The 116,623-nt window shown below is 42.9% G+C and overlaps 2 protein-coding genes and 1 pseudogene across 2 annotated transcripts; all 3 read left to right on the plus strand.

Moving 5' to 3' along the window:
* The first annotated feature begins 14,023 nt into the window (after positions 1-14,023).
* Positions 14,024-54,965, plus strand: Tbx20 (T-box transcription factor 20). Its single transcript, XM_048337793.1, has 8 exons — positions 14,024-14,165; positions 17,486-17,723; positions 18,444-18,608; positions 22,642-22,750; positions 24,399-24,557; positions 29,990-30,066; positions 52,967-53,079; positions 54,625-54,965. The coding sequence occupies exons 1-8, from the start codon at positions 14,039-14,041 to the stop codon at positions 54,963-54,965; spliced, it is 1,329 nt and encodes a 442-aa protein (XP_048193750.1). The 5' UTR covers positions 14,024-14,038.
* Positions 54,966-63,497: 8,532 nt separating this feature from the next.
* LOC125344770 lies at positions 63,498-64,132 on the plus strand (annotated as a pseudogene).
* A 3,813-nt stretch (positions 64,133-67,945) lies between these two features.
* Positions 67,946-106,370, plus strand: Dpy19l2 (dpy-19 like 2). Its single transcript, XM_048337125.1, has 23 exons — positions 67,946-68,022; positions 68,850-69,415; positions 72,999-73,023; positions 74,315-74,402; positions 75,273-75,410; positions 78,686-78,806; positions 80,869-80,962; positions 81,772-81,829; positions 82,733-82,824; positions 84,659-84,758; positions 87,338-87,415; positions 88,296-88,382; positions 89,765-89,824; positions 90,201-90,281; positions 92,508-92,609; positions 93,897-93,968; positions 94,829-94,875; positions 96,598-96,622; positions 98,679-98,798; positions 99,920-100,094; positions 100,977-101,076; positions 103,162-103,287; positions 106,220-106,370. The coding sequence occupies exons 1-23, from the start codon at positions 67,946-67,948 to the stop codon at positions 106,368-106,370; spliced, it is 2,583 nt and encodes an 860-aa protein (XP_048193082.1).
* The last annotated feature ends 10,253 nt before the right edge of the window (positions 106,371-116,623 follow it).

Consider the following 116,623-nt stretch of genomic DNA (forward strand, 5'->3'; position numbering starts at 1 on the left):
GGAGGAGGAGGTTGAGCTTCCTAGAACAACCTGAGAGTGTATCACCTGGTGATGCTCCACTCCACTTTGACATGATAGATGGAACTTAGTGCTTCTTCTTGGTGGAAATATGAGTCTTCACTTACATAAATGATAGAAACATAAAGTTAGTATTTGGGAGGAGATAAACATGGGCAAGAATGTGAGAACAGATGCTAAGTTGGTTGCAAAAGAGAAACTGGACTGGTGGTTTGCTATGCTACTCTCTATTCCTCTACTCTGTTTCACTAGGGAGCAACACTTGCAGTTTGCCTTTCCAAGGTTCTCTGCATAAATGGATTCTGGTTGTCTAGTCAATGGCAAGCTGGTAGAAGGTTAAGGGACACACACACACACACACACACACACACACACACACACACACACACACACACAGCATTTGTCCCTGTCTATCTGTACCCAGGGCAGCATCTCTGGCAGTTCTGCCTCCCTGTGCTCATCTCCAGTCTCATAACTTTCACTGTCATTCCAGTCCCTGCCACATGGCCCAGTTCCTGGTTTTTCCAATCATGGGAGTAATAGCTTCTTTTATTATTACTTTGGATTGCCTGCCATTCCATCTTTGGTATTTGGGATACTTTCATCTCTGAGGCTGGATCCTTCTATTAAATTTCTCCTGTCGAGCTATCTGTTTTTCTGATTAGATGCCAGACTAATTCATGTTGCTCCTGAGAGAACCTCAACTGTGTGCTACAGTTCATCAAGGTCAATGGCAATGTCACAGCACACATTTGGATTAAATGACTCCACCGTACTTTTGTTGTTGTTGTTATTGTTTGCCTCTCATCAGAGCTAAACTGATGAGTAAGGAAATTTTCCAACATGGCTTCTTGATCAAGTTCTTCCTAGTTAAAAGAATTCATTAGCTGGGCAGTAATGGCTCATGCCTGTAATCCAGCTACTCAGGAGACTGAGATCTGAGGACCACAGTTTGAAGTCAGCCTGGACAGAAGAGTCCCTGTAAGGCTCTTACTTCCAATTTACCACTCAAAAAGTGGCACTATGGGGCTGGGGATATGGCCTAGTGGCAAGAGTGTTTGCCTCGTATACATGAGGCCCTGGGTTCAATTCCCCAGCACCACATATACAGAAAATGGCCAGAAGTGGCGCTGTGGTTCAAGTGGCAAAGTGCTATCCTTGAGCAAAAAGAAGCCAGGGACAGTGCTCAGGCCCTGAGTCCAAGCCCCAGGACTGCCCCCCCCCAAAAAAAAGTGGCACTGTGGTTCAAAGTGGTAGAGTGCTAGTTGTGAGCAAAAGAGCTCAGGGACAGTGCCTTGGCCCTAAGTTCAAGCCCTACAACCGACCAAACAAAAATTCATCATATATCTGTCATTTTCTGAGAAAAACTATTAGAAAGCCTATTAAAGTAATTGATTGGTAAATAACAGACCATTCTAAACTCAGCAACTTGATATAATAAACATTTACAATACTGTGATCAAGTGTCAGGATTATAATTTCAAGAGCAGTTTGCTTGGATGGGAACAGCTTGGAATTGCTTGTAAAGTTGCCATTGAACTGACTGAAAAGATTGACATCATCTCAAAGCTTGACTTGTGCTGGAAGTTGAGCTTGTCAGCTCGGCCTTTGGAAGGGGACAACAGTGTCTAGATCCCTGAACTTCTACTTCTACACAGAAGTGTAGAACAAGGGGAGGGGGGTGTGCATGCATGCGCACGCACACACACATCTGAGAAAGACAGAGGGCCAGAGAGAGAGAGAGACAGAGACAGAGACAGAGACAAAGAGTCAGAGAGACAGAAAAAGATATAGAGACACAGAGAAAGAGGCAGTAAGATAGACAGAAAGAAAGAAAGGGAGAAGGCGAAAGTTACAGAGAGAAACAGACAAAGAGGCAGAAGGGGAGAGAAGGTAGCATTTTATGATCTAATCTTATAAAGGTTATATCATCTCTATATGTCCACTTGGTCAATCATACTAAAGCTGTTCAGCAGAGGAAGGCGAGAGTTATGGGAGGGTGTCATACCAGGAACTGGGTTTATTGAGACTCTCTTGGAGTCTGGTCACCCCAGAATTTATGTTCAACTGAGAAAGATCAGTCTCCTTCTTACATGATATATAACTTTTTTCTCCCAAGAAAATCTAAATGAGGCACTCATGATTTCACGTTAAAATACTCATATATCTGTGTTGTTAAAGTCTCTATCTGCCTACTTCAATCTTCCAAAATACCTTTTGTTAAATTTTATTATTTTTGAAAGGGGAATTTTATATCAATTATTTTATTTGTACCTTTCAAAAGTGTTGTGAACATATATATATGTGTGTGTGTATGTATGTATATGTATGAATGCACATATATGTATGTATATATGTGAATGTATGTATATGTATGAATGTATATATGTATGTGTGTATACACACACACACACACACACACACACACACACACACACACAGGCCTGGAAGACAGGCCAAAGGAGCAATCTGGGTTTCTGTCTCGAGCCTGACACTCTTTACTACAGTTTGCTACTTATCTTTGAAATGTAAACAGATTCCAAATTCATTTGGTTTTTGTTTTCAAACAACACCCCCTTGAAGGGTCTGAGGTGGTTATTTTTACTGGTGTAAAATCACTAATGTTCAATGAGACTTGTAATTGGCCTCAGGAATCCTCTTTCCAAAGCAGTAGTTAATGTGGTTATCTCCCTTTTAAGAGAGCCAGGCTCTGTACTTAACAGATCCACATAACTTATTCTAAGAGGTCTAAGGGGCTTGCATTTTCAGTTCTCTTTTATTCTTGGCCTTTTAAGCTGTAAGGAGGTCAATCATTCTGCATTATGGTGAGCCTGGAGTCAAGAATGGAAGGTTTTCTTTCAAACTGTCTTATGACCCCATAGGAAAATCAACCTAAAAGTAGCACCAATACCCAGGAAAGCATGGGGTGGTTTTCTTTAGGGCATTGGTCCCTAAACTATCTAAGGGGAATGAGCCAAAAATCTCCCCTTATTTGAAATAGATTGGCAGGAATTTCACATGCTTCCAAATAGAGAGTCCTAACTGATTAATGGATTATCTCAACTTACTCTCCTTCCTTGAAATTTCTATTTCAAAGATGGTACTTGGCATTTAGCTGATCACTTGGAATGTTGCCCATCCTCCTCCCCTACTTGTCAACCTCATAAACTCAAAGATCACTACTCTGTAACCCAGACACAGTGAGGCACAGTTAGGCAGCCAAAAGTAGATACAAAGGGGCTTCCTACGGAAGGGGTCAAGCATTAATTCCAAGTCAGGGTTCAAAACTAGATCTACAGTATGAATTTCGACATGTCACTTCCTGGCCCAACATTAAATTCTGTCCCCCACAAGGTGGGAGGGAGATATAAAGACCCTGTTGTTTAATGCATTTAATGGAGTTTAATGACCCTATTGGCCTTTTTTTTTTTTTTTTTGGTTGGTTGGTTGGGGGGGGGGGGCACCCTGGCATACTGTGATATCTCTGCTCTGGACTCCTCTTGGGTCAATAAATCTACACGAAGGCTTGTCCTCTCTATCAGTTCTGGGGGGAGGGGGGTCTTTTCTCCAGTCACATGGAGCCAGTCTCTTCCAGTATCCCCCTTGAAACATAACAGATACATCAGATCCAGAAGTCTCCCTTTGGGGCAAAGGCTGTGGTGGGAAGCTCAAGTGGGACTTTGTAACTCATCAACAGAGGAGATGGTGGGAAGTTCTCCTTTCTCTCTCTTTTTTTTCCAGTTTCTTTTCTTCTTCTCTCTTTTTTTTCAAATACAAAGTTAAGCTGGAAGACTAAAGCCCAGGAGTTAGCAGCCTCCAGAGGTGTTCCCCTCAAATGCTCATTTGCTCCTACTCCCTCCCCTTCCCCCCACTCTAACCCAAGAGCTCACAATCCAGTGGCTCTACAGCCAATAAATAGACAAATATCTTAGGGGCTTCAGATTCAAGAAGGTCTTGAGCCACTTTTGAAAATCTACTGTCTGAGCTATGGTGGCATGCACTGCACGTTGTGATCCCCATTACCTGGGAGGTGGCTCTGGGGCCAGCCAGGTGAAATCAAAAGACCCTGCTTAGAAAAAGAAATGAATGGGGAAGGGGTTCATCCCCGACTGAAGAAATGGGTATTGTTTTAGCAGGATGTTTAAAAGAAATAATAATCATTTCTAATAAACTTTTAATGTGATTCAATTGGCAGAGTATTATCATGTAAAACTTATAAAATTTATCTTAAAAAATTTAGTTTGAGATGCCTCCATGGACTTTCACATACATTAAGTCCCACCAAATGAGAGTTCCACTAGCACATAAGTGATATGGGAAGGACAGGATCATTTTACAGATGGGGTTCAAAGACTAGGGGCTGCTAGGAAGTGGAGCTGGTCAGTCAAGGCCTTAGATCCTGCTGTTCCTGTCACCTCTGCCCCTTTGGTGTCTTCTAGAATCAGAGAAGTCCTGAGTTGGTTGATGGCTTTCCTTCTGACTCTGTGGGTTACAATCGTTTCTTTTTTTAAAAAAATTAAATTTTATTGGCAAGGTGTTGCGCAAAGTGGGTACAGTTACATAATAAGCCAATGAATACATTCATTGTGATAGCTTACACCCTCCCCTTTCTTTCCCTTCCTACAATCATTTCTAATAATACAGGGGTGCAGGTGAGGTGTGGCAGAGGGCACTGTGGGCTGAGGATACCATGGAGGAAGGAGATTTGGGCAAGCCTTAAGAACGTTGAGAAAAAGACCAATCAGCACACAGCACAAGCCAATATCTTATCCCCTATTAGCTGTGTGATTATAGCAAATTTCACAACCTCTCTGAGCCTTTGTTTCCTCATCTGTAAAATGGGAAAAATCAAATCAGATAGTACAGGTAAGGGCTGCATGTGGTTCACGGGTACATTTGAGAACTTGAAGCACATTTGTGTGTGTGTGAGAGAGAGCAAGAGAGCGAGAGAGCGGGAGAGCGAGAAAGAGAGAGAGAGAGAGAAAGAGAGAGAGAGAGAGAAAGAAAGAAAGAAAGAGCATGCTAGGGCTTGAACTCTGAGCCTGGGCATTATTCCTTAGCTGTGTCACTCTGTCACTTGAGCCACAGCTCCACTTCCAGCTTTTTGGTGGAGAGAAGATTCTCAAGGACTTTCTTGCCCAGGCTGGCAAGGAACCTCTGGCTTTCCTATCCTCTTTTCCTCTGGATCTCCTGGCAGGCTGTGGGTTGGGCTATGTGCCCATCAGCCCCATCCACCATAAAGATCTTTCACAAACATTCCCCACTTAGAATGTCACTTTAGTAACTAGCTCTGCATTGCTAATTACCCTTTGCTGATTAGAAACTGTGCTGACAGTCTGTGTCTGCTTGAGCTCAAAAGAGTAGTTGCCTTTTTTTTTTTTTTTTGCCACCATGTGATAATAACGGTGTCTGATTTTAATGCTGGTCTATTATCTTCAAATGGGCAGACAACAAGGCATTGAAGAATGGGGCAGCCCCAGCCTGAGCCTGAGCCTGGGAACCCCCCTTGTAGCAACTCCCTCCCTTTAGGATCGAGAGACAGCAGCCTGCTTGTGGCGAGATGTGGTTCTTCTTTTTGTCTTTTTCGTTTAGTGTAAAGTTTGGGGTTTGTAAGATCATTTTGCTAGTAACCGTCAGTTAAACAGCTTCTGCCTGCCCAGCTTTCCACACGCAGGCTGCCATTTCCTGCACACAGGGTCGGTCAGTGGTGTGAATGCTGGTGCCCTTCCTCTCCACAGCAAACGGGGCACAGAGACAGCTAGTGACTCGCCCGGAGGCACACAGGACCTGGCACCAGAAGTAAAACGCGTCCCCAGCCAGCTCTGGTGAAATCAATAATACAGCAGGGCCCAACCACCGAATTTCTTCGAAGCACTTAAACCCGTGTCCCCCTTTAAGTTAAAAGAAAACTAAACGGGGAGGGGGACCCTGGAAAGGCCGAATTCTAGTGCGAACGTAGTCGCAACCCCGTGTCAGCGCGCGGGTTGTTCTCCGTGCAAGATTTCAGATCCTCGTCTCCCATCGTCCCGGCCACCCTGACCCATTTCTTCAGGAGAGAAAACTGAGGTTCAGAAAAGCCGGGGGTCTGCACCCGCCGCTCCGAGCCAGGAAACCTCAGATGGAGAACAGAGGGATAAAGCAAAGATCGAACAAAAACGTCAGCCCGGAGCGAGCCGGGTGATTCGACCCTCGCGGCCACCAGACCCCGCGCTCCAGCCTCACTCCTCACTACCCGCGGCGCGCGCGGCCACCGCGACGGGGACCCAGCCCCCACTCTGCCCCGTCTTAATGGGGGCAAAGCTCGGCCGGCGCCATCCGGCAAGCCGAGTCTGATAATAGCCCTGATTAACCGGCGGGGCAGCCAGAGGCTGGCCCCCGCCGCCGCCAGGGCCACCGCCGCGCCGGCCAGAGGGACCCGCCGAACCCCGGGCATCGCGGGTCTCGGGGCGGGGCGCAGCGGGGCGCGGCACGGAGGGGAACGGGTTGGGTCTCCCCCACGCGGTGGAAGCAACGTCGGCCTGCGGGAGGTCTTTCGAAGACAGAGATCCCCTCCCACCCCGCCTCTGCACCCCACCGAGATGGGGGCGGGGTGGGGAGGGGAGCCCCAGATGAGAGTGGAGTGGGATAAGGGAGGGGTCGGCGGCTCCCAGACCCACGTCTTGCCCGAGGCCGGCTCCGGTGCCCGGGCCCTGGAAAGCTGGCGACGGCCGTCTGCCTGCCCGCCCAGCACAGCGCCAAACCGGAGCTCGGACCGCACCCAGCTTGCAGGAATCAAATCACACAACAGACACAGCCTCGGCCTGATTTCAGGCTGGGGGCACCTCCCCTCCCTCCCTCTTAGACAAACTGACTCAGAGCAGAACCCACGGCCCAGGGTAAAGCCCATTCCAGCTCTGGAAAACCCGGTTCCAAACACGGGAGCAGCGCGAAGCACTGCTCTAAGCAGGCTGCGGGAACTGAGAGCCCCTAGCCCTTGGTAGCAGGCAGGGAGGGACCAGGAAACAATCCAGTGAGCACAAACGCTGCTCGCCTGGCCCTGAAGACCTTATAGTCTGGCTTTCTGCTCTGGCGGCTGAGCACGCTGGACACAGTCACTGATGCCCACTCGGCCACAGCCCCTGTGGTCAAACAACGGACACATACGCACACATACACACACACGTTTGTAAACTACACACGGATCGTTTGTAAACTACACATGGATCCAGAAAATACAGCTGGGCCCCACTGACTTATGCATATAATCCTAGCTACTCAGGAGGCTGAGATCTGAGGATTGTGGTTCCAAGGCAGCCTGGACAGGAAAGTCCGTGAGAATCTTATCTCCAATTAACCAGAAAAAAAAAAAAAACCAGAAGTGGAGCTGTGGCTCAAGTGGTAAAATGCTAGCCTGGAGGTGGCGTGGGGGGGGGGGGGAATGTGTAGGGCCAGAAAGCTCAGGGAGAATGTCTAGGCCCTGAGTTCAAGGAAGGAAGGGAAGGAGGGAGGGAGGAAGGAAGGAAGGATGGATGGATGCAAGAGGGACTTTCTGGAATGCATAAAAACCCTGGCACCCAGAACTTGAAATGTACACAAACCCCTTCAAAGTGTGAGTGGACAGACCAAGTCCAGGGCACAGGGAGAGAGTGGTCTGCAGACATCCTAGAGAATTCATTTAAAGCACAACAGCAGTGAACCTCAGAGAGCTTCGGTTCTGTTCTGCACGGTGGAGATTTCCCCAGTCCCAGAGCTCTGAGCCCAACCCATTTGACCGTCCTAGTGAAGGCTGGTTCTCAGGTCCTAAGTGCAAGAAATGTAAATGAAATGTAAAATGCAAAGGTGACACAGCCTGGTGCCAGTCCTAAGCATTCCCCTGCAAAGGCTAAAGACTATAGTACAGGTGGCCCGGGTGTTTCTTTTTCTGAAGTATATTCATCATCAAACTCTTATGGCCAGCCCAAGGGCCTTTCTAACGATATATTTTCTGTATGAAATTTAAAAATAATTTTATTTTATTATCTTTAAGCAGTTGTAGAGGGGTTTTAATTCAACATATCAATTTATAAGTACCATGAATTTTGATCAGTGTCACTTATGGTGTCAACATCACATCCTATCCATGTTTTTTTTTAAGGTATGTCTAAACTAAGTTTTTAGTCCTGGATGCACAGGGGCCATATGAGAAAATGGCCACACTCTACCCTTCTCTACAAGCCACTGCCTGATCTGAAATGAATAATTGCCCTTGCTCAAGCTTGGTACAGTACAGAGCCCAGAATAAGTCATGTTCCTGTAGGAACAAATACTCTGCATTCATTTTTTGGTTTTTGTTTTCATTAGATGCATAAGACTTTTCTTCCCCTGGGGAATCCAGCACTTCACATTGTCTGAAGCCTGCTGATCTCTGGGAATTGCCATCCAGGTCCTTCCCAGGTGAATTTCACCCATTGCTGGGACCAAAAGGAGCCCCATGTGTCTGGAGTGATTCATTCAATGTGGGATTTTAGTTAGTAGCAATGTTCTTAGAGGATTGCTTCTTGCCAGGTTTTCCCCACCTTGCTTTGTTATACTTCCCACTAAAGGTGTGGCTATGGGTAGCTGGTTCTGGCTCCTGAAAGGGAAGCTAGGACCTGACTGGAAAGGGTCATCCACTGAAATTTACAACTGCTGGAAGTTCAAATGGTTGACATCCTTAAACCAGCTCTACGTTACTAGGCAATGGGAAGGCACAGCCAGACAGCCCCGGTGGTCCTCTACAGAGGCATCTTCTTTAGGGTTTTTTGAGCTGCGAACACCTAAGAAACCACCCTCAGAGTCGTTCAGGTAGGCCTGGCTCTTCACCCTCCTGGCCTCACCCAGACTTCAACCAAAGCACCTACCTGGGCAGGTCATCTGCCCGTCTCCTCCCTCCGTGTGGCTTCCAGCACAAGTGGCAATACAAGGAGCAAAAGCCACAGTTGTTTATTGTCACCAAAGCCTTAACCTTCCTGAAAGACCCAGAAGGAGAGACCAACTCAAAATTCAGATAATCAAAACCCCCAATAACCAAAACAAAATAAGCAAACATTGTAATCCCTTTAAGGTCAAAATGTATTCTTAGAATTGTGATGTATAAAAATATCTAAAATTTAGATACTCAGGAGTGGAAGGCGAGGAGGAGAGGTTGGATGAACCGCGAAGGGACTTGCCATGGCCACTGCCCCACAAATGATGGAGAAGAGAGCAGTAGTGGCAGAGTCCGTGTGGAAGCCCCCAGGCGGCACCAAGGACTGGTATTTCACCTCCTGAGGACATGGGCCCTAGAGATGGATGACGGGCCTTCAGCCTCCAGAGTATCCCTGCCCTCGGTGGCACCGCGAGATGCAGTTAAGATGGGGGGGTGGGGGCGGTGCTGTGGGTGCCAAACTCCTGCGGCGCTGGCTCTTGGCTTTGGCCTTAGAAAAGGCGAGGCCACCTGGGAGTTTCAGGTCATTTCTGGCTTCCGGGCTTCTCCGGATTCTCCGGGAGCCACAGTGTGCGTGGGAACCAGGAAAAGCTCCAAGCCACCCCTCGCGGTAGCTGTGATCCCGCAGGGCCCCTGCGTGCCCGGCCTTGCCTAGCCCCTGCTGTGGTCCTGGGCGCCCTGGGGACGCGCCCAGCCGCCGCCGGACGGCCCCGCGGCTCTTCGCACAATTTCCTCTGCTCTTCTGGAGACAGAATTTATGATTCAAACGCACAGATGCCCTTTAATGTAGCTTTTTAAGGCGTCATCAGAATAATACGGGAGTCGGGTGGAGACGGGGATCTTGGCCATCTTCGGGTACGGCTCCTAGCGTGCTGAGAAGAGGGGCTCCCTCTGCGCGCACCTCTAGCCCCCGTGGCGGGGCGGCGGTTACTGCTCGAAGGCCGTCACCAGGGTGCCTGCCCGCGCTCGGCGAAACCTGCCCCGCACCGGCCCTGCTTCCCGCAGAGAAGTGGTATTTGGTCGCTCAGCGTATTTGGTTCGTTCAGTGGTATTTAGTTCGCTCAGAGGTATTTGGTTCGTTCAGTGGTATTTGGTTCGTTTAGCGAGGGCTATCATTGACCCAAAGAGGGGAACTGATTCCATCCTGTGTTAGCGATGGGAGTTGACTGAACTTCTGATTTCAGGAAACCACAACTGAGAACTGGGGAGTGCCACTGCGCTCTCCACGTAACCGTGGTCAAAACAATCTTACATTCTTGGGCTCCAAAGTTAAAAGGTGCAACACCATCTCGTGGCTTCTGTTCCCAGCGTACATTCAAAAACAATCGCAGCCCCAAGCCTGCTTGCAAGCCCTATGTCTCAGCCATGGAGAGTTTGCAAGAGTTCAAACCGTTATGTTTTATTTAGGGGAGGGATTAACTGTTGGTGTTTTACTCACTAGGTACCTTATGCTCCCTGCGCTTTTTGTCCTTGCTTTGTTTTTAATTCGTTAGTTTGTTGGTACTGGCGCTTGAACTCAGACTCTGGTCACTATCCCTTAAACATTTCCTGCTCAAGGCTGGTACTCTACCACAGGGGCCACGCCTCCACTAGTTTTTTTTTCATGGTTAATTGGAGATAACAGTCCAGTTTCTCAAACTTTCCTGCCTGGGCTGACTTCAAATTGTGATCTCAGCCTCCTAAGTAGCCAGGATTACAGGCATGAGCCACCAGCCCCTAACTGCATGTTTTATTTTTAATCTACTGGTAGGAATGAATTATTGGCCCTCTTAATATAGATGAGAAAATTAAAGCTTTGGAAGGTTTAGGAAGGCTTCACAATCTGGAGACTATGTTCTGGTGTTAGGATTCAAAGCCTTCTTTCAGTGCAAGGTTATTTCTAGGAGGGGCTCTCTAGTTCTCTGTGCAGGCTGCTCAGCAGGGCAGAGGAAATTTGTTAGTGTGATAACTCAGTTCCACTCCCTGTATGGTATCACCTGTTAATCCCACGGGTGTTTTGATGGGACCTTGGAACTGGACACTGTGAGCTTGGAGGAAAGCTTTGAATCCCCCTTGGAGAGCACCTCTCTGCCAAGTGCACTGATTCCCAGTGTTTTATAGCATCACATTGATTTGCAATGGCAATAAATCTGAGAGGAGGGACAGTGTGGCCCGGATAATTAGCTTGTAGCACATGTTTTATTGCCAGGGTTTCAACACCAGCAAGACACATAGCCCAGGGCCACCCGAAGGGCTCGGCCTCAGGCTCTGAGAATTGTTTTAAGGCCCTCTCCATTGCTCTGGTTTGCCACTGGCCTCTTTGCTGGCATCTGTTCCTTTGATAGGGCGCATGAGTATTTCTTGACCACGGAAGCCCAGGAGCAGGGCCAAGGCTGTGGTGTGGACATTTGTGGAGGAAGAGGAACTTGACTTGTGACAGTCTAGTTTTCTCCTTACTCCTCTATTTTTTTTCTGAAGATTTCCCCTCATTCCAGTCTGAACCATTAAGCTAATTAAGAAATGACATGTTGTTCCCTCTCCCATGTAAAACAGCTTTAAAAAAATTGAAGTCTAATTCCACCACTAGTTTGTGAACATTAAAACAAGTGAACCAAGTCTATGACATTCTATTGAAAGTTTTACCTCCCTTCCACTGAGACTTACCCACTTCTTCAAGGAAAATATTTCTTGACAAAGTTTAAGCATCTGAGGTTGGAGAAACAGTGTGTGGCCCATATTTGCAGGAAACAAAATGTCATCCTGAGACAATGTATGTGGAAGGTGGAGAGGATCATGGAGTAGGGGGTGGGGATATTAACTAAAGGGATGAGATTGGGTCTGGCTTGTCCAAAACCAGCAAAAGATTCATGACTAGGATCTTTAGATGTGCCCAGGTTAAGCTTCTATTTTTTTTTTGTAATTTAATTTTATTGTCAAGGTGATGTAGAGAGGGGTTACAGTTGCATATGTAAGGTAATGAGTACACTTTGTGTTAACGTTCTATTCTTAACCACAGGTGAGTATGAAGGTCAGAAAGAGACTCTCAGCTCAAGTTAGCTCTGCTGTGGACTTCCAGTGGTCAGCCGACCACAGCTGCAGGGCCAGGGTACCATCAGGACAGAGCCTGGGGTAGGAATGGATCTGAAATGGAGCATGGAATGGAGAGGAGAGAGCCACTCCAAATCTGGTCCTGGCTTTTCTCTCTTAAAAGCAAATGGACTGAAGTTGTTAAAAGAAAACCCATTATTTCATACAATAAAACTTATTTTTAAATAGCAAGTGGAGATGAGCTTAACCACTGTGTATAGACGCTTCCAGCAACGCCTCTATACTTCTATAAAGAGGAATCTCCCCAAACATTGACACATCAGTACTTAGCACTTGGGTAGCCATGTTAGAATACCCTGATGTGTTTGAATTGCATTCATGCAAGACCTTGTTGGAAAGTCTTGATACAAGATGCTTAAGGTAGGCTTCAATCAGAACTCACACAAAGCCTCATTTTGCTTACATTAATATCCTCAACAGCTATTTTGGCTCTCAGTCACTTTGTCGCTTCCCTCACCCCTAACTTGATTTCAGAGGCCTTCCTTCCTTCCTTCCTTCTTTCCTTCCTTCCTTCCTCCTTCCCTTCCCTTTTTTTTTTCCTTCTTCCTTTCATTTTTCTTCTTCTTTTTTTTTTTTTTTTAGACCTACCAAGAGGCTCCTAATCGCCAGACCTACTGGCTTGGTTTGGAGAACAAATATTTACATGTGTGGCTTGAGTGTGTGTGTCAGCCTGAGTTTACACGGCTCCCAGTGAAGCGGATTACCCTGCGAATTCGGAGAATTCGAGTTATTCGGACCGAGCAAGGCCAACAGGACCTCCGCCACCCACCCTCCACCCCCCGACCGTGGGAAGTCCTGGTTGCTGCCCAGTTTGCAAAGGCTGAAGGTCCGGGATCCGCTAAGTCCGGGACCCGTAGCTCCCGCAGGCCCACTGCACGTTGCGTGGTCCCCGCGGGGCTGTCCGCCCTGGCCCGGGCCTTTCTGGGGACGCCTTCCCCCCCCCCCCCCACTTCCCAGTGACCCTCTGGGAACAGGAACTGCAGTCTGCAAGCACACCCCATACACGCAGCGCCCCTATGCAAGTCTGTGTCTCCCCAGGCTCTGCCTGGGAGACAGAATAAGGGACCATCGGATGGGGCCTCTTGTGGAACTAGCTCCGCGGGCAGCCTTGCGCCCGGTGGTCGCTCCCTAACTTTTGGAAATTGGTGATGGGAAGAATAAAAGAAGTGAGAGGGACGGGGCGCTTCTTCCCGAGCCGCGCCTGGCCCGAATTCCAAGACCAGCGACTCCAGAGCCCTGCAGACTGCGCGGGCCCGGGACGGCGGGGCCGGGGCAGCGGGGTCCGGGCGGCGGGGTCGGGCGGGTGTCAGCAGCGGTTCCCGCGCCCCGAGGTGGCGGCCCCGACTGAGATCCGCGACCCGCTCTCAGCCACGCGGGCGCCGCCGCGCCCCAGCCCCCCCGCAGCCCCGCCCCGGTCCCCAGCCCGGTCCCCAGTCCCGCCCCTGTCCCGCCCCTAGCCCGGTCCCCGCCTCAGTCCGGGCGGCAGCCCGGAAGCGGTGACGTGGGACGCCGCTGAGTGGCTGCGCGCCGCCGGCGCCGGCGAATTAAGACGAGGGCTGTGAGGCGCCCGTCGCAGTGGCCGTCGCGCTTCGACCTCTGCGCACGCCGAGATCGGGCCTTGGTGCCCTCTCCCTGGCAGCGCCACTAGGCTGGTCGCCACCCGGGGCAGTCCGGTCAGCTGGTGCCAGCAAGAGGAGGAGTAAGAACCCGGGGTGCGGCGAGCCCTGGCGGGGCGCAGCTGGTGCCCGCCCCCGCTGCGGGCAGCCACGGGCCCCGTGGCGCACCCGGTGCCCACGTACCTTCCGCAGCCCTCTCCTGCTGCGCCCAGTTAATTCCTCTTGGGTGCGAAGTGAGGCCGGGGAGTGGAGGCTCGCACGGAGCTCGGGCCGTCGGAGCTGCAGTGCCTGCGCCCGAGCTCTCTGCGTCGCGTCGCGTGCTTGGGTCTCCCGTGGGGAGGGCGGACGCGGCCCGGCAGGCTCCGTGTCCGACCAGCACCGCGCGCTCAGTGCCATGGAGCTCACGGCGTCGCCCAAGCCCCAGCTCTCCTCCAGGGCCAACGCGTTCTCCATCGCCGCGCTCATGTCCAGCGGCGGCTCTAAGGAGAAGGAGGCGGCGGAGAACACCATCAAACCACTGGGTAAGTCCTGCTCCCGACCGCCTCCGCAGTGCCGGCGTCGGTCCTCCGGATGGGGCCGGGGCTGACCTCTGGGCCGCGGAGGGCGGCGGTCCTGACCCCCGGGCCGCTTCCGAGCCCGGGGACGCGCGTTTCAGTCTCCGCTGGGTTTCGTCGTCCGCGGCCGCGCCGGGCTCAGCGCTCCCCTTCCTGTCTAGAATTCCGTTATCCGTGGGCACGTGTGTACGAACATTTGCTGGCATTTTAAGAAATCAAGAGTAAATAGTAAAGCAAGATTTTCGGTCCATGTAGTAGTTTCGTGCTCATTTGGAATAAAAAATGATAATCGAGTGCACACATTTTTTTAAAACACAGTTTAATTTTGTTTCTCCGTTGTCTTGAATAGACTCTATCTATGGTCAGCTCCTTAGCGCGGTCACAAAACCAGCTTCTCCGCTCCGAATCAGAATCATGTTCTTTAAGAAGGGCCGGAATCAGCCCTTACATTTATTTCATAATTGATGTCATCTTCTGTTGCGCTTGGCAGAAATATTGACTAGTAACTGTTTCCTAAGGTCCTCCACTTCTAAAACTGTTTAACAACCTTTGCTCTGTATAGGTGCAGAGGAAAGGGAAGGAAAGTGCTGGTGTGTGTGTGTGTGTGTGTGTGTGTGTGTGTGTGTGTGTGTGTGTGTGTGAAATCCCTTTTCGAGGGAAGGGGAAGGAATTGTTCTCACTACCTACCTATTTTGGGCTAAAGAAAAATAATATTACACTACCCAACCATCTGTCCTGACCCCCTCAAAGCATACAATAAATAGCAAACTTACGGGGATTTTTTTCTTTGAAACCTTCCCAAATTTTCTCTCCTTTCCAACTCTTTAATCTGTTAAATCCAAATAATAGTAAGAGGAAAGAGGACATATAATGAAAAAATAAGGAATATGGGCAGAGATAAATGACAACTAAAATCTGGAAGCCACATTAACCAAGGAAATGGAATCCTGACCATCTATAGAAAATGGGACCTCAGGAAGTCTTTTCTCCAAGGCTTCCTAATTTTTCATTCTTCCCACCTTCCTTCCATCTAAATAAAAACCCGCCAACAGAAGGAGAGCAAGTCTTCAAACTGCAATGGTCTGGGAAAAAACAAACAAACACAGAATCAAATACTCATTTCAAAGTTACATTTCTGTGATTTCCCAACATAGTTTGTTTCTGTTTAGTGGCTTTGAATTCCTTATAAACACCCATCTCATTTTGGGACTGAGTAGGAAAAAAGGATTTTAGGTTAAAATTCCCAACAAATGCATGGCAGGGGCTTGGGAAGTCTGCCAGCTGCAGCTGTGGGCATCTCTATAGTTCTTTCTGATTTTCCTGAGGAAATGAACCTTCCATGTAAATTTCTAAACTTGTAACTGTAAAGCCACTCCCAGCTCTCAACAGCTCCTCCAGCCTCCCCTTCCCCACCCTCACCTCCCACTCCACAATAGGAAAAAGAAGCATCCATCCCCCGGGGTTGACTATTTATTTGTGCCAATTCCAGGGCTTGGACTCAGGCCCTGGGTGCTGTCCCTGAGCTTTTTTTGCTCAAGGCTAGCACTCTACCACCTAAGCTACAGCTGCATTTCTAGCTTTTTTTTTTTTTTTTTTTTTTTTGGTGGTGGGGTGCTTAATTGGAGATAAGAGTCTCTTGGCCTTTCCTGCCCAGGCAGGCTTTGAACTGTGATCCTGAGATATCAGCCTTCTAAGTAGCTCGGATTACAGATGTGAGCCAAATTGTCTTGTCCATTGACTGACTGGCCAGCTTTTCAGAGGGTCCCAGCAGGAGGAACACCTCAACTTCCTGGTACCTTTATGAACTAACTAAAGGTGGGCAGGTCAATGCTCACCCGCTTCTATATGTTAATGTAAGGTTCTGGGAAAGGAGACCTAACAGTTAAGTCTTTTAAAAAGAATCATTATACCATTTCTATTTTATTTTCACTTCAGCACCCATGCTCTGATTACTCTGGGACCTTGTGAACTTGTAAGTTGTAGGAAAAGAAGAAAAATGTTACAGTTTCTTTATAAATTCTTAGAAAGACACCATGTGTATGTGTCTCCAGAATTATTACCTGAAAATAAGATTTTACTGCTATGATTGGTCTGGTCCCTTTTCTTTGATTTTGAAGCAATTGACATGATAATAGATTTGATAATTTTTAACTTAACATGTTTCCGTTGGTGAGATTGTCGTTGTCCCAGAAGAAAAGGTAAAACTTCACTATTTCTGATATGTTTGCCCCACAACAGGAAAAAGGTGAGAAGTAAGAAAACATGTGAAATGCAAACGGGTCCCAGATGCCTGCATACATCCACACCCTATTGTTAACTTTCTCTCTCACTTTTCTTCTGGACATTTAGAAACAAAGTTGCTTTGGAAATCAGCTTATAGTGCAGATTCCAGCAGTTTCTTTTGACAGGGACAGCTTACAAAAGTTCCCCTGGCTGGTGGAGGGCAGGAGGCACCCTGGTTCTCAGGCAGTGAGCGCTATTCCAACTACTGTTGGGTGGTAAAATATCCTTCCCCCCTCACTTCCCTTCTCAATTGGGACCAGACCTGCTCTCCTCACAACCAGTACCTTTCTGGGTGGAATTCAAACAACAAACAAACAAAAAAACCCTGCATACTTTGCCTATTCCAAAGAAAAAAAAAATGACTAAAAGCTGGGTCCCTGTGAATTAGCAAACTGTAGGCTGAGAGAGTATGGGATTATTCACATCCAACTTTTCCATCTGAAAGCCCAGCAAATGGAGAGCCAGACACTCGAGTGAGCCAGGGATGAGACTGGTTGAATGACTGATGATGATGACCATATCTCCACTCTCCCACCATCCTCCTTTCTTTTTCACTTATGGAGGGGTTGCTTTTGAAAGTGAGGAAAGTATTGACTGAGCTTGTGGCCAGGGTCTCAGGCTCCTGGTGTCAGAGTCAGCAGAGTATTCATTTTGAAATTAAATGAAAAGAAAAGAAAAACTCAGATGAAGATTTGCCTTTACTCTTTCTGCCACCTTTCCCTTTCGTTTCTCGCGGTATTTCTCCTCCACAAGTGGGTTTCAGTGATGCTGGGAACAGGAGCCATAGTTTCTTGAACTTGCTCATTTGACTTAGCAAGCAAACTCCTAGCCCGACCTGGGGAAAGCCAGGTTCCCGTGCGGTGGCCCACGGCTCCAGCCTCCCGTGCTGGCTTTTCAGGGCACTGTCCTCCAAACCCAGGCTCCCACACCCAAGGGCCGTTTTCTTTCCCCCGGGGTCGTCTTGGTTAGATGGTGACGGGCCCTTCTCCGTTCCCTACCTGCAGAGCAATTCGTGGAGAAGTCGCCCTGCGCCCAGCCGCTGGGAGAGCTCCCGAGCCTGGAGGCGGAGTTCGGGGGCACCGGCGCCCCATCGTCGTCGCCCTGCACGGAGCCCTTGATCCCCACCACGCCCGTCATCCCCAGCGAGGAAATGGCCAAGATAGCCTGCAGCCTGGAGACCAAGGAGCTGTGGGACAAGTTCCACGATCTGGGCACGGAGATGATCATCACCAAGTCCGGCAGGTAGCTGGGCCCGGGCGGGGAGAGCGGGCGGAGGCCGCAGTGCGCTGCCTCCTGGTCTGGGGCCCGGGCACAGCGTCTTTAGCCCGGGATGCGCCTTCTGAATGGGCTGCAGAGCTAGTCGCCTGCGCTCCAGGGTCCGGCCCCAGCCCACTCTGCTGGCGGGCACGGGGGTTGTTGACTGAGGTGCCCTAATGGCGGGGACTTGGCCAAGCACTCTACAGTCCCGGGGTGCTGGGCCAGGGCGTTGAGTGGGCGGCAGGCGTTAGATAGCTTTTTATCACTAAAATGCAATCCTGGGCCACGGGATGAAACCGGAAAGAAAGATCAGACTCTGGGGAGAAAGAGGCTGGGCGGTGGTCACCTCGGCGCCGAAGCAGGAAACTGGGTAGGCGAGAAGCCGCTGGGGTGCACATCACCCATCACGGCACCGACTGATGGACAGACAGACGGACAGACCAGGCAGGGAAACACGGTCTCCGAAACCCTAGGCGCGGGAGGAATCCCGGCTCCCCTCGGCACCACGCTGGGCCACCCGGGGTGACTCTGGGCCCCCCAAAGACCGAGTGCTTGATAAGGATTCCGCCCTAATCACGGACTTTCCTACGTGGGGCAGAATGTTCGAAGTCGAGAGCCTTCCTTCTAGGTGTGGGTGCACGGGGGGGGGGGGTCCGGTGGGGGCTCGCGGGGAGGGGTCCTCACGAGTCTTCGCCTCTGCGACAGGAGGATGTTCCCCACGATCCGGGTGTCCTTCGCGGGAGTGGACGCCGAGGCCAAGTATATCGTTCTGATGGACGTGGTTCCAGTGGACAACAAACGGTACCGCTACGCCTACCACCGGTCCTCCTGGCTGGTGGCCGGCAAGGCCGACCCGCCGCTGCCGGCCAGGTTGGTGTCTCTGGAGTTCTGCGGAGCAAAATTTACCTCCTAGCAGAAAGTCTCTGGCAATGAAAATATCCCCCAGGTCCGGTGTTCCTTGTTTTGCTTGCTTTTAGCAGCAGGCTCTGGTGTGATTTTCAAGCCTGGAGCTTTCAGGATCGCATGACAAAATTCTATGGTTGAGTCGCCAAGAAAGGAGATTGATGAACGGAGAAAACATTTGCCATTAGTTCTGTCTTGCGTTGCGTTAGAATTCGTTGCACAAGTGTTAAATTTTAATTTTAAGATTTATTACAAAGGTAACTCACTTGATATCCCTATACAATTTCCGACAGCCTACTTAAATATAATAAATAAACCTGCAGATGAAATGGTCGATGTAGAAATCCTTTTGTTTTTAGAAGAGTTTGTTTCAAGGGAGGGTTCGCTTATAGTAAATACTTGTTAACAGCACTGTGGTTGTATCTGGGCACAAAAAAACATTTGGATAAATTTTGGTTGTTTAGATCACTGAAGGACTCAGAGAATTTTATTAAGAAAAGCTGGCTCTTTTATTTTCTTCCACACTTTCAATGGATGAAGGTGATTCAGAAAGCTAGTATGTTTTTACATGAATCATAATCAGTATATTAGAGATTACACATTTATTTTCTAGGCACTGATAATAATATTTTTCTAGGTGTACCTGGTGTTTTTTTTTTTTAAAAATTAAGTTTAATATAAACCATTATTGGTGCTGTTTTGCCTCCAGAGGCCAAGCATTTGTGAATAGTTGTAGGTTAGGTTATAGAACTCAAGCTATATACTTAAATACAAAACAAAGAATATTAGCTGGCACAGTTTAGCACCAAATAGATGCCACAAATTTTAAATAGTTTAATAGCTAATATTTTGTGCTTGGTAGGCTTTAAAAAAAATCAGAGCTAAGAATTGGTTTGAATGTTCCACTTCAATATTTTTTCCATGTGAGAGAGGGGGGTCATGGAGAGAAAGAGAGGAGAGAAGGAAAGAGAAGGGAAGAGAAAAGTAGAGGGATTTAGCAAATTCCTAATTCTTTTGATTAGAAAACACTTTTTTGTTTTTCCATTTCATTTTCCCAGTCCCATCTTTCCTCTAAGAAGTTAATTGCTCTTACTTAGCATACATTTTTCTTCCTATCTGAAGGTATGGGGAAATAGTGCAGGCCAGCAGGACTTTGGAAATATGACATGTCTTGTTTATGTTACTAATCTGTTTTGGTTAGAGAAAGAAAGCTTGTACCAATACACTATCTTAACTGAAGCATGTTTAAGCTATTGCTGGAATTTTAAGTTGGTTGGGGGAAGGCCTTATGAGAGAAGGGGCTCATTTCCTGTAATTTTTTCTTTTATCCTAGTTCAGCTTACATTAGAATTGCATAAAAACGTGCTGTGCATTATGGAATAGAAGTATTCCAGATAATTCAAGAAACTTTTTTATTATGGTTACTTTTGTCATACTGAGGATTGAACTCAAGGCCCCATGCTTACTAGGGACTATATTATTAGTCAAAATCTGGTTTGCTAGTTTCTACCTCCCTAAAGGAAGAGTTCAGGAAGTGGGAATTTGTGCATTGGTGACCTGACTTTGAAGCACTTCAGATTGAAGTTCATTAGTCAGCCATTTCTAATCAGAAGAAGTAAAACTTGACACTATTATTTGAGAATCAAAACAGAGAAGGCTTTATTCATGACTCAAAATGTTGTATTTTCATGTAAGATACTTCCTTTCAAGCAATTTATGTTTTAAAAGTTTGTATTAATGTGATTATATGTAGTGAATGTGATTACTAAAAAGGGAGAAGACACATTTGTTTTGTTTCATAAATACATGTGGACTTTCAATAATTTGGAACTTTTAAAGGAGAGGTGGAATGTGATCAATAACATATTCTGATCAATAAAATAATTACACTTACAAAATTAGAGCTTTGCAGAATTAAAATGGAAATGCTATCATACGTGGGATATCAAAGAACACTCTCAAGTAAAAAGCATTTTTGGTCAGGACTGGTGGTTCATCCCTGTAATCTCAGCTGGGGATTGGGAGTATGCCCTTTGAGGCCAGCTTGGGCAGAAAGTTTGAGAAACCCCAGCTCAATGAGTCAGCAGGGTGCGATAACATACACCCATTGCTCTAGCTGCTTGGGGACACCACAAATGGGTGGGTGGATTGTTCTCTGAGGCCAGCTCCAGGCAAAAAACAAGACCCTCTCTGACAAAAAGTTAAATTAAAAAGAGCTGGATGTGGCTCAAAGTCTTGAGTTCAAACTCCAGCACCTCCAGAAACAGAAAGGAGTAATTATGAGTACTTTTGCTAAGAACCATGAAACTTACAAGAAGTCCTGGGGCCCTGAAAGTTCCTTGGGGACTGGGAAGAACTGTGGTGCTGGCAGCCCCACTGTGTATCCCAGGCGGGCCTGGGAGCTCAGTGTGGATGCTAGATTCTGTGCTTTTTAGTCTCCTAGGTGACAGACTGTCACACATGTCTGGTTCTTTATATGAACTTGTAAGGAAAGGTTCTTGGAACATTTTTATTCTTACTTTGTTCAACTGAGTTGTGGAATTTATAAGGGCCCTATATAAAATGTACATCAAAACTGTTATTTAGATAAAGAAATTTGTCAGGATGAGGGGTGCAGCAAGTGCTTAGTAGGTACTGGGTTTTGAGTTCAATCTTAGGGTCAAAAACGTAAAATAAAAAGAAAAGGAAGGAAGAGAGAAAGAGAAAAGAGAGGCAAAGGGGAATTCATTTTATAAAAGTAATGATTTTAGATGCACCCATGTCTCATGCCTGAAATCCATCTGTGCAGGAGGCAGAGATGGGAAGGATCATGGTTTGAAGGCCAGTCCAGGCAAAAGCTTTAACCAATCACTGAATGTGGTTCATACCAGTTATCCCATGGGAAGTGTGAATAGGAGGAACAGGTTCCAGGCTGGTCCAGGTATAAAGGTGACACCCTCTTTGAGAAATAACAAAAGGATAAAGTGCTGAGGACATATCTAGTGAATTCAAGGCCTTGTGTTCAAACCTTTGTACTGCAAACAACAGAACCCAAGGGTTTCATCTTCTTTCTCTGGTTTTGGGGAGAGTCTTATTGAGAGGACACCAGGATTGGGATTTAAGGAAGTTGATTTGGGCAGGTCTAATGGATGGCCTATATTTTACTTGAAGTAGGATGGTAGACATAGCAATTGCTCAATAAATGATAGATTTTTTCCCCCTCAGCATTCTTTTTAAATGCTTAAGCTATTTACAAGTAGATTAACTGTATAAGTCAAAGCTCCACAGCTTGTTTAAACTTTTTAGAAAATACTTATAACAGTAAGATTTTGCATTTCATAGTACAGATCTATAGCTGACTAGCTAAAAACAACCCATCTTAAAAAATGGCTTGCTCAGCAGATAATAGAAGATATATTAAGAATTACCTTTTTCTAGATTATAGGTACATGAAAAATTCATGAAATGTTTGGGAGTTATGTTGGCAGTGCTATATTAGTAAAGTTGAGATACATGGAATAAATAAAATTTGGCAATTATATAAAGTTGTGTGTTCCTCAGAATCAGAACATTTTTAAACCCAAAGAGATATATTTATTTATTTAGATAGAGTCTGGCTATGTAGCTCAGGTTGGCTTCAGACTCTTGACGCTCCCGCTTCAGCCTCCTGAGTGCTGTGATTATAGGTATGCACCACAACATAGGACTCAAGCTAAATTTTCAAAAAGTTTCTCTAGTTGAATGTTAGTGGCTCACGTCTGTCATCCTAGCTACTCAGGAGGCTGAGATCTGAGCCAGCCTAGGCAGAAAAGTCTGTACTATTCTAATCTCTAATTAACCAGCAAAGAACAAGAAGTGGAGATGTGGCTCAAGTGGCAGAGCTCCAGCCTTGAGTGAAAAAGGCAAGTGAAATTTCAAGGCCCTGAGTTCAAGCCCCAGTACCAACACACACACGCGCACACACACACACACACACACACACGAAAGGTATCTCAATAAAGTTCTCTCCCCTTTTCTCTAGGCTCTATGTGCACCCAGACTCTCCCTTCACTGGAGAGCAGCTACTTAAACAGATGGTGTCTTTTGAAAAGGTGAAACTCACCAACAATGAGCTGGACCAGCATGGCCACGTGAGTACAGTGCCAGGACTGTGCCTGTCCACTGGTTGACTGGGCACAGAACATCAGCGTTTCTCCTTCCATCTACCTGAGGTTTCACTTTCTCCTGTGTCATTGACTTCCTGAGAAGGCACTGAGGTTGGGTTCTTCAGTGGACCCTGACTGCCACCACCAGCAGGGCCTTGGCAGGGTGCCAGGTGCCTCAGTGGGTGAGGGTCAAGGACTTCCCAACACTTCTGCACCTGCATTGTCACCTTTGCTAAGTCAACCAAGGGGCTGAGGCTTTTTTTTTTTTTTTTTTTTTTTTTTTGCCATTCCTGTGGCTTGAACTGTGGTGGGCCTAGGTGCCATCCCTTAGCTTCTTTTTGCTTTTTTTTTTTTTTTTTTTTTTACTTTATCACTTGATCCACAGTGCCACTTCCAGCTTTTTGTGAGTAGTTTAATAAACTATTCATAAGACAAGAGTCTCACGGGCTTTCTTGCCGGGACTCACTTTGACCCACTATCCTCAGATCTCAGCCTCCTGAGTAGCTAGGATTACAGGGGTGAGCCACAGACACCTGGTGAAGATCTCTGGGAGCCTACTGAGCCTGCTGGTGCTACCGTCTTATTTCTGCTGTTGGCATTTGGGAGCAGGACTTCCTGTAGGGTTTCCTTAATCATACAGAACATGGTCACAGTCACGAAAGATGCAGCAGGCCAGTGCATGAGTTGATCCAAACACCTTTGCGGAAAGCACCCTTCACTCTTTAGGGATACATCCCCTTTCTGGAGAGCTTTATAAATGTCAGAACGTAGAAAATCTCTTGCAAGTAAAAACAAAGTGAATTTTATTTTGTGTCATTCAAGTGTTTATTAAAATGTGAGAAAAAGAGGGGCTGGGAATATGGCCTAGTGGCAAGAGTGCTTGCCTCATATACATGAAGCCCTAGGTTCGATTCCTCAGCACCACATGAAGCCCTAGGTTCGATTCCTCAGCACCACATATATAGAAAAGGCCAGAAGTGGCACTGTGGCTCAAGTGGCAGAGTGCTATCCTTGGGCAAAAAGAAGCCAGGGACAGTGCTCAGGCCCTGAGTTCAAGCCCCAGGACTGGCCAAAAAATAAAATAAATAAAAAAGTGAGAAAAAGAGTAATGAGGGAACTCTGAGCATTTACCAATAGTTAAAGGCAATCAGCAGGAACCGCCACCACACACCTTGCTAGCCAAGAATGCAAGAGGTCCTCGTCACAGCCTTAGCAGATGCAGCCTGCCTCAAGTGCCTAGAGCAGCCATATCATTAAGGCAATGATTCCCCAGAGCCATGGACTCTAGCACTTTCTTAGAGGTTTGTTTATTTGTTTTGTACTAGTCCAGGGGTGTGAACTCAGGGTCTGGGCACTGTCCCTGTGCTGTTTTGCTCAAGGCTAACACTCTACCACTTGAGCTACAAACTTCACTTCCAGCTTTTGGGTGTAACTTGGAAATAAGAGTCTCACAGACCTTTTCGCCCAGGCTGATTTTGAATTGCAATCCTTAGATCTCAGCCTCTTGAATAACTAGTATTACAGACAGGAGCCACTTGCGCCAGCTTAAAAATGAGTTTCGATGCTCAGATTTGGCCCGACAGCAATATGAGTGAGTAGAATGCAGGACTTATGTTCCATCTCTCCTCTGTAGATAATTTTGAACTCGATGCATAAGTATCAGCCACGGGTGCACATCATAAAGAAGAAAGACCACACGGCGTCCCTGCTCAACCTGAAGTCTGAGGAGTTCAGGACGTTCATCTTTCCGGAGACGGTGTTCACCGCTGTCACGGCCTACCAGAACCAGCTGGTGAGTGCCATCCACAGGGAGCTCCAGTGGAGGTGTTGGGAGGCTCCCACATTTCCTAGAAGAGGAGTATATTCCAGAGCTCCAAATGGATGCCCACCTAGAAAGAGTTACCGAGTGCCACCCCAGGGCCTCAAACCTGCCCTACTCTGCTGCCTCCAACTTTCTCTTCCAGAAAATTCCCTGCTGCCCCTTTCTTCTCCTGGGAACATGCAGAACCGTGGTCTTACTGTTTCACAGAACTTAAAATTTTCTTTAAAAAAATATTTTGTGCCAATACTGGGGTTTGAACTCAGGTCTGAAGCTCTCACTTAGCATTATTGCTCAAGGCTGGTTGGTGTTGTACCACTGGAGCCACACCTCTACTTCTGGCTTTTTGCTTGTTGATTGGAGATGAGAGTTTTATAGAGTTTTATGCCCAGCTTGGATGTGAGTCTTAATCCTCAGATCTCAGCCTCCTGAGTAGCTAGAGTGACAGGTGTGAGCCACTAGTTTCTGGCAAAAATCCAAGTTTTCTGGTAAATTAAGCACATAAGCCAACCACCCAGACTACTGATACTTTCATTATTTTGTGAGGTTCATTCTCCTGTAATTTAGGATAATTCTAGTTCACTGGTTGTACACCTCTGTGTAGGTAATAAACAGCAGTTGTGTGTTTAATTCACATTAAGATATCCAATTTATAATATCTGATTATATATTTTCTACTCTATGCTGCACATTCCATTTATAATTTGTACATTGTAGTCATCCATAAGATTTAATATAATTTAGTATTTTCTTTTACTCTTTTTTATTAACATACATTAATACTACAGAGTTTCATTGTGATAATTCCACAGACATGTACAGTGTACTTTGAACAGTTTCATACTCCTAGTATATTCCCTTAACCCCTCTCTCTTCTCACTAAATGAGTTTCATTATTCTGTCTTCATACATGCATACATATATATATAATATACTCTGTATACATATGTAGTATATATACTGTATATACACACATATATACTCTATATACTCTATGAACTATACACACATATATACAGACTATATATACTCCATATAGTGTGTGTATATATGCATATACATATGTATTCTACACACATGTGCATATATATATATTAGCTATACTCTATACATATATACTTCGACTCTCTTCATCTCCCAGTACTCTTCTTTCTCTCTTCTCCCTCCATTGAGCTCCTGCCCTCAGATAGTCCCCTTTTAGACTATGTTCCATTATAATGATGATGATGATGATGATTAGCAGCAATATTTTAGGTAGGCTCCACATATATGTGAAATCCTGTGCTGTCTGTCCTGCAGCAATATTTTAGGTATAGAGTCTGTATGTAAGCGAGATCATGTAATATCTTGAATCATGTGATATCTGGCCTGCTCATCTAGGCTCATCTCCCTCAACATCACTTCTACCTCTGTCTGTTTTCGAGTCCCCATTAAGGGCCAAGCACGATCAGACACTTGCTGATTCATTTACTGCTTTCATGACAACTGAAGTTCGAAGGGTTGGTTGTAATAGTGACTCTATTGGCCCAGGCCAGGAGGGGCTCAGTAAGTTTTTGCAGTCAGGAAAGAGCAGAAGTAGATTTCCTCTAGGTCTATTTCAGTAGAATAAACTCACACCCTCCATTTATGTGACAAAGTTAGGCATTCATAGCATCTTTAGGACTTTGCATCTTCCTGTGATCAGTGCACACAGAGTATAGCACCTTTGACATGATGTGTGCTGGGTTCTGAGTGACACATCTTCCTGTCATGTGATCAGTGGGTGGAGCCAGGATGGTGGTGCTCCATGAGATGATGTTATGTGCTAGTTCTGAGTGAGCCAGTCAGATACTGGCTGGTAGTGGCTCTGAGTACATCATGGTCTGGCCAACCATCTGTTGCAAGCAGACAAAGGTGCAAATGCAGATGTAGGTAGGTGTAGGTGAAGGAGGAGATAGAAGTCCTAAGAAGGAAGGGGGTGGTGGTGTGAGGCCCAAGGGCCTGTCCATACAACTGTGAAAGCATTTCATCCCACTCAGTTGCCCTGGACTTTCTGATAAGAATTGACCAGGGTATCTCAGGAGTCTGTGGGGACTCTACACGGACTGTCTGAGGAACTCAGGAGAGAATTAGTCACATTTGATTTTAAAAGTTTCAGATATTTTAAAAACAAGTTAATGATTTTATTTGTAGCTCTTCAGCTGTCTGCAAAGTGATAGCACGAGTGCGGTGGCCCTCAGAGCGCAGCCACGCTCATTTTGCTCACTCACTGGCTGGCTGGCAGCTCACTGTTGAGGTCCACAGGGGCCTCCAGCCCAAGCACCACTGCCCAGAAGTCAGGAAGAGTGAAGCTGACCACTCCACGTTTATCTTAAGGATCAAGGAATGGAGGTGTCAGATTTTCCCAAAAGAGTTCTGAAATATTCATTTTACTTTATGCTTCCTGACATTACGAGTTTGAAACTGCCTATATTATCTTTATAAAAATGTAAGAAAGTGGCCTGGAGGCATAGCTCAGATGGTAGAACCTCTTTTCTAGCGTGCTCTGCCAGCCTTTAATGTCTATTAACACTCAAAATTTCCAATAGAATTGTGAGGACAACCTACTTATTACTTGCATTAATAAGTTTTGTTAATTGAAGTTAGTAGGTTTAAAAATATTTTTATTAGTTTTAAGTAGTTTTATTGGTAGTTTTCTTTATAAACAATGGAAGTAGAATCTCCCCCCACCCCCCGCCCCCGTCCCTGTTTCTCTGCTTTTTGCAGGGGATGATTGCATTTCTTTACATTATTAGATAAAAGCTAAATCCATTACACTTTCAACAGACTATTCCACAATTTAAGACTTAAAGGTCACGCATTGTTTTTGAGCAGGCAGAAGATTGCTGGAGAGTTGAAGCGCAGGTCAGGTTTCATTTTTAAATGCCTTCAGACACATCTTTTCCTGATAATTGGAGAAATGGTCTCTGAGGGCCAATATCACTTTGTGGCTGGAATTCCCAGCTGGATTCAGAGGCCAGGCACATCATGGGGTACCAGCCACTGCAGATGCCCCCTTCCTGGTGACACAGATGTGGTCAAATCTGCCCTCTATTAGGCACACATTTGCTTGCAGATACTAGAGACATTTCAGGGTTAGGAAACACACTCTTTTCTGCCATTGCAATTGTATTTTGGCCTGAATGAATAATTTGGACATACATTGGCACACACTCATTGAAGGCTTTCTAAAGCACACTCTGTCCTTACTTGCTAATACTTCCTCTTCACTGAGGGAGAAATATTTCTGCTTCTGGTTTCCAAATAGGGCCTCACATTTATTCCTGTGCTAGCCTGGATGGTATCCCTCCTATTTGTGCTTCACTCGTACTAGGATGACAAGAGCCTCCTATGGTACTCTGCTTTTAATTGGTTGAGATAGGTCTTGTGAACGCTTTGCTGGGCTGGCCTAGCACTCTAATCCTCTCAATCTCATCCATCACACCTAGATTGAGTCACTAGGGATTTGCAGTAACTCCAAATTCACCTCGTTCTGAGGCAGCCATCTTTACCTTTTGGAAATACAAAGAACCAAGAGGATTTTCAAGATCCCTTTTAGGAACAAAGTATATAACTATTATAACAGGTAGATACTTCTCTGTCTTTTTATTTAGTGTAGAGCATAATAAAGCTTGATGTCCTTCACATTTAAGAGGAATGGCTACAAAAGAACCTGTGTTAATAGTAGTTTTCCTATCAGATATGATACCTGCTGTTATTTTCAGAAAAATTTTAACTAGCAGCAAATCCATTCCCTGACAGTTTTATAAATGGCTTTCAATTTTATAAATGTGATACTTTTTTTGCAGAGTAAATATTGGGGTTTGAACTCAGGACTTCAGACTTGCTACCTGGTACTCTACTGCCTGAGCCATGGCTCCATCCCTGCTTTTTTGCTGGTTATTTTGGAGATGATGTCTAGCAAAGTTTTCTGCTCCGGGTTGGCCTCCAACCATGATCTGTCAGATCTCAACCTCCTGAGTTGCTAGAATTTCAGGCATGAACCCCTATACCTATGGGATCTTAGGCTGACTTAGCACATAAAACACTGTGCTCTTTTCCCACCCACATCTTCTGACATCTAGCACAGTGCATAGAGCAGATAGTCAAATCCTCATTAAAGCTGTGGAAGAATTATTGTGAAAGTGATTTCATAGATTCTAAAGTGCTTTACAAATATGAAACAGTTGGGCTGGGAATATGGCTTAGTGGCAAGAGTGCTTGCCTCGCAAATATGGAATAGTTTAAATTGTAAATGTTCAGTATAAAGAGGCAAGTCTCTTGTCTTTGAGCATCTAAATATCTGTTAGTACTTACAACCTTGGAATATACCAATTGTTTGCACTTCGGAAGATATTTACAGTTTATTTCAAATAAAATGTTCTTTCTTGAAAAGAGGCACGATACATATGGTTTAATGCACCATGGTGCAACAATGTTAATACTAGAAGAATTATATGTCTGGTGCTGGTGGCTCATACCTGTAATCCCAGCTACTCAATAGGCTGAGATCTGAGGAGGATTTGAAGACAGCCTGGACAGAAAAACACAAGAGCCTTTTTGTCTCCAGTTAACTAGCAAAAAGGCAGAAGTGGAGGTGTGAGAGCATGAGGCCCTGAGTTCATCCCCCAGCACCATGCATGCGTGCGCACACACACACACACACACACACACACACACACACACACACAAATACTCTGGTAAAGACAATACTTGAGGCTGATTCTTATTAGAAACGATTAGTTTCCATAGACATGTAGAGTTCTGTAAATACCATTACATGGAGAGGTAACAACACTAATTCAGTTGCATGGAAAGGAGAATGAAGGTAAATTTAAATTTATCTTCTGCAGGCCTTAGATCCTCCATTTATGTCACACTTATCAGTATCAATATAAAATGGGACAAGAGGTTCTCATGGGCCATCTAACCTTTTTCTTTACTTTGGTCTGAGGTCCATGCTCATAGTAACTAACCAGGAGACACATCTCCTTTTCAGTCTCCATTTCTCACCAGCGGCTGGGGCTCTGCACAGCTTTTCCCATTAGGTAGCTCCACCTTTCCATTTGGGCCTCTCACTATCACTATGGCCCTTAAATACCCAACAGACCACTTCATGTCTCCCCTTACTGGCAGGTCCCCCAATCCAATTGTGTCTTCACAAACTCTCTTTTAAAAAAAATATTGTTATAAAGGTGATTTACAGATGGGTAAAGAGTACATTTCCTTTTAGACAATGTCACCCCTTCCCTTGCTCTCCCAAATTTTCCCTCTAGTGAGTTCCACTGCTGTATTTGTCCACCCTCTGTCCCTCCATTTCCGAGGCTATTTCTGATGTTGTTTTGTGGACCTCAGAAACGAGATGGTTTTGTGCCCATTCTTTCTAGATAACCAAGCTGAAAATAGACAGCAATCCTTTTGCCAAAGGATTTCGGGACTCCTCCCGGCTCACGGACATCGAGAGGTAAGGCCCGCTTTCTGTTTACTCTTTGGTCTAGATAAGATAAAGAGAAGAGTGAGTTTGTAAGAACACAGGCCTCTACCCAGCAGAAACCCGAACCGTGCTGGGTCTAGCGTGCACTTTCCTGCGTTCTTTCCTTCTAGCTATAAACCCTGGAGATAAGCAGCCAAATTCCTGCAGCCAGATCTCTCCTGGCCCTTCTTTAAGTGAGGGGACAGACATGGATGTGTTGCTCAGGACCCACTCTGTAGTGAAAGCAAAGCCAGGGCTTTGATCCCATCTAAGACTTTGTCCTTCAATGCTGTTATGTGATTTGTGAGGGGCAATCTGCGGAGAAGTGGAACTTGATAGATTTGGTCTTCTGATGTGAATATATTGGCTAGTGCCAGGAGCAGGATTGGGAAGGATTTAAGTGAAGATCATATAATTTTGCCTGGTGAGTAGACAGCATGAAAAGGAGGAACATCAGGTCTCAGGTCCTGTCAGAGGATGAGTGAACATCTCTTCCTGTGCCTGTAACTTTCTCCACCTCTCTGTTGTTGAAATGGTTAGTGCAGTTTGGTGCCATCGAGGGGATGGACAATGAATACTGTTTGGAGGTCCTGTGTGTACAAATATGAATGATAAATATATGTTTCTCAAAGAGACACTCAACTTGATTAATTATTTCTAGTTCTTAACCAAACTGACTTTCTATACTTAATCCTTTTTATAGTTCTGGGTGTGAACTCAAAGCTGTATGCTTGATCCAGCCTTATTTTTGCTGCCTGTTTTTAAGATGGGGTCTTGCTTCCTGCCTGCCTGACAACTGAACGCCAGTCTGCTTTTATTAAGTTTTCCCTTGTTGCTAGGATAGCAGGTGTATGTCACCACTTCTGGCTTCTTTCTGTTGAGATGGAGTCTCTAGGATTTTTCTGTGTGGCCTTGCTTGCAAGTGTGATGCTCCTACTCCTAGCCTCCTGCCTGGCTTAGGATGACAGATTAGGATGACCAATGTGCCCAATAATGGGTTGAGAAGGTTTTGTAAACTTTTCTACCTATATTGACCTTGACCTATTTTCCTTTTCAGCCTCCCAACTAGGATGTGTGAGCTATCAGTGCCTTACTCTATCTTTTTATGAGCTCTAATGTCTTTACTGACAGGTGCAGTATCTATTAGCCCTCTGGCATATCACGTACCCACATTTTTGTGTGACTTGCCTGCCAGCTGCTATACATTTTGTTTGCAATCATTGCTGCCTGTAGGATCACATCTGATCTCAGCACTTCTGTCCAATCTCTCGTGGCAATGCAAGTTGAGGGATAGTTGCTTGTTGTAGCAACCTCTGTCTTATTCTTCCTAAGCCTTTCTAAGTGGCAGAGTGTTGAGAGATTGTCCCATGGTAGGGAAAGACTGGGTGGGAGGCAGAGAAGCCAATAGTATTGGCTGAATATTGGACAGTAACTGTGGGATTTGGGTCACAGAGATTAATTCATTAGAGAGCTCTAGAAATGACTGGACAGGAAACCCAGGTTTGGGGCTGATAGTCTATTGTGAAGTGTCGAGAGCAGGCAGTGGGTGAGCCCCATTGGAAGGGCCATCAGTCTATGAGGATATGGTATACCAGTTGTCTAGATGACAAAGGCCACTTACTTTAGGTGATGAAGTGATTTTTTTTTGTGAAACGATTCCTTCTTTGTGTGAAGGAAATGAATGCAGATGAGTTTGTGCAGCTGAGATGATTTTAAATGACTTTCTTTTGGTTTTATTTTGGACTGAGGAAATAGTATGTTTCCCACATGTGTGTCCATGTGCTGTCTGGTCAGGAGTAAGCATGATCTATTAAGAGTGAAAGTCGTGGGTGGAAATTCATCTCAGCCTTTTCCTGGGTAGATGATCTTTTGGTGAAGTCACTGAGCCTGGGGATCTGTTTCCATCTAGAAAATGACAAGGGTAACTGCTTATTCCTTCAGAGGTGTGTTGGAGAATTGAACAAGACAAACATTAGGAAAGCACTTTATGTATCTGAAAATTCAAAACCCTTCCTAGACAAGCATTGCATCTAAGCAGTGTGCCCTGTCTAAGTTGCTCTTCACCATCCTAATGAACTATTTCCTAGGCACAAATAGCCTTGCAGTCACTCGTGCACACCAGAGGTAGGAAAATGCAGTCTGACTGAAGGGCAGGTTGTGTAATGCATGTTGACGATGCGTCCTAATGGGGTGATGCTCACGCAGACCTGAAGCTAAGTAGCTTTCCATGGTTGGAGAGCTGAGAGAACACACATGACTAGCTCAACATCTTCAAGATGATGCAGTGATGATGATCACTTTGAAAATCAGCTTTGTTGACCTAAGTAGTGTGAAATTAGCCAAGGGTTTGGATTTCATTTCCAGATATTTAAGTCTGAATTTTTCCTAAACAGCCTTTGGGGATGAGACAAATCAGATCAATTGATCTTTAGAGACCTAAAGAAATTAAATTAGTCTGGAGTCAGTTACTGCACTAAACCATCCAGTAATTGAATTGCTCCTTGTAACTGATTGAAAACGGCCCTATCTATAACAATATTGGGAGCTTTTCTTTATAAGAGATCTGAGAGAAAAACACATCTTTTTATGACATGATGACAGATATTGCACTTCTCTAACCTAATTGAATAGGATGTCATAAATATGTGACCTTAATGATTTCAAGGTTCCTGTTCAAGATTTACAGCTTCCCAGGTGGGGCAGCCAAACAGAAGTGCTTTTGGGGTTAGCCCTGTGTGCTCAGATCTGGACATTCACCGGACATTCACTGGACATTCATTCTATAACTGTGGAGGCTTCCAGGAACTCGGAATGGCTATAGGCTTCTTGCTCTTCTTCCACTAAGGTTCTGTTCAGAGTTAAGTATCAGTCTTATTCTAGAGAAACACACCTTCCTCAGTTACAAGAGAAAGTTCATCTCTCATTATTATTATTTTTTTGCCAGTCCTGGGCCTTGGACTCAGGGCCTGAGCACTGTCCCTGGCTTCTCTTTGCTCAAGGCTAGCACTCTGCCACTTGAGCCACAGCGCCACTTCTGGCCATTTTCTATATATGTGGTGCTGGGGAATCAAACCCAGGGCTTCATGTATATGAGGCAAGCACTCTTGCCACTAGGCCATGTTCCCAGCCCCACTCTTTTTTTTTTTTTTTTTTTTTTTTTGCCAGTCCTGGGCCTTGGACTCAGGGCCTTAGCACTGTCCCTGGCTTCTTTTGCTCAAGACTAGCACTCTGTCACTTGAGCCACAGCGCCACTTCTGGCCATTTTCTATATATGTGGTGCTGGGGAATCGAACCCAGGGCTTCATGTATATGAGCCAAGCACTCTTGCCAGTAGGCCATATCCCCAGCCCTCATCTCTCATTATTGGACTGATTGATCACTCTGAAATCAGCTTTGTATGACTGATAAATGGAAGAATTTTCTCACAGAGTCTGTTGTTTTCTCTCCCTATGATTTCTATTCTGCACTGTCCTCACTCCAAAATTATGTATAAATATTAAACTATACACTTCCTATCACTTTTTTTTGCCTCCTACGTGCTTTCTCTTATGTATGTAGTATTTGTTTTGGTAGAAGGAATCAAATAGAAACATCACTATATTTTACTAGTAGCTTCAATATCATATAATTATCAACATATTGATCTCTCCTTATTTATAATTATCTCTTTATCATGTGCCAAATTCTTATCTATACTAAATTGACAACATAGGGAAATACTGGCTGACACTTCAATATCTGAGATGGTAAGCCTCTGACCTTTTTGTTTTATTTTTTGCTGGTCCTGGGGCTTGAACTCTGGACCTGGGTACTACCCCTGGGCTCCTTTTGCTCAAGGCTAGTGCTCTACCATTTTGAGCCACAGCACCACTTCTGGTTTTCTGGTGATTAATTGGAGATAAGAGTTTCACAGACTTTCCTGCTTGGACTGGCTTTGAACCATGACCCTCAGATCTCAGCATTCTGAGTAGCTACAATTATAGGCATGAGCCACCAGCGCCTAGCTCTCTGCCCTTCCTTACTTGTTATTTTCAAATCTTGTTGTTCATTGATCTTTATGCTTCCAGCCTTTGGAATCATTTTGCCAAGTCTTCAGAAACCATCTCATGGAATGTTGATTGAACCTAGATTGAGTGTATATAATATTTGAGGGATAAAAACCTCAAACCTTCATAATTCTGAGGCTTCCCAAGGAATCTGTCACTGGTTTGTCCTTGCATCAAATGTTCACTTATATTTGAAAACATCTTGGTACTTTAAGTTCGTTAGTCCCACATGCATTTTCTTATGCAAGTGTGTAGTTGTCTGACACCTCTCCTGCTGATACGCCAGGCACTGACCACAGGTGATGGTGAAGGCTGGCATCCGAGGCTCTCTTAAGGGAGAGGGAGGAGAGAGTGAAAGCAGTAACCTATGATATTTGAATCTGGAGGGGAGGAAACAAGACATGTAAAACTGACATTTCATATTGAGGTGTGTTGATTGGGAGTGGGGGGAGTTCAGGGGGAGTCAGTCCTATGGCTTGAACTCTGGGCCTGGGAGCTGCCTGAGAGGTTTGCCACTCAAGGCTAGTGCTCTACTGCTTGAGCCACAGCTTCATTTCAGGATTTTGGTGATTAATTGAAGATAAGGGTCTCAAAGACTTCCCTGCCTGGGCTGGCTTTGAACTTTGATCCTCAGATCTCAGCCTCCAGAGTAGCTAGGATTACAGACATGAGCCATCAGCACCCAGCATACTGAGATGTGAGTTAGGTATAAAACAGAAACTCAAGGGTCTCTGTCCTCCCATCTCAAAAAAAAAAAAAAAAAAAAGAGAAACAATCCCATCTGGACTACGTTGTGAAGACTAGATATTAAAAGAAAACTGAATATAACTAGATATTATTATCAGTTGACAACTATTTTTAGATAATGAAGAATGTCTTAGCTGGATGCCAGTAGCTCCCTCCTGTTGCCTTGGCTTCTCAGGAGGTAGTTACCTGGAGGAGCTTGGTGTGAGGCCTTCCTCTTGTCTCTTAAGACCTCCAGGGCTTCCCCCCCCCCCCCCCGCCCCCGTGCAAGTCCTTTAGCTGTTCTTTCCTGTTCTCCCTTGGTTTCTCCTCACTGCATCCTACTATGATGCCAATGTCTTCTGAGCCTTTGTCTTCTCAGTCTTCATCTATGCTGGGTCATCTGACTCCCTTTTATACCCTTGCATGCCGACAGTTTCCAACTTGACGTGCCTTGTTCTGTCTGATTCAGAGTCAGGCTTTTGCTTTTACATTTTTCTTCCTTCCCTTTAAGAGAATCTCAGATTTTGCACATCTGAAACTGAATGCCTAATTGTTCTCCCCTGCCCTGCTTGCCCCTGCCCAATCCCATCCTTTCCCAAGGGACCACCCTTGACTTCTGTTTTCCCCTCCATAGCCAACGCATTGATCAGTCTTGACAACTAAATGTGGAGAAGAGGCTCACTTTCCATGTTACCACCCTGTCTGAACATTGCTGTCTCTTTCCTAGATTACACAATTTTCGAATTGATCTTTCTTCCTCCATGCTTACAGTTCTCCTGTCGATTCTCAGTGAAGCAATGGGAGTGATCTTGCCAAAAAGAGGGAGCTGGATTAACTTCCACACTCAGAGCTCTCCATTTATCACCTACTCCTTTGGAGAAAACTCCAAAGATGGTCCAGAATTTACCCACACCTCTCAGCCCACTTGCCCTCTCTCTTGCTCACATGCTCCGCTCAAGCTCCACTTATCTCCTCATCCTCCCTGGAACAAGCCCAGGACTGTCCCACCTTCAGGGTCCTTGCCCTCACCATTCTGTCTTGACATTTGAGTGGTCCAGACATTGGCAGTTTGTTTCTTACTGTGTCTTCAGGCTTTAGAACACACTTGGTATGTCTAAACACTCCAGTACCTGTTGAGTGAATGAATGTCATGCAAAGTACTGCTATTTGAAACAATCTTATTTGAAGGTCTTCATTTTTCTTTAATTTAAAATTGGACTTGTTATGAAGTCTTCTGATAACTGACGTGTTTGGTGTTTCTTTGAACCATGTCTGTCTTCTCTTTAGGTTTTTTTTGCCAGTCCTGGGCCTTAGACTCAGGACCTGAGCACTCTCCCTGGCTTCTTTTTGCTCAAGGCTAGCACTCTGCCACTTGAGCCACAGCACCACTTCTGACCGTTTTCTTTTTCTTTTTTCTTTTTTTTTTGCAAAAGCAAAAGGAGTCTTTATTGCAAGCTCGAGCTTGGTCCTCCGCGCACTCGGCAACCGGTGACGCTAAGAGGACCTGAGCCTAGGGCTTCCACTGTTTTATACATTCTTTGGGGAAGGCAGGGACTTAGCATACATCACAGCATCTTTTACAAATCAACACAGGCGGCGGGAAAATTATAAAATAATTCTAAAGCATGTTTGGCGCATTTGGTGGCGGGAAGGAATCTGGAAAGGGTCATTGGTCAGATCAAGGGATCGATGCTGGCCATTTTCTATATATGTGGTGCTTGGGAATCGAACCCAGGGCTTCATGTATACGAGGCAAGCACTCTTGCCATTAGGCCGTATTCCCAGCCCTTCTTTTCAGTTTGTTTTGCCTTTTAATTCCTCTTCTAGTTTTGGTTGTGTTCATCAAATTCTTTTCCCTTTTATAATGTGTAATGACAATGAATACTTCAAATTTGCCGTGTGTCAGGACAGGAGCTGTAGACCTGACACATTTTATTTAGCTATGCTTCAGAGCAATCACATAAGAAGAAACTGTGATCACCTCTATTTCATAGACCAAATAACTAAGCTTTAGAAAGACAAATGCATATGGTTTATTTTTTAGCTGAGCCTCAAACTGAGCCAAGTCAGTTTGTCAGGAAACAAAGTTGCCATAAGCAAGTTATTCTATCACTATAGAAAGATCTGTTTGTCTTTCCATATCAGGATCTACTAGCAACAAATCCACAAGCCACAACAGACTATAGCCCCATCTTCTTCATGTATGGGATACTTTTGAGCTCACTTGGTGGCCATGACCACGGCAATCACAAGTTCCCCATCCCGGTCCTCATTGCCAACATTAATAGCATTCAGATTATATCACATTTCAGACAAGGAGACATTGATTAAGATTTCTCATCGGTTGTAATAACAGAGAACAGCTAATAAAGGGCCAAATCCATCACAGAAGGTCTTAGAAGGACCAGGTTGAAGGCCAAGGCAGGGAGCTGATTGAGTTGCAGAAGAGGGTGGTCAGAACCCACAAACCTGCACTGCTGTCACTGCTGGGCTCAGAGCATTTTGAGTGGGCAGCGTTAAGCCGGGAGATTGCACTAAGCTACGGCCTGGGGACAGGGTGGGAGCTCTTTGCCTGGCGGGCCATGATGCACATGCAGGTCCTCTCATGACAGGTCATTATTTATATGTTCCAGATGCGAGGGTTGCACCATTTGTTGGTCTGCTGGGCTCATGGTTCTGGTTTCCTTGATATGGTTTTGGTACAGCCGTGTGCCTCCGATATAATTTGATAAGTTTGGGATTTGCAGAAGTAAATGTGGCTCATGGCTGGGCTGGACAGATGGTGGCTGTTGACTTGCGCAAACAGGATACAGAGCCGTCTGCCTCAGCATTTGCCCTCAGCGTGGAGGACAGTATTGTTTTTATAAAATTAAGTCACTCCAGGCAAGGCACGGCCTGAGAGCCGCTGCTTGTCACCAGAGCTGGTTCAACCCGACCTTCAGAAGGATGCTTTCTCTAATGCTCAGTATGTTGCTTCAATTATTGCCTATAATTTTTAAAAGAAAATAATTGTAATATTCATGTCTGTTTTTTCAAGAATGAAACTATACTCTTCTTTTTTTCAATTGAGATTAAGTAGCCACATATATTTCACAGTACACATTTTTTTTTTTTTGGCCAGTCCTGGGCCTTGGACTCAGGGCCTGAGCACTGTCCCTGGCTTCCTTTTGCTCAAGGCTAGCACTCTGCCACTTGAGCCACAGCGCCACTTCTGGCCGTTTTCTGTATATGTGGTGCTGGGGAATCGAACCCAGGGCCTCATGTATACGAGGCAGGCTCTCTTGCCACTAGGCCATATCCCCAGCCCCTCACAGTACACATTTTAACCTTCACATTGATGCAAATCATCATTCTGCTCTAGAAAGCTTATGAGCTCTATAAACTTTAACGATAAAACCATTTCTTCCAGTTTGGATGATATGTACATTTCTTTCCTTTTGTTTAGTATCAGCTGTTCTCTCATTCTCTCTCATTCCCTCCCTCCCATCACCACCCTTGAGTGGCCTAGTTCATTTTCATTAATGTCCAGTGCAGCTGATGAGCCCCTCTGCTCTATTTTTTTCCACTCTCTTTCCACTCATTCTGTACCACCCTCCCAGCATCCCTCAGATGTGCACATGTGTATACCATGTATGAGGTAAAGAATAGAGAGTCATCTAAAAATAATAAAACAATTCCAGAAGAGGTTTTGTTTCCTTATCTTTGGGCTTCTTTTCAGTCTGTAAATTATGTTATGTACATGTGAAGAGGTTATTGGGTCTTACTATTTGGTGCTTTTCTCCTTACACTGTCCTATTTTGGCCTCACTGTATATTGATATCTTGAGTCCTGTTTACTTTGTTATATCTTGTTGCATTTTAAATCTAACACCTGTGTATCAGGGAGACCATGTGCCACTTGTCTCTGTTCTTGGCTTATATCACTCAACATGATTTTCTCTAGTTCCATCCATTTCCCTGCTAATGTCATTATTTTATCATTTCTAATGGCTGTGTAGTATTCCATTGTATATAGGTACCACATTTTTTGGATCCATTCATCTGTATTGGGGCATCTGGGTTGTTTATATATCTTGGCTATTGTGAACAGCACAGCAATGAACATGGAAGTGCAGGTGTCCTTGTCATATCCTGATTCCTGTTGCCAAGGAGTGGTATGGCTGGGCCATTGGGTATATCTATGCTTAGTTTTTTGAGGAACCTCCAAACTGCTTTCCAAAGTGGTCGTACTAGTTTACATTCCCACCAGCAGTGCAGTAAGGTTCCTCTTTCTCCAAATCCTTGCCAGCATTTGTTGCTGTCTGAATCAGAATATAGGCCATTCTAACTGGGGTAAGGTGGTATCTCAGGGTTGTTTGCATTTCCTTTACGGTCAGGGATGGTGAGCATTTCCTCATGTGTTTCTTTGCTATTTTCACTTCTTCTAAAAAGTCTTACTTTAGTTCCCTTGTCCATTTAGTGATTGGTTCATTAGATTTGGGAGGGATTAGTTTCTTGAGCTCTCTGTATATGATGGATATTAGACCTTTGTCTGTTGCATTGCTGGTGAAGGTCTTTTCCCAGTTGGTTGGCTGTCATTCTAGTTTAGTAGCTATGTCTTTAGCTGTGCAGAAACTTTTTATTTTAATGTAGTTCCATTTGTTGAGTCTCTCTCCAATTGCATTCTTCTTATAAAACAGGTAAAAAAGATTGTATTAGTCCCCCATGGGCCAATAATTTTTGCTTAAATAGTCCAGGAGGTAAATTTTTACCTTTATTGACTTTATCAAACCTTTTCCTGAGTGTTAACATAAGGGTTGCAATGTATTAACAATCACCATCAACTTAGATCTAACTCTGGTCTTACCCATTCCCTGTGTACTGTTCATGTCTTCTGCACTGTCTCCAGTAATTGGACTTGAACTCAACTTTTTCTCAGTTGTTGGTGAATATTGAATAACTGCTTGAGCATGGTAGTGTGGATGTCTTCTTTATAAGGGGTGTAAGTGACAAAGGTTTCAGTAGATGGCTCCATTGAAGTAAGTGGTGGGAATGGGTGAAGGGAGGGACTGTTCACCTCATGGTAGCCAGTGACCTCCTTCCCGCAACGAGACCAAATATCCATCCTTCCTTCCTTCCTTCCTTCCTTCCTTCCTTCCTTCCTTCCTTCCTTCCTTCCTTCCTCTTCTTCCTCTTCTTCCTCTTTTTTTTTTTTTTTTTGGCCATTCCTGGGGCTTGAACTCAAGGCCTGAGCACTGTCCCTGGCTTATTTGTGCTTAAGGCTGGCACTTGACCACTTGAGCCACAGCACCACTTCTGTATTTTTCTGTTTATGTGGTGCTGAAGAATGGAACTCAGGGCTTCATGCATGTTAGGCAACCATTCTACCACTATATCACATTCTTAGCCCCCCAGATATTCTTCTTAATGGTGCATTCAGCTCTGGATTCTGCAAGGGTTGATCCACTGATAAAGTCAACACCCTCGTGAGCTAATCACTGCTCAGTAGCACCACCTGTTGGGGGCCAAGCCTTCAACACATAAGTCTCTGCACATTTTATACCATAACCAGTTCTTGCCATTACTAGGGGGCAGTGTTTTTTCCTCCGAACTCTCTACTCTTCCTTTTAAGTAAGTCATTTGTCTTTTATTGATCATAGAATAAAAACAAAAGCTCATGATTTCTTCTCTGTAAGAAACTCGCCTGCTTTCTCTCTCTCTGTTGAAAATATTTTCAGAATGTTTTGCATAAAATTCAGAAATTCTGCCAGTATCTGTCAAGTTGTTGATTTTTCAAGAGGCTTTGGATAAGACTGGAGCTTTCACATTGACAAAACAAGTCTTAGTTGAGCCCAGAAAAATCTTCTGGGCTTATTTTTCTCCTTCCTCTTCCAAAAGGTTTCTGTGTTCATTCTCTAAACTTCAACTTGGCCAGCAACCCTCAGTCTCTTAAGCTTCTATTGCATGAATGCTTTCTGCCTCTTAAATCTTATCTCTTTCCTTTTTTACTCTGAATTTTTGGAGAATTTCTTTCGGTTTTCTGATTTTTGGATTCTGTGTCCTTTGGCATCCAATATTCTTTTTTACAGTCTTACCGAGTTCCACATTTTACAAATGTGATGATTGTTATTTTGTCATTTGCAATGATGAGCTCAGAATGCTTCAGTATCATGCCTCTTACTCCCTGTGTTGACTAATATTGTCTTCTTCAATGCTGCTAAAAATTGGAAAACGTGGTAGGGATTTTAAATGATATATTTCTGTTTCTTGCAAAAGATTTGTTGCAAAGGAAATTATTAGTTATGCTTCATTAAATGACTTTCCTTGTTTCAAACTAGTGTTTCATAAGGTCCTGTTGATTTTCTTCAACTTTTTTGTGTGATGGAATATCTGTTGGTTGAATATTAGAAACTAAGATTAATTCTAAATAAAAGTGCTTTGCCAGCTCCTCAAATGTAGATTGAAGAAGGGATCAAACTTTGATTATTAATTTGTCAGTATGGAAAGAAGAATATTTCTGTGTGAGTTAGAGAGTGGTGGCCAGCAGAGGGAGGCAGCCTCTGAAGAGAGACTTTTCAATGGTGTGTGTGTGTGTGTGTGTGTGTGTGTGTGTGTGACCTCTGCCTGGCCTGGCAGTGGGGAGCCAGCTGGGCCATGCTGTCTCTACCCCAGCACCACAACCTCGTGTCCAGAGCTGTCATCAGCCATAGGCCATACAGCCTTCAGTATACCAAATCCACTAAGCACTAAGAGTGCTCTGGTGGGATTTCTTCCTTCTAAACTCCAGCATGGTGAGAATCTACCTCCATCAACTAATCCAAGGTCTGTGTTCATGTTTAACCTTTGTTTCTCCAAGTTCAAGGTTGGGTGAAAGTCAGCTAGAAGATGTTCTCTGTTGCCAGCCACCAAGCTTTCCTCCTTGCTCACTGATGAATGGCAGACTACTAAATGGACCCCCTCTTCCTTCTTTCTTTGTGGCTGACATAGCTAAGTATGAAGTTGGCACTCTCCCTCATATTCTGGGTTTCAAGTGTATTTCAAGTGTGACAGGAAATTAAATACATAAGCTTGCATCACTCTGTGAGGTTGGAATTCACTCTGAGAGTTCCTGTGCGAAGTGATTTGAAAACAGCTTACATTGACTAAAACTTTCAGACTGATGAAGTTTGGACACAAGCCCAGTGGGATGCAGACCTCTCTGTTCAGAACTCAGCTACTCTATTAGTTTGAATGAGGAAGGGGATGTTCAGAAACCAAGCTGCAAATCTAATACTTTGGGAATTTATAGAAGTTTTATCTGCCTCAGGCAATAAAGCAGTATGTCTTGTAGCAGATTTAATAAAGATGCTCACAGCTGTCAGATAACTTATAGGTCTTTCAGAATGACTTACAGAGATAGAAAGTAAGTAGCATTCATTCTGAAGATCTAGGCTGGTTTGCCACTTTGAATCAGGTAGATAACCTTGATCAGGTTTTGGCAAACCTGCTCCTCAGAGCCCTCAAGCTAAGAATGCTTTTTTTCATTTTTAAAATGGTTGAACAAATTTATAAAAGTACATTTTATCATCTATTAATAAAGTTTTATTAGCATACAGTCTTGTGTTTTAGTTTACATGGCGATTGGGGCTTCTTTCTTGTTCTAATGAGAGCTGAGTATGTGCAGACCTTCAGGTAGTCACTATGTGGCCCTTATTAACAACATTTTCTGGATCTCTGGCTGAGAGCTTTAAGGGTCTGGGAAATTAAGACATCAAGGAAATCTTCTACCTAGAAAATTTGCCTGCTTAGGGTGTTTCTCTTTCTGGATCCAAATGAAGGAAATCACAGCTTCATTAGGAGGCCCATGCGGTGTGCTCATTGGAAAGCTGGACCTGTCTGCTCTCTGCCAGCATGAATTCTCCTTGCCTTCCCAGTTATGGGCCAGATGGGCTATGAGGGCTGTACTGTAGCCACATCTGTGAGATGTCATGGTGAAGTCTCTTTTGAACAATTCTCATACACTTTCACAAAAATGAGTATTAGGAGGGTGAAATGTCCTGTCTGGGGTGTGGGTACTAGTGTGTGTGTGTGTGTGTGTGTGTGTGTGTGTGTGTGAAAGTCGAGGGGGGAAGGGAAGGTGAATATGTTCAAAAGATACTCATGGGAAAATGGAACAATTAAATTTGCTAAGACTGATTTGTGAAGATGATCGAGTGGATGAATCTGATCAAGATGCATTGAGTCTATGAACAGGTCGGAATGAAACTCCTTTGTACAATTAATTGATGCTAATAAATAGAACTCATAAGCAACACATAATACTCAAATCTTATAGAAATGAAAATACCTTCCTTCTTAATTATTGCATTGTAGTTTACTCTTTCTCAAATACAAATTTAAAAATAAACAAAATTTTTCTAAACCACATGTACTAGCATATGCTCTGGCATTGTGATTTAGGAAGAATTTGTTCTGAAATTAGAGTGAAAATTAGGAGTTACTCAGTGTATTCTTGTCATCGGAACGAGGAAGCAACTAGGACCCAGACAGCAGAAGTGAATTGCTCAGGGCCAACCACACAGAGGTGAAGATTTGTAGTTAGAGGTCAGAGCTCTTCACAATGAATACTGGACTTCTCCAAAGTAGCCACTTAACCTTTTTTTTTTTTTAAACTTTTGTTTATAATGAGAAGGATGCGCTTTGAGAATTATAAGGTAATTGCGGAGTTATCAAACATTGCATAGTATATGCACTGCACACAAACCTGGAGGTGTAGCTTGCTACATTCCTAGGCTGTGGCATGCACCCACCTATATGCTGTGATACTGATAGAAATGCAGTCAGTGGCTCTGCTTGTAGATTTCCAAGCCATTACAGCATCAATGGTCCTGAGGATCCCCCAGTCTCTCCACCAGTTCCCCCACAGTCTCACTTCATGGAGGAAGTCAAAGCCCAGTTACGATAAGGAATTGAACCGAACAGCTTCTTGGGAAAATTTGTTTTTATTCTCTAATGAAAATAGACTTAGTATAAAGGTGCCCATGCATAAGATAAAAGTACTTTTGTTGGATAACAGTTAAAATTTTCTGGTAACTAAAATCTATTAATTTAATAAAATAATCTGTTAAAACAAATACAAAGGAATGGCTAATTCCTCTTTTTAAATTGTAATTACTACAAAATTCCTTTAACAAGAATTGCTTCTGTTTTCGGGTATTTTTTACCTTGTGCCAGTACTGAGGGATGAATGCAGAGTCTGGGTTCTGTCCCTGAGCTCTTTGCTCACGGCTGGTGCTCTGCCACTTGAGTCACACTTCCACTTTTGGCTTTTGGCTGGTTACTTGGAGATAAGAATCTCAAACTTTTCAAACCCCAGTCCTCCAATCTCAGGCTCCAAAGGCTTGCGCAGCTGGAGTCACTGGCACTTGGCTGTTTGTGGGTTTCAAAGGGACATTTTTACTCACAGAGACTAAGAGGAAGCATTTATTTTACCACGCAGTGTGAATGGGCCTGACAAGCCAGGAGCCTCATCTCAGGACTCATTTTCATAGCTGACTTAGTCATAAAATAATACAAATTTGCTCTTACTTGTATCTGAGGAAAAAAAGAGGCTCACTTCCTGTTTTGCAACTCACTGAAGTTTATTTGTATTTTCGGTAATCTGTACATTATATGTGGCATTCTTTCTTCTGGTTGGAATAGCCCTGAGACTTAGGAAGCTGCATAAAAGTTTTTGTTTCCTGCTTTGCCTCCCTCACAGTGGTGCAGTTTATATCTTTACGTTGCTAATGACAATATAAAACTAGAACTATATATTGAGGAAAGGAAAACTGAATAGGATTTAGTCAAGTGAATAAATTTAAAAAAATCTAAAGTCCTTTGAAAAGATTAGAGCTAGTTTTGATTTCCCAGGATGGATTGTATAATATATTTCTGTTCTAAAATTAAAATTGATGGTTTGTCATACATCTCAAATAATATTATCTAAAAGTTCTCATTTATTAAGAAGTTTGTTAAGCTACTAATATTGATGTGTTGCAATTTACATTACTTATGCATAAATCTTTAGCAAAATATTGTAACAAAGAGTATTCATAAAGATCCAGAGAGACTAGACATAAGCATGAACAAAGTGATAAGATAAAACTGCTTGGAGTATTTTGCTTTCTATAAATTACATTTGCTTTTAATGGATTTGACATTTTCTCCCTGCATACAGTTTTTGTCAGGTCAGAATGTTAGAATTTGGATTGATATAACATTTAACTTTTATTTGATTTTGCTTCTGATTGGAAGGAAGCCTTAAATGAATCACAAAAAGTTGTAGAGACTAGAGGTGGACATGTCCTTTGAAATAAGTATGATTATGTGACGAGCTTTTGGAACACATAACATTGATATTTCTTAACAGTTAAGATTATTTATGTTACCTATAAACATGTATGATACATCCATGTGCCAGATACCAGATCATCTCCTATACTAATTCACCTCACCTTAGTCATAACCTAAAGATGGAGAGCATACTAAATCCCTCATTATACAGGAGAGAAAAGGGAGGTCTGGGAAGGTGAGAGCACGCCTTTAGACTCACACCTCACAGGGGCCAGAGTTAGGGCTCAACGGAAGTGAACCGGAAGTGAACCGAGGGACTCTGCTTAATCTGAGTGACATTAAGCGGTTCTGAACATTTCGGTAAGCGCAGCAAAGTCATCTCTGCTGCCCTCGGTTGCCTTCAATAGAAGGCTATGGTTGTGCCTGTGACAGATTTATTTCCTGGAATCCATGCTACAAAGCAGTCAGAAGAGATCTTTTGACGATCACCTGTACTCTTTCTTGGTAGACAGTAATTAAGCATTAGATACTAGAAAGGCTAACCTTCAATAATGATACCCATATAATTTTACCGTTTCAATCCAAAGGTTAAGTTTACTGAAACTCCTGTCTCATGCATTAGGACACAGCAGAAGTGAGCATTTGTGATACTGACATGGCTTCTAATTCCCAAACCACTCAACCCATTAGGGGAATCGTGCTTCATTTTTCAGGGTATGGCATCTTAGAGATCCTTGCAAAAGGCTTCCAGGCTACACAAAATCTTTGCACTTTCCACTCTGCTGCAAAGAGGGATTAGATAGGAAGTACACAGCGTGGGCCCACTGCTCTTTGTAACATCTTGGAAGCGATGGCTCTGATATGCACACTGTGTTCAATCACTTAAAAGGCAATAATGCAATTACTCTGTCCTTTATAGAAGAACTGCCACTGCTCTCAGTTCACTTTCAGGCCTGACACAAGTAAATCACTTTGATAAAGCCCCCTTCCCCCTCCTGCAGACGAGCATAAGTAATGATACCGGCGATCCAGCAAGGACAAAACGAATATAATGTACTTTTTATAGAAAAGCAAAATGTTTCACAAGGCAGTGATTCATCATGTTATTTGGGAGATGAGTTTTCTTTTGTGAGTATGAGAGACGCTCACATGATCTTACACAAAGGCACTTTTACAGAGGCAAATACACAGCCCTCTCTGGAAATTAAATGCTTGAATTTAGTGTTTTATGTACAAATTATGGAAAGAGGGATAAAGCTTGAAGTATCTCATCCATTGCTTGGGGCCATTGAGGGCCACTGATTGCCATTCTTTTATAACTCTTCCAAAGGAAAATACTTTCTAGGATATTGAAGCAAATTGTTTTCCTTATGCGAAAATGCCTCCTTATTCTTTTCCAAATGTATTTGGATTATTATCAGCATGCCACACGACTCAGATTTAAAGGGCATCGGCTTAAATGTACATTTTGTCATTTGTTTTTGGGTTATTCAGGCCATTTGACTTCCTTTATGGAAGAAATGGCCCAGGTAATCCAAAATAATGGTCATTTTCTAAAATCACAGTGACTTAAGTCTTTGAGGAAGTGACATTAGCTATTAAAACTGATAGGTTCAACATTATTAGAGTGTAATTATAGAATGATTAAAATTTATGACGGGCAGCAGACTAGTTAGGGTCATTTCCATTACCCTTTGGGGAGCATAACACATATGAATTGAATATGATAATGATAATGGTATATATTAATGGGCTTCAGTGTGTTATTTCAGTATATGCATACTCAATGTGTATATCCAACCCATCCTCCTTTGTTCATCCTCCCACTCCCTCTTCCCAACCATTGCTAGTATACCTTCAGATTCGCTTTTTAACAAAGTATGGTTCTTGTCCTTTTGTAGCAAACTCAACACAATGCCCTTCAGCTTATCCATTTTTCTTCAAATTATAGCATTTTGTTTTCTTTATGGCTGAATAGTACTCCATTGTGTGTGTGTGTGTGTGTGTGTGTGTGTGTGTGTGTGTGAACATTTTCTTTATCCATTCATCTGTTGATGGGTCCCTAGGTTGATTGTCTTATTGTTAATGGTGCCTCTACAAACTTGGATAAGAGCTATCTCCTTGGCATGCTGGTTTTACTACCTTTACATCTGTATCCAGAAGGAAACATTTCTGGATCCTATGCACATAGTTCATTCATCAGTACCTTTTGGTGAATTATAAAAGGTTTGCTCCGGGGACATTTAAATATAGGTTGCATTTTAAAGCAAGTGAAATAGATTCACTACAGTTTACCATTTTCTCATGAACGTGTTAATGTGGTTGATCCAATCTTATGATAGATACAATTTGCCATAGAATCACAAACAACATTCTAGTCAATTTATCTAGGATATAATGTCTAAACCCAGAGAAATTCTCATTAGGTATTTATTATCCAGGTAGTTATAGGTGATACTATATAGAAGGAACAAAGGCAAGGATGACAGCAGACATCTTGTCGGAAACAAAGTGAGGTGACGGTAAAGTAATATCTTCCAGGAACTGAAAGAAAAAGTTGGTCAGCCTAGAACCCTATTCCACAAACGCTATCATTCAAAAGCTGAAAGCATACTTACAAACCAGTATAGATATGTTCAAAGCAAGGTTTTGGGCTTTTAATGAAATGGTCTTTATTGGTGTGGAGCTGGGTACGTGTGTCCCAGGCGTTGGCTCTGCCAGTGGGCCTTTCTGGAGTGGGCTGCCAGTGTAGCATGCCTTGGATCTTCCATGCCAGCCACAGATATGTCTTGCCTATCCTCCCTTTGTTCCCAACCCACGAAGACTCCACTGGGTACAAGCGAATTACTCCCTGGTCCTGGTCCAAGGCCAGCTCCTACAATGACTTTACATTAGAAAACAGCCCACAAGGCAAGGAGGTTATCAAAGAGGAAATCAGAAGATACTTTGAGCTAAAGGAAAACAAGAATACTACACATAAATCTTACAGGATTCTAAACCATTATTGGGGAAATTTATAGTTTCATACCCCTCCTTTAGAAATGCAGAAGGGTCTCCTACCAATAACCTCAACTTCCTTCTCAGGAAACTGAGAACAAAAGAGCAAGAAAGACTCAAAGTAAGGAACAGAAAGGGATTAATAAATATTTGAGTAGAAATTAGCAAATCAGAAAACACTAAACAATAGAGAAAAATCAGTGGAGCCAAATACAGAGAAAGCTAATAAAAGTGACAATCAACTAGGGAAGAAAACACAAATTACCATCATCAGGAATGAGAAGAGGGACCAGAATGACTGTACTGTGTGTTCTTTTGTGGATATTAAAAGGAAGGTTAGTGGGCTGGGAATATGGCCTAGTGGCAAGAGAGCTTGCCTCATATACATGAAGCCCTGGGTTCGATTCTCCAGCACCACATATCTAGAAAACGGCCAGAAGAGGCGCTGTGGCTCAAGTGGCAGAGTGCTAGCCTTGAGCAAAAAGGAAGCCAGGGACAGTGCTCAGGCCCTGAGTCCAAGCCCCAGGACTGGCCAAATAAACAAACAAACAAACAAACAAACAAACAAATAAATAAATGGAAGGTTAGTAAAGGAATACTATTACGTAGTAAACACTCACACTTCTCATTTCTCCAAATGAAATGGACAAGTTTCTTAAAGACTAAAACTATTGTCTCGTCAAAAGGGACCAATAAAGCCAATAGTTGTGAATTTGTAGTTAAAAACTTTTCCATCACACACCATCACATAGTATGTTAATAGGCTTATAGAAAATTGAAGGTATGGTTATTACCAGTAACAGCCTTAATCACCATGACAGTTTTTTCCATGTATAAACACTGGCATTATACTACAGGAGTGTTTTTGTGTTCTATGCATTTCAGCAGCCAGCTTTCAATGAATTCTAAAGCCTGTACATTCACACCTGAACATAGGCCAGGAGGTAGGGTGATTACTTCTTTTAGCTCTGAACCACTTGGGAGGAGTTCATTCTGAATTTCTGTCACCAAGCCATTGATGTTTGGCCATCCTTATTCTGAGGACCCAATGGTTACTGTGATTGTCCAATAAAATTGTGCTGTGTGTCAACCTTAAATCAGCCTAATACTTCCTGACTAGAAAAGTAAATGGCATATCTGAGCTTAAAACACTGGATATGTAGTTGACATTAATGAATTAATCCTCCTCAGTTCATATTTTAAATAGGGCTAGGAGTTCTGTGTTATTTGTACTCTATACTTATTATAAAGTAAAATGGTTTTTATGATTGCCCCTTATTGCCTGTCTCTCTGCGTGTCTCTCTGTCTCTCTGTCTCTCTCTCTCTCTTCCTGTCTTTCTTCCTTTCTTTCTGTCAGTCCTGCTGGGGCTTGAACTCAGGGCCGAGGTACTATTCTTAAACTTCTTTTGCTCAAGGCTAGCACTCTACCACTTGAGCCATGGTGCCACTTCTGGCATTTTCTGTTTATGTGGTACTGAGTAATTCCTCAGCCCAGGACTTCATGCATGCTAGGCAAGCACTCTGCCACTAAGCCATGTTCTCAGCCCTTATTATCATTCTTGAAATACATTGTTATAAAAAATATTTTTTAAAGTGAATCCCATCTTGGAAAATTAGAAAGAGGAAAATAGCAAAGTATTTATTGTTCTCTTTACCATAATTTAGAACTCACACTTAAACAAGTATTTTGTAGTTTTACATTCCCTTTTAACCCAATTGATATGGAGAATGTAAAATTTTCTCCCAAGTTGTACACTGTCAATTCTAATACGTGTTCAACAGCAATGATAAATGTGTAATAAACATGGAAATAAAGTTTAGTTCTATTTAAAAAATTTTTTTCCATCAAGCAAACTTCAAGACTTCACTGTTAAGGAAGAAGTCATTACAATTCTACCCAAGCTCTTTTAGATATTTGAAGGGAAGGATTTTTTTCTTCTGTTTTGGTGGCAGTACCAAGGCTGGTACTCAGCTTGAAACTTCACTTTCTTACTTGGTTTTGTGCCACGACTGCAGTCTAGCATTATGCTTGCTAATTGGAAGTGAGTCTCACAGGCTTTTCTGCCTGGGCTGGCTTTGAACTGCCAGCCTCTTAAGTAGTTAGGATGACAGGCAGGAGCCCCTGGTGCCCCAGTAGGGAATACTTATAAACTAGTACTATGAGACCACCATCACCTTAATACTAAAATTAAAGATAGTATAAAATAGAAAACTATGTTCCAGCATTTACAATATAATTGACTTGAGTTAAGCTCAAAAATGCAAGATTAGGTTATTATTTTAAGTTCAGTCTGTGTAACTGACCATATTGGTGATTCAAAAAAAGAAAACCATTTGATCATCTCAGTAGGCAGAAAACACACACACACACACACACACACACACACCATTTAACAAAATCCAGAATTCATTTCTGATTTAAAAAAAAATCTGAGCAAACTAGAAATGGAAGGGAACCTTTTCAGTGTGATAAAAGGAATCTACAAAAAACCCTGAGGGCTAATGTTATACCTAACAGCAAGCAACTGAGTGCTCTCTGCAAGATAAAGAATAATCACAGATGTCCACTCATACCGCTGCCAGCTGTACAGGGAATTGTAGCCATTGCAGTAAGCCAGGAAAAATAAACAAAATTAAGAAAGAGTAATAAAGATGGGGTGAATTTAACCAAAATATATTATATGCATGTTGTACCTATCACAATGAAATCCCTTTGTATACTTAATTTATACTAATAAAATGTTAAGTATCATTTAACATTTGCAAAGAAAGAATTAAAGTTAACTCTGTTCACAGACATTGTGACTACCTATAGAGAAAATTCAAATCTACAAGAAGGGTATAAGCTATTTAGCTATTAATCTGGTAACAACTACAAAGCTTTGCTGAGAAAAGACCTAAGCAAATGGAATATATTGCTTCAATGTGAAGATAATGGTTCTATACAAATTGATCTATAGATTCAAGCCCATTCTTGTTCAAAATCCCAGTAAGTGCTTTTCTTATAGATATTAGTGAGGTTCTATACTTCATATAGAAAGCAAAGTAGAACTACAATAGCCAGAAAAACTTTGAAAAACAAAAAAAGGTGAATACAATCTCATTTCAAGACTTTTAACTCTGTAGTCAGTGCAATGTGAATCTAGTGCCAGTATCTATAAATAAGTGAAGAGAACAGAGGGGAAAGGGGATCAAGAACTAGGCCTGTCTCCATCCATTCATCCATCCATCCATCCATTTTGCTGGTTCAGGGGCTTGAACTCAAGGCCTAAGTGCTGTCCCTGAGCTTCTTTTTACTCAAGGCTAGCGTTCTACTACTTGAGCCACAGTGCCACTTCTGGCTTTTTCTGAGTAGTTTATTGGAGATAAGAGTCTGACAGACTTTCCTTCCTGGGCTGACTTTGAACAGCGATCCCCAGATCACAGGTGTGAGCCATCGGTGCCCAGACCTCCATTATTTTTTGAAACTATCTCTCCCCTCATTCATGTGGATGCACAGTTTCTGCAACACCAAATGGGAGGCATCCTTTCCAGGTGAAGTAGAAAGCGTTACATTTTGGGAAGTTATTATGACCATTTGTTTTCCTTATTCCCTAAGTATATGGTTGGGTGTTTGGTTTGTACTTCATTCAACACAAATTTAAAATGCCCTCAGCGTTGTTCAATATTGAGCAAAAGATGTAATTCAGTGTTGATCTTCATATCACCGGTTTTCAAAATGTATGCTACATAAACAAATCTGTTAACAGTATGAACTTTTGACTTACGTGACTTCTATTTGAATGAAATAGGATCAAATGGTCTTATGCCAAAATAATTTTGTTTTCAAATTAACTTCACTCTTGGGTTCATCCATGAAGTTGTAAGTATCTTAACTTTTCTATGGGCTTAAGTTTCTTAAAGTTTGTTTACGTATTCCTTCCCAGATTTTTGTAAACGTGAATCTTAAAGCAGTAAGCATCTCCATATTCATAATCGAAACTCTCTATATTGTCACATAATCTATGCATTTATTTGATTTGTTGATCAATGCTGAATTGTTTTCTGGCCTTTTTCCTTGTAGTATTGGGGTTTAGATTCAGAGCCTTGCCCTTACTACATGGGTACTCTATTGCTTGAGCCACACACCCGAGGCCTTTCTGCTTTAGTTCATTTTGCCAGCGTCATGCTCACATTTTTATTCCTGGGCTGGCCTGGACCGTGATCCACCTATTTATTACCCTTCCTGCATAATCGGGATGTCAGGCAGTTGACACAATGCCCTTTTTTATCCTTGTTGATATGAGGTCTTATCATCTTTTTGCCTGGGCTGTTGTCAAGTCATAATCCTCTCCATCTCCACCTTCCAAGTAGCTAAGGATTACAGCAGTGAGCCACCAGGCCTGGCAAAGTCAATTCTGTTATGTACATTTTGGTGACCTTTTCTCAGATGCTGAATCTATGCAATTTGAATGAGTTGACTTTTGTACAAAACATTAGCTGAAGTCAGTGTGGAGATTCATTGCAACCCCAGCTTGCAAGTTCCTTCGTTCCTTCTCACATCAATAGGTTGCATATTCTTGTGGCCAGATTTCCTAGCTGAGCCTTGCTCATCTTTGTCCTCCACTTGGGGGTCTTCAGGATGTTGTCTTTACTTCTGTTACATTTGCATGACTCCTGGTCATATCCTCGGAGTCATGCCACAACAGAATTAATGCACACATTTCAAACGTCATCTTTCCCTGGCAAGGCTTCATTTTAGCTGAGAAAACAGATTTCTAGACTAATGAATCATCATGCAGACCCACTGAGCTCTGTCGTGGACTCAGGATGCCTCCCTTCATGCCCTAGGGAAAGTGTGGAGAGCCTGATCCAGAAGCATTCCTATGCCCGCTCGCCCATTCGCACCTATGGAGGAGAGGAAGAAGTCCTGGGAGATGAGAGTCAGACAACTTCGAATCGAGGTAAGGCAGCTCCGGCCTGTGGGACTGCAGGAAAACTGCACTCTGGAAGGAGAATGAAGGAGGTGATGAGAGGTCTAGTCGTGGGGTTCAGGACCTTTCCAGGAGAGGCAGCCCCCTCTGATCCTCCCCTACTTCCTTACTCTGCCAGAGTCATGTGATCACACTGCCTGAAGGTACTGGGAATTCTAAAGGGACACTGAGCTGCTGAGCCTCCAGTCAGCCATTGTTGTCTGCGATTTATTACCTAGAGCTATTGGATTTTAGGACACAGATCCTTTCTCTTTCTGAGCCTCAGCTTTATCATCTGAAAATTGAGGAATCTGTATGTTATACCAATAATAGGAATGTCTTGTTAGAAACAAAGATGACAACGGAAAACACTTGTCTTGGTGAAAGGGGTTGTGTGGAAGCAGTCAAAGTCATGAGTGAGAACCAGCCATGTTTCCATCAGGAAAGTGATTCACCTGGCAAGAAAGTCCAGATACAGAGGGCAGAGGAACTCCCTTCTGGGAAATGAGAAGAGCCCCTGGCATTGTTTCACATCTGTGATTTGGAAGACTGTAATCATGAAAACATAAAACTGTCTGTGTGTGTGTGTGTGTGTGTGTGTGTGTGTGTGTGTTTGTGTGTGTGTGTGTGTGTGTGTGTGTGTGTGTGTGTTGGTCCTAAAGCTTGAACTCTGGGCCTGGGCTCTGTCCCTGAGCTTCTTTTGCTCAAGACTAGCTCTCTACCACTTAAGCCTTAGGTCCATTTCTGCCTTTGTTTGTTTGTTTGTTTTTGTAGTTTATTGGAGATAAAGTTTCATAAAGTTTTCCTGCCTGGGCTGGCTTCAAATCTTGATCTTCAGATTCAGCCTCCTGAGTAGCTCGGATGACAGGTGTAAGCCACTGGTGCCCGGCAAAACATGAAATATTTCTTATAACTCAATTATTATTCAAATGAGCCACTAGCTAGCAAACTTGCTGTCAAATCTTGCTTAAACTTGTCCAAGGGTAGGTGCTCACTGTGGCTTTGGACAGACCCCAGGTAGCTTTGCAGTCTCTCCTAATGGGTCTCCCACAGCAATTAGAACACATAGTAGATCTTTCAGGCTCTTTTAAAGAGAATCTGGCCACTTTCTTATAGGCAAGATCTTACACTGTGGTCATTCGGTGAGGTATGTGGGTCATCTATCAAGTCCTTTTTCTGTGTAGATTTGCTCTATGACAAATCAACAGATCTCCTGCTACTTGCCTTTTTTTGTGTGCATATTCTGAGGATTGAACTCAGGACCTAGGCTCAGGTCTCTGAGCTTTTGTGCTCAAGGCGCTACCACTTTGAGCCACAGCACTATTTCTGGCTTTTTTGAGAATCTCTTGGATTTTCCTTCCCAGGCTGGCTTTGAGCCTCCTAAAGAGCTAAGATTTCAGGCATGAGCCCCTGACTTCTGCACTCCTGGTTTGCCTTTCTGAAAGACAGGCCCATTAAATAAGTTTGAAAGTTAACAGATCTTTGCAGATAATTTGGTTCTGGATCTCTATATTTAGATGGTGTTTTCCCTTGCAGGTTCGGCCTTTACAACATCTGACAATCTGTCTCTCAGCTCCTGGGTGTCATCGTCTCCCAGTTTCCCTGGGTTCCAGCATCCCCAGCCCCTGACTGCTCTTGGTTCCAGCACCGCCTCCATAGCGACGCCCATCCCACACCCCATTCAGGGGTCCCTGCCTCCATATAGCCGGCTGGGAATGCCTCTGACACCATCAGCCATCGCCAGCTCCATGCAAGGCAGTGGCCCCACATTCCCTTCCTTCCACATGCCTCGGTACCACCACTACTTCCAGCAGGGCCCCTACGCCGCCATCCAGGGACTCCGCCACTCCTCCGCCGTGATGACACCCTTTGTATGACTCCTCTGAGGTGGGAAAAGCTATATCCAGAAGGGTTTGGAGACAGAGGACAGGGTTGGATGGGGGGATGAGGGCCCTGGGAGCAGGGGCTCTCCAGGAAACTGAAGAGGATATCTGAACTCTTGATCAGACTCACAGTGAAAAGAATGCGCCATGAACCAGGACTCACCTGTCATCAGGAGCTTGAGTTTTGAAGAGAATCAGTGTAATGTTAATGTTCTTAGTCAGCTGAAGTCCAACAACTAACCAATAAGATGACGGTCTCCTCGGAGAACCTAAGAAGACCGAAGAATGTGAAGGCGTATTCTTCCTCCTGGTGTGAAAAGATGTTGTTGATACAGTGATGTATAAAGTCAGAGTGTATAGGTTTTCTTTCTGCTTTTCACAGGTTAAAGAATCTTCAGAGAGGCAATACCATATAGCATACTGACCTTTGATCTCACTCAGATTCTCCCTATAGGACATAGGAGCCAATAGAGAAATACTTGTAGTGCTGTAGCTTACGCATGTTGCGTTTCTTCTTAGGCTAGTTTGGAGAAGGCTCTTAGACTAATGCAGAGTGGGTGGATGTGTGCTGATGCCAGCACCACATTCTTCTTTTCCATATGGAAGGGCCACCATTCCACTCCTCTACAAGCTTTGGTCTCTCTTCCTTATTCTGTCTCTCAAAACCACTTGCTAGTTATGTGAGAAAGCCCATCCATGTACAGTTTTCAAGCAAGAAGCTGCCAATGTACACCCTTAGCCTGAGGTCTGGGTTTTCTGGGATGCACTGTAAACTCACTACCCATTCAGCTACTTCAGACACACCTGGGCCCGGTGATGTGCGAGACTTTCTCCTGCAATACCGACATGGCTGTCCTCTCCTGAAGGGAATTTCTGTCATGGGAGCTAACATCCTCTTATTTTCACTTTAGCTTTGGGAAACTTTATGGATACTAAAGTGTATGCAGTCAAACTCTCATTTTGGATAATTCTGCTTTTGCTGATTGGCAGGGATTTGGAAATGACTGTTCTAAATGCTTGGGTCATCATGCTTTAATAGATGCCCACAAATAGAATCAGACCAACCCTTTTCAAACACTGTGCCCTGTTTCCCAACTTGTGTTCTGTTCTTCTCAGGCCTCAATAGGACATTGCATGTTAACTCATTGAGCCTCTGATGGCAACACCTGTGGTTCTTATAAATACATCAGAGTCCCATCCCTTTCATTTTCAACTCTTACTCTCTTAAGCCTTTCTGTTACTTGTATAATAGTAATGAATTATATTTTAGTCCTATGTAACCCATATGTTATTTTTTTGACGATGTGTATCTTAGCATTTACAGTCAGAGTAGCACATTGCTTATTTTGCAGTAGTAGGGTTTCCTCATGATAGAGATTTCATAAAGCTTTAGTCTTTCAATAGTCTTTCAACTTCAGATATAATGCATTCCAGCTACAGGATATGATTTGTCTTCTCAGCAAGTCTCTTCCTCCCCCCCCCCGAAAACTCTTTATTGTAATTTAATTTTTAATGTAATTTTCATTTTACTGTGCTCTTCCTGCAAAAGCACTGAGTCAGTTAGAAGTGAGGGGATGCATTGGTCCTGATGGTAGAGACATGGATTTGGGGTAAATGCAATATACTTATCACGTCTGACTCCCTGGGATTTTGATTGGTTGTTTTAGTGTCAGGCTTTTCCACATCTAATGCCCCTTTGTGGGGGGCCATGTCCAGCTTAGGAAACAAGGCATGTGGCCCAGCCTGACTCTGAGATGCTGTTGCAGCTGGATTTTGGCAGAGACCACTCCTTCTCCTTCCCCACAATTACTTCCAAAGAAGCATGGGTCACAGTCCCAAGACAGACACCGAAGGTTAATTTCTAGCTTCTTGCATGACTTCTAGTACCCAGAGAATGTTCTTTTTTAAATGAAGTACTGGTGAGAGTTCCTTTTAAAAGACTGAGGAATGCTGGTTAAGGTCTGCATCCACAGAGCTACCATGGGAGTTTTGTATTGAATAGATGACCGGAATTGCTCCTTTGAATACAGAGCTCTATTGCTTCCACAGAAATAACCGGACATGTCATAATACACAATATGCTGATATAGTACTGGTATCTTAAAGTGAGTCTGTATCTGAATTTTCTTTTCAAAGGAATGAAAGGCTTATTTGAATACTACTTTGACAGTACTTGCTCATCAGTGTGCCTCAAAGTAGGTATGGATGTTTGGGGATTTTTTTTGGAGGGGCAGTTAATTCTTTTTGTGCCAGTATTTCCTTACTTTATAACTATGATTTCTAACTAAGCAATACAAGACAAAAAAATAAGCAACATGCTTAGAGGAAAACAAAGCATGTTGTTTGACAGCCTCTCACTTCGAAACTTGTGAATTGGATGTGTTTAGGCATGGTTACTATGTGCCTGGGAGAGAAGAAGACCACTGTGTTGGGGAGAGAGGGTGGGAGGGAGTGGTGCTACACCCATCAGTAGGGGCAGCCATGGGAAGCCAAGGGTAGAAATGGACCCGAACTGAGCCTTTCCAAACTATCCTGAGTATTGATTGTTATTAACCCTTGGAGACTTTACTGCTTAAAATTCCAATGTCTGTTCTACCAAATATAGATGAAAAGAGCTAGATATTTAATTAGATGACCAATGGGAATGATAATGACCCTGAAATAGGAGATCCTTGGAATAAAATCATGGCTGCCCCTCTATATGTCTGCACATGTTACAGTGTTGGAAGGTAGTGCTCTGATTGTACTTACAAACTGATCTGTTGAACTAAAACTCCTTTGTACAACTACTTAAAGATAATTTCTTTAAAAAATACTACTATGCTGAAGGGAGAAGGGTAGTGCTTCTGAAAAGAGGTCCTGTTTGGGCCCTGCTTTGCCAAATGCTAAGGGGTGAATTCATAACTTAGCAGGTTCTGCTTTGTGATGTGTTCTGAAGCATTTAGCAATAATTATAGTTTCAATTCTATTTTTTACTTATACAGTACATCTTTCCTGCCCATCCTGTGTAGTACACTGGTAAGTGTACTCAGCTTGTGTGTCTAACTTACCACAAACTATTAGGTCTAGATGAATGACTGTATTCCACGGATGGTCCCTTAGTAACAGGGGGATGGCAGTCAGCACTCATCCCTAATGGGCTGGCACAGAATGGATGATGTTAGCAAGTTTTGGAGCAGGGAAGCATCGCTTAGTAGATGTCTTTGGCACAGGTTTGCTACAGGAGTTCCATTCCCAGAGCATTCCAACCAAGATCTTCCTGCTTCCACCCATACCCACATCTCTGTTGTTTCATTTTATTGAACCCTTCAAACAAAAAGGAAAGCTTTTAACAACCCAAGACATAGACTTGGAAGTAAAGTGTCTTCATCTCTTACTGCTCGTGAATTTTCCAGGGAGATGTTAGACTCTTTATCCCATTTCTGTACTTTGCATTAGCTTTTCAGGCTGCCTTGGGCATATAAAGTTATGAACTTTATATATCAAATAGTTATCTAAAATTCAGACAAAGTGGCAGGAATGACTTTGCACTGCATTAAATACACATTAAATACAAGCTTAGTGGAGACTTGGGAATGAAAGTTCTAAAAATTCGGTCACGTGAGTGCAGGTTTATATATTGCAAACAAACTGATGCTTTTTTTTTTTTTTTGTCATGAGGCTTGAACTCTGGGCCTGGGTGCTGTTCCTGAGCTCTTCTGATCAATGCTAGTGTTCCATCACCTTGAGCCACAGGGCCACTTCCAGTTTTCTGGTAGTTAATTGGAGATAAGAGTCTCACAGACTTTCTTGCCTGGCTGGCTTTGAACCTCAATACCCAGATCTTAGCATCCTGAGTAGCTAGGATTACAAGCGTGAGCCACCAGTGCCCAGCTACAAACTGATGCTTTTATTCAATAACTACTGGCTATATAAAGAAAAATTTTATCAGATGAATACAGAATTAATATAATTATTATAAACAAAACAATACTCTACCCTAAATCTAGGCAAAGCATGAGACACAATGTAAGATTTTCATCTTGCTCCTGTAGAGAGCTGTGCCTAAGGGGAAGAGACGTTTTACAGAAATTTCTATATTATTTCAGGATGAAAAATATTTTTTGCAAGCAAGCCAATGGCAAGATACAAACTTTTAAAACTTTAGAAAAACCATAAAGCCCTTTCTTCACAACATATTAGTCTAGGCCAGTTGAAAAAACACTTACCTTTTTCCAGCAGGTTTAAATATAAAAAGTTCATTCATTTACAAGTATTTGATGGGTAAGCAATCCATTAAGCCTTTTCTAGCCTGATTTTCTTTTTTTCTGTTCCTCAAATAATTTCAGTCCTCTCCCCCGTGTGTGTGTGTGTGTGTGTGTGTGTGTGTGTGTGTGTGAGAGAGAGAGAGAGAGAGAGAGAGAGAGGTAATACCTCTGGACAAAAAATACAATTTGTTGTATTTTACATCTGATACATTAACATGTTGTGCTTAAGTTTAAATTTTCTTTTTTGGGAAGCCTAAAGTTCTTATATTGGCTATGGGATGAGCGTGGGTCTGGCCTCTTTAGTATGTGCTATCACAGTTTTCTGTTTGCTTTGTCTTTTTCAGCTGTGTAATGAATTGCCTGAGAGTGATCACTGGGATGGGGGGAGGGGTGCTGGGGTGGGAGGCGGGCATGGGAAATATTTTATGGAGAAAAGAAAAGAAGCTATAAGCCTAATACTATGAAGTAACATCTAATGAAGTTCTTTTTAAGTGCAATATATTTATTTCTGCTAGAAATGTATTATCAACCTTATGTAATATTTGAAGCATAAACATGTTATTTGTAAACAGCTTAAAATTATATATTACCCTAAATTGTACAAAAGTACAGATGCGTGCATACTTCTTTCATTAAAAATGGTGTGATGCTGGGCGCCGTTGGCTCACACCTGTAATCTTAGCTACTCAGGAGGCTGAGATTGGAGGATCATGGTTTGAATCCAGCCCAGGCAGGAAAATCCCCTTGAGACTGTTATCTCCAATAAACTACTCCAAAAAAGCCAGAAGTGGCACTGTGGCTTAAGTGGTAGAGTGCTAGCCTTGAGCACAAAAGCTCAGGGACAGTGCCTAGGCCTTAAGTCCAAACCCCAGGACTGGCAAAAAACAACACCAAAAATGGCCTCTCTCTCTCGTGGGGCACAACTGCCAGGACGCCTTGCATCATTATGTGGCGGTTCTAGCTAGTACCACCTCTTATCCCAGCGCTGGGGCTGTGAGGCTGGTATCCCCGCCTGCCTTCCGGTCTGGAACCGGAAAGACGGCTCTAACCAGCCCCGCCTCCCAGCCTCAGACCCAGCGTGCGCCAAGATGGCTGTGGGTGATGAACCCAGAGGCGGTACTGAGGGCCGTGATGTAGATGTAGGCCGCCCTTAGGGAGGTCCCTTGGAGCTCCAACCTGACAGACAGGTCAGGTGTCCATTCATAGTCCCTACTTTGGTGCACGTATCCCTCCCCTTCCGCCGCCCTCCGACCCAGTAAAACAGCTCATTGCCGCCATTAACAGGTGTCCATTCATAGTCCCTACTTTGGTGCACGTATCCCTCCCCTTCCGCCGCCCTCCGACCCAGTAAAACAGCTCATTGCCGCCATTAAAGGAGTCTTAGCGCTGACTGGCTCCCAGGCTGTGTGTCCTCCATCAAGAGGGGGGCTGGGTGGCAGTCTGCCGGCCCTCTTTTCCTCTTCTTGGCCTGTCCTGGTGGGGCGTGTTTTCCCATCTTTCTCGCAGGATAGGAGAGCCCGGGAGGCTAAATCCCCCCCCCCTCTCACAGACACACACACAAAATTTCATATATAAATGAAATTACACATTTACACCTTTTATTATCTCATGGACTGTGACATTTAGTACCTATTTCCTCAACTGAAAAAAAAAACCAATAAGATAGGATTGGCTGAGACACAATCTCACAAATGAAATAGGGGCAACACATCTGGGCCCTCCCTAGACTCAGCCACAGGACTATGGTGCAGTGTCTTTCATCACTCTTGAAAGACCGTTAGCAAAGACTAATCAATCTCGTGTACCCATTTTCCTATACATGTCCCTTCACCCATTATGTCCACCTAATGAACCCTTCCAGGTGGTTGCCTTTTCTATTCCCATGCCAAATGATCCTGACATCTCCCTAAAGCTAAACCCCACCTCTCTTGTTCCAGCCACAAGCACTGTGATAGACTGTAATGGCATTATAGGGAGCAGGTAGGCCCACAATAAGACTAGCATTTTTCCCCCAACAGGACACTCTGCCAAAACATTTGGTGTTATCATGTTTTCCACTTGTACATCTGTCTTATTATTCTGATTACTTTTATGCGTGTTGGATAACAATATATAGAACATTTGTTTGGGTACCTGTGGCAGGCTGGCGTTGGTGGCTCATGTCTATTTAATCCTAGCTACTCAGGAGGCTGCCATCTGAGTATTGCTGTTCAAACCTAGTGCAGGCAGGAAAGTCCATTGAGACTCTCATCTCCAGTTCACCACCAAAAAGTCAAAAACAAAGCTGTGGCTTCAGTGGTAGAGCACTGACTATCCTTGAGTAAAAAAGCTCAGGGACAACACCTAGTCCCTGAGTTCACACACACACACACACATACACACACACATTTGGAAGAACTGTTGGCCTACAGAAATATTGGCAAATATAGCATGAGAAAGCTTATACATCTTTGCCCAACTTGCACAATTATTAATGCCATTTATTTTTATTGTGTGAATGCTGAGAAGCACACACACAGAAATGCATGTGCACAGACAGGAGATATATATGAACTGTAATATATACAAATGTGCAGATAGGGAATACATGCTAATTGTCTTTCTGAATGACTGGAGACTAAGCTGAACATAGTCTTCCTTTTCCCAAATAAAGCATTAAAAACAAGATCTCTTGAAATAACCACAATAACGTCAGCAAACCTCAGGAAATTTGGCAATGCTCTGTCATCTGTGCATTGTTGTGTGCCAGGACCGTCTTGCAGTGTATACTACCCTCCTGCTGTAGGAAGGCATACTGTGTTTAGTTACCTGGTTCCGTGGGTCTCATTTACCATGCTGTAGTGCCTCAGCCTGCCTTGTCTTTCATGACCAAAGAATCCTGACTTTCTCAATGGTCCATAATCTATTTCTTTCCTTAATGATTTGATTTGTAAATAGTTCCAGACTTTCTCATCCCTTCAAATTGGTCTTTTTGACTTGCTTTACTTTATTTTTTTTTCAGTACTTCTTGTTCTTGCCATAATGAGTTACTCCAGGCCCATCTTGTACCTTCTTATCACAGCCATTTTTCCAAGGAACCTATGTTCCTTTTACTAGAAACCACGATTTGCCTACCACATGTGCACACTGGGGTATATTTGTCCCATGTCCATTCTGCCATCCAAGTTAGAAATACATATATGCACATATATATTCAAATATTTGTGTGCCTGTGTATATGAGCATATACTGTATTAGACATCACAAATTCACACTGACATCTCCAATCTAATACTTCCCCACAGGGACCTTTTCCTTGTCCTGTTCAGTCTCTCTCTGGCTCTTCCACAGTGAGCACCTGGGTTCCAAACCACAGCAGTGTATCTACTCACTTAAACCTATCTCAAGCAGTCTAGTCTCGGACTGTTTCACTAACAGAACCATCATTAACAATCCTTCTAAAAGAAGTCAGGATTTGTTGGTTGTTTCTTTATTACTTAACTGAGAAGATAAGTGAAAGCAGTTGTCTGCTTCCATGTTTCATTTTCAAGAGCTTATTGGTATAATCTTTTTTCCTAGTCTTACTGATTTAAATATATGTTTGTACATCTATGTTTTCATCAAGTACTTGAATAAGGGATTATAACAAGGTTGTAAGTACAAAGTTAATATAAAAAGACCAGTTGTTTTCTTGTATACCAGTCATGAGCAATATGAATTTGAAATTACACAAAACACCACACCATCTATGTCAGCACTAAAATATAAAAAAGAAAGGAAAAACTTAAGTACAGTTATAGTAGGTATTAAGTCTATAAGAGGCAAACAAAAATTTAAGAAAGAAGGGAAACCAGGTTTAAATAAATGGAGAGACCCTCCATGTATAGAAGCAAGAAGACTCGTGTGGTTATGACATCAGTGTTGCTCCATTTATAGATTCAGTGAAAACCCAGTGGAAATTCCAGCAAGTTATTTGTGGCTATATAAAAAGGTATTCTAGGTCTGGGAATATGGCCTAATGGCAAGAGCGCTTGCCTCCTACACATGAAGCTCTCGGTTCAATTCCCCAGCACCACATAAATGGAAAATGGCCAGAAGGGGCGCTGTGGCTCAGGTGGCAGAGTGCTAGCCTTGAGCAGGAAGAAGCCAGGGATAGTGCTCAGGCCCTGAGTCCAAGGCCCAGGACTGGCAAAAAAAAAAAAAAAAATTATTCTAAAAGTTTATACGGAAAAGCAGAAGAGGTTCCGCCCGCAATCCCACTGCCCCAGTGTCCTGCTGGTGTCCAGCTCGCAGGCCCTCCATGCTGTCACTAGACTTCCTGCAGGATGTGTGGTGGTGGATGAACAAGCAACAGGTGCATTATCAAGTCCTGAATTTTGGAATGATTGTCTCCTCTGCACTGATGATCTGGAAGGGCTTAATGGTAATAATTGGAAGTGAGAGCCCCACGGTAGTGGTGCTTCATGGCATCATGGATTCTCCATTTCATAGAGATCTCTTTCTAACAAATCGAGTCAAAGATCCCACTTCTTGGCTGGGAAAAATTGTTGTGTTCAGAATAGAAGGAAGAGAGATCCCATAGTGCACCAAGTCCTTAAGATTCATGAAAAGCAAAATGGGCATATCAAGTTTATAACCAAAGGAGATAAGAATGTTGTTGATGATGGAGGCATGTATGAACAAGGGCAGCACTGGCTGGGGGGAGCCAGGGGACTTGTTTCTTCTATTGGATTGTGGCCATCCTCTTGAATGAGTACCCTAAATTCAAGTATGCAGTACTTTTTGTTGTTGGGCTTGTTCGTGCTGATCCACCATGAGTTAGAAACGAGCCTCGCTGCTCTATTCTGGGAAGCCTGGTGCTTTGTTCCTGGATGTCTGTGGTTGGTGGAGAGTGAGCAAACTGAGGGTGTTCTTGGGAGCACTGGTGTGCATTAGTTTGTTTCCATGCCAGAATATACATGGGCAGGTGCATGGGCACTGAGGTGTGCACACGAGGAAATCACAGGATTTCATACCGAGTCATTGTACCACGTTCACATTTTGTACATCAGTGGATTTTTTAATATGAAAAGGTTGAGCCAAAGCTCACGGTGTTTGCATTTTGAAGCCTCGCTTCCCTTCTGAAGTGCCTCTGTGTGCTGCATGCGGAAGTGCGACTCTGCAAGGGTGGTCTGCCTGTCCTCACGGTGCCACTCACGGCTCATGAAGGTGGCTCCAAGTCTTAACTTTCCAAATTTCAAATAAAAGACTGTACATTAAGAAAAAGTAGAAGAGCCACTCAACATTGAAGGACAAAGCCCAAAAGACTGGCACAAACTGGGTTCAAAACTTACTACAAAAGTAGAGTAATAAAGACAGTGGCTTTAGAGAAAGAACACACGAATGGATAGAGCAGAAGAGCAAATCCCTCAAAATATTGACCCACATGCAAATAACTAACTGATCGTTGACAAGGAAGGAAAGGCAATGCAGTGGAGAACGTGGTCTTTCAAATAGGTGGGCGTGGGGCCACGAACACCCACCTGCAACCTAAGATGTCTAGACACACCTTCCGCAAAGTAAAATAAACATGCCAAACTGAAACTTCTGCAAGATAAAATCTAAGTAATGTTATTTGTTGGTTCATCCATTAGTTTTTAAGGCACAACATCAAAAGCATGATTCATTAACAAAAAGTTAATGTGATAGAATACATGGCAGTTAGACACTTCTGTTCATTGACAGACATTTATGTTAAGAGGATGAAAAGACCACAGCATAGACTGGAGGAGGGAGAATGTATTTTCAAGATACATCTCTGCTAAAGTACCATGCAAAACACAAAAGACCTCTTCACGTTCAATGATAAGAAATCAAATAAAGGCAAATCCTCTGAACCTAACACCTTGGAAAGCATAAGACCAAAATAAGCAGATGAAAAGATTCTCAACACCATGTGATTACCAAACTGCAAACACCATAGTCTATCTATTGGAACATCTAAAAATCCAAGACACTAACAACTCCTGGTGATGAACAACAGGAAGGCAAAACGGAACAGCTTCTTCAAAAGGCCTTTGCAGATTCTCCCAAAGCTAAGATAGAATTCCATAGAATCCAGCTATTGTGTTCCTAGATGTTTACCCAAATTGAGTTGAAAATTTATACCACACAAAACTTGCAAATAAATGTTTATAGCAGCTTTATTTACAACTGTCCAAACTTGAAAACAATCAAGATTTCCCTTAACAGATAAATAATGAACTGACTGTGGCTGCCTGCCATCCTTACAAAGGAATATTTATTAGTGATAAAAGGAAATGAACAGAATGGGGACAGAAGCTTACTGGTAGAGTACTTGCCCAGAACAAATGGCACCCTAGGTTATCAAACTGAGAAAAGATTAGGAGACATCTTCTGTTGTAGGGATTTTGCTTTCATTTTGGTGGTACTAGAGTTTGAAGTTAGAGCTTCATATTTGGTAGTTAAGCACTCTAGCACTTAAACTACACTGTCTGGTTCCTATAATCAGGCTAGCTATAGATGCCTATCATTCTGGTTGTTTTTGTTGCTATTGTCAGCCTTGGGGCTTGAACTAAGGGCCTGGGCACTGTCCCTGAGATCTTTTTACTCTACCACTTTGGGCCACAGTGCCACTTCTGATTTTCTTGCGGTTACTTGGAGATAAGAGTCTCACAGACTTTCCCATCTGGGCTGGCTTTGAACTGCGGCCCTCAGATCTCAGCCACATGAGTAGTTAGGATTAGAGTTGTGAGCCACCAGCACCCAGCTTATACAGATGCCCTTTAAATATCTACTATACATAGACTTACATATTTCTACAAAGTCAAAACATTGGAATTTGGTGCATATGTGATTAGAATCAAATACAACAAAATCAATATTATTTGGAAAACTAAATATTGGTCACAATGAATCTTTTAATTATTTTAAAATGAAATATGCAATGTAATTTTTTAGTTGGGATTACATTTTGAATTTTCCTTCATTTCATATTTAGTAAGCTGATTTATTATAAGAACAGTGATTTGCTTTTCTTTCTAAAAATGAATTTAAAAATTTTAAGTTTAAATATTATTTATGGGACATTATTGCCACCTGCTGGCTATATTGTTTAATTTTTTAAATTACTGGTTACTAAAATACAAATGGAAATATATATGTATATATGTGTGTGTATATATATGATTGGATCTGAAATCTAGATGCAAGACAAATAATTTGCTAAACCATCTCCATTTTAAGGAGTTAATAACAAAAAGAAATTAATACAAACTACATTTGATTATATAATTATGTTGTATTTTTGTCATTTCACTGTAGAATGTAATATCAGGCTTTCTGGTTTAAGTCACTGTTTTTAGTAAGAATGATAGCTACATGTGACTCCAGTGCTGTTCTAAATAATGAAGCCAAAGCAAGAAAGCATCTAAAAAGATGAGAACATTTGTGGTTCTGTTCCCTTGTGAATGGAATCAAATAATCAAATGTCAGTTTCCTTCATAGAAAGATCTAGTCTGCTTAAGAAGAGAACACTAAGTTATTTAGACAACCACCTCAGTTTGCTCAACTCATGAACCTAGAAATGTAATTATTGTTTAATAACAGAATGACCATACAACTTTGGACAGTGTGTCTAGGTGAACTAAAAATTAATTATAGATATATCAGTGCCTAATAAAATACTCCACACAGCCAGGCACTGGTGGCTCATGTCTGTCATCCTAGCTATTCAGGAGGCTAATATCTGAGGATCATGGTTTGAAGGCAGCCTAGACAGGAAAGGCCTTAAGAATCTTATCTCCAGGAACTGAGAATGTAGCTTAGCAGTACAGTGCTTGCCTAGCATGTATGAAGCCCTGGGTTCTATTCCTTAGCACCATATAAACAGAAAAAGCTGGAAGTAGGGCTGTGGTTCAATTGGTGGAATGCTATCCTTGGGCAAAAAAGAAGCCAGGAACAGTGCTCAGGCCCTGAGTTCAAGCCCCAGGAAAGGAAAAACTAAAAATAAAAATAATCTTATCTCCAATTAATTACAGAAGAAGCTGGAAGTGACGCTGTGGGTCAAGTGGTAGAGTGCTAGCCTTGAGCAAAAAGGAGCTCAGGGTCAGTGCCCAAGCCCAGAATTTGAGTCCCCCCCCCCAAAAAAAAGTCCATAGAACATTACTTAAGGTGTAACGTGCAGTATTTCATTCAGTTATAGCAGATGAAACTTCACTTATTTTTCAGATGAGAAAATTTTTTTCAGAGCAGCTAAATAGCACTTGACACATAATTAACCCCCGTGTGCTTACTATATGTCTGATTGAAATGCACACACACACATACATATATGCCTGTCATGACTACTTCTATGTATCATTAAGTATTCATTTAAATTGATTTTATATCCATAATTCTGCACTGAATGGATCTTGTAGAACTTCAATGTTTGCCATTGAGGTCACTGTGGACTTGTCACAGATATAAAACACAGCACAGTACATACTCCTATTTTTTGAATGATTAAATTACCATATTTGTGCTTTTAAGGGCTAGACCACAGGTAAGAACCTGACCCAACAGGCAGGCAGAAAGAAAACGGAAGGAAAAACAGGTAAGTTGGTCCAAAAGAAAAGCATAAGAACAAAATAGAGAATGAAAATTATATTAAAGATAAGCACTTTATTATTTGACCTTGTGAATTCATTAAATAAGACAAGGACACCTGGGTGTGGTGGTAGATGCCTGAAATCTGGAGACAGGAGCATGAGGCAGGAGGAGCTGCGGTTGGAGACTGGTCTGGGCTACCTGTGTGAAACCCAGGCTCTAGAAATAAGTCCAGGGTGAAAATCAGAAGGAGGGCTTTGCCCTGAGGAAGAAGCAGGGCCCAGGTCCCGAGTGATCCCGCTGGAACCATTGGAATGGAAGGTCTGAGTCCTAATACTCAATGTGCACATATGGAAATGGAGCCAGCTAACTTGAAGTCAGAACAGAACTGTGATCGTGGGGGTGACAAGTGGTAATGATCCATGCACTGTACTCATACATTGGCATGTTTTGCAAGGAAATGTTAAGACCTGGAAAATATTATATTCAGCGAAGCAAACGAGGCCCAAAGTATTGTAGGTCTCCCGGTTTCTTGTAATCACTAGAATATGTCTATGATATTCCTAGCAAAGGATCACAATAGCCCACTTGCTAGCTCCATAGGATCATATGAAGCGTACCCAAATGAACTCCAAGAATTGGGAACAGGAAGTTTCTTTTTTTAATATTAAAATAGATTTACTTCCACAATAAAATGTATGAATGGAAAAAATAGTTAAATAAAAATATACTAGGTTCTACAGAAGGCTTTCATGATCATTCGCAGTTATTTCTTTTTTTTTTTTTGTCTGTTTTCTGTACCCGTTGTCTTGTATATAAGTTCATCTGATCCGTGGATGGGAAAGGGAGGCACAGAAACAGCGCGACAAAGGATGGACTAAGACTACAATGATACTCACTAGACACTATGTTGGAAACAAACTTTACAACTTGGGGGGAAGGGGAGGGGGAGGAGGAAAGCAGGAGAAAATGAGGCGGTAGCAGTGTACAAAAAGAAATGTACTTATGGAACTGTAAGACGCCCCCCCCCCCACCCCCAGCTTCATCCTTTATGCCCGGCCAGGCGCGGGATTGCGCGCGAGAGCGCGGGCGGAGCCCCCTCTGGACCACTCGCCCGGCCGGCGTTTCGCGGTCGCCAGGACAACCGGGCCTCCCGCAACGGCGGCGGGAACAAGTCGTTGAGGCCGCGGAGCAACCCAGGCCCTCTGGGGGCGCCCGCCCGCCGGCCTTCAGACGATGCGAAGATGGTGGGGAGGACGCGGAATAAGCCCAGGGGCCCGGAGCCCGCCCTCCTCGCCCGCGCCGCGCCGACCAAGCGCCGGCGCCCGGCCACCGGGGCCGGGGAGCCCGAGCTGGAGGAGGAGCCGCAAGCCCCAGGGCCCACGTCGGGGTCCCTCCCGCAGCCCCTGCTTCCGGGCGGCGGCAGACACCTGCCTGGGGGCGCCCGCGACTACTCGCCGCGCAGGATCCGCAATCTGAACGGGCAAAACTACGCGAACCTGGAAGCGGTGTCCAGGTCGGCCCTACAGGGCCGCTTCCAGTTCCTGCACAGCTTCGTGGAGCAGGTCCGCCACAAGATGCTCGGCCTGCAGGTGCGCCGCTTCTCCAGCCGGACCACCTGGGGCATAGGTGAGACCGCCCCACGGCCCCGAGCCCGCCCCACGGCCCGCCCCACGGCCCGCCCCACGGCCCGCCCCCACGGCCCCGAACCCGCCCCATGGCCCTGCGCCCGCCCCACGGTCCGGGAGCCCCGCCTCCCCAAGAATTGTCAGGCTGTCTTCAGTCTAAAAGGAGATGGGTTTAGATCCTGTTTGTGGATTGGGAGAGGAGATGGGAGCGCTGAAGACCCTTGGCAAGGATTCAGCCTCCTAAGTTCTTGTTTAAAATAGTTTTTTTGCAGTCTGTCAACATCAGGGCAGCTATGTATTACAGTTTCTAAAAGCAATTGGTTTGCTTTTGGGCAGTCTCTGCGTTTTAAATACAACAAAATAAAGGTGTGTGTGTGTGTATATATATGTATCTCTGTGTGTGTGTGTGTGTGTGTGTGTGTGTGTGTGTGTGTGTGTGTGTGTTGGTCATGGGGCTTGAATTCAGGGCCTGGATGCTGTTCTGTTTTGTTTTTCCCTCAAGGTTAGTGCTTTGCCACTTGAGCCACTGCACCACTTCGAGCTGTTTGGTGGATACTTGGAGACAAGAGTCCTACAGGCTTTCTTGCCTGGACTGGCTTTGAATCACCATTCTCAGAGCTCAGCCTCCTGAGTAGCTAGGATTACAGGTGTGCTCAAGTGGTAGAGCACCTGCATAGTGTGAGGATCTAAGTTCAAACATCAGTACTCCCAATAGATAGATGATAGATAACAGATGATTGATAGATGATAGATGGATGGATAGATATTGATACATGGTTGATGGATGATAGATATGTTGAGATCATTAACAGCCCCATGCTGGTACTCATTGGCTTCTGTCTTGATGTGGAGTGTCATTGTCTAACACTGAAAACTTTTTTTTTCTATTAAATGAATTGATTATTTTATTTAAAAATCCCAAAGAAAGGTCAGGCATCAGTGGCTCACACCTGTAAACCTAGCTGAGGATTACAGCTCAAAGTCAGCTCCGGAGAGTAATTGAAAAGCTGGAAGTGGAGCAGTGGCTCAAGTGGTAGAGCTCCAGCCTTGAGCAAAAAAAAGCTAAGAGACAATGCCAGGCCCTGAGTTCAAACTTCAATATTGACACACACATACAAAAGAAAAAATTTAAAAAAAAAAAGGAAAACTGAGTCCCAGATGGCTTTACTGGTGAATTGTATCTTTGAGGAAGACATAGTAACAAGTTCAGACAGGCACTCATTGAAGACTTTTCTTAAGCAACACTTGAAAGGTTGTTTTTTGTTGTTGTTTTGTTTTCCCTCTTTGACAAGTCTCATGTTCTGTAGCATAATTTCAATGTAGTTTCCTGTCCACCATGTGCTTGCTGACTTCTTTTTTTTCTTTTGTTTTTACTTTTTCTTCCTTCCCTTCCTCCCTCCTTCCCTTCCCTTTCCTTCCCTTTCCTTCTCCTTCCTTCTTTCCTTCCTTCCTTCCTTCCTTCCTTCCTTCCTTCCTTCCTTCCTTCCTTCCTTCCTTCCTTCCTTCCTTCCTTCCTTCCTTCCTTCCTTCCTTCCTTCCTTCCTGAGGTTGGGAGTAGAACTCAAGGCCTCATACTCCTGCTTGGCTTTTTCTTTTTATCGTGCTGATCCTGGGCCTTGAACCCATGGCCTGGGCATTGTCCCTGAGCTCTCTTGCTCAAGGCTAGTTAGTCTTGCTGACTTCTGATATCTAAGGAGGATGAGTCCTCACATTTAGGGATGTTAACCAAACTTGAATAATTGGATTTCCTATGTTGACTTTGTCAGTTGTGTGATTATGCCAACCATCTGGCCACATCCACAGTCAACATGGGCTTGGAACACAAGGCATCATCCCAAACCCAAGCTCCAGGGCACCTGGGTGCCACCTGGGTCCAGTGTTTCTGGAGCTGGGAAGAGGAAGTTAACACTGAAGGATGGGAAATGGAATCTGAGATCAGGAAAGACTTGTAGGAAAAGATGGAATTCGAAAGGGGGGGAGTGCTGAGGGAAAGTATCTGAAGGTATAAGAATAGAGGATGTAAATATGGTGAATAGGACAATCTCTGAGTCTTAATGAAGTGAAGTTTAGTTTCAGAGTGGTTTATATGTAGCAAATGTGCATTTTTTTCTGTAGTGAACCAGTGAGTTAATATTTTTATATTTTTCAGGAAACATACAGATTGTTTCGTCTTCCTTTCCTTCTTTATTTTTACAACTGTCTACAAACATAATGACCATTTTCAGCTAGTGGACACTACAGAAAGTGGACCGTGGCCGACTATGGCTTGCCCAGCTTGGTACAAAGCAATGATTTACAAAGCAGTATTTTAAGTGGGCCAGCATAGTAATGCAGGCAGAGGATTAGAGGGCGTTGGGAACTTCAACATTGCAGTTTTAAATTTCTTTAGTGAATTAATTTGCATTTGTTTTGGTAGCTAAGCTGAGTGATTTTCAAATACTTAAAGCAGATCATGTTGCATGCTTATCAGATAATGTGCCAAGTGGATTTTGGACAAGCATAAGGAATACCATTATAAAATATTGGTGAGAAAGCAGAACTTCAGAGATAGTTAAATAAATTCGCTTCTCTAAGACAATAAGGAAGATACTTGCAAAACTGTCAAAATCAGCTTTAAAAAAAAAAAGGATATTGGAAATTACCCCAAAGCCTATAACAATCCAATGAGCACTCATTGCAGGAGAGCCTGGGGCCTCTGAGGGAAGTGGGCACTGGGGCTCTAAGGGGTCCTGCCCCATTCCATGGGGTTCTTGAAATATACAACTTTCCAGTCACCAGAGGGGCTGGAAACCAGGTGATAGCTCTTCAGAAAGCCTGCGCCCAGAAGACCTAGGCTAAGATTTGCACAGGACACTACTGGGGAGATGAACTTCTGCACTTAGCCATCTTCAGACAAGACAAGGGACAAACAGGGGTGCACGGTGGTTCCTGTGTGGCTAGAGTCTTTCCTGGATATATATTATATCATACGTATTATATACTATATTATGCAATAGAGAATAAAAACAATAGAGAATAATATTGAACAATTACAAAAAGTTTGGAAACTCCCATTTCGCCACTTTTCCCCCCCTTTGGTCATGGGCCTTGAACTCAGGGTGTGGGCGCTATCCCTGAGCTCTTTTGCTCAAGCTAGTGCTCTACCACTTTGAGTAACAGCTCTACTTCTGGTTTTCTGCTGGTTAATTGGAGATAAGTGTCTCAGGGCTTTTCCTGGCCAGGCTGGCTTTGAATCATGATCCGATCCTTACAGCTAGCGTAGCTAGGATTACAGGCATGAGCCACCAGTGCCTGGCTCTCATCACTCTTTCACAAATTAGCTGGGAGGGCTACCAGCCATTGAAGCCCCTCCCTTCGCTGAATGTGAAATTTCCCTGCAGAGGCGAGCGTGCTGCCCACTGTGTGTCCCTGTGAATTGTTTTCCTGTGCACACAAGTATGGATTTGGCTAGTCATGTTGCTTCGTGTGTTGTGTCTGGGTCATGAATGCATCTGAAGTGCTGCTTCTAAAAGGTACTTTCTAACAAGGCATCTTTAAATGACTTGATTTCATTCTTTTCTCTCTCTCTCTCTTTTTTATTCCAGCTGCCTTTGTGGGAGTTTTGCACTGGTAAGATTTTTTACTTTTAAATATATTTTAAAAAACTGGATTAAAACATTATCACTGGTGTTTGCTTACAGAATAATAATTTCTGGCGATGTATGTATTTCTTTAAATATATCACTAGCTATGTCTAGTGAATTCTGCAGTTTATTTTATCTAAAACACTTAAAAAATTTGTAGTAATGGTATGCTATTAGTACATATGTTTGGAGACACAACTTTAGTAATACCACCCAATGAGAAAGCAAGTAGAAATGAAGATAAAGACTCTTTCTGGGGCATGCATGATGCCACATGCCTCTAATCTCAGCACTTGTGGGACAGGAGGCAGGGGCAGGAAGATTGCAAGTTGGAGACTAGCTTGGGCTACAAAGTGAGACCTAGTCTCTAACAAACAAACACGATTCAGTAGTGAGGAGGTAGGATTAAATGCTGGTGAACCTTTCAGTCACTAGCACTTTGTTTACAAAAGTAGCAGTGACTCATCTATAAGAATCATATGTAAACCAATATTTTTTCCTCAGCAATGTCTTCATTTCTGCCTGATCTCAGGAGTTTCTTCTCTTGGGAAATGTGGGATTTGTGCTGTGTTCTGTTGACGCAGTGCTCAGTTGGCCATTGAGTTTGCAGGGAGGTTGTGCAGTGAGCCTGCCTCCACCCCTGGGGTCCCTGGTATATAGGGAGAGTGGGATGGGATTTGGAATTTTGAGGGAAGGCAGTGCATAGCCAAGGGTACTCCCACTGCTAGCCAGATCATATTCGGATCATCAGAATCTTCCTGTACACCTCACTCTGGCTGTGGAGCTGCAGGTCTGAAATGCCTGCAGGTCCCAACCAGGGCTCCCTTTGTATGCATCACTTGTGTGTTGCTTTGGTTTTTGATCTGAAGTAATTTCACTTACAATTATTTTCCAGTGCTTTTGAACAGTGACATAGGTATTTTTCCAACTGATTCTATTCAGGTCACTTGTGAAACTTCAGAACACCAACCAGAACCTGCCTGTATTCTGACTTAGAGGCCTAGGGTAGAAGGAAGACAGAGATCAAAACAAATTGTAGGCCCACAGCTGAGTTTGAGAATGGAGTCCAGGAATCTGAGATGTGTACTGCTATGAATTCTAAACTACCCCTAACATGGGAGTTTGTAAGAAAATTCTAGCACTACCTCAATGTTTATTACACAATTAACTTTCTCCCATTTATGACTTTCTGACTGTGATTATCCAAAACTTAAATAATTTTGTTACTGTTTTTGAGACCTCTTCTTATTGTAATGTAATATTCATTTCTCCCCCAGGATACATCTGGTGACACTTTTTGAAAATGACCGTCACTTTTCTCACCTCTCATCTTTGGAACGGGAGATGACTTTTCGCACGGAAATGGTTAGGTTTCTTCTAATGATTTAATTTGTGGTTTCACAATAGCAAGACTATAGAGTTGAAATTGAATAGAACTGAAGTGGATTTGGGCATGTGAATTGTATGTACTTTCTGTCTCTAAAAACTAACGAGAATGCTGCACACCTGTGCTAGTACATCTTTATTTTCACTTTTGTAGCCCTTATGTGGCTTTGAAGAATGGGATGGATGAATATCTGTTTGGCATTTGAACATTACTTCCAGTGGCAGAATAGTGTTATGAAATAACCCAGGTAGTTGGGGCAGTCTGGGCTTTGGTGACAGATTGTTAGGTTCAGACAGCTGTCAATCATCTCTGTTTTCCACCTTCTTTTTTTTTGCTAAATCAAGAGAGTCGATCTTGCAGAGATTAGTAAGGCCATGATTGGAAAGAAGAGCTGGCACAAAAGGATCGTTCTTCACTAATGAAACTTATTTAGGTACTTACTGTTTCCCTACATAAGCATTCTTGTGCCTTATGTCTCTTAGAGACTCCTACAGTGGACTTATTTTGCCAAAGAAAACAAAACCTTGAGGAAATGTTCCATCAGACACTAGCTTCATTTAGAAAAAGTGGCTTGTGTACTTAATCTACTGAAAATCGAGTGGCTGGATGAAGCAGGAAAGCATGCAGATTTCAGACCTACAGAAAAGTTCAAGTAGCCGTGCAGTCAGAGTCAGAACATGCTTTCTTGAAGCTATGTAATGTAATAGTGAAGGTTATTAGAGACTTCATAGCAACCTTGCTCCTCACTTCTTTTTCCCCAGAAGAATATGTTCTAAAAAGAATATAGATGTGTTAGTGCTTTACTTTCATTGATAATAAATGCCTTTCTTCTCCCCCTAAATAAAAAGGGGCTTTATTATTCCTACTTCAAGACCATTATCGAAGCACCTTCGTTCTTGGAAGGGCTGTGGATGATCATGAATGACAGGCTCACCGAATACCCTCTGGTCATCAACACAGTGAAACGCTTCCACCTTTATCCAGAGGTAAGTCACATCTGCACACCAACTCCCTGTGAAGACTACTCTTTCTTTGTTTTTTTTGTCAGTTAAAGGATTAAGCCTAATGATGCTGAAGACAAAGGAAGGGGACTTTAGGCCTACTGACTTTAGATGTTTTCTAGAGTTAAAGGCAAGGCTCAATAGTTCTACTCCTGAAATTTTAAACTCCTAGAAACCATGCCCATGCAAACTCAAAAAACAGTGACCAAAGGTGCTAGAGCAGGTGAATGGGGGCTAGCCATGCGTGCCAGGAAGGGCACTGTGTGGGCTGGCAGCCGTGACCTAGGCATCACACCACAAAACAGGCCACCTTGCCAGACTCCTGTGGATATCCTCCTACACTGACCCTTCAACACGATGAACTTCTTGGGAGTCTGAAAGTTCTAGAAGTTAAGAAAAATAAGCAATTTGTTGTGGATGATAAACATCAGTGCTAAACGGGACCTCGTAGGGATGCCACACTTGAGTGGATCAGAGTGCAGCAGGTACATTAAAAGCAAGTATTGATTAAAAGTACTGTACCTTTTCTGCATACATTTATAACTGTCTGACAATTATCTGTTGGTTTGTTTTAACATCATGGAAAAAAGTTCTTTGACTTTTGACAAATGGGGGAAACTATATGAGCACCAGGTCAGTCCAGGTCAGTCTAATTATGAAAGGTTTTCATCAAGTCACAGAGTTTCTGTGTGCTCTGTAAGGTCGCTCTCTCCCTTTTCTTCATTGAATCATCCCTATCCTTTTTTTTTTTTTTTTGCATATTGATCTCATGATTGTGGGCTCATTTCTAGATGCTATTGTCCCACTCATCTTCATGTATGACATGCTAATACCACACTTGCTTGACTCTTCCAGCTTTATGCTAAAATTTAAAAGGAAGGAGTTCTAAAATTTGGTACTTCCTTCTCAAAGCTGCAAGGATGGGTACCCACAGAGAAACAATTCCTGAGCCCTTGCTTGTCAGGGCGGATGCTGCACATTGCCACATAAGCCAGTAGGGTGATTAAAGTAGAAAGGTGAAATGAACTTGCTGAAGGCTTGGGCTGGGTGAGGCCTTGGTGGTGAGGTCATCAGGCTCTATGCAATCAAGGGGGACAAATCCAGGGAACGCCTGCCTGCCCCTTGCTGCCAGTTAGGGTAACAGCAGCTGGGTTCGCTCTCCATGCACACCCAGACCTCTTTTCCTGACTAAAAAAAGTCATGCTTCTGGAGCAGGAAGTTGGTGAGAAATCACCGCAGCAGGCAGGAGGGCAGGCAGGGAACAGAGAGAGCAAAGATGCAACTGTATCCCCCTCTTGTGAAGGCATCCCTGTCCCCACCCCTCAGGATGCAGGTTCAAGCCCAGACATGGCCTTGACTAGACTTGAATGAGAAAATCACAGCAGAATAGGGTTAAAAGAGGTTGGTTATATATTTATAGCACTATGTACTTGTTAGGCATGCCTCCTGACAGTGAGGAGCCATTTTGTTTTTCTGAGGTGCATCCCCAGAGGGAAACCTAAACCAAGAGCCAAAGACAATGCAGGCCAGAGGAATTTTCAGTCCCTGGTATTATAGCAAGAACAAATGCCAGCTGTAACAATCCCAGTGAGGACAAACCTCAAAACAATCCCAGATCCTGCCCAGATTACCACAAACCCCAGCAATGGGGGCCTGGGAGAAGGAAAGGAAGGTCCCAGATACTGAGGAATCTGATGGAGGCACTGGCCCATCCACGTATCTTGTCGCTGCTTTCTCATTGCAAGCCAACACTTGCATGTCCCATCCTCTGGGAAAGAAACACTCAATCCCAGGACAGTAGGCAAAGGGTCAGAGTCTAGCCCTGTGGGAGCTCTAAGGGCCTTCATCCCACTCACAGAAGCAGGGCCCCAAGGCCTCGCCTCTTAATGGCATTACATTGGCCATTAAATTACAACCCTTGTGTTTCTGCAGAGAGCATGTGTGAGGTATGGCAGTGCCCCTGGCCTGCCAGCATTTTTGGCTCCCAATATGAGAACATATAAATGAGTAAAGCACAGGGAACAGGAAGCCCCAGTTTTGTTTGAGTTCCAAATCTGCCTTCTCTCTGCCCTTCAACCATCTTCTCCTGCTTGGTGTAACTCAAAGGCTTTCACTCATTCGTGGAGGGATGGGCCAGGGAATCTTCTCAAAGCAAATGTTGATACTGCTTACCCGTTTATAAATGTATGTGTCCCATTTTCACTGGGCTCAAATTAGTGATTTCTAATGAGATTTATTCTCCAATCTGCTGGGTATTTAGGATTGTGTTGTTCACATTCCCAGTTTTTGGGTTTTTTACGCATTAATTCCTGTAAGGTTTTAGACATGACTTGTAACATGTCAATTGCATAGTATTGCCCCCCCAAAGAGGACAGAGGCTATTTTCTATACTAACTTTCTGAAACCCAGATTACTCCTTAGAGCTACTATTTTGTGTTTTTTTGTGTGTGTTTTCAATTTCTTCTCATAGTTACCTCTGTGACTCTAGTATAAATTCAAAAATCAAAAAGATAAAAATTGTGAATGATCTTGTTTCTTGTAGTTTAAACTTCACTTAATATTGAGTTACTGTGCATTTTTATTTGTAATATTCCTTATTGTCCCCTCCCCCTTATCTTTGAACTTTTACACCTGCATTTTAGATCAGGAAGACTTTCTTAATTAGCAGGCCACCATTGGCTCATGCTTGTAGTTCTAGCTACTTAGGAGGCTAAGATCTAAGGATTGGGATTCAAGGCCAGCCAGGGCAAGAAAAGTCTGGAAGACTGTACAGATACTTAGCATAAAGCTGAGCTAGAGTCACCATCCAAGTGGTAGAACAACAGCTATGATCAAGAAAATCAAGCAAGAGTGGCCAACCCTAATTTCAAGCCCTAAGACCAAAATACACACACACACACACACACACACACACACACACACACACACACATACAAAGCTATAATTCTATTTTATCCCTGTTTTAAAAATAATAAACCTTACATATTTTAATGAAGAAATAAATTGGAATGTTAATTGAAATGTCATTAAGTATTTTTGTACTCACCTTTTCCTATCATTTTAATCACCTACTTTTAATATTTGGCTTTGCATTTATAGTATAGGGCTGATAATTATAGATATTATACCAAGAAGAAATGATATCAATAAGGGTCCAAGTTTGCAAGGCCAAACACAGTTATAATAAAATTTTATTTTAAAACAGTTGCCTTTTTGAAGATGATGTACTTTTCTTTCTTTTTTTGTTTGATCTTTTGTAGGTGGTCATAGCCTACTGGTACCGAATTTTCATGGGGATAATGCACCTGTTTGGGATAGAAGCCAAGACCTGCTGGAACGTCACTAGGCTGGAGCCTCTCAATGAAGTGACAAGCTGTGAAGGCATGTCCCCTCCCCCACCTCCCCAGAGCACTGGGCCAGGGTCACTGTCTCCCTCCCTCCCCTCCCCCCCCCCGCCCACCTCCCTGGAGCTGGGGGCCAGGGTCACTGGTGACTCCACCAGGGTCTTGTCAGCACCACTCTAAACACCTGGAGATGACCTGTGCGCTGAGTGGTCCAAAGGCCCCGTCTCAACCATGCATGTAGAAATGGGAATATGCGAGCCAGTATGCCCAGTGTCAGGCAGTGCTATGTGGAAGGCAACCTTCTGTTTCAGAATCAGATAGCACAAAACAAAGTATTTTGAGTGATTTCAGAGTATGAATTTTGAGGAACAATTACACTGTTCCCCCCCAACACAAAGGAACAAACAAAATACCTCAGAGAGCAAGGCATTTCTGTAATGATTCAGTCATCTAGAAAACATAACATTTTCTGAAATGTTAAGAATGGTCATCTTCAGTAGGAACAAGTTGTATTTAACAGGCTTCTGGTGAGTGACAGTTTAGTGTTTCTGGCACTGGGATACAATGAAACAAGTGGATGTTGAGCCTTATATCAGAGAGTTTGTACTGGATGAGGGTCGTTAGCTGTTATGAGTGATTGCAAGTTAATAAGGTTGTTAGGAATAGTAGTAGAAGCACTTCAAGTAGAAGGGACAGCATATTCTAAAGTCCTGGGGCAAGAGGAAATGAAAAGACTAGACTTCTTGGAACAGAAACAGAAAACTGGTGGTAAATAATGTGGGAATATAAGCAAAGGTTATGTCACAGTGGCCACAGGCTACTTCAGGCAGGAACTCAGCAGGGTGAGCATTGACATATTGTGTTAGCAGTTGTGCAGAGAGGATATTTGTTGGGGAGCTGGCAGGTTCCAGCCAGCCAGCGACCAGTACTGTAATCTCAGCAAGCAATTACCAAAAAATCACAGAGGTAGTTTTGGAAGTAGAATGTTTAGGGAGAAGAGAGTGAGCAAAGGACAGAGGTCTCAGCTTGGCATCTAGTTTAAGGATCTGGGTCACCTTTAATGGTCAGAAGCATGAAAAGTGCCAGGTTCAAACCCCGACATTTCACTGTGGGTGTTTTTGTGTAAAATACTTTGCAGATCTCAAAGTCAAATACTACCTGGGTTTAGGGACAAGAAGGACTTTCCAGGGTGAGCGCAGGCTTGGATCCATCTTTATACAGAGGATAATTGTGAGCTATGGACGCTGGAGACATAGGAGGATACACAGACAGAAAGATTACAAAGGCTAAGGTGGCCCTGTATTGAAGAAGATCACATTAGACCAGAGAGGTCATGGGAACACACAGCAGGGCTAGAGAAGCAGAGCCCAGTCACAGGCCAGCCTGCACATCTGGGCATATCTCACACCAATTGATTTCATAAATTTTATCTGAGAATGACATGGAATGATATTTACAAGACCCATATAAGAGGTAGCATACATAGAAATAGAATCTTATGAACGGGATTGAGATTCTGTCTATGCACAGGAGTGGATCAAACAGCTAGACTCTCCCAGGTAGACTGAGGCATTGTCTTGAAAGCAGGGACTATATGTTATTCATTCAGGAGTCCTGAAAAGAAAAAACAAGTGCAGTAGCTTTTGTCTGGGACTTCAGCAAGTGGCTCCAATGATACCTCCAGTTGCTGGAGAATAGTAACATCTAATCCAGTAAGAAGCTTCCACAGCTCATTACAGTATAAAAATACTTCATTAATGGACACACAAATGGACCTAAATATACATGGCAGGGATCAGGGCAATAAATCAGTGGCTGACCACTTGCTTAGTATGTGTGAGCCCTTAGGTTTGATTCCCCACAACTGCAACATCAAAATAAGGCAAAACAAAAATAAAACAAAACCCCCTCCCCCCCCCCAAAAAAAACCTCTAAGAAAGTTGAAGATGGTTACAGGCATTAAAAGAGAGCATTGATCAGGAAAGCAACTGTTCACAGCAAATGCACTTGTTCTCAATTCTCAAGCACTGACATAGCTACGACTGAGGCTTCTCAGACATTTGTTTGCTAATGACTGATTAATCTGTGTCTTTTTCAAGGGCTGGGAGACCCCGCTTGCTTTTATGTTGGTGTGATTTTTATTTTAAATGGTCTGATGATGGGCCTGTTCTTCATCTACGGTGCATACCTCAGGTAAGACGAATGAACTACCAGACCTAAGAGTGAGCTTGCAGAGACTGGCTGATGTTGCTTGATCAGTGGAGAAGACTAATGAAGATGAATTGACTCATAGCTGCAAAGTTTGTGGAACTTGATTATTTTTTCCCCAAAGGCTTAACTAATATCATATAGCCAGAGATTTGAGCTGCTGTAAACAAAGACACAAACAAAAAACAGTATCTTAAAAGCAGCCATTCCCCCCTTTATCCTTATAGGGATGTTATTTCAAAGTTAAGACTTAAACAACAACAAAGGTTTTAATGAGAATATCTCTAGTTTATATGTCGAATTATATATATAATATTCATATATATGAATATTTTCTGTCACTTTAGGCAGTTCTAAAGTACTGGTAAAATTACCTGTTAGAATCTTACCTTCATCTCTTAGTTACTTTAAATGGAATTTCAAAAGACAATATTCTGCCTCCAGTGGGTTTATTCAAAGAATGCAATACACACTCTGAAGTTGAAGAGTTAAAATTTATTTCATATGGAGAGTTTAAATATTTTATTTAGAAAATATATTAGATATAAAAAATTATAAAAATATATAATAAAATATGTTAGATATAATAAATCATAACTGAGGTTAGATTGTACCCACACTGTCTGCTTGTATATTTAAGACTAAGACACCAACTACATGGCAAATATTTACTAGCATATGGCCTATGCCATGGTTTAAGTAGAGAAAACTATTATTATAATTTCTGAGATGCTTTTGTGAAAAACTCACTGTATTTTCTGTGACTGACAATTTAATTTCTCTCTCTCCTCCAGTGGGACTCAGTTGGGTGGCATTGTTACAGTACTGTGCTACTTTTTCAACCATGGAGAGGTATGTTTCCTAGAAAATAATTTTTAAGGCTGTGTAGGAGGAAGGAAATACAATCAAATGGCGTTTGGTTGCATTATACTGGTGACTTTGCAATATTTTAAAGAACCTTGTGTTGTTAAAAAAAAAAAAAGCCAATATTTCAGTTGTGTTGATCGAAAGCTTTCAATTACCAGAACTTAGAGCGATGAAAGGCTTTGTTTGGGGTCACTATCTAAAAACACCAAAAAGGAAACACTGTGCTCACACAGGCAGGAGCGTCTCCACACCCCTACTTTCCTCCTGGCCTCTTGGAGGTGTCAAGCCAGGAAAATGGAGGGGAGTGAGGTTGGCTTGCTTTCCAGCTCCATGAAGGTGAGCTTCTAAAACCTCAGCTTAAGAAAATACTTACGTATGGAAATATTGCAATGGAACCCTTTTGCACAATAAATATGCGCCAATAAAAAGAGAAATATATATATATATATATATATACTTAGGGGTGTGTGTGTGTGTGTGTGTGTGTGTGTGTGTGTGTGTGTGTGTGTGTGTGTGTGTGTGCTGGTCCTGGGGCTTGAACTCAGGACCTGGGTGCTGTCCCTGAGCATTTTTTCTCAAGGCTAGTGCTCTACCACTTGAGCCACAGTATCACTTCTGGCTTTTTTGGCGGGTAATTGGAGATAAGAGTCTCAGGGAATTTGGGCTGGGTCATTTTCTATTTGATGACCGTATTCCCAAACTAAGCAATCTCGAGAAACAAATGTTCTGCCAGGCACTGAGGATGGGATGAGCCCAGAGCACCTGGCCCTCGCCAGTTCATATATTTAAGGCAATCCTACGATAGCTCATTGAGGGAAGATTGATAACACAAACCCTTGGTTTAAATAAGTGGTGTTCGTGTGTACTGAGTGATTTTCCTAATTTCAGGCCACCCGGGTCATGTGGACGCCCCCTCTCCGGGAAAGCTTCTCTTATCCATTCCTCGTACTTCAGATGTATATTTTAACTAAAATTCTCAGGTAATTTTCACTAATAGAAAAAGCCAGAGTATAAAATGTGCTTTGACCTACTTAGTTATAACCACCAAATGTAGACTTAAAAAAATATAATTTACAAAGTAAATTGAGTATAGTGTTAAGAAGATAGCCTAAAAATTACTCTATAAAATCGATGTCCACTGAAGCATCTAATAACAATATTATGTTTTAATAAATCAGGACATGTGTCCTTCTATTACTTATGGGGTCAGCGAAGTATTGAAAAACAATGACATTATTTTTCAAATCTTAGATACTCTTGACAGATCAATTTCCCAACTTTGGTTTTGATGGAAAAACCACAGTTCTCCTTCATGTGTCATGAAGGGCTCTATGCTCAGTAAACCTGGAAATGCTGGGTTATGAGTATCTGTATAATGTATTTGTGACTGATAGACCTATTATATATAAGTATTGTATATGCTTCTATACATCTCAAATGGTTGTTTCTCTTGGACACTGCTTATTGGGATTGATTTTATAAGCATTTCAGAAATTTAATGGTCAGAGAAACAAAGTGAAACAAGTGGTAGAACACTATAAATAACTCTATTGAAGAAATAAATCTCACGGAATGTTTGTGAGTTCTCTCACCCAGGAAAAATGACTGGCATCTTCTCCAGATTTCCGGGAAGCCTCACACACTTGGTGTTCTAATCCTTGGCAGATTCCACCTTGCACGAGCATGATTTGTGTGCATGCTTCCTCCCTTCCTCCCTTCCTTCCCTCCACACAAATGTCACTGCCCACATTTATGTTTAAAAGTCCCCCTAGACCCCTATGTGTTGGTACCAACCTGTAATCCCAACAGTCAGAGATAAGATGATTGAGAGTTCAAGGCCAGCTTGGCTTATGTAGTGAGGCTGCATTTTTTTTTTTTAAGTACTACCACTGGAAGCTGGGACCATGCCAGGCTTGTCTCTGGAACCTCAGAGCACGCACATATTCTATGGTGGCTGAAGGAAGGGGAGGATAGCCCCTGGCCTTGGCCGCAAATCTCAGCCTTGCATGGGATGAAATGTCCTCTGAGGGGGTGAGGAGTGTGACTTTGACGGCATCTGCTGGCCTCTGTGTCTTAGCCAAAAGTCACTGTTTGCTGAAATATAGAATTACCAAGTGCCCAATGAATATTTTGTGATATTACTAGACAATATAAATATAGTTTTGCTTTGGAAAACTTACCTACTCTTATACAGGCTTTGTCAAAACCAAATAGAAGCTTTACAAAAGGACCAGTTAATGGTTCATTATTTGTACAAAAGGTTTGCATTTCTTCCCACCCCCCCCCCCCCATATTTTGAAAGATACTAAACTCTCCTGTGGTGAAAGGCATTGTTTATCAACAGTGTTCCAGAATGAACAATCTAACTTTCAGCCGCAGTAACACAACTGTATTCCAGAATTACCTTCTAAATGGTTACTTAGAATGTTTTCTTTAATTATTTGCATATTGGTTACCTTATTCCCCCTGTTTTCTGAAACATAAATGTTGGAGGTGACAAAAACTGCTGCTCTGCAGACAGGGTGAACTTTTGGGCCACACGGCTCACTGTCATGTCTTAAAATTATAAGGGCATAAAGATTTAAAGGGAAAGAAACTTTTGTATTAAACATGTGTAAGGCAGGTTTTCTTTTATGACCTGGATAGCTCTGATTCTTTTTGGTCAAGCGATTTTCAGAGCTCATTATCCTTTCTTTGTGTTGTGTTGAAGGCCAGGGGACTATTTCAGTTGGGTCATTTTGTGAGCGCTCTGCATGGTTGGGAGACGGCTGGTCTCTGGAACAGAATTAGCTGGCGCCTTTTCTCTCCACGCAGGTCCTCGCTGAGTCACCGGAAACATTACCTCGCCTTCTGCCTGGCCAACACCGCCTTCCTGCTCCCCTGGCAGTTCGCTCAGTTCATACTCTTCACACAGGTAAGCTGGCTCCATGCTGACTTAAGTGACTGGCAGGGGTGTGTGAAAAGTCTCCCCATGGATTTGTGTAGACCTCCTTTGGTTCTGTAAACTACTACCTCAAACATGGTCATGCAACCCTTGTGTGCACAGTTGTCCTACATTCCTTTTCTACTTATGACATGTTGCTATTTAATGCTACTGCAACTCTTGCCCATGGTGGAATAGCTACAGGACCTTTTGGGGTTTTGATAGTGTTTTTAGTACTTACAGTTTTTGTGTCTTTTCCCAATAGGTATTTCTTTGGTGAGCTGTGTATAATTAATTAGTCTTCTAGGAAAAGCTAATTATCTACTACTGCCTTTTAATTGCGTCATTCAGTCCAGTAATGTTTGATGGGATGACTGATATGTGAAGCCAAACGTTTGGTATTACCAAGTAATTACCATCCCATCAGTAATCAGCATTCTCCTGCCCTGGCAATTGTCTTCTATTCTGGTCCTCCTGAAAAGCTTTCCTGTGCCATTGCAGACCCAGATGGCTTTGGGCCACGGTATCTGCTCTTTGCTTTGTGGATGGATTTCCAGTGAGCAGTGGGCCTCCCACAGCCTGGTTGTGATGAAATATACAACTACCAAGTGCCTACTGAGTATTTTGTGATGTTAGTAGACAATACGCATGAAGACCTTTGAGTCATGGAAACTAAGAACACCATCTTCCTTCCAGGACGCCCCAGGCTTTTGCTTAGAGGGCATCACAGGGCCTGGCCATTGGCTTCTGCCTCTCTGGGGTAGGCACATGGCACTCTACCCATGCCCAAATTCCCTCTACAGGGTCCTAGGGTGGCCGCTGTCACCCTCCAAGGAGCTAGTGCTTCCTCTTCCTTCCTAGCAGGGCCCCGAGTTCAAATCTCACAGCTGTGCTGAACACAGTGCCCTTCTTTGCCTCCATGTTTGACCCTGAGCTGTAAGATTACCCTGTTTTGAGCTCTGTGTGAGTACAGTTTGCTCCCTTCTCTTAGAGGTTGAAGATTTAATCCACTAGTCTATGTCTCTGTCTGCCTACATATTTTCTCATGTCCTCATCTGAACTCATCTTTTCCTTAAGCCTGTGTAGGTGGCCCACGAAGACACAGGAAGATGTCTGCAATCTGTCCTCCCTCCTTATATATTCCCTCCCTCCCTCCCTCCATTCCTCCTTCCCTTCCTTTCTTCCTTCCCCCTCCCTTTTAGTTCCAAGACTGGGACTTGAACTTGGTACCTGATAATTTCACTCATTGGCTAGTACTCAACCAAAAGAACCATACTTCCAATCCCCTCTCTTTAGATTTCATGTCTTTGCTTTTGTTTTTGTTTTGAGACAGGTTCTCTCTACATATCTCAGACTGGCCTTGTACACAAAACTCTCCTTCCTCAGTTTCCCAAGTGCTGGGACTATAGGCACACACCGCCACATTTCCTAGTTATTATTTTTAAATCTCACAAATCACATCCTATTCTTTTAGACAGGAAACTTGATAAGGCTTCACCTATTACTTTTTCTGCTATTCTTCTATCCTTTCTGGCTCTGCTTCCACCAGGGATTTTATGTTTGGAGAATGTCCACCCATTAGCATTTCCTTTTGTGTGAAACTCAGAGTGACAGTTTTGCTTGCTTTTTCTTCTATCCTTAATCTTGAAGAATATGCTCTCTAGGTATATAATTCAAGATTCAGAGATATTCATATTTGTTTGTCATATTTGTAGTCATATTTGTTTGTCTTGGTATTGTGCAATGTCCACCCACTGTCTCTCATGAGAGGTTAATCACAAATCTCATTATTATTCTTTTGAAGACATTTTGTGTTTTCTCTAGCTTTCCACACCTTCTACCCTCACCCCACACACAGCAACTTCAACACATCTTGCATCCATTTTGGTATATTTGTTACAATCAATTAACTAATATTGATTTCTTATTATGATTAACACTGTATTGTGCAGGCTTTTAGGTTTTGATGAATGCATACAGGAACGAACCCACAATTGTTGTCCTGTTCAGGACAGTTCTGTGATATAGCACAGACTATCCTCTGGGACCCACATTCATGGGGAGCTACTGACCCTCCCCTGCCCGTGAATGTGTGCCCTTTACAAAACGGGTTGGAGTTGTTGTCTTTTCAGATTGTCTTCCTTAGTTAGCAACCGGCACTGAAGGTTCGTCTGTGTCCTTCCAGTTCTACTTTTGCAGAATCTTTAACTATATGATCACAGTTTGCTCATCTGTTCCCTTTGAAGCACCAATGGCTCTTTCAGTCCTTGGTGACTGAATGTGTTAGGACACCTGCTTGTCTTGCAGGCCTCTCCACCGGCTGCCCGCCACAGGCAGCTGCCTGGAGGGGAGCTGGCAGTCCTGGCAGAGGAGGAGCCTGGAAGCCAAGCCCGACCCTGGCTCTGTCTTCCTCTGCCCTGTTCATCTCATTAACAATCTCATACAGCTGTGCTTTTCTGTATTTATATATTTCCTAGAACCTAGAGAGTTCTCCATGAGACAATTAGAATAATAATATAAGATAATTTGGTTTATTATATTTTTCATGTTTACACTTATGTTTTTTTCAGATAGCCTCATTATTTCCCATGTATGTGGTCGGATACATTGAGCCAAGCAAATTCCAGAAGATTATTTATATGAACATGGTAACATTTTGAAAATATTGATAAATGACATGTTAGAATAAATTCTCAGAGTCTGTAAAATACAACTAACTTTTCTGGGGTGCCTTCCGGGTGGTAGCAACGAAAACATGTGGTTTTGACAGTGTTCAGAAAACAGTGGACGCACGCATCATTGAATGTTATTCTTTCAACTGCACTGCAGTTCTACTGCATTGTACTCTTTAAAGCCTTAATATTTTATTTTGGTATCCTATTATTGTAACTCTTTTGGAAACTGCCTTTTCCCCTTACTTTCATATATTTTTTAACACTTTCGCATGAATGTGGCACCACTATGCACCTATTGGTGTTTTTTTTTTTTTTTTTTTTTTGGCCAGTCCTGGGGCTTTAACTCGGGGCCTGGGCACTGTCCCTGAGCTTCTTTTGCTCAGGGCTAGTGCTCCATCATTTGAGCCACAGCACCACTTCTAGCCTTTTCTGTGTATGTGGTACTGAGGAATTGAACCCAGGGCTTCATGCATGCATGGCAAGCACTCTACCACTAAGACAGATTCCGAGCCCGCGACTGAAATTTTATAGTGTTGCTGTTTTGTGTTTTAGCAGAAGTAAAATTAAGCAAACTAATATGTGTATCTAAGTCTGTCTCATGTTATTCCATCATGGAAACTACAGAAATAATCGAGTTTTAAGAAAGCTTTCTTTTTTGCAAGTAACTGATTGGGGGTGGGGATTAAATTCTACTATGTATAATGGATACTCTTGCATTTTAATACCCACCTGTGAGTTTGAATTCTGTAATGTGCATTCATCTTCTCTACACACCCATGTGTTGAGACAGGGCTAGATGAGCTCTGCTGGCACGTGACAATTCCTGAATGTGCGTTCATGTTTCCCTTCTCAGGTTTCAGTTGTCTTCTGCTTTGTTTTGATGTTTGGGAATCCAATGTACTTAAGTTCTTATTATTCCTCATCTCTGCTGATGACATGGGTGAGTGCTTGTTGAGCTCAAGAAGTGTCCCTTGGGGGCTGGGGATATAGCCTAGTGGCAAGAGTACCTGCCTCGGATACACGAGGCCCTAGGTTCGATTCCCCAGCACCACATATACAGAAAACGGCCAGAAGCGGCGCTGTGGCTCAAGTGGCAGAGTGCTAGCCTTGAGCGGGAAGAAGCCAGGGACAGTGCTCAGGCCCTGAGTCCAAGGCCCAGGACTGGCCAAAAAAAAAAAAAAAAAGTGTCCCTTGACTGTCCAGGAGCAGGTTTATCTGCCTGATGGAAGTATAGAAGAGCAAATAGGAACCTTCTCATGGTTATGGTTCATGTGAAACCCTTCCTCTCTGCCTCATCACTGAAAAATAGCATAGTTCAAAAATTTTAAGCTAGTACCAAACTTAATATTAAAAATAATTATGAGGAAATAAGACTTGCCTTAAACAATGTACTATAGTCAGAGCTTATTTTCTTGTATACCACCCTGTGGACTAAATACCATATCCTAGTGACACAACCATTGTCTCAAACAATTTTGTCACTCTTCAATCCCTTCCCAGACTGTGGCCCTTTCTTTTAATGTCCTCAACTGTGTGGGAACTTCGTCTCTTGGGTTTGGATTTGATCTTTGGGAAATGAGCAAAATCTTATAAAATAAAGTAGATGGCAGGATCAGGTAATCCAGATCTTTATCAAAACGTGGGACTCATTTCCTAGCACCTGTTAACTAAACCGTCCCCGAGCACCATTTGGAAAGTGCATTTCTTAGCTGTTTTCAGCAATAGGAGAATAACACGAGAATGAGTGCATTACTTCCACACCTTTCCCTGGCCAATGACACTGGCCACGTGACTCACCTTAGTCACTTGGTGACTGGCTGTTGATCACACTTCGGACACGGGGTGAGCTGGATCCTGCGCTAGATCCTCGTGGTGAGAAGCACTGCCACCTGCTGGCCACTGGTGGAATTGCCAGGTGTCACAATGAGGTGGTGACAGTTTTGCTTCCTGCTCTTGTTTTTTATCTAATAAGGAGGGCCCTCCTCACCTTCCCTACCAGCACAACAAAACCCATGTTCTTCTCCACGTGGTGTGGCTTTCAGCGTGACTAGGTGGGGCCCCCACTCTCAAGCTGCCTTCTCAGGGCAGGTTCCTGGGAGGTACTGAAGTAAGAGGTGACACTTTCATGCACCAAGCATTTAGTTCTCACCTCCAAGAAACTTATCATGGCCCAAATGTGACAAGTTCCCCAGTGAAGGATGAAAATGGCTGGCCATAGTCTATGTGGAAGGGTATAGCTAGCTCTGTCATTTTTATCATATGTTGAGTTCACATTTCATAATATGTGTTAATTTCATTTGTGTTTATGGTTATGTATTTCAGGCAATTATACTAAAGAGAAGCAAAATTCAAAAGATGGGAGCATCTGAACTCAATTTTTGGGTGAGGTTTTGTGTTTAATGTAACATTTCCATGCATGCATACGTACCTAGATGGACGTGCACCTCTTCTGGCCCTCTCCCTTATGTTCCCTTCCCTTCCCTCTCCCACATCCCTAGTGGTCCTCCTATTTTCTGTCCTTATTCCACTAAATTCCATAACTAAGAGAGAATAGCGATGCTTGTCTTTAGAAGACATTCTCCTTGGTTTGTTTTTCTCTCTCCTCTACTCTTGTCTCCTCTCTCCTTCCCTTCCCTCCCCTCCTCTCTTCTCTGTTCTTCCATATATTTAACACAGCTTGCATGAGTAAACTCTTTCTGTATCATGTATGCATACAATTGAACATTTTAGAACACCAGGTTTCTGTTTTATTTTCTAGCTTGTTCAAGGTTGTTCGTGGTGGTGTGGCACCATCATTTTGAAATTTCTGACATCAAAAGTCTTGGGTGTTTCAGATCATGTAAGTTCTTCCCAGTCACACAAAAAGTTCTTAAAAACTCAAAAATGCTCATCTCTTCATTGAACAGAGGTTCCCATTTCTTTATTGTGGTGATGGTTGTTCTTGTTTCTTCTTGCTGATACCTGGACTTTGAATTCGTGGGGCCTTGTGATTTTTAGCCGGTACATACCGGCCTGCGATCCACCTGCTTGAGGCTTCCTGTCCACCATGGTCAGAAGTATGGGCCAATGCATTCAGATTCCCCTCTGTGGAGGCAGGATCTCATGCACTTTTTGGTCCAGATTGAATCCTCCTATTCTCAGCCTCCTAATTAGCTAGGATTATAAATTGTAGCCACTACTGTCTGGCTAGAGGCTCCCATTCCTTTAAGGTCCTATTATCACTAGCTAGTGACAATAGTAACACTTACATTGAGGTTTTCACTCTAGAATAAAAAGTGTCAGTGAACACTCACTTGATATTTGAGGGCAAAAAAATAACCCTAATGCTCTCTTTAGTACTTAATATTTCAAGGAAATTACAGTCATTTGCTTCAACAATAATTTTTAATTTATTATAGATATTAACATATTAGCACTTCATACTCAGCCTTCAAATGAAAACACTTAAACATCCCAATATCATTCAATATACTTATAATGATGGATTAAAATTAAGACATGATTTGATATTTGGAAGACTTACTATATAAGAAGCAAACATTGAAGTCTCTGTTCTCACTACATAGAAAACATGGCTTTTCTGTTGGTTTTAGGTTAATGTCTTGTACAGTGGCTCTGGGCAAGGCCTAACTGCTTACTTAATTAACTAGTTAGGGATGAAACACGCTGCATGCTTTTTCATTTTGTTCTAGCATTTTCTGCTAAAATATAGGCATTCATGAGCATATTTTACAATAATGTAGTAGGAAATTTGCTCAATAGTGCTATTTAGCCAGAGCTTTGCCTAACACAGAAACGGTCGACTTTGCCATGTGATTATAGGATGCCCTTGGCAACATCAAGTCAAACAAAAATGTAGACAGGAGGCTCAGGCCTGTAGTCTAAGCTACTCAGGAGGCTGAGATCTGAGGATCACAGTTGGAAGCCAGCCGGAGCAGGAAAATCTGTGAGACTCTGAGCTCCAATTAGCCACCAGAAACATGGAAGTGGCATTGTGGCTCAAAGTGGTAGAGTGCCAGCCTTGAGTGAAAAACCTCAAGGGCAGCACCTAGGCTTTGAGTTCAAGCCCCACAACCAACAACAAAAATTATTTTAAAGGTAGACAGGCTCACTTCAACTTCAGCCCCTATGTGCTATTTATTGCTAGCTAAGTGTGACCAGTGGCTTGTTGGGCTGAGTTTATTCACTGCTATTCTCTATTATGCTGGATCCATTCCCTCTTTTGTCTACCTTATTATTCTTACCTTTTGATTTTGTAGACTATTTTATGAGAAACCATTTTTCAAATATCCTAAGGTACTTAGCAACAGAGTTGGTCTGTGATTTTGTTTCCTGCCTTGACCAATATAGTTACTCAAATCTTTACAAACTTAAAATAATAGCTTACTTGTCATATATCTTTTTTTTGGTGGGGAGGGGTCTGGCCCTCTGAAAATACAATGGAAAATAATTATCTTCCTGACACCAGGTAGTAAGAAAAAATAGAAGCAGAAAAATAGAAGGTCCACTTTGGTTTTGGCTGGTGGTGTGACGTTTTAAGGCCATGGAGATAAATAATGGGAGGTAGTTATTGTGTGTAACTGTGCAGTCATGAGGACTAACTCTCCTATTTAATGCCTTAAATGTGTGTGTTTGAGACGTGGCCAGAAAAAGGCAGTCAGCTCAGGAGTCTTCGTGGACCTGATGGTGTGTAGGAAGCTTGTGTATGATTTGCAGTGTGTGATGGGATTGAGACAGGATGGGCTTTCTTCCAGGAAGAGAATGATCCGATGATAACACCTCACAATGAAATAAATGCCAGTGGTTTTGTCACAGCCAGTATCCACTCTGGCTTTATCATTATCTCTGCTTAGTTTCCTGGCCTGCTTTTGGTGTTTGTTTCTTTGGGTGTTTCTCTTCATTTTTAGTTATTTTGATAAGTCAGCTCAGAGAAATTTGTTTGTTTGTTTTTGAGATGTGTCTGTGTAACTTTGCGTTAACCTGTTTATTACTCTGATGATAAATCAGTTCTCATTGATCACAGTCATGGCTATGACTTGAATTAGTTTTCTTTCTTTACATCCAGATTCGCCTGAGTGACCTCATAGCTGCCAGAATCTTAAGGTACACAGACTTCGATACCTTGATCTACACCTGCGCTCCTGAATTTGACTTCATGGAACAGGCGGTATAGACGTTTGTGTTCTTTGTTTCCATTTGCCCTTCCTCCTCTATAGCTCTGATGACTTTCTGCTCCCTTGTTTTACTTTAAACATGAACCTTAATACTTTTAGTCAGAAATGCCAAAAATGGGGGAAATCAAGAACTATTAACCCCTGACATTCCTCCCTTAAAATATCCCAGCTGATGGTTAAAGAAGGCAACCCAGAAAACACGGCTGGCATGCTGGATAACCCAGCCACTCACTACTGGAACAAAACAGCTGCTTTCCATCTTCCAGGCCACATGAGGAATAGCCAAGTCCAAATTCTTTATTTTGTTTGAAAGGACATTCCATCTTATTGCATTTAATATGACAACCATTACAAGAAAAGTTTTCCCAGGGCATTTCCAAGAAAGGTATATTGGTAATGAGTCCTAATGAATATAGAGAGCTTGTTTGACTTTTGTCATTCTTTTAAAAAATCCTCTAGTCATGAGCCCTCAGGACATGGCCTCTCTTGTGAGATGGAGAAAGGGAGGGGATCTCTGGGACCATGGAAGGAATTGAAACAAAGCTTCAAAGACTAGTGACCCCATCACTCCACACCCAGTGTTCCTGCCTCCATCCAAGATGTAGGTGCTCCTTCATAGAAAATGAGAACGTAGTCAGGGGCTAAGACCTACTCAGACACTAATGTAATAGTGAAAGTTTACCTGTTCTTCCTATCCATCCATTCCATCATTCATTCATTCATTTGTTTGGAAAGTGTACTTGACCAGAAGTCATCTGTCAGGAAAAAACGTCTGTTCCTGCTATTTAAGGAATATGAAATTTATTGACACAGTGAATCTCTCCTTGCCTCAATAGTTGATGTAACGATTCTTTATCCGGTAGTATTGACTACATAGTGGTACTTCTCTTGATATTCTGGCTCTCTTTCTTCCTTCCCAGTTCTTTTCTCGTTCATGAATAGAGTAGAATGTCTCAACACAGAAAATGGCCATGTTGGGGCCAGGGGTTAGTAGAACTGACACATGTTAAAATCATGAAGTATTATGTAAATAAAGAAATAGTTAAAAGTGAAAAAACATAATGGATATAGCTAACTGCAGGCTTGTGATTTTTATTATTAAATTCTAAAAGTTCATTTTAGAATTTTAAAAAATACTCTTGAGTCTTGCATTAGGATGTGGAAATGAATGGATGCATAGTCTGCTAAGAATATCACAGTGATGCTCACCTGGACATGGCTTGGCCTTGGGCAGCACACGGATCAGGAATGACTCTTGTGAATCACTTGCTGTATTTCAGACCCCCCTGAGGTACACGAAGACATTACTGCTCCCGATTGTTTTGATGGTTACCTACTTTATCTTTAGAAAGGTATTTAAATTGTTACTGGTTGCTTTTCGGTTTAAGATAAAGATTGTAACACTTTCTGATTGCTCAGAATTCCTTCTTTCTTTTACAATGAAGAGTCTCTCTGAAACTTTTCTTCTAGTCTATCTTTATATAGTATTAATCTTGTTGTATGGAAAGGGCCACTGTTAAAAGAGCGTGCATTTACTATTTCAAAAGATTTACTCAGTCATCCACTATGTAGGAAGAAGGAAATTAACCTTGTAGGTGTTCTGGACAAATGAAACATGTACAGGGACTCGGATGTGCAAACACTGAGCAAAAAACCACCCAAGAAACAAGAATTCTGCTTGTGGCAGGTGAGAAGACAGACAGAAGAGTAGTAGTGACAACATTAGTAATTTCCAAATATGAAACACCTTCAAAGAAGTAATGATCTATTTAGACTAGACACGGGGAATTTGTATAGCTGTTAAAACTTCTGTACATCCACTTGTTTTCACAGAAGAAAAAACAATATAAAGTAATAATCTTTAAAAGTTTCGTGTCATGTTTTCTTGGTCTGAGAGTTATTTTCCTAAATGTCTATTTAAGTTGGGTTACATAGGAAAGGAAGGAAGAAAGAAAGGAGGGGAGGAATAAGATGGAGAAAGAAAAAGGAAGAGAGGACAAGAAGGGGGGAGGAGGGAAGAAAGGCTAGAAAGAAGAAAGGAAGGAAAGAAGGATGGAAGGAAGGAGAGCCTATCATGTTAAATTCTTGAGACCTCATGCTAACATTTTAAAAATGTCTTTCTGATGTGAGGTGTTTGTGTTACATTAATAAGTAAGAGCCTTTAAAATAGCAACATTCCTTAAAATGCTTCATGCTTTTATTCTGTTTGCAGACTGTACGTGATGTTTTGTGTGCCTTATCTACAAACACTTACCAAAGGTAATTTTACCATAGTTTCAAAAATATATCACTAATCACTAAATAACCTACAGAAATATTAATTTTCAAATGGGTGTACATTAAGCTTCAACATTGTGATTACAAAAGAAGATAGGAAACAAATTTAGATGTTTCTTTAAAAAAGTAAGAATATTTTTCCTATGTATCCTTTATGTTTTTCAACTTGTTTTAGAGGCACTAATATTGAAACAGCTCAAAGTTTGGCTGATCTAATAATAGTGAGGGTGGCTTTTAGTGGGGTGAAGCGTAGACAGCTTGATGCTGGCCACAATAGGCCTGGCACCTGCAGACACAGCACCTGAGAAGCAAGGCTTTACATCTTCAGGTGCTACTGGGAAGGAAGCTGCAGTTCCACTTACTATATAGTTCCTGAATCCAAAAGAGAGCGAGTGAGAGCTCTATAAATAATATTTACTAGAAATCGCTACAAATTAAAATGAGTATGCAGAAATAGGCTTCAATTTTATTTGGCTGTGTTTTTTTTAAATTTTTCAGAAAAGAGATAATTTGTCTTACTGAATACTCATGACATTTTTTTCTAAATTGTTCAAACCTATTTGCTGTGTTCTGTTATTTTACTGATTTCAGTAAGAAGCATAAACTTTCCCCATCAGAATATAGTCCGGTGCAGTTAAGTCACCATAGGCAAAACCCTCCCCTCCCCACCCCCATGAGGGCATCCTCTCAAATCTCACTTTATATATGTAGACAGGACATTTGCCTTTATAACAGTTTCTGACTTAAAGAAAAATTCTGAAGATCCTGAGCTTCACACTTAGGGCTTACATTATTGATGCTGTGTGGTGGCCAGAAAAGCTAATTAGGATGGGGAGCATTTGTGCTCCCCATAGATGACAGGTCAGATGGGGGCCAGCGGAGGTGTTGGGGTGCTGAGCATCTGCAAGGATGTGGGAGAGTGATTTCTTCCCTGAGGGGCATGGATGTGAGCATGTATGAGTGTGTGTGTGTGTTTGTGTGTGTGTGTGTGTGTGTGTGTGTGTGTGTGTTGGGGGAGGAGTGCTTTCAACCACATGGAGGATAGGCGTTTGCTGCAATCATTGGGAGAAAGCAGTCCCGGAGCAGGAGAGCTTGTAGCATTCTGTGGATCTACTGGACAGGGGGCTGATGTTTGCATCTCTGTGTGTGGTCAGTGGAGAGAACACAGACAGGAGGATTTTCTTATCATGCCTCACTATGTTAACTTTTGCTTAACCATTGTAACAATGGTCTCAGTATGCCTTGTTTACGTTCGTGGATGACCATTGCATCCTTAACTCTTCCAGTATCTCTGCATGCTTCCACCGTGGTGAGCATTTGTCCCAGTAGCCTGTGCTATGCAGGGAGTGAACCTCCCCAGCATGGAGGTCTTTTCACAAAGATGATGTTTCTACTGCACAGAATATTTGCAGTGGGGTGTGGGTCACGAGGTGTGAGCAGGAGGTATGAGCTCGGTGAATATGGAGAAATCATCGGGATAGGCGGTGGTTAACATAAGGATGTCCATTTTCACTTATCTTCAATATGATGCCTGTCAATTTCATCTCTTAAATGATTACCACTTTTAGTGGCGTGGTCTGCTCCTAAAGTAGTTTGGAAAGAATCATATTTTGACAATCTAAGAACAAATAAATGGAGCTATGTGTGTATAATCATGTCACATTGGACATTCAGTAAGGAGAAAATATTTGTGTTTTATTCCAGAAAACAGCTCTTGGAACACAGTGAGGTAAAATCTCTTTTTACTGTCTTGTAGACTTGAATGTTAAATTTGAGTTCAAGGCTGAATCCTGAGCCCAGTTCACATCCACCATGCTCGGATTGTCTAGTGCTGGGTTGGGAGCATTTTGCTCATCCTTCTCCCTGCCTTTGACTACTACCATGGAGCAGTAATGAGCTCTTGAAAGCCCATTTGGAAAGCGTAGAGACTTACCATTTGGAAATAATCTATTAGCTTTTTCATTTCATGTTTTCTTACTGCGTCTTTCCCTCTGCCCCGTGCACTTACACATGTGACGCTTTTATGTATGTTACAGAACCAATATTCTGTATATATAATTTTTATACTGGGAAAACTTCCCATGCTACTAAATAATCTCTTAACTTGCAAGTTCAATGATTGCATGCTTGTGTAAAGCAATAATTTGTTATTTGCTCCTTGCATTTGTCACTAAATTTTATAGTATTGTTGCTGTTAAAAAATACACATCAGTCTCATACACAAGAAATACACATTAGTGATTGTGCTTGTGACACATTGTTGGATACTAAATTCTTTATGTTTGATTATTCTCTTAGTTAAATTCCTAGACTGGAAGCTGAAAGGAATTTGCTTTTTGGTAGGCCCTGGATAAATATTTTGAAATTTCAGAAATATATCAATTTGTTATTTTAATTTTTGTTTCATTTTATCCCAATGTTCAGGATTAACTTAATATTTGTCAGATTCATAAATGAAAATAACTGATTATCTTTAACATTTGGCTAGATTGACCATTAGTAATTTAGAGCATTAACAGAATCTGGCTGCTATGAACTTGTAGTTGCTTTCTTTCCCCACATCCACTGTCTATTTCCCCAGGGAAGAGTTTCATCATAAATATATCAGTGGGAAGTGCTTGTCTGAAACCTTTGCTCAGAACCCCTACCCTGATCAAAACAGGTTATCCTACTAATTAATAGGCATATTTTATTATATTATTATATAATATATTATATATAATTATATCACCATTATTATATATCATTATAATCATTATTATATATCATATATAAATATACATGATATATTATGTATAATATATATTATTAATAGATATAAAGAATGTAGCTCATATGAGTGATGGCACGTGCCTGTCATCCCAACTGGTGCAGTCCCAGTGCAGGTCCAGGCAAAGCACAAGGCCCTATGTCAAAATGACTAGTGCACCAACATTAGTGGTGAGCTGGATCGAGCCAGTAGAGCGCCTGCCTAGAAAGCACAAGGCCGTGAGTTCAAATTCTAGGCCCATAAAAATAGCAAACAAGAACCCTTGCTTAGGTGCTGATATGGTTTCTGTTGTTGGCTGAATGTCACACATCTGTGAGGCCTTCCATGTTTTCTTGGTCCCTGTGCCTCCTTTGGTACAAACCCTTGATCAAAGGCCTCTTTCAATGAGAACCCTGTTTCCCACCTGCCCGCTCACACCCATCATGAGATTCTCAAGCTCTTTCTCCTCCCTACTCCTGTCAACGGCCTTGTCCACCCTCTAAGAGGCTGTCACAGGCTGTCAGCTTATCTGTCCTCACTAAATATAGTCACGCGCGCAAGCTCCCCAGGGTAGAAATGGGTGAAATCCTGTATTAGAAGCACCCAGAACAGAAAAATAAACTCTGTGTGAGTGAACAAATGAGCCACCATAGACTTAGGTGAGAAGATCTGTCCCTGATGAATGTTAGCATTTCCTCTGCCTCAGGTCCTCAGCTCCTCCCATTCACCCCCAGATCCACCCATACCTAATGGGCCACTCCTACTCACTATTAAGATCTACCTACTTCCCCTTTAGCCCGAGAGAAGCTGCCACCTGGATAAGGTGCAGACACCATGTTGCTCCCTCTCCTATGGGAGATATTGCCCCACTAATAAGCCTCCTTATAAACCTTCTTCTGTCTGTGACTATCTCCGCATGGTCCCCTGGGATGGCTGCAACAGATCCTTTCAATGAGTAAGAAGAGTTTTGTGCAGCGTGTGTTTACTGAGTGAAATAGGTGTACAGTGACTGCCTCTGCTCTGTTGTGTTTTGCAGCTGGTTTTTCACACCTTGCAGCTGTTGGCATTCACGGCCCTGGCCATTCTCATCATGAGACTGAAGCTCTTCCTGACACCCCACATGTGTGTGATGGCCTCCCTGATCTGTTCTCGAAGGGTAAGACAACCCTGCTGTGAGACCACCCCACAGTGACAGCCCGGGCGGGGCCCCGACATAAAACCACAGCCAGCTCAGATTATCCATTATAAATAATTTCCAAGTGTGTTAACACTCCCCATAAAGGGAAGAAAGTGACTTCCGGTGGCTGGAAATGTTAGCCAGGATTGTCACCCCTGTGCCTGTGAAAAGCAGTGATGAGGCTGGCCACACCTTTCCTAGCACAGGACACATAAACACAGCCTCCTCTGCGCACAGGAGTCTCCTGCACAGAGCACCTGGAGCACCCTAAAGCCACACCCCACTGAGTGGGGAGGCTGCAGTCAATGAAGCTCAGAGGATCCCTAAGAACACTCATCCCTCTGTGCTCCCTTCAGTGCCTTCTATGCAAAACAGCCGGATAAGGCAGCGAGACTTTCCATTATTGAATCTTTTGGGCTGAAAAACATGCTAAGACCTGTTTTCCTGAGAGGAATATATGTGTCAAGTTGGATTTAAGATGCTCATAAAATGCAGTCAAATGTTTTATGATTTGTCTCAAAGCTGTAATTTTGCTAATTTTAACCCGTGCTTGGAAATCAGAACTGGAAGATCAAGTATTCTGTTCGTAATTCTCTCTGTCTGTCTGTCTGTCTGTCTCTCTCTCTCTCTCTCTGGCTCTCTCTGTCTCTCTGTCTCTTTCTCTCTGCCTGTTTTTGGGCTTAAATATGGGAACTGGGTGCTGTCCCTAAGCTTTTTTAGCTCAAGGCTAACACTCTACCACTTGAGCCACAGCTCCACTTTTTGGTGTTAATAGGAGATAAAAGTCACCAATTTTCCTGCCTGGGCTGGCTTTGAACCACAATCTTCAGATACCAGCCTCCTGAGTAGCTAGGATTACAGGGGTGAGCCACCAGCACTGAACCTGTCCTTAATTCTTTTGAGAGGCGAACATGTTCTGTTTGCAACTGGTGCCAGCAGTTTCGGTAAATGCATTGTTTTGAAACAAAGGCAGTGATAATTTGTGAGCCAGCATTGAAGGGCTATCCAGCATGGTTCAGGCTGTAAGGGCAGGAATTTCCCTTTGACCGTATAGCGATCTTCATGTAAGAATGATAAATAAATGGTTTCTTTCATTTCAGCTCTTTGGCTGGCTTTTTTGCAGAGTTAATTTTGAGAACATTGTCTTTGGCATTCTAACTGTCATGTCGTTACAAGGCTACACAAACCTCCACAACCAGTGGAGCATAATAGGAGAATTCACGAATTTGCCCCAGGAAGAACTTATACAATGGATCAGATATAACACCAGGCCAGGTAGGTAGCTGAGGAGCTCTCTGGAGCTGGTTTTGCACATATAGCTAGCATTCCATGTGTTTGTGAGTGTGTGTGCATGCCTGCACGTGTGTGTATGCATGTGAACATATGTGTGTGCATGTGAATGTGTATTTGTATGTTTGTATACATATATTCACCAACTTATTGACAGTAGTTTGGGGTTGTTGTGGCTTGAATTCAGGGCCTTGCTCAGTTGGTACTCTACCACTTGGGCCACATCTCTATTCCTTCAGTTAGCTGGCTAATTGGGGGTGGAGTCTTGCAGAATTTTCTGCTGGGGCTGGCTTCAAACTCCAGACCTTCGGTTCTCACCTTTCTGAGTAGCTCGGATTCCAGTTCTGAGCCACTGGCACTCAGCATCAGCGTTTTGACTTTGCAATGGTGTAGAAACAACAGACATTCATGGAAGTCATGCTTCAAATTTTGAGTTGTGATCCTTTGCCAGGAACCTGTGACAGCTCTTCTGTGATTTGGGGCAGCTATGGATGCCTCAGCTCCTGGGCAGCACCCCACCTCCCCCAACTCAGAATAGTGGGCTGCCAGGGTGACTTAGTTATCAGGGCAGGATGTCTGGAGACCACAGTCAGGTCTGAATAATACATCCATGTTTATCATTGGCTTTATTGAGATGATTAAACTGATTATAATCTCTACAATGACATAAACTTCTACCTTCCAAGAGTCAAACCAGAAACCAAAGCAGTCCAAAAGACCACATGCTTGCTTCTCATTACTCCTGTAGAGTACATGCTATTATTTACATGGGCCTCACCTATCCTCCTTTGAATTCCAGCAGGATGGGCGGGTGGGGCTGTGACTTCCTTTCCTCATCTTAGGGAGACGTGGAACCTTGTTTTCCAGATGCTGTGTTTGCAGGTGCCATGCCCACAATGGCCAGTATCAAGCTGTCCACGCTTCACCCCATTGTGAACCACCCTCACTATGAGGACGCAGACCTGAGGTGGGCAGGGGGGGCATGACGGCCTCAAACCAGGATGCAGACCAGAGGTGGGCAGGGGTGTGTTTGGCAGCCTCACCCACTCGCTAGTCACCCCTGCTTCCTGGGGATGGGGAATGTGTACATGCAAAGACACAAGCACCACATGTTCCAATCCTCATAGCCATGCTGAAAAAATAACCCTCAGTAATTATCCACGAGTGACCGTGTGTCTCTGCTCCCTCTGAAGCAGGTTTAATAAACTTATACACAGCTGAAAACCCCATAAGCCACTTACATTGAATGAAAAGCATTTCATACATGTGTACATATAACTATATATGTGTATATATAAAACATATAACATGTATAAATATGTATGCACATGTATCAATATACATATGAATAATGTATCAATGATGTGTATGTGTGTGGAAATTTCCATACTGCATGCTTTTATGGGAATCTAGGGTGTTTTATTAGCTGATTATGCAAATTGTCAGTCATGGAAATCTGAAAGTTTTGCTTTCCTTACATGTCTGGCTTTAAAAATTATTTTGATCCACCTAGTGTCAAGGTAATCATTTCTTGTTAATAGGTTTTTGGTCTGTTGTTAGAAACAAAATTTTAATCATTTAAAGTTTTGTCTAGGGGCTGGGGATATGGCCTAGTGGCAAGAGAGCCTGCCTCGTATACATGAGGCCCTGGGTTCGATTCCCCAGCACCACATATACAGAAAACGGCCAGAAGTGGCGCTGTGGCTCAAGTGGCAGAGTGCTAGCCTTGAGCAAAAGGAAGCCAGGGACAGTGCTCAGGCCCTGAGGCCAAGGCCCAGGACTGGCAAAAAAAAAAAAAAAAGTTTTGTCTAGTTGAGTTATTGTCATGCCATATGCACACAGTCTTAATAACTTGAATGCACCAATGGTAATTTGCTCCAAATTAAAAAAAATTCCAACATAGAATTCCAAGCCATCTGTTACATCATATTTTGGTGACCATCCTTGTTTCTCAAGAAGTTGTAAGGTACTTTTTAAAAATTTTTTATTTTATTGATAGTCCTGGGCCTTGAACTCAGGGCCTGGATGCTATCCCTGAGCTTTTTTTGCTCAAAGCTAGTGCTCTACCACTTGAGCCACAGCACCACTTCCAGCTATTTCTGAGTAGTTTTATTGGCGATAAGAGTCTCATGGTGATGTAGCTCAGTGGCAAAGCATTTGCCTAGCAAGTGCAATGTCCTGGGTTCGGTTCCCAGTACCCCCCCCCCCAAAAAAAAAGAAAGAAAATTAAAAGGCTTGTCTTTGAAAAGTTCTCTTTCTTTGGGGCTGGGAATGTGGCTTAGCAGTAGAGTGCTTGCCTAGCATGCATGAAGCCCTGGGTTCGATTCCTTAGCACCACATAACAGGAAAAGTAGGAAATGGTGCTGTGGCTCAAGTGGTAGAGTGCTAGTCTTGAGCAAGAAAAAGAAGCCAGGGACAGTGCTCAGGCCCCAAGTCCTAAGCCCCAGGACTGGCAAAAAAAAAAAAAAAAAAAAAGTCTCATGGTCTTTCCTGCCTGGGCTGGCTTCAAACCATGATCTTCAGGTCCCAGCCTCCTGAGTATCTAGGATAGGCATGAGCCACCAGTGCTAGGCTCTTTTTTTTTTTTTATTGTTTCAAACTTCACTGGTCCCCTAAATACCCACCATCTACGTATAATTTGCTTATGTATATATTGGGTTGTTTCGGCTCACCTCATGTGAGAATCTGTGAATGAAATTACCCTCCGAAACCTGTGCTGTCACCACACTCAGCCTCCACCAGTGTCCTGGGAGCAGATTCATTGCTTGATGATATGCAGAGCAGATTTCATATCTGGTGCTGCTGTGCTCCCCAATACACTTCCAGACAAGCAAGAAGTGAAAAAATGCAAACTACTGTAGGTCTCAGTGCACTCAAAATACAAGTAGGAATGCAGAAACTATTATCTCAAAAAGTAATTTATGTAATTTTGGCATCATCTATGTCAATAGTCCAGTGAGGATTGAAATCTCAACTTGCTAGCAAATGCTATGTATTTAATTCTTTGCTACTTTTGAAGTCTGTTTATAACTGTTGTTGTTTATATTTAAAGGGCTCGAACAAAAATAGTTTATTCTGCATATAGTCGAAAATCTGCCAAAGAAGTGAGAGATAAATTGTCAGAATTGCACGTGAACTACTACGTATTAGAAGAAGCATGGTGTGTTGTGCGAACTAAGTGAGTAATAATAATTCTACACCATGGGAAACAGAATACTGGAAAGCCATGTGTTTCTGTTTATTATAGTAGTCCTGATCCTTAAGACTTTGTATTTTACAGGTATTCTATGAAAATTTTACCCTGGTATTTCTATTAAAATCATTTAAAGTAAAGCTGTACTATCATTTAAATAGGATGTAATTGCAAAAAAAGTATAATATGCATTAGTATCTTGATTTCTGGTTTAAGGTCTTTTCATTAATTTTTTTCACTAGTACAGAGAAACATAAAAAACCTGCCCATTTACCCAGACACAACGACTCACACCTGTGATTCCTGTGATTCTAGCTACTAAGGAGGTTGAAGTTGGAAGGCTCATGCCTTAAGGCCAGCCCAGCCCTGTGAGTTTGTGAGATTCCCCAGCAGACAAAGCTGGGCATAGTGTTCGGGGCCTGCTGTTCCTGACTCAGTCAAAACGTAAATGGGAGGGTGGATGGCCAGGCCAGCCCCGGGGGGTGGGGGATGCAAGATCCCATCTCCAAATTAACCAGTGTTAAAAGGACTAATGATGTGGCTCAAATGGTAGAGCCCCTGACTAGCAAGCATGAGGCCCGGAGTTGAAATCTCAGTACTGCCAGGGGGGGAAAAGGAAGAAAAAGCAAAATAAAATGTTAACAGGGTCACAAGATGCTTTGGTTCCTGTGTACCTGTGAAATGTTTAAGTCAGAGACACCAGCTTCTGTACTACAGGGACCTTGTTCCCTAGTGCAAGAACCACGAGAAATTGAAAAGCATAGTCACTGCCATGCATTACCTATGGTTCAGGCAAAAATGACCAGATGTGCAAAAAATACTGGCCAAATATTACCAATTCTGTGAAGAGAAGGTCTTTGTAGACACTGAAGACAGGTCCAGATGCTGGGTTTAACATAAACACATGGAGGGGTTAAGAAGAGCATTTTAAAAATGTTCTCAGAACTAAAGAACGACGCCATCGCAAGCAGTAAAAACATGGAATTCCAGCAGAGAAACAGAAGCACTGGCCCCAAGGAAGTTCAAGGATTAGAATAATTGAAATGAAAATTCTTTAAATATGCCGACAATAGATTTTTAGGTGAGAACAGGGGGAAAATGAATTTAAAGGTATATTAAAAAAAATAACAGTTCAGCAGCCTATTCAAAGAAGAAGGCGAAAAGGGCTGAAGAAAAATTGCAATGACTCTAGGAACAGCCTTAAATAGTCCAATACATCAAAACTTCACTGTAAGGAATGAAGAAAAAAAGAAAAGGAACAACAACAACACACCTGAGGAAATATGGGTTGGATATATGCTAACTTTTTCTAAAAGCTTCTGGTGGAATGATCCAAGAACTTCCACATCTGAGGGTGGATGTGCCCAGAGAAAAAGAGCAACAAAGTGGTGAGAGGAAAGAGGAAGAGGAAACATAAAAGAGAGAGAGAAATAACAAGTCCTGAGATGCTGGTTGCTACTCACTGTGGGTATGGGACTTTGAATGATAAAGTGCTTAGGGGGCAAAAACCAAAAACCCAAACCCTAAACTGAGCTGGAGGCATGGTCTAGGTGGTGGAGCACCCGCCTTCGCCCGAGTTCAACTTCTGTGGAGCATTTTGGCGAGTGGAGGAGGCACGCAGAGCACTGGGAGCTGCAAAGGACCTGGAGAAAGGAGCAACCTGACCCTCAGTGCTTTCAGATCCCGCCCACCCGGAAGGAACAGCCCCACAGGAAAGAGGACCCAGAGGGAATCAAGCGATCCACACAACCCATGCTTGCTTGGGGCCATGTTTTGGCAAGGTGTTTGGCTAAAAGTGGACTTGGGGGAACTGCTTAAGACACAGGGATTTTCTGTGATATGATCTTAGTGGTGCCTGCGCATCTGCACACATCTGGCCATCCAATGCTATACAAGAGATGAATGGATCTCATTGTATCTACATTATATCTCAGTGAAGATGAAACAATTAGTATCCATATTTAGTGACTCTGCTAGGCGTTGTCTCCTTTGGCCCACTTGGGGAGACACCAAAAAGACAAAAGCAGGGAAGAAAACAAGCGTGGCATGAGAATCTGCTTTTGCTGCATCAGACTATATATTTTTATGCTAATTCAAGGCAATTTATGCTCAGAAATATGGGATTCATCAGGAATTCAATGAGCTTCGCTTTTAATTCATCTCATTCAACTACAAATGTGTTTTATATTTAGATAGTGGTAGTGCCTGGGAAATACATTTATTTGCATTTCATCTTGAGAGCAAACTTTTACTGAATGCATATTAACTCTTAATTATGAGGACAAGTCACTTCCTTTGGCTAAGTGGGGTATGAAAATTCTGCAAACACAATTTCATTTAATTTTTATTTCTCAATATGAACTTGATCCTTGAAATGCTTTAAAAATTTTTATTAAATGAATCACTGGATATTGAGAAGTCATTTTATAAATTATGTATATGAATGTGTCTTTTAATTTTGTTTTTGAGTTAGCATACATAAATAATACAAAGGGATTTGATTGTGAGTTTTGTATGTGCATGCAATGTACTTTGAACAAGTTCATCCTTCTCACCCACTCCTTTTCAAGCAGTGTTTGGTGAGTCTTCATATATATACATATGTATATACATACATATATGTACATATATATGTATACTATATAATACATATACATGTACATATATGTACATATGTGTGAATGGTGTGTGTGTGTGTGTGTGTGTGTGTGTGTGTGTGCCAGTCCTGGGACTAGCTAGAGCTAGTGGTAGGCTAAAGCTCTACCATTTGAGCCACAGCTCCACTTCCAGCATTTTGGTGGTTAATTTGCCCAGACTGGCTTTGAACTGCAGTCCTCAGACCTTCTGAGTAGCCACTGACACCCAGCTCTGAATGTGCTTTTTAAAAATGAACAAGTTTGTGTCCACTTGCCTTCAGGCCGGGGTGCAGCATGCTTGAGATCTGGGATGTGGAGGACCCGTCCAACGCAGCCAAGCCTCCCCTGTGCAGCCTCCTGCTGAAGGACTCCAGGCCCTTCTTCACCACAGTGTTCCAGAACAGCATGTACAGAGTGCTGAAGGTCAACTGAAGGACAGCTGGGCTGCCCTGGCTCTGGGGTGTGAAGAAGTAAGTCGACAGCTAGCATTTTGGCCTTATTTTCATGACTAGAAATCACAAGCTTCAATAAGAGACATTTAAGAGAACATAATAAAATGATTCAAAGTTGTTCTGATTACACTAAACAGGGTAAGCTCACCTCATAGTTTAGCACTATCAGGCTTATGAAGCTTGTTGTACACATGATCATTTCATGCTATGGAAACAAACGTGCCTATTAAAAGTTTGAATAAGATGTGTGTGGGAAAGAACAGTGGAATTTAGCGAATCAGGGAAGTATAATTCTTTTCAATGCAACTGAAAATTGCTGTAGATTTTCTCTAGTCCAGTGAAGAATGCAGCATGTGAACACAGTAAGGTCGAATCCTGATTACAAACCCTCTATCTCAGCCTACCAGGAGTCTGATCAAGAAGTTATCCTTACCAGCTTCCCTGGAAAGCTCTTCAGTAGTTTTTAATACTTTCTTGATGTATTAAAAAAACAACAACTTGCTTTGTAATGCTTTGAATATCTTGAAATTTATCTACTCAACCAGATAAATATTTTCCCAACCTAAGTTCCACAGCTATGAGTCTGTCTTTAGAATCCTATGGTTTGGTGACCCTTGACTTTCTGGGCAGAATGTAGTTACTAGGGTCTCTAACCAAAATGGGAAGTTAAACATAACCAGAAAAGAAAATCTAGTTACATGAATCCAAGGAGAGTTTTGGGGTCCAGAGCCTGAATAAGCTGTACTTTGTTCACCTTGATGGTCTATGGCTCTCTCAGAACAATCTTTATTCCTACTCCCAATTTTTTTGTGAGATACTTTCAAGTCTCTTTTTAGTTTTTCATGAGAAAGGTCATATTTAGAAACTCTTTCTTCCAATGAAACTGACCCATCAAAAATGTTTTGAAAAATCGGTAGTTATCTCAAAGATGGAATTGCTAAGTGATGAATAACATTCTTTGTATGCCTGACAAATACTAAATATGCCAGCTGTGTAATGTTTGATCGTGCATCTACTCTAAGTTAGTCATTAGGGAATCTTTTTACTTACACATCCCTCAGATTATTGGCCCTTTTTATCTGTTAAAACAAAATAATTCTGTAGGTTGGTTTATGCAGAGTAGTTAGACAATCATATACATAAAAAGATTATTTTTCAATTTTTATAGCTGTAAAATATTTTAATTCAGGGCAGAAAACAGCTAAGAAAGCATGCCATATTCTATTATTCTCATTTTCAAATATTTATTTTGCTGTAAGTGTGAAGTAAAGCAGAAAACAACCAACACCTAAAATTTGTAAAATTAAAGCAATATACTCTGGATAATGTATTCACAGGGAATATTTTAATATCCATAGCAAAATTCAACAAAGAGACAAACTACTAAAATGTTCCATATTCACATTTTTATGTGGATTATTGCTATTTTCCTGTACTGTGTATATTAAATAATTTTCAAAGTACTTGAAGAATCCTCTGTTCTGTGTCTTCTCTCACTCTTTGCCAAGCATTCATGTTGCCATTGAAAGAACTCTGATATGAAGGCAGAAATCCTAAGTTGCTGGATTTATGGGCCAGCTTGTTTATTTGTTTATGTTTAGCTCCATTCTGCTGAGTCTGGTAGAGGAGGCCCTGCCCTGGGATGGGGAGAGGAGAGCGGGAGGCCCAATGCTGACTGGGTGCTTTGAGGGCTTTATGCCTGCAAGCCTCCCTCTCCCCATTCACACCTGTTCCTCATGGGGATGGGTGACTGGTGCTCTAGACATGCTACTTCCTTCTCCTCACCCTCTCAGGCCCACTAAACAACCCTGGAGTAGTACCACATCACAAACTGAGGTCAGCTCATCTTGGGGTTCTGTGTGGTTGTATTTATTTGGTACCCCAAACCAGAACACTGGACATAAGTTTTCCTTTATCTAAATTAAGCAGTTACTTTCTTTTCTGAATGGACACTATTATTATTATTATCATTATTAATTATAATTACCATTTTGAAGGATGAAGACCATGCCTGACTGAGTTCAGTGGCATCTTTACCCACATGCAATGAAGCATTTCCCCTCGGTTTCCCATAACCCCAGTGTGCCCGTCACTGTGAAACCATGGGCAGAGGGAGGGTGGCCCAGGCAGCAGTGATTGCTGACTCAGTGGGTGGGAGGGGGATGGGGTTGGTAGAGGATGTCTGGCTGCTTGCGGTAAATCCCACATGTGCTCTGTTTGCACAGCTGGTGGACACATTCTCCCACCCCCACCCTATGTGAGGCAAGTTTTATGGCCCACACCAGGCTTTGAACTCAGGTTCTTCTCTGGCTTACTTGGCAGGTACTCTACCACTTAAGCCAGGCCAGTAGCCTGGGTTTTTGCTGATTCTTTTAGAAATGAAGTCTCAGATTCTTTTGCCTGGGCTGCCTTGGATGCAACTTGGTCTGGTCAACAGCATCGACAGACACCATGTCAAGCATTTGCCCGTATTCTATTTGCTGGCATGCTATCATGACAATCAGGGTACCAGATCTGCCTCACAGCCCAAATGTTCTCCTGAGTCAACCCTGCTTCCCTTTCCTCCTCCTCTCTTCATGCTTCACAGCTGTCCTCCTCACCCCCTTGTTTCCCACCACCCAGAGGTGGTGTCTCCATGTAGTTATCCATGTTACAGCTCCTCTAGAGGGGCTCCCCTGGAGCCCCTTGTCAGGAGAGGGGGCCTCACATCCTCTCATTTCCTGCCCTACTTCACAACTCCAGGTTTAGAGTACTAGGATGGAGAAAAGTCCCCCCAGGGCAGCAGAGGCTGAGCATTCAAACCTTTGAGTCACGGATCACAGCCCAAACCCAACATACCCAGTGCTCCCTGCCAGAGCCAGTGAGATTGTGATCATAGCCTAGATTATCCCTTCAATTTAATTTAATGATTTGCTGCATTGTAATTTAAATCGGAGGGGAAAAAATAGGTAACTAGCCCCACATTCTTCCTGTGTGTTCTTAGTGCCATCTGCTGGCTGTGATGCATTATTACACTTTCCATGAAATTACCTGCAGGAATATCAGGGTGCTGGATTGCACCCTGTTTTACTAGAAACTTCACTCTTCAGGGGACTGTGATGGGCTCCGTGTGTTACAGTACCCTCCCTGGCTCTTGTGCCCCTCACCCTTTATCTCCACCCTTTCCTTAGTCTACCTCCCTGCTCCAGTGCCTTAGGAATGTCCTGTCTCTTCCTCGGGATCGCAAATACTCCCGCTCTCTCTCTTGCCCGCTGAGAACCAAGAAAAGCCCCATTTGCCTTGGTTATTTTCCAGTTAGGGTTTCCATTAATGTTGAGGGGCGTGTCTACCATTGGTGGTCCTCCTACTTCTTCCTGCTTCTCCTCTTTTTCCTGGACCTTCCTCTTCTTTCTCTCTGTTCCTCTTTCTTCCTTTATTCATTCTCTTCTTCCTCCTCTTTTTATTTTTCCTCCTCTTCCTTTTTGTCATCTTCCTCTTCTTCTTCACCTTCTCCTCTCTTTTTTCTGTACAGTAATGTCTTGAATAAAAGAAACCTAGCGAACAAAACTAGAAAGTAACCATTATTCTTTAAATGGATCTTTGATTTCATGCAAAAGTTGCCCATATATCTCTACCTCTATCTATCTATCTATCTATCTATCTATCTATCTATCATTAGCTATCTCATCTCTCTACAGATATATTAGTGAAAAAGATATTTACTAGAAACAACTTAATAAGTATTGGTTGATTTGATTCATGAAACCTGGAAAAAGGTAATTTACTTTCTTACCTATCCCATATGCAGCACAGGCACTGCCTGGCAGGTATCTGTATGACACCCCCCTGCAACATGACCCTGGAGCTCTGCACCCTTGAGCTCATTGTTACAAGTCAAAATGGCTTCTTAAACAGTTCTATGCCTTCTTACCAACTGCTCTGGAGGAAGAAGATGAAAGCTTAGAATTTTAACAAGGTATGTTTATATCTTAGGACAGAAGGGACCCAGGACACTCAACAGGTACCTAGAACACACCTTTTCTGTGCCCCTGGACAATAGCTGAATGAGAGCCTGGCTGGATGTAATTGATTAGAACAGAGCAATAGTCTGCAGGATTTGCAACATGAGTTCCAAACACAGCCTTCAAACTTGTTAGAGAAGAACTGGTAAGCAAGCCAAGGCAGGTAGCTGGCTTGGTGCTACCTCTGGATGCCAAAGACACCTGCAGCCAGCATGGTGTTCAGGACTAGCTGAGCCAAGAGTCAAGAGCTGGGAACCTGCTGTGATGGGGTGTGGTGAGGAGGCGATGATGCCTCAGGCAGTGGTGCCAGAGCAGAAGCAGACCCAGGCTGGAGGACCTTGTGTGGGGCCTTCCTCACCTCTGGCCTCTGGGGTAGACTTGGAGGATCTTGTGGTAATTACCACATTTTTAAGTCCAGCTTGGTTATTTGAAATGCAATCAGAAGCACATGTTGATGCTTGAACAAAAAGTTCTCTCCTATCACTTTTTCTCCTTAGTGAAATCTCAGAACACATATTTTAGGTGGGAATAGAATTGGAGAAAAGTTAAGGGAAGTTTTCAGACATAATGTCCAGGCACGTTGACATTACTTAATCCTTTTTAATCTATAATGCTCATATAAATTGAATACAAACAATTGAAAGCTTGGTTGTCTGTGGGCCAGGGATATACTAGGAATCTATGAAAAAATCTATTCATATGAAATGGAAAAGAAGTAATTGGGGATGGATTGTTGGAAGATTGAAGGCAGGAAGGACTTGTTAGTGAAAATCTAGCAATCTCAGCTAATCTTTCTCAAAGGAAATAAAAATAACAGCACCTCATTCTAATAGGACATCACAGTTGGCTTTTTGAGCTGAGACTACTCTGTTTACCTCATTCCTTCACAGAGCGTTGAATGATGATCCAAGGCACACAGCAGCTCACTGGGATAGGGACAAATGGCACCAGTGAAAGTACCAGGATATCCTGGGAAAAGCTGGGCCTGTCATTTGTGCTCTCAGATGCTGGTCTGACTCTGAGTTCTGTTGCTTCCAGGCAAGTGTTCAGTGACCTTGGCCGTTTGTCTGTGACCTTGGCTATCAGCCAGGCCCCTCAAGCTTATCTCTACATCACAACTCCAATCCCAGCATGCATTTTCTTAACCACCTGCTCCTTTATTCTACCCATTTTTCCAGGAAGACTGTAAGATGGGAGGTCCGATGATGTCTCTCTCTGTGTGTGCTCCAGTGGCCGTCTGTAGCGCACGTATACCCGACCCTTCCAGCTCAGTTTGATTTGTCACACTGGCGGGCCCCAGTCACCATGGTGTCACAACATCTGGGTGTTGTGATGAGCTGTCAGCCATGGAGAACACCCTTGGATTCCAACAATAGAATCCCAAATCTTGCTGAGGGCATCTTTTGAAATAACCTTGGAGTTAAGAAATCCACAGAGGCAAGGTCAAAGGTGACAAAGGAGTCTTTATTAGCTGGTTGGCGACTGGGGTTTCAATGTCTCAGATCTAAGACCTCTAATGGAGCAGGGCTTATCAAGGCAAAAGCCATACACAGGTGGCAGTTTCCACACACAAGCAAGCTGATTTACAGAAGTGAATTTCCAACAGTTGGGGTCAGGACTGAGTGGACAGCATTCTGCTGCTGACCCAGCTGGAGGCTAGAGATTCTTACAGTTTTGGGACTGGATGTGGGGTTAACAGCTGTGGTCAGGACTGATCTGATCACCTGATTTGGGGAAAAGGGTTGAGAGCCTAAGACAGAGATTGTTACCTAAAACTGGGTTCTCACACTTTAGAAGTGAAGCCACTAAAAGCCCCCCATGAAATGCCACCCTCTGTTGCCCTGAGTACATTTGTGCACAGTAGGGTGGGTTCCCATAGCTTCTGTTTTCAAAGAACCAGTTTTGGGCTCTAAAGGGAAATGCATTGGGGGTGTCTGTTATTCCACTTCATCAGAGACGGTCAAGGGCAAGGTTGAGAGGTCCTTCTGGGTCCACCCCTCAGAAGCCCTGTGACCTCAACTGAGTTCCTTAACCTTTGTGTCCTTTCTCTTATACACTGGGGACAATGAAAATGTGTACTTCTTGCACTGTTGTTAATCCAATGCAAGACTAGTTTTGTAGGACGTGTTATTTGCAGGGGTGGCACTGTCCCCTTCTCTGTTTGTTCTGGAATGGATTTATTTATTTATTTTAAGCCAGACTTCTAGACTTTGGGCTACTGTATTGTTAACTGTATTGAATCCCACTCTTACATAATCATATGGGCTGCCTAAGCCTGCATTTCTTTTGTCCACATATATTTTAAATTCTTAGCTAAGTCTTCAAATGTGTCTTGAACTGCAGTAACTCTGGGAAAAATGGGAGAAAATCATAAGAGCTTTGCTCCAAAATCTTATATAACTGCCTTCCCTGGCTCTCTGACCTAAACCTTGATTTCCTTTGCCCTCCTACATCTGATTTTGGCAGGCTGTTTCTGGCTGTGGGGGGAGGGAGGAGGCTTGTTGCTCAGATACCCCAAGATGTAGCCAGGTTGAGCCTGGACAGTGAGGAAGAGCTGGAGTCTGGAGTGTTTGAAGTTCAAGACTGCTTTCCAACCCAGACTATGTGTATCCTGGGTGCTGTGGGCTAAATTAGCATTCATAACATAGTCCAAGGAGAGGAGGTCGTAAAAGGGAGGTTCACATGGAGACTGGAGTCAGGGACAAAACCTCAGCTCTGGAGTATGAAGGCCTCCGCTGAGTCCTCACTTGTGATGTGCTGACATCCAGTCAGGAGGCTATGCACACTTGCACAAGATGGGGTGTGCAAGGAGGCTGCACACACTTGTACAAGGTTGGGTGTCCTCCGGAGACTTGTGCTGGAAGCTGGCTCTCAGGATGGGATGTCAAGAAGTAATCGAATGTTTAGGACTTGGGGCCTGTTAAGTAAGAGGAGATGGGGTCACTGGGGCTGGTGTCCTAGAAAAAAAACCCACAGTCATTTCTTCTGAGTATGTCTGTCCCCTCCCTACATCTTCTCTCTCCAGGTGGCCGCTGTTTGCTGGGGCCCTTGGTTGTTCTCACATCTCCATAGCCTTCCTCCCTTAATGATCTTATCCAACTCACTGGTTCCTGAAGTGTGTACATTCGTCAGAAATAGTCACCAAAGAAAAGAAGTTCAGTACACCTGAGATGCAACGAGGCAAAAGAATGTTCGGAACATTTGTGTTTGACTTGCAGAGCAGTAGTCTCATTTCCTAACGTCTTCATCTTTCTCTGAATCCCATCTGCTGGAAATTCTGTCCTTCCCTCCCCCAAACACCCCCAAGACTAGAGTTCTACTACTTGAGCTACAGCTTTGTCGTGCTTAGAGAGTTTCATGGACTTTCCTGCCTAGGCTAGCTTTGAACCGCAATCCTCAGATCTCAGCCTCCTGAGTAGCTAGGATTATAGAGCACTATAACTAGGATTAACAGTGACATAACTCTCTGAGCTTCTCAAGAAGGTTCATTGGAGCATGAAGTTTAAATTAGGAGGCTAGCTACAAGAAAGTCCGTAGATAAACTCTGAAGAACAATAAAGTAGTAATTTACATTTGTTCTAGACAGAGTAAAGGAATACATTGTAAGGACACAATGACAAGTTAATGCTGGGCTCCTGGGAAGTTTGTAATGTTACACTGATAAATTGTGTTGCCCTTGTCCCCATTTTAGGTTCTTAGGAAGTGTGTAGGAGCAAATGCTGAGCCAAGACTCTGTCACAATCTAGAACCCAGCCTTAGGACAGGTCTCCAAATCAGAGGTCCAGCGACTGACTCAAGAGAACAAGAAGTAAACATCTCACGTGTGTCTGTGGCTCTGAGGGCAGAACAAGTTAGAGGGAAAGGGGGCATTTAAAATTAAAAAAATGGAGCCCCAGAATGCTAGTAGAACCATCCATCATGGTTTTCCTCTGACAAAAATTTGTTTCTGGGCTGGGGATAGGGCCTAGTGGCAAGAGTGCTTGCCTCATATACATGAGGCCCTGGGTTCAATTCCCCAGCACCACATATACAGAAAACGGCCAGAAGTGGCGCTGTGGCTCAAGTGGCAGATTGCTAGCCTTGAGCAAAAAGAAGCCAGGGACAGTGCTCAGGCCCTGAGTTCAAGCCCCAGGACTGGCCAAAAAAAAAAATTGTTTCTGTTGCCCGCATATTTTCCTAATTTTTATTCTTTCATATTGCTATATGTTTTCTAAATTTATTTAGCGTATTCTGATTTTTTTCTTCCTTCTTCCTCCTTCCTTCCTTCTTTCTTTCTTCCTTTGTTTTCATGCCACAGCTAGGCTTGAACTTAGGACCTTATGCTTTTGCTTAATTTTTTTTTTTTCCTCCCTGGCACTCTACCACTTGAGCTACATCTCTAGCTGCTAATTAATTGGGGATAAGAGTCTTGAGGGCTTTTCTTCCTTGGCTGACCTTGAACCATGATCCTCTCAGTCTTGGCCTCCAGGTAGCTAGGATTACAGATGTGAGCCACTGGCACCTGGCTTGAGTCCTTGGAGTCTGTGTGGCTCAGCCAATATATTCATAATGTCCCATTAGAAATTATCTTTGCTGTATATTTGGAAATCCCTGAAAGAAAAGTACCTGGAAGATGGGGTAATTCCAATGCTTAAGTTATTATAACCTTGGATCAATTCATGAGCTTTTCAAAATGCAGCTTTGAGCTTGATGTTTTTCTTTAAGCATCCACCACTATGTGGCAGACACTGTCCTGAGAATACACATAGCTGAACTGCATCTCCAGCTCTTTTGGATCCCATAAAGATAAAATGAAATCTGGTATGCAAGCTGTCAGGACTCTCTTACTTCCATTCTCCCTGTGTGTGGAGGTGGGGGTGGGGGGAGAACCCAGGACTATTTTCTCTAGGCTTGATGATGTGTGGTGGGCACTATTTTGTAAAGCACCTGGGGGATGCAGGGAAACTTGATGAAGGGCCAAAGGCTCAGACCATTGAGAAGCTGGGAGCCTGGGGGTCCCTAGGTCATAAATCTGCTTCAATTTTCATCTGCCCTCAGTGATTCTTTGGCACCTTGTTCTCACAGGCTTTCCTGGATCCTTAGCTGCAGGCTCCAGACACATCACCTAAGTTTGTCTGTCTGTCTGTCTGTCTATCTTTTTGGTGGTATTAGGTATCTAGGCTCTCTACACTTAGTCATACTCCAGGCCTCTTTGCCTTGGCTTTTAGAGGTGGTTCTCTGTGTGTCTGGGGTGGTCTGGGCTTCATCCGCACAGCTACACTTTCCACAAAGCTAGGACAGGTTTGTGCCATTGCATCCAAGGGTAGGAGAATGTTTTATGCCTGGGCCAGCTTAAAACCATGATTTGCCTCTTCCTCTTAATCTCAGCATTCCATGTAACTGGGATGACAAGTGTGAGCATACCATGTTGTCCAGATATTGCTTGAGATGGGGTCTCAGGTGCTTTATCTTTTTTCTTTTTGCCTAGGTTGGTGTGGAATGGCAATCCTCATTTCCCGTTCACAAAATTGCTAGGATTACAGGCAGGAGCCACCAGTGCCACTCTCTTCCCTCACTTCCTATAGTCATTCACTGCTCTGAATACTTACTGAGAAATTAGTTACTTCCATTCAGACGATTACTTTTCCTGGAGCTACTATTACTTTGGTGAATGTTACATACATTGTCTTAGTTATGTTTCACACACCTGTGTGAGGAAGATGACTCTATTATCCTCAATTTTGGGGATGAGGAAATTGAGATTCAGAATTTAGTATACCTCAGCCACAGAGCAGGGTTAATATGGATCACAGCCAGATCTGGAACGTGGGGCCTAAAATGATTCCCTCTTTCTCTCTTTCCTTTTTCTTTAGGTTTTTGTCTTGTTAGGTAGCTCAGAGTGGGCTGGCCTTGAACTCATGATACACATTTGGCATTCTTCAGCCTCCAGAGTACTGGGATTACAAGCATGAACCACCAAAAGCATCTCTTAAAAGCTATAGCTGGGTACTGGTGGCTCATGCCTGCAATCCTAACTACTTAGGAGGCTGAGATCTGAGGTTCTTGGTTCAAAGCCAGGCCTGGGCTTATCTCCAGTTAACTACAAAGAAAAAAAAAGCTAGAAGTGCAGCTGTGGCTCAAGCAGTAGAGCTCTGGCCCTGGGAAAAATAAAAAACTTAGAGACAGCACCTAGGCCCTGAGTTTAAGCTCCAGGCCTGGCAGACACACACACACACATACACACACACACACA

Source organism: Perognathus longimembris, chromosome 2, assembly GCF_023159225.1.
Source record: "Perognathus longimembris pacificus isolate PPM17 chromosome 2, ASM2315922v1, whole genome shotgun sequence".
NCBI classification, from domain to species: Eukaryota; Metazoa; Chordata; class Mammalia; order Rodentia; family Heteromyidae; genus Perognathus; species Perognathus longimembris.

Excerpts from the sequence above, each read along its gene's own strand:
- Dpy19l2 (XM_048337125.1), top strand. The coding sequence starts at position 67,946 with ATGAGGCAGGAGGAGCTGCGGTTGGAGACTGGTCTGGGCTACCTGTGT. Across the intron at positions 73,024-74,314 it reads TTTGTGGGAGTTTTGCACTG|GATACATCTGGTGACACTTT; the intron begins GTAAGATTTTTT and ends TTTCTCCCCCAG. Across the intron at positions 87,416-88,295 it reads AGATTATTTATATGAACATG|GTTTCAGTTGTCTTCTGCTT; the intron begins GTAACATTTTGA and ends TTCCCTTCTCAG.
- Tbx20 (XM_048337793.1), top strand. The coding sequence starts at position 14,039 with ATGGAGCTCACGGCGTCGCCCAAGCCCCAGCTCTCCTCCAGGGCCAAC. Across the intron at positions 14,166-17,485 it reads GAACACCATCAAACCACTGG|AGCAATTCGTGGAGAAGTCG; the intron begins GTAAGTCCTGCT and ends CCCTACCTGCAG. Across the intron at positions 53,080-54,624 it reads TCAGACAACTTCGAATCGAG|GTTCGGCCTTTACAACATCT; the intron begins GTAAGGCAGCTC and ends TTTCCCTTGCAG.